This window comes from Grampus griseus, assembly GCF_964374135.1.
Source record: "Grampus griseus genome assembly, chromosome: 1".
Classification (NCBI taxonomy): domain Eukaryota; kingdom Metazoa; phylum Chordata; class Mammalia; order Artiodactyla; family Delphinidae; genus Grampus; species Grampus griseus.
Window position 1 is genome coordinate 45,864,860 of NC_139017.1, and position 144,179 is coordinate 46,009,038.

General features: G+C 42.1%; 1 protein-coding gene, 4 long non-coding RNA genes and 1 pseudogene across 10 annotated transcripts; 4 read left to right on the forward strand and 2 right to left on the reverse strand.

Annotated features, from left to right (window-relative positions):
- The first annotated feature begins 20,813 nt into the window (after window positions 1–20,813).
- Window positions 20,814–26,477, forward strand: LOC309834834. Of its 2 annotated transcripts, XR_014297895.1 has the most exons (5): window positions 20,814–22,128; window positions 22,583–22,682; window positions 24,348–24,518; window positions 24,611–24,687; window positions 25,517–26,477. It is a non-coding gene; the product is annotated as an uncharacterized lncRNA (long non-coding RNA). The 2 variants fall into 2 exon arrangements; XR_014297894.1 differs by having other exon boundaries at window positions 24,611–26,477.
- A 164-nt stretch (window positions 26,478–26,641) lies between these two features.
- On the forward strand, window positions 26,642–36,970 carry LOC309821131. The gene is made up of 3 exons (XR_014296576.1): window positions 26,642–27,292; window positions 27,410–28,905; window positions 36,638–36,970. It is a non-coding gene; the product is annotated as an uncharacterized lncRNA (long non-coding RNA).
- Window positions 36,971–37,317: 347 nt separating this feature from the next.
- On the forward strand, window positions 37,318–40,973 carry LOC309821126. The gene is made up of 3 exons (XR_014296575.1): window positions 37,318–37,530; window positions 38,910–39,008; window positions 40,017–40,973. It is a non-coding gene; the product is annotated as an uncharacterized lncRNA (long non-coding RNA).
- An 8,042-nt stretch (window positions 40,974–49,015) lies between these two features.
- CD46 (CD46 molecule) lies at window positions 49,016–103,183 on the reverse strand. Of its 4 annotated transcripts, XM_082666285.1 has the most exons (14): window positions 102,961–103,183; window positions 86,869–87,057; window positions 86,430–86,532; window positions 79,410–79,495; window positions 78,381–78,578; window positions 67,635–67,817; window positions 67,202–67,246; window positions 67,046–67,090; window positions 65,253–65,300; window positions 59,295–59,345; window positions 57,788–57,823; window positions 57,230–57,290; window positions 56,617–56,660; window positions 49,016–51,339 (listed from the first exon to the last, which is right to left on the reverse strand). In XM_082666285.1, exons 1-13 carry the CDS (start codon window positions 103,079–103,081, stop codon window positions 56,651–56,653), a joined length of 1,176 nt encoding a protein of 391 aa, XP_082522411.1. In that variant the 5' UTR covers window positions 103,082–103,183; the 3' UTR covers window positions 49,016–51,339; window positions 56,617–56,650. The 4 variants fall into 4 exon arrangements, with proteins under 4 accessions (XP_082522411.1, XP_082522410.1, XP_082522412.1 ...); XM_082666284.1 differs by lacking the exon at window positions 56,617–56,660; XM_082666286.1 differs by lacking the exons at window positions 56,617–56,660; window positions 67,046–67,090; window positions 67,202–67,246.
- On the forward strand, window positions 81,822–82,357 carry LOC309828049 (ubiquitin-ribosomal protein eL40 fusion protein-like; annotated as a pseudogene). The gene has a single exon. The product of its transcript is annotated as a ubiquitin-ribosomal protein eL40 fusion protein-like (transcript).
- Window positions 103,184–129,474: 26,291 nt separating the features above from the next.
- LOC309839183 lies at window positions 129,475–137,556 on the reverse strand. The gene is made up of 3 exons (XR_014298479.1): window positions 137,450–137,556; window positions 130,551–130,744; window positions 129,475–130,041 (listed from the first exon to the last, which is right to left on the reverse strand). It is a non-coding gene; the product is annotated as an uncharacterized lncRNA (long non-coding RNA).
- Window positions 137,557–144,179: the final 6,623 nt, after the last annotated feature.

Consider the following 144,179-nt stretch of genomic DNA (forward strand, 5'->3'; position numbering starts at 1 on the left):
AGGTTAATCCACATGAAAGCAGTAGGATTATATGTAATACTTTGCATGGGGATCTTTTATTCTTTGTTAGTGATATTGAAGTTGGGGCTGCATTCTTTCAGTACTTGTCTACAAAGGCACTATTGCGGTATTGGCTGTGTAGAATGGGACAGGGACTCTTGAAGTTCTTGGTGTATGTAGGTGTTGGCACCTTTGAGATCACATAAAAATTGTTCATATCCAAGTGCTTGCTGTGCTCCATATACTGTTCTAAGCTTTTACGTGGACAATCGCACTTATTCCTCATACATGCTTATCAGCTGTCACTCTTATTAGCCCCATTTTCAAGTGAGGAAACTGAGGCTCAGAGAGGTTTTGTAATTCCTGAAGGTCACATAACTGTGATTTTGGCTGCAAAACTCATGCTCTGTAATCAATTGTATTGCATAGAAAATTGCAGTTCCTAAAATCGGTGTTTTATTAGAATGCCTGGCATAGTGCCTGGCACATAATAAGTGCTCAGTAAATACCTGTTGAGTGAAAGGATTTGACAGTGGTGAGTTGGATGGTGTCTTCATTGAGTAGGGAAGTTTATTCTGGCAGTGGGGCATGTTGGTATGAGAAGCAGTTGTTTTCCATCCTGATGTGTCATCTCGTGATGATGTCACAAGTAGACATCATAGTGGACATTTGTGGAGTGAATGACTCAATCTCAGACAGGTTGTAAACCCTGCTTAGCAGAAGGGGTGCATTCAGGGGACGCTGCAGGGAGGGGCCCAGGGCCAAGGCAGGCATATGAGTAGGGGCCATGGTCATGGCCCAGGGAGAATGCAGAGTCCAGCTCGCAGCATCCTGATTGTACAGCCACAGGGTAGCCCAGTTTGTGGAAGCAGAATGGGGTCCAGTGTCAGCAGGCAAGGCTGTCCCAGTTACAGGCTGTCGGGTCAGAATAGGTCCCAGCAGCAGTGCAGGGCTGGCAGGCTCCAAAGTCCGGTAATCTAGAGTCACAAGGTTGCAAGCAGTAAAAGTTCAGGCAGGCAGGAAAGAGAGCCAAGGAGCGCTTGCAGGGAGCCATTTCCCCGGTCGACAGGTATTTATTGCAGGGAGCCATTTCCTCCTGAATGAGGCCTTTCTTCTCAGGCCACTGAGGGCCTGTGAGGAATACATCAGACCTCAGGCCGGGCAGGGTGGGGTGACCCAGAGACCAGCCTGTGCTGGAGCCAGAAGGAGCTGTCATGAACGTCTTGTCAAACTCTTCATTTAACGGGCAAGGAAATTAAAGCCTAAGTGTGAGATTACTCAGAGCCAGGGGGAGAGCCAGCCTTGGAACCAGGCACTGCGAGTGTTTCCTGCTTCCTCATGTTTTCCATCAAAAATTAAGAGGTGGAAGGAAGAAGGACCATGGTGAAAGGCTTAAAGAAGAAAGATGGAGAGTCCTTGGATCTGGGGGGAGAAGGAGGAATCAAGCGGCTACAGTACAGAGCCTGGGCGAATGGCAGTTCCAGTGATGGGAAAGTGGGAAGGAAGCTGGCTGGATGATGATTGTGATCTCAAGTCTAGAATGTAAGTTCCAGGAAGACAGAGGTTTTTGCATTGTTATTGAAGCATAACATACAGAAAAGTACACAGAGAGCAAGGACCTTTTTTGTTCTATTTTTTTTATTGTGGAAAATACATATAAAATTTACCATCATAACCATTTTTAAGTGTACAGTTCATTGGTATTAAGTACATTCATATTCTTGTGCAACCATCACCACCATCAGAATGCTTTTCATCTTGCAAAATTGAAACTGTACCCGATAAAGAGTAACTCTCTATTCCCCCTTCCCCCAACCCCTGGCAGACACCCATCTACTTTCTACTACCCTAGGCACCTTATAAAGTGGAGTCATACAGTATTTGCCTTTTTGTGACTGGCGTATTTCACTTAACATAATGTCTTTAGGTTTATCCGTGCTACGGCATGTGTCAGAATTTCCTTCCTTTTAAAGGCTGAATAATATCCCATTGTATGGATAGACCACATTTCATTTATCCATTCATCTGTTGATGGACACTTGGGGCAAGAACTTTTATATGGGCCGCTTACCAGTGAATGGAGTAGATCCTGGCCTTAGTATGTGCTCAACAAATAATTGTTGAATGAATTTTAGTTATGTTGAACGTGAACTGACAGTGGGCTACCCAGGTGGGCTGTCCAACAGGTGTTCCAAGATGACTCAGGACCAAAGGTGAGGTGAGAGATGAGGCCAGCGGTAAGAAGGTGCTCCCAGGGCACCGGGGCCGAGATGGGAGCAGGGGCCTGGGCTCAGCACAGGTGGGAGTAGAGCAATGAAAGATGCAGGAAAGGTGGTCTCAGGGAAGTGCCCTGTACTTTAAAACAGGAGAGAGGTTTTAAGAAGGGGGTGCCGAGCACCGTCCGAGTCAAGAAGGATGGGGTCTGAGGAAGGAACGCTAGAGCTGACAAATAGTGATGGAGCCGAGATGAACTCGGCTCCTTGTTGGCCTTGGAACGAAGTTTCTGTCGCGTGGTGGTGGAGGTACAGGCCAGAACATGAGATAGGGGGAAACACATGTGAAATAGCCAGAGCTATTAAATGCTGGGCACTAGGAAAGGCACCAGGACTAGCAGCAGGTGAAGCAGCAGCAGAGAAAGGTGCATGAAGCACACACCGTTCTTAGGCTTCACGGAAGTCTTGAACTTGAGTGTGGCCTTGGAGTTGGCCTCTGTGCAATAAAGAGGAGAGAGAAGGGCATGCCAAGTAGATAAGCAATGAGAAAAAGAGCTTGGTGGAAAGAATGGGGACGTGCACGGGGACAACAAGGAAGCCAGATCGATGAGGCAGAGGATATGTGGGGGAACGTGGGAAATATGGTGGCACTTCTATCCTTTCCTCCCTTTTAAAGTTAATTAAGAGATGGCCATTGGGAAGCTTGAGTAATCTACGTCTAAACACTACATCTAGCGTAACTTAGCAGTCTCACTTACAATTACTGGACACCAATCCCCAGGACAACCCCGTTACCCTGTAAATGTAATAGAAGATTTTATTATGGACGCTGGTAGTTGTAAAGAATTGGTTGCATGTGACAGATACACCTGGCTCAAATATGAGTGTAGCTGTTTCCGAGTTGTGTACTGGAGAATCAGAGCCTCCATTCCGTGTAACTACTATTCACTAAGCTCCAGCTGACGGCCGTGCCTGATACTAGATGCTCAGATGTAAAGACAAAAAGGTTGAGATCTAAAAAGTAAGGCTTGAGCCTGAACTGTTGCTAGACTTAACCTGAGTCCTAAAGGCTTTCCTTTCCACAGAGCCTGGGGAGATGTTGAGCTGAAGGCTGAGAAAGTAGATGCCACATCTGCCGCCATCTCACTCTTCAGCAGTTCCACACAAATGCTGAGCCGCCACTGCTCTACCCTGGGGCCAGGCAAAAGCCTGTACTCTCATACAGAGCCCCCTCTGAAAATGCAGTTTGGTAAATTCTTATGTACACCCAAAAGGTTGCCCCAGATCTCAAGGAAATATTTAGAAATGCTTTTTAAAGGTAATATCCCAAATCCAGGATCCCTGGAAGCTATTTATCTCAAGGAAAATGCCTAGAGCATTCCCATAGGATATAAATGAAGGATCCAAGTGTGGGGGAACACATATCCTCTGTACAGGGTACCAGTCAGATGCCACCCCTGCCCCCTGCCCCCAGCGCAGGAGCCAAGGCAGAGGGCTTGAGGCAGGAGAGGCCAGAGTCCTTACCTCTTTCTGAGTACCAGAGTTTTCCTGGCAGAGCTGGGAAGCACGAAGTATTCTCCCTACCTGCCTCCAGCTCTGAGTTGCTGAAAGGGAAACCAGGACCCTAAAGGAGGTTTTCGGATCTCTGCACGCTCGGCCTGCATTATCTGTGGCACCGCTGCTTACTCCAGCCCCATAGCAGGTTCCCTTAGCACCCAGCCTAGTCTGGCCTGACGTGGGTTTTAGGGAGGCTTATATACGTAAACCATAAAATAATAATGATAGCTAAATTTACTGTGCCCAGATGTGGTTCTGTTTTCTATGTATTAGCTCATTTAAACCTTATAGTGACTCTGTGGGACAATTGCTATGTTTGACAGATGAGGAAACTGAGTCACAGAGAGGCATGGTCTCTTTCCTGAAATCACTCAGCTAGTAACAGGTGGAGGTCTGAATTGAACCCGTGTGCCTCCAGAGCCTGTGCTCCTCAGGGAAGACGGCCCCTGTGGGATGTGTAGGAACCACCAGAGGTCAGAGCAGAGAGGTCAGCTGCTGACCAGTCAGACTCCGAGATCCGGTTTCTCCCTGTTGGAGCCGGCTGCCCCCGCTGCTTCAGGGACGGGACTGCCCTGTTGTATTACCCAAGTTTGCCAGGAGGATTAGCCTCTTCCTCGTGTCAAAACAAGCCAAGCAGGAAAAAAATCAACAAACAACTCATGACTTCCAGCAGAAAAAGCTCTGCAGCTTCTCCAGCAGGAGGGAGATCTCTGCTGCGGAGGCTCAAACGTCCCAGGTTACGTCCTAGCTGTAGGCGTGTGCCGAGAGGGACTGAGACCCTTGGTTTTACAGGTCGGTGCCCCGAGGCCCGGCCCACTTGGTGCTCAGTCCCTGCCAGCAGCTCTCCTCCTTGGCTCCCCGTCACGCTGCGTGAGATTTGCTGGTGTCCTGTCGCTGAGCCTGACTGGTTCTGTTTCCATGCTTTTCTGCACATCATTCCTTGCCCCTTGGGTTGCCTTTGCTCCTTCCATTTTTATTGGAAGTTTTAGATTCTTCAGAGCCCCCTTTAGCTTCTGCCTCCTCCGTGGAGCCTCTTTGCCTCCAGTGAATCCTGCCCCCTCCAGGTTCCTGTTGCATTTATTAACTCTTTTAATCACTGTGCTCCCCAATACTGCCTAGCGGTGGCTTCAAAAAATTTATGTGTGTATGACATTTGCATATTTGTGTATGCACACATCGTGCATTTGCATACACATTTGCATGTATGTATATATATACATATTTCTTATTTATAAGGTGGGGGATGGTAATGCATGCCTTCCACAAGTAATATTTATTGAGTGCCTGCTATATTGCAGGCACTATTCTGGGCTCCAGGGATTTAGCAGTTTACAAAGCAGACAGAAGTCCCCTGTTCTCATGGAGCTGACACTCCAGCCAGTTTCAGGAAGAGCCCCCGCCCCCTCCAGAGTTGCTGGGAGAAGAGGAGGAGGCAGAGGGTCCCTGCTGATTGATCAGAGGTGGAACCACAACCTGGGTGGGACTGCAGCAGGATGGAGGCTGCTCTGGTGGCCTGCATGGGGCACAGGGACTCCCAGGGTGAGATTTCTGCCGTGAAAGAGGAGGAGGAGGAGGAAAGGCCGCCTGGGTTGCCCTGAAGGGGCAGCATATCTCTTTCCCCCTCCCCAGTCATAACCCGTGCCTGACCCTGAGGCTAAGCCCACTCCCAGCCCCTCACACAACCCCAGTGGGCAGGAGGGGCAGCACCAGGTGGAGGCACCCCGGTCTCGGCTGCAGCCCCAGAGCCCTGTGCCTCACAGCTGCGCCACCTCCCCCGCCCCAGCCCTCCCATGTGCTGGTGAAGGCTTACCTGGCACAGAGGCAGCCCGGCTGGCAGGGGCACATGGAGTCTTCCTGGCCACGCAAGGCCACTGAAAGAAGAGGTCATTCGACAGACCCCAGAGATCCCCCTCCCCAGCTTGTACCAGAGGCAGGACTCTGGAGTCACTGAGCCCCCAGCAGATCTGGGGTCAAGTTCCCCCACCTAGTGGCCTGGGGTAAATGTAGATGTTGAGTGGATTTGCCGTGGATTTGGGCTTCTCATCACCTCACGCTGTGACCATGGGCTATTGCTCATACATAACATCCCTTCCTGCTTTCTTCCTAGGATGAGGGAGGGCAACCTTGAGTGATGTTTTATCCCTCCATGCATCTCTTTTCCATGTGGGAAGTACCCGTTTCCAAGGTATCTCTTTGGGAAGTAGAGAGAGGGGGCCATGGCCGTGGCCATCCCTGCATTTGGCTCTACCCGTGGCTCTGGTCACCTCTGACTGCCCTGCTGGGCCTCAGAGCCCACACCAGCCTCTCTGCGAGGGGCAGGGTGATTTTGAGTAAGTTTTACTTGACCTTTGCTTTGATTCAATTCCCTCATCTATGATATGGGACTGGTAATAATTACACCTACCTCATGGAGTTATTGAAAGGATTAAATGAGCCTATAAATGAGCTTAAAATAGAGCCTGGCTCACGGTAAGTGCTCTCTATGTCTGTTAATCCTAGATTACTCACCACGTTTGTGAAGTGGTGGTGGGCTTGTTTGCTTAGCTCTGTGACCACGAGCTCCCTGTGGGCAGGACATGTCTTATGTGTTCCTGTAGTCTCAGTGCCTAGCCCACCCAGTGCCTGGCACATGGTAGGCATTCAGCAAACGTGTTAACAGTGACCTCTGGATTTGGGCCAAGGTGAAGGGCAGACTCAGCATATGTGGAGGCGTACAGGAGGGAGGCCTATGGAAGGGCAATTAAGCAGGATCAGAGGTTGCAGAATGGGAGAGTGTGGAAACAGGTTGGGGGGGTGGATTGGGACCAGATGCGAGGGGGCCTGGAACGCTAGCAGAAAGCCACGGCAAGGCACTGGGGAACTGTGGAGGGTTTCAGAACAGGAGAGGGACATGCAGGTCCAGGATTTCAGGGAAGATCCTGGTAGAAGAGTCTAGACTACACTGGAGAAGGGAGAGCCTGGAGCTAGCAGGGCGACCGGTGAGGAGGTGCTGGGGACACACGGCTGAGAGTCAACAAGGCATGTGGACAGGCGGCATGCTATCTGCTCCCCTGCCCCGCCTGGCCCCCGGCGCCACGAGGAACCAGGCCAGCCTGTTGTGACCTTCGCCATCCAGCCCTGACTGTGCCAGCCCTGGTGCTTGTCTATTTGCAGCCTCCTCTCTCTGACACCTTGCGCAGGTTGCCAGGTTACGGCAGCCCGTGCTGCGCAAGTCCTCGTGCCCCAGCTCCGATGCCACTTGCGTCCCCCTCGCTCTCCAGCCTCTGGATGTCGGTGTTTATTGTTTTAATCTTAAAGTGAGAAACAGTGAGGTTGCTGGAAATAGGCCATGTGCTTTTATTTGTTCTTCTAACCAAGGACAGGCATGTTTCCCAATCCCAGGAGCAGGACCTGGAGCCCAGGATGGAGATGCAGGCAGAGTGCAGAGGATTCACCAGGGAGGGTCGAGTGCTCTGGGGGTCTGGACCAGGAAGTGACTGTTTGATCCTGTGGCGGGAGCCTGTATCTGCCTGCTTGCTGGTCCCGGAACAGGTCCATCAGGGCAGATACTGCTGTTCAGAGCCACCATGGCAGGGCTGGGTCCCAGCCTGGCCGGCGGGAGGGCACAGGTCTTGGCCATTAAGGACACTGGCTTGTCCTTGCGACCTGTGCCCTTGAATCTGGGCCACACTCTTATGAGGTGCTGGCTTGTGTAAGGAAGTTGCTTGTAGCCAACCTGTCTTAATAAGCATCTGCTGCATATCTGGTCTCCGCTGTAACAGCCACCTGGGAAGCCAGGGGACACCGCAGGCCTGCCTGGGCAGTGGAGTGCAGTGACAGTGCCCGCCATTTAATGAGCGTTTACTATGTGTTGGCCATTGCGCTGAGCACTCTGCATACATTATCTCATTTAACCCTGAGGATAACCACATGTCGCAGTTGTTATTAGCACTGTTTTTTGGATGAAGCAACTGAGACAAGAGGAGGTTAATTAACTTGCCCTGGGTCACACAGCCAGTAAATTCAAGTTTCCCTGAGTCAGAGCCCCTGTGGTCAGTCCTGATGCTCATGCGATGGGCACCTAGAACTCAGGACTTGTCGTTGGGAAGACCTAGGTCAGTTTTTTGCTCTGCCTCTCCGTTACTGGCTGGACGATCTTGGCCAGCTGCCCTCACTTTTCTCATTTGCCCATCTGTAAAATGGGAATAACTATGTATACTTCACAAGGCTTCGAGGGGGGATAAAATGGCATAGTTTGTCATAAAGCTTGTTTGTGCACAAGAAGGAGTTATACATACATTACACCTCATTAAATGAGTCGATAGTAAAAACTTAAAACTACTTACAGAAAAAGGTACATGTTCACGTGCCTTTTTTTTTTTTTTTTTTTAAGGAAATGTGGTTGGTCCCACCTTTGTCCCTGGAGTTGTCAAGCATGAAAATGGGGAGGAGTTCATCAGGGAAGGACAGAGTTCGGAGGAAGTCTCCTAAGAGGAGGATGTCACTAGCTTGCCTAGCACAGTGGTTGGGAGTCTGGTACTGGCCGCATACCCTGCACAGCCCCTAACCTGTACAGTGGAGGTGATGGCCATCCCAGCTTCCAAGTGCCGTCGTGAGGACCGACTGAGCTGTGATACACGCATGGGGCCGGCACCAGGCCTGATGCGTGGTGAGTGATTAGTGGATATTGAGGTCCACGTTCATGATGAGGCGGATGCTGTTTGGACAGGTAAGGGGGAAGGGACGTCCTGGTTTGGGGGCTTAGCCTTATTTGAAGGCTCTCTTGAAGGGGCATGGGGAGCACACATGTCTGGTGGGAATGAGGACCTAGGCCCCAGAGCAACCTTGGGAGGAGGCCAGACCCTTGATAAGGGCTCTAAGGCAAATGGAGGCTCTACTTCTCCTACCCTTCATGTCCCAAAGCTGGGGTCAGTGGGGGTCAGAGCTGTGGGGGAGGAGGTCACGGTCCTCCTGCAGGTGGTGGGGAGATGGCCATGTCCTAGAGGTCCGCTGGCCGGGTTCCAGCTTGGGTCTGAGCAGGTTACAAATCAGAGGGAGGAGGGATGCCTTCCGTGGTGTAGCTTGGCTTTGTCATCTTGGCCGAGGAACAAAGTTTATTCACAAAGGGTTCCTGCCATTTTTAAACTTGTTATTTGGTTCTGTGTGTGAGAGAGTGAAAGGAGACGGGAGGGTAAGAGTTGGGGTCGGGGTGAGAGGGCGGTTAACGTTGGAAGTGACCCGCTGAGGCCCCTTTATCTCTTTCTTGCATGAAGGTGGTGTAGTAACTTTGGGTATAGCCTAAAGGTACGTAGTGGTCAGTCAGTATCTGGGCATTTTATGATTTAGAAAATGAGAGGTAAACACGGATATTTCAGGTATTTAGAAGTAGGCCCCAAAGAAGTTGTACTGTGTTTCCACTCTTGTGCTCACTTGTTTGTTCGGCCAGCAGACGGTTACTGGAAGTGGGTGTGCCATCCGTGGTGGCGTGAAGAGCTGTGAGAGGCAGTCCAGGTCCACAAGAAGCTTCCTTGCAGTCAGGCTGTTTTATAACTGTTCCCAAATCATGTTAGCTCTGGAATCTATTTTAGGAACTCCTTTGGTTATGAACCATATCTTATATTTAATTTTGATTCTCTTTCTCCTCCTGTCCTGGATTCAGTAGCCTCATCCACAAACACTGTGTGCCTGGCGTTACCATAGGTATTGGAAGTATTTAGAAGAATCAGAGATACTTGGTAGGAACGCGTTAACTAACGAGAGCTGCTGCCTAGAACGGCCTCCCAAGGACTTTAGGCCTTCTCTATGCAGTCACCACTTCCATGTCGCAGAGGACCCTGGAGCCCACCAGTATCTGTGAGATGCCTGGAGCTGGGCATCAAGGCAGAGGGCATTGCTCCCCTTTTCTTTGGTTGGTGAGTGTTCATAATAATAGTAGGAATTCCAGCCCACCCCAGGGGGCGCCTGAAGGTAGGTGAGGCTCTTGAGATCTTTCTGCCTACCTCTGAGGGCTGTGATGGCGCTCCTTTGCTTCTTTCTCTTCATTTGTTCCTGTATCTGGTGAGGATGGCGTTCTGCTCAGATCTACAGTGAGTAGCCATGGGGAGCTGTTAGAGTCTCTGGTCTTTGATTCTCTGGGAGAGGGTGGGTTTGACAGTGCCTTCCCACCTCTGAGATGAGGACAGCTGGATTCTGTCTCCTCCGTCCTCAGCATCGCGTGGGGCCACACCGAAAAGAAAACCTCATGACTGATCCCAAGGTCCAGAGTTGACACTGCACTGATTTCAGCCCAGGGCAAGCCACCGTTAGCATCTTCCGGCCAGAGGGTGTTTGTGAAAGCACAGGTCGGGTGTCCCTTTGACATTTGCTTGGGGATCCTTTCCAGAAGCTGGAGGAAGAGGAGTAGATTCATGTTTGACAAGTCTAGATCAAGGGAAGGACAGAGAAGCAGGAGCCTCGCAGGACCAGTGTGTGCAGGGAAGGGACTCGGACCAAGTGAACGCGTTTCCGGTGTGTTTGTCCGGGACTTAGGGTGGTAATGTTGACAGGGAGCATGATCAGCCAATCAACAAGCATAGATTGGGTGCCTCTGGGAGTTTCACATTGGAGAGAATGACAGAGAATTCTAAACCTGGCACAGGCCTTTGAAAAGTTCAGACTCTAGTGGGAGGCATAGATGAGCACACGTGACAAGGCATGACAGTGTATTATGAGGCCCCGGACTGTAACACAGGGTTACACGTGCTGTTGGCATTTGGAGAAGGGAGGACCATCATGGCCATCTATCCTGCCTGGGAAAGACTGGAGAATGACCACATCAGCAGTGTCAGCACACAGGGAGCAGTCAGGACGGGGCAGGGAGCTCTGGGGTCAGAGAACAGGGTTCTGTTCCCAGCTAAGGAAAGTTGCGCAGATGAGTGGACATAATATACGTGAAAGCATCTGGCTGAGTGTTTTTCGTGTAGAAATAATTCAGCAGAGGTTTGTTGATATATTCCTAAGATCACGACTGAGAGAGTCCCAAGGAAGATATCACAGCAAGGTTTAAAAACAGTGTAGGGGGTGAGGGTGGGAGTGGAGGGGCGGGGCAGCTGCACTGGTGGAGAAAGCAGGAGGGAGGGAGGGAGAGCTCCTGTGGGAAGAAGGTTCTGCTGGAGGTCAGTCTGCTGTCCCTCCTCCTCAGGCCACTTTTGGAGGGTTGTTCAGATCCCAATGAGAAGGAAAATGTCAAAGTAGAATGAGTGCAGAGGAGGGCTGCTGGCATATGAGGAATGGTTAAAGCACGGGCATATATACCCCAGAGAGGGGAAGATTTCAGCAGAACGAGTTTGCTGGGCAGAGTTTTGTGTATTGAAAGGACTGTGACGTGATGTGGGTGTCGGGCTTACTCTGCGGCAGTGACAGGGCAGCCGCTGTTGGTGCAGGGAGCTGGGTCATTGTCCCTCCCTTTGAGCTGCGAAGGACTCGAGGGAGGAAAGATGGGTGGCCCTCTGAGATAGTGAGCCCCTTCAGCGGTGCTCTTGGTGTTTACAGGTAAGCTGAATGGCCATGACGCAGGGATGCTAATAATAAAAAGTCATAATAGTTGCCACTTCCTGAATGCTTGTCGTGTAGCAGGCAGTGTGACCCAGGGCTTTACTTGTATGGACTCACCTAATCTCCTACAACACTGGGCAGGGGTATGAGTAGCTTCTTAGCCCTACTTTATAGATGAGAAAACTTAGCCTGAGAAATGAAGTAACCCACCCAAGGTCCCATACATTGGCCTCCAGCCCAAGGCCAGTCTCCTTGTATTGGTGAAAGGTGAGGCCGGATGACCTGTAGGGTGTCTTACAACACCAGGTTTCTAAGTCTCTATCTGGTGGGTCATCCCAGCCATTTGGATGGGGTTGGGCAGCTCTCTTGGGTCCAGGGCAGGAGTGGCGGTTACTGCTCTCCCGGTGACCTCACTGGGACTGGGAAGTCAGCAGGGGTATTCCGTTGGCTGTTAGGAACTGGCCTTGCCGGGGAAGTGGCTGGGGAGCCCCCAGGCTTATCTGAGCGTCCCAGCTCCTTGCATCCGGTGTCCTCTAACCCTCTGGTGACTCTGGGGTCTCGGAAGCACCAGTGGTCCTTTTTTGTGTCAGCTTCCCCAGAAGCTTCTTGACTGTGTCGTCAGCGCACTCAGCCTGCAGGTGTCCCCCCACCCCCTTAGCTCTGTCACTGCAGAAGGGCACAGAGTGATGTCCAGGGGCCAAGACCTACCTTGTTTTGGGGGGCCAGAGTGGGATTAAGGAGCCAGCTGTCCTCCTACTGTCCTAGTTCTCCAGGCTCTGGCAACCGGGAAAGCCCTTGCTTCCATGGGCAGAGTTCCCCAAAGAGGGCCTAACACCAAGCCTGACACATAGTCAGCCCCAGGCATGTTTTTTTGGAATAACAAATGTTTAGGACTCACCTGCCTTCTCAGTGCTCACCCTAGGCCCTGAGGACTCTGGAGGTTTTAGAGGGAGGGCGTTGGAGGGTGGGCCGCGCCTGTCACTCCACATTCAATGGCACTGGGAGAAGCTTCTCAGCGTCATCCTTTGTGTTTTAAGGCTGTTACTGTTTCTCTGCTTCGGGGGCAAGAACACTGACCTTCCAGGCCTGAACCAGATCCTAACCTGAGAATAACGGCTGCCCGCCAGTCCCAGAGGCCTTCAGAGAGCTGAACCTTCATGTGTTGTTCCAACACCTTCCCTCTGTAAATGAAACACTCACAGGACTGCCCTTTATCCCACGGTTCTGGTCATCATCCCCTCCCTACTCTTGAGCTCTCTGTATGCATAGGAGGTACTCACATCATCAAAAATTTTGTGGGACCTTACTTTTGTTAAGGCTTAATATTATGAAAATAATGTACAGTGCATCCCCAATATCGCCCCCAAATATGACATTAAATATTATGTTTTAGACTGCCCCAACCCCTCGCCCACCCAAGGCTCGTCAGATGAGAGCCTTGTCCCCACTCCAGCTCCTGACAAGGCCGGCGCTTTGCTGAAAGTCCAGACCTGTGCCCTGGCGTGCACGATGGCTCCGAGGTCTTTCCTGTCCCTCTCAGGCTGTGGGCAAGGTCATGGGCATGGGCATGCCCCCTGGGTGGGGGAGAAGGCAGTATGGAAGTTAAAGTGCAAGTCAGAGTTGTTTGGGGAACCCCCATCCTACTTGTGTTTGTGACAACTGCTCTCTAGTTCTGACTCAGCTGAGTGAAGCAATAGTTGGTACCGGGGCAGGAAAGAAACGCCATTTTTGAGACACGTGGCACTCATGTGGTCATGCAGAGGTCAGTACAGCCCCGTGAATCATCAGTTGCCCTGGTTCTCCGTACCCTAGATATGTCTGCTCCTGCTCAGCACTTCCCTCTTTGATCAAGAACCCCAGGGGCAGCAGTAACATCTAAGGGTCCTAGCCTGTGCCTGGAGGGCATCTGGCCAAGACCCCTCATTTCCCCAGCCGCATCTGGCCGGTGGCACAGACGGCAGGGTCCGCCGTGTAGGGATGGGGTAGAGCTCCTTTCAGTCCGACTCATGTGGCCCGGCCACACTCTGTCTCTCTGGAAATTATTTCCATCCGTTGACGGCCAGGATTTCAAGAACAGCCAGCCAAGAGTTGCATTGGGTTACTCCCTGAGTCCCAAGAAGACTTTGCCCCCTGCATTTCAGGCAACCCTAGGAGCTCCTCGTTCAGGGGCTTTGGCTAGTGGAATGACCATGTTTACTGAGCCCCAGCCCACTGTCAGAATAGTAGGTGCCCGTCTCATTGCCAGCCTGCGTTTTGCCTGAGGCTGAGCCGTGAGCCCTCTGGGGCAGTAGCTTAGATTTAACGTTCAGTGGCCTAGGGTAAGGCAGACATTTTGGCCTTTTCCATTTTCCCGGGAGGTGGTGGGAGCCAGCTTGGGCAGGTCAGTTTGGAGCCTGGATTTTTGGCCTGAGAGGCAGACTGACTCAGTCTGCCCAGAAGAAAGCGTCTACTTATGAATAGAGCATACCGGTCACAATATCTCCCACCCTAGGCCTGACCTTCCCCCTAAACAAACGTGCCCCGTCACTACGCTGCCCTTGGCGTATTCCACACGGGAGTCTCTGTTGGTGCTGGGGCTCACTTCTGTTTGTTAAGGAGCTGACTTGGCCCTCACTCATCTTCTTTCACCCTGTAGTCAGGGGAGTCCTGTGTTCTCAGGGCCAGCGTCTGGCAGGCCACTTACTGTCTGCTGCCTGGTTCCAGCTCCCCGCCCGTGGCGGCATTCCGTGTCTGCATCTGCATCTCACCTCTGCCAGGACCTACCCTCCAGCACAGGCTGTCCCTAGCCCTTGTCTCTCGGATTTTCACTTGGCACGTGGTGCAGCATTGTGTCCTTGGAGTGTTTGTTTTCACTGCTGGGGCCTTGTTTCACTTCAGCTCAGCAACCTGGGCAGAAGTGCCGTGGTCCTCTGGGTTGGGAATTTGATGGGAAAAAGTCCTCTGGTTCTGGGGTAGTTGTTTCTGGAGACTGACGAGATGCGGTCTTTAAGGCTGTTAGACGGACCACATCATGGTCGTTATTGTTGATCGAAGCTATTAACGGCACGGTTCTTTCAGGAACCTTTTCCCCATGGATAACATCAGACGTCTAATCTACAAGTACCGTTTCTGACACCCCCCCCCCCGACTCAGCACATTTTCAGACTTTTTCTAATTATATATATTTATAGATTCTGTGTTTTTGTTTCTTCTTAAAGTTCCCTGAGATTAGAATTTCCTTACCAGGTAGTTAACTGTCCCAGCAATTCGGCTTTTACTTGGCACTCAAGCTTTTTCCTCGAAGCCCCTCCTCTGTCTTCAGCCTATCACCTCAACATACTCCACCTTGTCTTCTTGGTCTTGTCAGTATGAAGCGAGGTGTGGTCGTGCCTGATTAGTACTTGGTTGAAAGACTGAGATTGCCAGGTACTATAGGTCTCTTGAGGTGTTACTAGGCCTTTTCTTCCAGTGCCTGGTATGGTACCAACCACAAAAACATCATGGTCCATCATCACCATCATCATCATAGTGATACTGGTACCAGTTGAACATTAACTCTGTGTTGGGCATTGTGCTGAACGCTCCTGTATCTCATACCATCCTCACCAAGAAAACCCCTAGGAAGTATGGATGCAGCTGAAAATAGGAACTTAGGAAGGTCAAATAAGTGGTTCAAGTCTGTATAACTAGTAGAGGCTGTATTAGGATGCACATTCAAACCTGTCTCACTTTAGAGTCTGAGTTTTTCACCACTATCTGCATTATCCTCGTTTAGTCGTATGTCCTCACGAAATGTTTGTTGAATGGCAAGATTGTTCCCACAGTCTGGCTGGCCTCTGAGGTATCACTAACCATGATGAGGATAGCACCCAATATTTTTGAATACTTAGATTGCTAGGCTCTGTAATAATGTGATGTAAGTGATACGCATCAGGTTAATCTATGTAATCTGCAGAGCTCAGTGAGGACGATTTCCCCCGTTCTGCAGATTAGGAAACCGAGGCTCAGAAAGGCTGAGTTAAGTTGCTCAAGATCACACAGCCAAAGAGTATATACGTTGGGATTTAGCTGCCAGTTATCTCTTGAACAGTGTGAGTCTGTTCTCTTGATCACTATGTTATTGTCTACAAAAAAAAAAAAAAAAGATTAATTTCTCCCTCTGTCCCTTTCTTCTTGCTGCCCCCTTCCTTAGCTTGGGATGCTTTTTCTGTGTCTGTTTCTTTTCATCCTACTCTTTCTGAGAGGCCCAGGCTGCGCTCAGACTATGTCTGAACGTTGCAAAATTAGTTATTCAATTTATATTTTCTTAAACTTTACTTGTAGACATATCCTCACGTTAAAACATCACCTGATTTAAGATTGGTGCTCCATACTGTAAGAGTAGATCTATTTGTCTGTCTTATTTCTGACCAAAGGAATGGAACAGAGAGCCTAGTTATAGACCCGTGTATATCTGGACACCTGATTTATGACAAAGGGGGCACTGCTGGGCAGTAGGAAATGAACGGTCATTTTAATAATAAACAGTGCTGGGTCAGTTGGATGTCCACAAGGAAAGAAATAATCTTGACCACTACCTCACGTCATGCACAAAAATAAATTCCAGAGAGATCATCAATCTCAATGTGAAAGTTAAGACAAAATAAAACTTCATTTACAAGGTCACATAGAGTATCTTCATAACCTTGAGGTAGCCATACATTTTTTTAAAGAAGACACCAAGAGCACCAAAAATAAAGGAAAAGATTGATAAGTTGGATGACATTAAAATGAGGAACTTCTCATCATCAAAAGACATCAATAAGAGAGAGAAAAGGCAAGCAGAGTGGAAAGGATACATGTAATACCTACAACCGGCAAGTGGATTCGTATCCAGAGTACGTAAATAATCCAACAGACACGTAAGAAAAAGAGCCCCTCTCCCCCACAGAAATGGGCAAAAGAATATTCCATACTTATAAACTGAGTTGTATACAGTTTTCTTCTCCCAATTCTAGGTCTTAACCAATTTGTCCTGGGTCATTGGCACAGCCTGGTGGCTGGCCTTGGGAACTGTCTAATCCCCTGGCTCATCTTGACATTTTCTTTTATGTCTGGACTGTGGACCCTTCATTTTGCATGTCCTGTGTCACTCAGCTGTTTTTCTGCCACAAGTGCCTCCTTTCTCATGAATACACAATACATTGGTCTCTTCCTCTTTTCCTTTGGCTTGTTAACTTTTGACCATCTATTTTAAGACTCTTTCTCTCCGGCTTCTTCTCCCTTACCATCCCTCCTGCCTCCACCCCACCCCTTTTTCGTTTCCCTTTTTGTCCCTCCTTGTTTAGCCTAAAGACTTGTCGTTGCAATGGTTATCCTAAAATATCTGAAAGCCTTTGGGGGGGGGTTAGGCTCGTACCGTGGGCTCCAGAGGCAGAGCGAAGACTTAAGCCGGGTAATTAGCTACCTTGAGAGTGATGTCATCTCAGTTATGTTCCATTGTCTGAGTCCTCCAAAGGTGGGCCGGGGTGGGGGGGCGGTGGTTACTGAATGAAGTAGAGGCTGGGCAGTGCCTTGGTCTTAGTGTTGTTTATGGAGGGCCCTATGCCTTGGATGGGCAGCTGGATTATGATAATCCTTTCCAATCTTATCAACAAAGCCCCAAATAGAGCCTTTGAGGATGCCCAGAGCAGCAACTCTCATCTGGGAGAGAGGGCCTGTGTATTGGAGTGATTCTTTTGTCCTTCTGGTGGGTCAGGATGGGGCACAAATACTAGCACTCTAATGGTTTCATTCATGGTTAAAAATAATTCCGAGGTACCCCTCCACCTGCAGCCCTCAACATGGGGCTGGTTGACAACCACTGACCTGAAGGGCAGGATTTCCCTTATTTCCTTCTGTGCCATTCTTTTCCTCCATTAGCAGCATCTGTGAGGTGAATCCTTTCGGTTATCTTCTTCTTTGTTTCTTTATTTTATTTAAATCCTCACTTGGGCAGTGCTTGTTCCTATAGCATATTTTGGACACATTACCACAGAGAAAACACAATGGAAACTCTGCAGGTATGTTTGGACTTCAAAAATTGGGGGAACAATGTTTAAAATTCAAGAGTTTAATGTAGTAAATGTAGATTTTTGCCTTCTCCTGAAAAATTGGACGATCTGGGTCTCTACTCCCAGATGGCCCCAAGCGGGCAGAGCAGGGGAGGGGCTTGTCCCTGCTCCTGACACACTCCCTCCCCGTGGCTTGCATCCTTTGCTACCTGCCGAGTCCCCCAAGGCATTGGGGTTTGTCTCTTCCTGAAGTGGGTAAAATAGGCTCTTGTGGGCTGGCCTGGGAACCCAACCAGTATGTTTAATATTGTTTCAGTGAGAAAATGAGTTCCGGCTTTTAAAGAGCAGACTTTGGAAACATCAGAGATGCTAATTTGGGAATGCTTGTAGGGTCCTCTCACAGAACCTGTATGTCTTGAGGTGATGGCCTGTGTCTTGTACTTCTTCTGCGCTGAATGTGGCCTTAGCATCTAGTAGGTACTTAATCAGTGATTTACCTCCTGGGGTTACCGAGTGCCCTTTGTCTGCTCCCTTCCAGGTGGTAAACAGAAACACCTTCTCCCTGTGGACCTGAACCTGTCAGTGCTGCCTGAGACCAGACCGCTGCCTGATTTATCTAGAACACCCACTCGAGCCCTTGATACTCGTGTGGAGTTTGAGATCAGTCCCCTGTACAGAGCTCCCTGTCTTGAGAGAAATGACTTCTTTCCTGATGAAAGATCCAGCCCGTGTTCAGGAGGCCCTAATGAGGAAATGGGAGGACAGAGAGGCTGCACTAAGCCTGCACTGTTGGCTGATGCCCGCCGAACTGGAGTTCGTGGCAATTCCAGAGTGCTTGCATTCCAAACCCAGGGCGAGGGCTGGGTAAAAGTCCAGCTCATCCCCTTTAAAGAAAAAAATTCTTCCTCTCTGACATTTCGAGGTTTTGACCCAGATCAGTCAGAGGCCACGGAGAGCTCGCAATGTCTGGAGAGTGTGTTTAGTTCCCGAGGCCTGGAGCTGCAGAGAAGCCGGAGTGAGCCAGTGACCTGCTGGGCTTGAGTTGAAGCCCTGCCTTTTCAAGTGTGCCCTGGCCCAGCCTCCCCAGACCTCACAGCGTGGACGGAAGGAGCCAGCACCTTCCCCTCACTCCAAAGTTATCTTTACCCCCTGAAATCAAACATCGCATGCAGCACCCTGTAAATCTGCTTCCTTGTAGGCTTGCGCGTGCTTGCTGAGTAAACATCCTCCCATGTTTTTGGAACTGAATCCATTTCTGCTTCCTGGTCATCCCATGTGGGTTTTTTCTGTTCTGGGTGCCATGCAGAATCAGGTTAATAGAAGGCAGACCTAGCGTTGGGCAGGGGCACCTAAAATGACAGTTTCAACCTTAGTAAATTGTAAGGAGAGTAACAGCGTCGTGGGAAGAAAGAGAAAAGACTTAGATGAAAAATGAAATGAAACAGAGCCTCCCAAACATAGTGCTGCCATAATGCTTTGCGAGTCAGAGTTGGTTCCTGCCGAGCCCTGAGACGGGGACCTTCCTTTGCATGGGCTCAAGCTCCGTTGTGCTGTGGTTGAACCACAGTCAGCCTCCGTCTGTAGGTTTTGTGGCTGCGTCTGGCCCTCCTGACCCTAACTTGCTCTTGCTCCGTCTCTCGTGACTTATTTGCCTCTTCTCTCTCACTTCCACCCACCCGTGACATCTCCATCGCCATGGCATTGAGCAGCCACGTCATTCACCAAGTTCACGGGGTGATGGGCCAACTCTGTGCTGAGCCCTACTTCCTTCTCGTTCTCCCTCCTGAAGCAGGAGGCTCCCTGGCAGAGCTCAAAGCCCTTTGTTTATTTGATCCTGGGCGTCTTGGATAAATCAGGAATGTCCTGACATGAACTTAGGCATGTTTTTCTTCCATGGAAAAGGAAACTACGGCAAATGGTATTTAAGTAGGCAGAGGACCATTCCGGGGGACTTGCGTTGGTACCATCAAGGCCACATTCCTTTGGTCATCAGACCAGTAGGTGACTTCGTTATTGGCATGCTCTACCCTGGAGCCCAGAAGGTGTGAATTTGAAGCACTTTCTCCCCTGCTGAGAGCTTGGCACAGATGCTCTGGACTTCTTTTAAAGCCATGGAGTACCATGGTTGTCTTCCAGGTGGTCTTCTTTCTGCTGAGCGAAACCTTGGCCCAGAGTAGTTGCTTGAAGAAGGCTGCTTGGGAGTTGGGGTACAGGATAAGGTTGCTGCCTGGCCTCTCATTCTCAAGCCGTCTTGAAGTTGCAATGATCTCGATGTGTGATATGCTTTGAGTCAGCTGCCCCAGGACCTGAACACATCTCTCACTTCCGATCAGGGCTAGGCTCTTGTGGTACAACTGGTCGCCAGAAACCTTCGCGGGTCTGCGTTCTTTGGATGTGGCGTTGTGGGAACCCAAGACTTCCTGAGTCTGTCTAGGTATATGGGGTCCAGTGAGTTTAGCATCTGAGTTGTTCTGGAACTATTTCTGGGTCTGGGGGCAGGAAAATGTTGGGAGATACGTGCTTTGCTGCAGTGGAGACCTGTCAGTATCCAAAAACAAGCCCGTCAGTCTCCAGAGCATTGGTGGGAACCCCCCCGCCTCCCTGTGAGAGTTTCCAGGTGTGAATGCCCATGTATTACCATGGCAGGGGCAGTGCAGGGTGGGCTGGCGGGTGCTCATCTCATTTGGCCACCTGCCCTGGAGAGAGGAAGCCAGTCGTTGGCCACTGCAGGTCCAGGCTTGGCTGCCGCGCTGTTTTGCTGCTTTTCATGTTGTCAGAGGATCTTCTTGGGAACAAATGACTCAGCAACCTGAATCTCTGGGACTGAGTAGCCTAAGTGCCTTTTGAGAAGTGATTGGACCTATCTGCACAGGCCCTAAAATTCTGAGCCCCGGAAGAGTGGAGATCCGGACTGGTTTTACTCTAGATTCTTCAGGCTGCCACTCAATTTGGTCTCTCCAATTCCTGCCCCAATAGAAGGAGCTCACTCATGGGGTAAGCAGGCAATGTTTTAATTATGCTTTTTGTCCTTAGAAAATTCCAGGAAGAAAAAAGATCCTGGTTTGTGGCCAAAAAAGCAGAAAACAACGAAAATCAGCTACGGCTGTAATTCTGGACTTGTCTGTGGCAGAAAGAGTTAATAGGATGGTGGTCTCAGGGTGGGGGCCATTATATTCTCGGGTCCAGGAGAAGCTCACATGGTTCAAGAAGAGATGACGCCACATTTAGTGTGGGACAGCCCTGTCTGGGTTCTGGGCGCTGTCACTCAAAGAGTTAAGCTAGTCTTATGGCTGGGGAGCCCTCAGGGAAGGCCTGAGCCTGCAGGGACCAGGCCCTCTATGCCCCAGAGCAGTGAGGTCTGGGGTAAAAGAGGGGCTGAGAAGTGTGGCCAGGAAAGCCGAGTGTAGGCCCAACTTTTTTTTTGCCTTGTTTGACCAGCCTTGGCACTGCCCTCTGGCTCTCCAGGGGAAAAGCTGCAGTTCTGCTCTTGCAACACAAGGAGCAGACTGGAGAATTTAGATCTGCGTCACAGAGCTCAGAGAGAGAGAGAGGAGAGAGGGGAGAGAGAGAGGGAGAGAGAGAGAGAGCGCGAGCGCTCCGTCGATAGGTCTGCTAGCAACAGCCGTGCTGCAGCAGAGAGAGAGAGAGAAATCAAGAAACAAGTCATAGCAACACCGGGCACCAGGTTCTGCCAGCTCACTTGCCAAGCGTTCAGAAATCTGTCAGGGGCCGGAGGCCTCTGGGTAGCCTAGGCTAAGGAGATGACACGCAAGGTGGCACGGGCGGTTCCCGCGGGGAGGAGGTAGGGTGGCCGTGGGGGGCAGGGGTGGGAGCAAGAGGTTTCGGGGCGATGGTGGAAGGTTTAATGGGACCAGTTTCTGGAACATTCGGGACTGCGGCACCTTATGGCCGACCGAGATTTGGGTCTGCGCAGGCGACGATGGGTGGTCCGATGGGCTTCAGGACTTGATGGCGTAACCCCCGTCTTCCCCCACGTACGTATTTGCTGGGATCGGGGGCGATGTCTCTGCGTATGTGGGTGCTCTGTCTTTCTCACCTTCTTTCTTGCTTTTTGCTATTTTTTTTTTTTTTCTGAGGGAGGGGTTTTTTCCACTTTAATTTCTTTTCCCTTAGTGTCAGCTGCTCAAGCCTGACCGAGGTAGAGGAAAGAGGAGCAGGCCGTCCCTGGCGTCCCACCTGACCTCCCAGCCTCTACCCCCATTTCCTTCTATCGGGCAGACAGACAGACAGACAGGCTGGTTTTCCAAGTTGTTTGGGTATCAGTGTCTGTCCGTCCGTATGGTTCTCAGGTAGAAGGTACGGAGTGAGGAGGAGAAGTGTTGAGAGGAAGGCGAGAGGGGCAGCTTTCTAGGGGTTGCCTTGTTGAAACATTCGGCCCTGGGAATCTGGGGCTGTTGGGGAGCAGGTGGGCAGGATGGGGCGTGGGCTGCGAGAAGTGGGGTAAAGCTGGTAGGTTTGTCACTGCGTAGTTGGGGAAAGTGGGGAATGGTGACGCAGTCACTGTTGGATCTTGTTAGGGGCTCTGGGGGGACAGGTAGTGAGGGTCCCAGGATCTGTAGGGCCAGCTGAGAGGGGTTGAGGATGAGCTGAGAAGGGAAGCTAGCATTTAGAGATTAAATGTCATCCTTTTGGCGTTGGAAAGTTGTTTACCTTGTGCTCTCTGTGTCTCCATGTTGGCACCCTTCCAGTTCACATGTGATGGCCTTCCTTGTACTGCTGCATCATTAACTAAGTGACTGAGCTGGCCTTCCATTGGCCAGGGGAGGGCTCTCACTCCAGACACTTCCTCTGATTGGTGGGTGGACCAGTGGCAGGTGAAAACCTTTTTTTGATTGGCTGAGGGAAGGGTATCAAATCTGAATTTGCATTTCACTTGCTTAAAGGGGAGGGGGGGGGAAGCCCAGCAGCTTTCTAAAATCTGTTTAGGGGTGTGCGTATGCTCCTGTGTCTGTGCCTGCTTCTGACTGACCAGTTGAAGCCTCTTCCTGTGCCTTTTTAACTTCATGCACTGTAAGGGAGAGGAGCTGAGGGCTCCCCAAACTTTTGTTTTGGAGGGGCAGGGGTTGGGAAGATGGGCACGCAGAGGGTTGACCAAACTGGAAGAAAATACTCGTTCTTTAGTGGGAATTTTCCGATCAGCCACACCTCAGCGTTGCGGCAAAATAAATCTTGGCTCCCCTGGAAACGCATGGGCAAGGTAGGGCAGAGCTGCTACTGCTGCTGTTGCCGCCACCCTGGGCTTCCTGCTGACTCCGGGCTCCTCCCCAGGGACAGGAGATTTGCATTGACGTCCCAGGCTGTCCAGAGCTGAGCCCATTATGGGAAGGACCTGCCTTCTGGAAGCTGCTGCTCCCCGGTGCTTGGAAAGGTGAGGACGGGAACCGACCCCAGGACGCTGCTCAGAAACTGCGTATTTGGTGGGATTTCCGGAAAGCCACGGGGCCGCAGGAGGCTTGGAGGTCCCAGGTTAGAAGGGTTTGTCGTTCTGGGGAGTGAGGAGAGTAAGAGCAAAACTAGGGCAGCAGGCTGCTCGCCTCTGGTTGGGGGAGGAGGACTTGGAAAAATCAGGGTCCCAGCTCCCCGTCTGGTCCTTGTTGCAGCCCCCGTGTCTGTGGGGAGGGGGTTTCGGAGCCCTGCACCTTGCGCAGGGGCCCCCGCCCATGACTGCGCATCTGGGAGCGCAATGCGCCCTGGGTCTCTGGCCTAGGACAGCACCGCCCTTCTTATTACATAACGGAGGGCATGGCTGTGCCTTCTCGGCCCTTTCCTGCAACCCTATCTCCTGGCTCCCCAGGGCCCACAGAGCTGGGGAGGGTCTGGTGGGTGAGCTGTGAAAGGCTCCACTCCCTTGGAGGGCTAGCTCTTGTCCAGTCAGTGATAGGGCCTGGGTTTGAAGACAGAAATGGACTGCTGACCCCCATCTTGGGATATGAAACGCAGAATGTCCTTCTGAATGCCCTGTGTCACCTATGGCCCCCAGGACCTCTCAGGAGGATGGGATGATGCCCTTCTTTCCCTCTTATGCTTTCTGCGTTTTGAGAGGAAGTTTCTGAAGGGAAAGATGTGACAATTGTGAGAGTTAAGGGTTTGGGGGGGGGCAGTTGGGAGGTGGTTGACAGTTCCCTCCCCTTGTCTCTGGCTTTCCCTTTCCCTGGGTGGGTTGATAATATTTTTGGACTCCTTTTTATCATAAGGCTGCCATTTTGGAGGCATTTCTGCTCGTCTCCGACATGGTGGCGTTGGTTTTTCTGGTCCTGCTGTGCCAGTTCCGCAGAGTGGGCGGGGGGCGGGGGCTATGACGGAGGCGGCGGCGGCGAGGGGGGTGCGGGGGGGCAGAAGCGCAGCAGAGGCGGGCACAGCGGTGGCTGCCGCAGTGAAGGTGGCCCCAGGGGTAGGACCGCCCAGTCCCACCCTCGGACACAGCCCTGGCTTTGCCAGAGCGTGGGCATTGCTCCCCGAAGGCCTGGGTCTCCCATGCCTTCATCGGCCTGAGGCTTAGAGCAGTCCGGGGAAAAGCCTTGTTTGGGGCGGGAGGGTGGAGGCAGAGATACGGCAGCTCATCTCAGACGTGTCGGACCTGTGGTTTGTGTTCCCCAAATAGGTTCTGTCTCTGGCAGTCTCCCCATGGAGACTGGGGGTGGGGTCCATGGCAGCTCTGAGGATTTGTTTGGATGGCCCTGCCTTTTTCCCGTTTCTTCCTCTCTGTTCCTTCGCACGCCCCCTGCCAGTGCCATGGATCCAGCTGTAGTCCTCCAGTGAGGCTCCCTGCTGCCCGTCCCTCTCCTCTCCAGGCCCTTCTGCGTGCAGTGGCCATCTTGTCTTTCTTGCTCAGAAATTTAAAATGGTTTCTCATGGTTTCCAGAAGGAGATTCCTTCCCTTTAGCAGTATGCTGGAGGCTGTCTGAAACTAGTCTCGTCTTAGCTTTCCTACACTCAGTCTCACCTCCCTGAGTTTCCCTAGGTGGACCACGTATTCCAGAGAAACCAGACGAGTTACTTTTTCTTGCTTTTTCTGTCTCTCTGTTCTCACTAGTGATACTCTCCACGCCTCCTCTCCACTGCACCCACCTGCGGCAGTCCCACCGTCTTCCGTGGACCTCTCCTGATTACCTTCACAAGAAGCAGCCCTCCTCCCATCCGGCCAGACTCCCATACGCTCCATGCTTCTTTTGTGCTACTGTAGATGTGCTGTGGTTCTTCGTGTGTAAGTCTTATGTCACCTATTAGATTGTGAGCCCCAGGAAGCTAGGGAAAAGAAGGGAAACATGTACCTGTGTGGTGCTTTCTGTTTGCCAGGTACCACATCCGTCTGGTTCACGGCGGTTATTTCGTTTATTTCTCACCTCAACCCTGCGAGGAGAGTCCCATGGCCGGTAAGTGTGTTGATCGTGATTAGAACCCTGGTCTGTCAAAGCCTTTGCATTTTTCTTCTCTCAGTCTTCAGTGTCTGCAGAATGCCGCATACGAGGTAGATCCCCAAAATGTGTCTATTTAAGGAGTTTTGTGAGTCCCTGATGTTCTGTGAGAGTTTGGGTGGCTCATCCTCCTGCGCCCAAGGTCTGGGTCACTTGGCTCTTCCATGCCACCCTCCCTGCTGCCTCATTAACTTTCTCCTCTTTCTTTGAGGCTAGGTTCACCCAAGACAATGGGGATTTTTTGTAGCTGAAATTGGTGGACTAACAAACCTCAGTTTTCCTGGTCTCCTTCCTCTCGAAAGAGGAGGCAGAGGTGGGATAGGTTGTAGCCTCTTCAGAGCAGGATAAGCTCCGGAATCCAGAGGTCAGTGGAGACCGTAGAAGCAGAGACATGGTGCTTGGGCAGACCTAGGTTTGCATCTTGACTCTGCCTCATCTTAGCTGGGTGGTTTTAGACAAGTTACTTGATTTTTCTAAGTCTCAGTGTTCTCGGTCAGTGAGATGGAGCCTCTATCCCTACTACACAGAAATGCCTAATATATTGCCAAGCAGATAGGTTCCCGAGAGAGAGTGATGCAGCTCCCTTCCCCCTGCCCAGTTGTCTAGTGGGGATTTAAGAAAGGAACATAGCAGGTGGCTCGAGAAGAACTGGGGGAGAAGGAAGCTTACGTGCATTCAGTGGTATCATAAGCAGGGGCAGGGGAGGAGGTAACCCGGCAGTCTGCACCTGAAGCCTGTGAGGTAGTGCCTTTCCCCCACCTGGAGTAAATACCCTCTTTTGCATTAGGAACTTTTGCATCAGGAAAACACCATGGAAACGCCATGAGCATTGGTGGTGGCGGAGTGAGGGTTAAACAGTGAGCCTTCCTGGGATCCTTTTGATGCCAGGTTAGTTTCCCTTCTTTCCAAACGCAGCAGTGGCTGCCTGCTTCCTGATGCTGTTGCATCCCATGGGAGGGGAGTCGGGCACCCTGAAGCCCCCTGTCACCAGTTCCGGGGCTGCAGAGCAGAGAGTGACGACAGCCCGTGAGTCGTCAGCCGACGGCAGCGGGGACCCTGGTGACGGCTGCTTTGTTGTTTTTTTCCTCTTCGGATGATGACTCAGTGTGTCAGGAGCCTGGAGATGGAGCGCTCAGCCGAGTGGCCAGGACGTTCTGTCAACATGAAAGCAGCAAAAACAGTTTGTCGGGGCTCAGGGCTGACCCTGGGCTGGGGTCATTTTCAGGAAGGGCTTGGCACAAGAAAGACCACCGCCAGGCACGGGATTGGGGGTGACGTCGGATAACTCAATAGGACCCTATGGACCCTTGAATTTTAGAATCTGAAAAGAAAATCAGCTGTTTGTGTTTTATTAGATGAGCTTGGCAAACAGGATCACTTCTTGAACTCCTCTCACTGGTCCCCAACGAGAGACATCTTCCCAGGTTCAGAAAACCCTTTGGGATTTCTCGGTTGTGGCTTGTTGCCTTGGATGGAGGGCAGGTCCCTTCTAGGGGGCAGGGGTGGGCCTGGCAGTCCTAGTGCCCATTAGGGGATATGGAGTCGTAGGTTTCCTCTGCTGGCATCACGTGAAGGTGGTGGATCCACATCACAGGCCTTGAGCTGAAGACCAGCCCTTGGGCAGCCCACTTCAGCCTCTCCTTTCCTTATTATTTCAAATCAAAGTCTTACCTTCTCCCCTTCATCTTCCTCATTTCCTTCTTAGGCGCAGTAGTGGGCCTGAAGCCCTTGACCTTTGCGGCTGTGTGTGTGTCATCATGGCGGCTCAGGGTTCTAGACTTTTCTTGAATCTGCAGCATTGCGCTTTGTGCGCGTGACACCCCCCGCTCCGCCCCGCCCACCCGGCCCCGCCCCACCAGGCCTTCTTCGGAGCAAGAGAGAACATGGGCCTCCATCGCCACTGAATCTCAGCCAAACCGTCATCCCCAGCATCTGGCCTCCCTCCTCTCCTCCCCCGCTTTCGGCCGGCGTCTGGGGTGGAGGAGCAAACAACTTGTGGGAGGAGATGGAGGGCCAGCCTGGCCTGGAGCTCTCTGCCTCCCTTCCTCGGGTGCCGTTTTTCAGCCTCACGCTTCCTGTGGATGGATGATGCCAGCACTGACATTTGTCGCCGAGCACCTCCTCTCCCCGAGGACTTCCCCGCGCGACTCTTTTGGGGTCTGGAAAGAGTGGCTCTGGGGCCTTGGGAGCCAGAGGGGACGGGGGACCCGGCCCAGGTCACAGCAGACTGTGAGACGGGCGAGGGGTGGGAGCTGGCCGACCCCACCCAAGTGCAAAGGCAGCCCCGGCCCCTTTGCGTCATGTCTTTTTCAGCCTGAGGAGAGAGCAACTTGACCTAAAAAAATTGTATATATGTGGGTGTTGGATCCTTTGTGTGTCTTTGTCCAGAAGCTGTGCATGTGATGAGAGCCTAGGTTCTGTACTTCAGAGAACTGTTGTCCTTCAGGTTTGTTTTCAGAAAGATGTGACGGATGGGCCGTCCTTGATGAGACCGCGTGCCCGCTGGGACTGGCCTTCCTCCAGGATGCTGGGCCCGGCGTGGTGTTTCTTCTGTCAGTGGACGGTGAGCCGCAGCGGAGGGCCATGTCCGGGGGCCCAGAAGGGACCCTGATTGGGGCCTGCATGTGCATTGCTTGGTTGGCCCTGGGAACTGAGCCCACCTTTCGCTTCTTCCCCACAGAGAACTCAGAGGAGTTCAGCTCCATGGGTAGGTGACAAACTCCTGGAGACTCAGCTGACGATGGTGCTGGTGTGCAGAAGACAGTTGTCATCCTGTGGGATAAGTGTGTGCCCGTTTGCATTTATTTGGAACAAAAAAAGGAGCTGCCTGGCAGCCTGGCTCTCTGCAGTAAGTATTTTTTTGCATTCTTTTATCCCTTCAAACGTCGGAAGTGGATAGATGTTTATTGAACCTAGCCAGCTGCTGTGCCTTCTGCATTCTTTCCTGCACACTGCCGCCCTTGGTCCTCCAGAAGAGAGGACTGGATCGATTTCCTCATCCTGCTGGAGAGCTGCAGAGAGGCTAGAACTCAGTGTTCAGCCCCCGCGCATCCCCCTCACATTCAGGAGGTGTCGATTCTCCCTAAAACAGAGAGCCAAAAGTCCGGGTCCCTCAGAGCAGAGTGTTCACGGGCTGAATGGAAGGGCCCTGCCTGGGCTCATTGCCCCCAGCAGGGAGGTGAGGCTCTCCGTTGGCTGGCTGGAGGAGCTGGGGGAGGGGGGTGGGCCTTGCCAGCATCTAGCATGGTTCTCTGCCAAGTTCTAGCTCCAGATCTCTAGGCCGCTAGGAACCTAGACTATATATAGCGTTGTGCTAAGCAGTTCTTATCAGACGTGTCTGCCCTCCCCTGCGGGAGAGGAGCGCTTCTATCAGGGAACCAGAACCTGGAAAGTGTGAGCCATCTCCATGGGGCCTTTTATACTGGGGAGGGTGTGTGTGTGCGCGCGCGTGCACACACGCGTGCATATGTGTATCTGTGTATATGTGTCTGTGTCTGGTTCAGGGCTGCCAAGCTTTCTCTCCTTCCCCCTATTTCACATGCTAGTAGATTCAGAATCTTGTGGAGGAGGGCGCTGATGTAGGCTGAGGGCCAGGAGGGGCTGGTGCTTCTCGAAGGTTCCTGGATCCTGGGTTTGGAGGAGAGGCTGGGCACGTGATGTGGCTGAAAGCACAGTGTGGCCTCCGGTGTGTCTTCCTGGTTTCCGGTTTGCCCTGCTTTGCCTGAGGATGTCTTTTGACCTCTCTCTTCCTTCTTTTGAACCTGTTGCCTTCCCTGCCTTCCTCCAGCCCTCCCTCGTCCTTTCTTGGATTTTCTTTGGGATATGTGAGGCAGACCCAGCTATGGGCATCCGGGAGCTTGTCTGTTCCCCACCCTCACCCTCGTTTGGGGCTTCCGGAAGTCTGGCTTGACCGGCACAAGGGGCCAGCTGTCCTCAGAGGAGCTGGTGGTGAACGAGCATGTCATGCTGGGAGGTATAGGGCAGAGTGGGCTGGGTCTTTGCCTCCTCCCTTCCAGAGGTGCTGTTGAGCCCCCAGTTTGTGTGGTTCTGTGACCACAAGTGCTGGTGGATGTGACGCCATCCCAGTCTCGTCGGTGAACCATCACCAGCCTGCTTATTGGAAACCAGGCGCAGCAAGGAAGATAGGATTCAACGCCCTCCTTCCCTGCCTCCCAGGTAAGTCAGGTGTGGGCCACCCGTTCCAGGCCCTCCCCTACCCCCTGCTCTTCCCACGAGGGCGTTTTCCTTATTCAGTGGAGAAGCCTCAAACTTCTCCATTCAGAATCTCCCAGACAATTGCTCCCTTCTTTCCATTCTCCTCTTCCTGGCTTTTCTGTGAATGGGGTTAGTAACCAGCGAAGGCTCGGGGGCAGGGCGGCCAGCCTAAGCGATCAGGCACTGGCCATGTGGGAGATGGCGGGGTGTGGTCGTTGGCAGAACAGTTGGGCCTCCCGCAGTAACTGACCAGCCGCTCTCCCTGACCCCCTACGAATAGCACGAGATTCTGAATGCTGATCCCTCAGAGGGGCTGCGAGCGCGCCTGGGAACGGGGTCTCTTCCTGTGTCGTCTGGACACCTTTAGCCTCGCTTAGTGCAGTGCTGTGGTCTGGAGCTTATAGACTGTGGGCTGGGCAGTGGACTTTGGGGCTCTTTCCGCCTACTTTGGGTTTTTCTTTTTTTGTTTGTTTTTTTTTGTTTGTTTTCTTGAGTGAATAACTACTTTCCTCTAGGCCCTCATTACCTTTACTTAAAAAAAAAATCCTGGCTCAGTAAACCATTGCAAAGATCTCCAGGCAGTTTGACGTAGAAATGTTTCTTTCTCTGCGTCACCTGTTGCTGGTCGCAGTAATAGCGATCGTGATTAAAAACGGTGAGGGCCTGCAGAACTGGGGAGGTCCGTCACATTACAGAGATGGTTCAGAAGGCAGACCGGAGGCAATGTGGCAGACATTACCAGGAAATCTTTCTCCTATCAAGTAGATTCCTGCCACATTCTGGGCCAATAGGCCTGGTTGGAATGAGCTGACAGCAGATTGTCTGGGGTCTAAAGATAAAAGGGATGGTGCTGGGTAATTTTATGACGCTCTCGGCTAATGTCAGGGGGCACCTGTGGGATGCCAGCTCCCTGCCGTTGCCTCGTGGACGCGGCTGTTGTTTCCTCCCCACTCCCCCCGCCCACCCCTACCCAGGAAAGTCTGATGTACCCTGCCTCCCAGCGTTTCGTCTTCTCCTCTTCCCATCTGAGATGAGTCTCTGAGTTGGCTGTGAGCAGCCTGAGATCCTCGCTGAGTGAGGAATCCAGGGCCGTTTGGAAGAGTCCGACGTCTCTTCCTTCAAGGAATTTGACAAGTCTCAGCCCCTCCAGCAGTAACGAAGGGAGGGATGGCTAGGGGTGTTGGACCTGGAACATGAATAAAGCAGACAGATCAGCCTTGGTGCAGCTGGGGAGATGAAGAGGAGCTGGCCAAGTCCCTCAAGATGTGTCAGCTAGAGTCTGGCCAGCGCTGGCTGTCAGGCTGGAGCCAGATGGAGCTGCTGGCCATGCTCGGGAGCCTTCGCTGTCCTGTGTGCAGTGCGTCCCCGGGCCTGGCTCCGGGTGACCGCTGGCTCCATTCACAGCCCTGCCCTCGGCAGGGTGGGGAAGTTGGTTTTGCTCCTTGAGGTGTAGTAGCCTCTGTGGCCTCTGGTGTTCCCAGAACTGGGGTTGGTGCTCGCCGACTGATTTTCCTACTTCTGTCCCTCACCTGGTTCTTACCTTCCTGTTCACCAGCCTGGCTTCTCCAGACCTGGAACGTTATGTGGCAGAAGCCAGGCTGGCAGAATAGCTGGCATCCGCTGAGAGGGGGGCCAGGCGCAGCTGGCACTCCTTTTCGACCTTTGAACCCCTGCAGTCTGGGAGCCAGGAGGCAGCGTGGGGCCTTTCCAGCTGGGGTCCGGCAGCGGTTAACAGAGCTGGTGGCGCTGGAGCCGTGGTGGTGTGGCTTGGCCAGGAGGCATGGGGGAGGGGCCCTGCCAGGGGACCCGATTGGTCAGCACCTTCCTATTCCATTGAATCCTGGTCTGGTCAGGGCTGTGAATTGTTTAATGCATATCTTAGCTCTGTCCCCTGGCACGAGTGCCCCGGAGGCTGCAGCTGCAGCTTTAGAGAGGATCTGTACCTCATGCTGGTCACTTTTTTGGGCATGTTGCCTCCCTCTGAAATATGCGAGAGAGAGTGCCTTTTCCACTAGCCGGCTGTCTGTGGGAGGCCCTCATCTTGCATTGCTTTTCTGGGACTTGGAGTGTCTGTGAGGAAAGCAGAGACTGGGTTTGGTTCCTTGGTAGCTCCTTCCGCAGGAGCTGCTCGTGGGCTGATAAGGCCAGAGAACGCCTCCAGGCCCCGGGCCTTTGCGGAGCCTGATGCAATAGTGCGGAGCCTGATGCAATAGTGCGGAGCCTGGGCAGGGGAGTAGTAGGGGGACAAGGATGGAGAGAGCCATGCGGGGAGATGGTTGTACAGTGTCTGACCACAGGATCAAGGCCAGGAGGGGGTTGGAGGAGGTGTCCAGCATTCAGCCAGGGCTGCCTGCTGTGGCCTGAGTGAACACGTGTGTGCATGGAGCCCAGAGACAGGCATCAGAGCTCTTGGTCTCAGCATGCAGGCCAAGGAAAGGGAAACTGACCTTTGTCAGGGCCCCCTTTTGCTTATTTCATTTCATGCTCAGAACAACCATATGCAGTAGGTGTTACTTCCCTTTTACGGTTAAAGAACTGTGATTGTTCAGTGACTTAACCAAGGTCACACACTTGGTAGGTGGCACGACTGAGATTTAAACTCAGGCACTTCTGAGTCCAAAGCCTGTACTTTTTCTTCATCCTCTTAGGCTGAAGCCAGACATTTTTGGGAGCTAAGACCTTCAGAGGATAGGCAAATGATGTGACCCAGAGTGAAAGGCCAGATACCCGGGGGACTCTGCTGTCACAGGGAGGGCTGCATCACATCCCTTTTGAGGGAGGCAGGGCAGGGGCAGATACCCTTTGGTATCCGTGGATAGGCAGGCAAATACATTCCTTCTACAAATACGTCTTCAGTCTCTGCTGTATATATGCCAGGCATTGTGCTAGGTTCTAGGGATGCAGAATTCCACAAAACCGAGTTTATGCTCTTATGGAGTGTATATTCTAACGTGGGGAGAGATCATTAATAATAATAAATAGAATTTAAAAATAAAGTAGACATATATGGAAAAGAAGGACACTCCTACATAAGAAGAGGCATCCAGATGTTGGTCAAGGAGGGAATTTGAGAGACGGAAGGACCTCGGCCACCTGGGGAAGCCATATTGATTGAGCCTCCAAAGAGAACTGATACACAGACTAACCTCTCTCTTTTCCTAACAGCTGGGAAAATCCATCCAAGGTCCACAGAGCTCACAGGAACTTGGAGTGAGTCAGGAATCAAGGTGGCCGTAGCCTGTAGTTTGGTCACCAGCAGACTAGGATTTTCTCCATTAGCCATGGCTGCTCCTGACCTTCCGTCTCCCACCGTCACCAGGCGCCAGCTGGCATCTCCACCTCAGCCTGGTCACCGTGGCCACCTCTGGTCCACGCAGCACGGGGGGCCACTCGGCTTCAGTCTTTGCTGAGTCACTGGTAAAACATATGTCTGCAGGAGGCAGACTTCAGCTGAGCCTCTCCTGCCAGAACACGTGGTTGCGAGATTTCGCAGTAGGGAAGGGACAGGCAGAGGCTGAGGGAGGGGAGTCCCCTTGTATCAGATGCTTGGACGAGCTCTGTGTCTTGAGAGGTTGGTGGCTGGGGACGGGGGAGGGGACATTTCCTGTGTGCAACCTCTGGGCTCAGGACTTGTTTACATAGTAGGAGTGCAGTGGCTGCTGGGCCCAGGGTGAGTCGGGCCACGAGATTCTCCCTCTTTGGTGCCATGGTCCTTGCTGCCTGGCCCACCCTGACCATGGAGACTGCCACCTGCTGCCAGGGGGCCGTGTGGGTCTTGGTGGCGTGTGGTTGCGGGGGCCCGGGGAGCCTGTAGATGAGTCAGAGGCCTGGGTTCTGGCTCCCTTGGTAAAAACTCACTCACCCCCTTCACCTCTTTGGGCCTCGGTTTCATTATCTGTAAAATGAGAGGGTTGAATCAGAATCTTTTTGGAGATTCCTGCCAACGCCCATATGGGGGCTCCCTGGATGTTCATGGAGGTATTTCTTAGCCCGAAACTCAGGATCTGCATCACAAGAGAGGGGTGGGACCTTGAAGACCCGTCTGAGAGCAGCTGTAATCGTGTTTTCTGAAGGGACACTGTCGGCATGAATTAGGGCGGGTGGGTGGAGACAGTTTCTGAAAGACCTTCAAAAGCAAGTGCGAAGGGTGAAGATGGCACGAAGGTGGCTGATGAGGACCCTCCAGGTGACCGAGGACGTGGACTCTGGCTCCCACCAAGAGGCTTGTCGAGATGGGCCGTGTGGGAGCTGCTGGGGGCTTGCTGTGCTGCAGGGGGTGACTTGACATGCCGTGCCCCAGGAAAGACGTACCATCCTTTCTGGCCCTAAATCCTGGAGAGAAAATAGGACTGCAGGGCCCTTGCGTCCTGTGCATTCCCTGAGACTTATCCTCAGGGTCTGTGCCCCTTTGCTGTCAGGAAGTTTCCCTTTATATTTAGCCTTCTTTTCTCATGTGGTTGTTTAAGCCCTTCTATTAAAAACAACAACAACAACAACAAAAAAAAACGATAAAAAGACAAGAGAAAAGAAAACAAAAACAGAAATATCTCAGAGCTACCAGTTCCATTTTGGCTTTTTAGTCTTGAGTCATTCTTTAAAAGACAGCAAAAATGAAACACATACAGCAAAGCCCAGGGTCCCAGGCCCTTCCGGGCTTTTGTGCAAAACCAGGCTGTGGCCAGGAGTGGCCAGGTCCTGGCCTCACTTCTCTTCTCCATGGCAGCCTCAGTCCCTGACGTCCACCATGTTTCCTGGGCTGCGTGGGTAGGAACCCTGAGGCGGAGGCACACATTGTGCAACCCGCTAGACAGAATGCAGAGCATTAAAAATAGCTGCATTTCTCCAAGATGCTGTCTGCTTGCCACTCTGCAGGACACTTACCTGGGATTCGTAACTCTGAACCCAGCCTCCGCAGCTCCCAGGAGGGTGGTGTGAAGAGGGATTTGGGCTAGGATGCAGGCAGGAGAGGAATTGACTAGTAACCATTGTCTCACATGTGCCGTGCGATGTTTCACAGTTCTTTTCACGTTTGCGAGCTCTTTTGGCCTCACACAGCCCTGTGAGGGCAAGTGGGTGGTATCAGCCCTGTAGTTGATGACACTGAACCAGAGAGAATCCTGCCAGGGTCTAACTGCTTGTATCTGCTTAATTTGGGACACCCACCCAGGCCCCCTGACTCTGGTTGTCATTTCCTCGGGTTCTAGTTGTGGGACCCATGGAGCGGGGCAGGGGTCGGGGTGGGTCTTGGGCAGTTGACTTGATCTCTCTAGGTTTGGGGTCGCTTCTCTATATATTGAAGGGGCAGGAAACCTCAGAATATCTGGGTTCTCCCGTTCTCCGTTCTTTCAACTTCTTGGAGCTCTTGTGAAGACTGGCTTGCACTCCTTGGCTGGGAAGCCAGCCATGCGTCATGTGTTTCTGGTGAGGCTTCTTACATTTGGAAGCTTCTGGAATGTGCAGTGCTTCAGACAGTGCTGACATGTCTGTAAGGGCACTTGCTGTGTGTCCCTGTGGTCATGCTTCTGCTAAGTAGCTTTCTTAGAAATGAGGCCTCACTGTGGGGCCTTTGAGATTTTCCCATCGGATTTATAAGGTACACACGGAGCTTTGCCCAGGATGCACGCTGCGTGTACGTTACCTGTTTGTTAGCTACTTTTAGTGTACAGCACCTGCTGGAAGAATTGGCTGAGGTACCATGGTTAAGTAAGATACTGGACACGCTGGCTTCAGCTCGGATTGTGTGAATCACTATTGACTTGAAGAAGTAGCCCTTTCCCACGGAGAAGGTGGTCAGAGAATTCTTGGGGTCAGTGTTTTCTGAACATTGAGCACAGCCCTCACCCTTTAGAAGGAAAGCTGCGCGTCTTCTTGGCCATGAGGCCCCTCTGTGTGATCTTCCTTCAAATAGGCCACAACCTCTTCGAAGGGGAAAGAAGTGTTAATTTACAACACATTTAGCCACGTGGCTTAGGCTTTATCCCGGGGTGTTCCCTGAAGAAGGACTGGGATTGGACGTTTTTGTCCATGTGTATCCCCCGAATGCAGCCTCGGCTTGTAGAGAAACCCCGTGAGGGCGAAGCTACCGGGGGATTGTTTCGGTGGATGCAGGCTTCAGTAACTTTACCTATGAAGATTTGTCATATCAGACCCTGTTTGCCTGGAGGTTGGGAAAGAGGATGGCTGAACCTGTAGCAGGGAGGGTGGCTTAGGCTAGACTTTGGGAAGGACTGTGGCATCCCCTTTGCTGAGGGTTCCCAAGGAAAGATGAGGCTTCTTTATCTGAGAGGGGGAGACTGGAGGTCCTGGACAGGGGCTTTTGGGCCTGAGTCTGTGAACTCTGAGGCCACCCCAGAACAGCATGAGTGTGGGTGTCAGGATCCGGCGCAGGCTTCATCTTTCCTTTCTGCCTCTGAGGCACGCCTGAGCCTGGGGTGGGGTCGGGGGGTGGGGGGGACGGACACATGAGCATTGTTTCTCCTTGCAGAGAGAACTCCTGCCACTGACCGTATAGGACTGATAATATTGGAAAATAAAAAAGGGAGAAAGGCACGTTGCCCCTTATCCCTGGCAGGAAAGAGCCCTGAGCTGCTCTAATCCTGATTTGTATCACTCCCCCCGCCCTCCTCCCCCAGTTCCTCCTAGCCCTAGGGATCTTTGATAGGCATCAGAGACGTGAAGGAGCACGGGCGCGCGCGCGCGCGCGCGCGTGCGAGAAAGAGAGAGAGGGGTGCGTGAGGCAGGGCCATGCATAGTTGTTGGAGAAAGGCAGGAGATGGAAGAGGAATATCTCAGGGCAGGTCCACAGCTCTGGGACCACCAGCATTGCCTGCTGTTCTAAAGGCACGGGTGTGTGTTGAAGTGAGCATACTACTTAGAGGTGACCAAAGTCCAGAGTCAACCAATTAATGTCTAAATGAGGGTTGTATTGAATACGGAGAATCATGTATCCTTTTGTATTGTTAGTGCCTGCAGATTTAGCATCGAAAGGCCTGCCAGGTCAGGAACCTTTCCCTGGTTCCCCCTCTTTATAAGATCATGCTTATTTTATATCAGCTTTCTATCTCCCTTCTTTTCTGTTTCTCATCCTCACTCACTCCTTAGGTATACGGGAATATTTGTCCATGCGTTAGTGTTACCACTTCCTTGGGGTCCAGTTCTTCCGGTGTCCCTGACATCATAGAATGTATTACTTTTATTTCACATGTGAACTCGGCACAGGCTCACTGCAGAGATGAACCGTTTCTGAAATGGGGCAGCTCCCCATCTGGTCCTGGAGAAGGTCATCCAAAGCCCTGAGGAGATGGGAATCCAGGGTCTCCTTGCCAGGACCAGCTCGGACGCATGTCGTGCTTCCTATCTGGGGTGGGAGTTGCTCAGGCATGAATCCCCCACCCCCCAGCCCTATTAGCTGTTTCTTCTTTTCAGCTTGAACCCTGAGTAGTGGCCTGGAAAGTCTGAGACCACATGTCACCTTGCTAGGTGAGGAGGGGGCAGAGAGAGAAGAGAGTGACAGGGACAGAGAGGAAGGGAACGTGGGCTCCTGGCCACTGGCCTCTCTCCAAGACAGGTGAAGTCTGTGTTCAGAAAGGAACTCATTTAATCTTTTGGCCCTAATAGCAGTTATTTGTGTTTTCTCTCCCTCTCTCTTTTCCCTCCCTCTCCCTAACCTCCCCCCCCCCCCCGCCCCCGCCAGCCCGCCTCCAAAAGAATTTAATCTGCTGGACAACAAACAATACTGTTATAAAACTTTGAAAACAAGAGGGCGCGGCCTCCCTGACAAGGAGAAGGGCATGCCGGGTAATGGGCGAGGGAGCCTGCCAGGCCCGAGATGGAGCCAGGCAAGAGCCCAGTTGGCTGGGCACCTGGGTGCCCGCCCCTGCCCAGCCCACCAGCCGTGCCATCCCCAGTCCAGAGGGGAAGGAACCGAAACAAAAGTGGGGACAGCGGAGCTCTTGAAAAGGGGAAGTTGTACGTGTTCCCCTCTCCGATCTGATGGGAATGCACTAGACTGTGAAACTACCCCCTCCTCCCCCCTCCCTCCTCCCCCTCCTCTTCTTCCCTCCCTCCTCCCCCTCCTCCTCTCCCTCCTCCCCCTCCACCTCCTCCCTCCTCCCCCTCGCTCCCTCCTCTCTCTCCTCCTCTCTCCCTCCTCCCCCTCCTCCTCCTCCCTCCCTTCTCCCCCTCCTCCCCTCCCCCTCCTCCCTCCCTCCTCCTCCTCCCTCCCTCCTCCTCCTCCCTCCTCCCCCTCCTTCCCTCCTCCCCCTCCTCCTCCCTCCCTCCTCCCCCCCTCCTCCCTCCTCCCCCCTCCTCCTCCCTCCCTCCCCTCCCTCCTCTTCCTGCCTCCTCCCACTATTCACTGTTCCAGGTCCTGAGACTGGTAGACAGAAGTCCTGATAACAGAATGAGGCTGGCATAGCCGTGAAGGTACAGCCACCAGCCTGGCCAGCTGCAGGGGAAGCAGGAGAGAAAGGTGCTCCAAGCTGGCTTTGGACTCCAGACCTACCCTCTGTCTGCCCAGCCTCCCGCCCCCCACCTAGGGAAGTGGAACCAGGTCATGGGCATGACCCGGTCCATGTGCTCTGCCAGGTGTGTGCCCAGGTACTGGGTAGAACCGCCACTTGGAGGTTAGTGGGTACGCCCCGGGCTTCCTGGTGCCTGCCGGGGCTGTGCTCCTGGGAGGATGTCTGACTTGGGGAGATGCTCTGCTCTCCTTCCAAGAGGAGTGGGGGCAGTACTGCAGAGGCTGGGCACGCCTCTGGAAAGGTTCCTGGGGACAGAAACGAGCCTCACCCAGCAGGCAGGCATGCGGTCCTCTAAATGGGGCTCCTGGCAGCATACTGTGCCTGCTAGTTACTCCTGGTGGCTGCAGGAGAGGGTGACCCAGCTCCTCCTTGGGAGGTGGGGAAGCTGGGCTCTGGGTGTCTCTCCCCCAACCTCCAGAGTTAGATTTCACCTGAGCCTGAAGTTTCACTTCTGAGTCCATCTTCACTGGGTCAAGTAGATGATTTGGGAGTGACAAGGGAGCAGTGTTGGTGGTTTTTCTTCAGATCTGCGTTGGCTTGGACCTGTGAACTGTGGTGGGCATTGCGTGTGTAATAGACCAAAGGCACACTTACTTTTCCTCTTGTGGAAAGCACCAGCTTCCCTGAAAGCAGTTCAGGGCTGTGCCCATCCTCTGCCCAGCCTAAGTCACTCTCTGGGAAACAGGGAGGCGTCCTTGATCCCATCTTCACGCCACCCCTCCTCCTCCCCTTCACTGCCCACTGTCTCCTGCTACCCCCCAGGCCCCATGGCATCCCCAGGGCAGGATAGCCATGTGCATCCTCCCGGCCAGCCAGTCATCCCAATTAGGGCCTCCATGCCCTGTCCTGAGTCTGGGAGGTGGGGAGATTTCCAGACCCAAGTGGTGTTGAGGAAGGGACAGAGGCCTAGGAACACAGGCCTCCATACCCCTGCCCCAAGAGAAACCAGAGCTGCTGATGCTGGGCCCACACAAGCTGAGAACGTGGTGATTTTTTTTTACCTCAGGGGTCATCTGGGGGGGTTTAGTGGGTCTGGAGTATGTCATCCCACCTTGGGATCTAGGGCCTGTGAAGTGTGGTGGGTTCCTGGATGCTGAGTCCTCATGGGGGCCAAGCTGCCAGAGAGAGAGAGGAAGAGAGAGCGAGCCAGTTCCACGTTCCCCTCCTCCACGGCCCCCTGGATATATACCTTTCATTTTATCACCCTTTCCTCTGATTCATTAACCACAGCTAGTTGGCAACAGGTCCCACCCTGACAGCTTAAGACAAAATGTCCAGGACACTGGGCCAGGGCTAGAGCCGAGAGTGACAGGAAGCTGGGCTGGGCCTCTCTGTTCAGACGTACAATGGTCTGGGACTAACTCAAGGGCAGACTGTTCCCCTTTTTCAAAAGGGCCTTTTCTAGGCCCCTCTCTCACCAACGTGACTCTTCCTCACTCCCAGGAGCCCTGAAACCAGCATTCCCAGCGGCAGGAAGATGGATGATCTGGGCTCCACTTCCGGCGCTCCTCCCCCACTCTGGCTGGAACTTGCGTCAGTCATGTAAGTAGCTGTGACTCAGCACCCAGCTGGGTTGGGAGGGAGGGAGAAGCTGCTGCCTCGCAGGAACCTTCCCAAGCGTTCTGGATTTGAACACGCTGTGGTAGCGCAGAACAAGCCAGCAGCATTTGGTTCCTGGAGGCAAATATCTGTTTGTTCCGTGGGTTTGCTTACGGATTTCATAAACAAGGATTCCTCTCCTTCCTGTTTTCCTCCCGTATTATTTTTTGGGCACCGTGCTGGGCATAGGATTTTTAGCACTTTAAATGACACAGCATCATTTATAGAATGCAGTAGAAGCTCTCTCTGCAATCTCCAGGCTATTCTTTAAGCAACGGCCCATGAATTGTATTTAACACTCATGTTTTTGTTTGGCCTGTGCAGAGTTTCTGTTTCTTTTTTTTTCTTTTTTTTTCTTTTTTCAGCTGTATCGGATTCTGCATGCCTTTAGACTAAACACGGCCCCTCCGGGTCCCCACACTTCTGCTGCACACTGTCTGTGCTTCTCTGTCTTAAGTGTCCTGCCTGACCCCTCCATACATTTGAATGTGCAGTGACCAGTCTGCACCAGCCCCTCTGTTTTCGGATGAACATTCCGAGGCCTATTCCAGGAAAGTGCAGGCCCCAGTTCTCAGAGCCTGGCCGAGCAGGAATTAAAGCCACTGTGTTCTGATTCACTGTATGGTGACCTTTCCTCCACCCTTGGGTCCCTGCCCAGGCAGAGGAGTTTCGTAGGCACGAGGGGGTGGAAAAACCTCCAACTAGAATGTGGGCACAGACTGGACTGGGGCGGCATTGTGGCCCCCAAACCCTCTTCCTGTGCTGTGGCACCTCCCAGGGCTGACATACCCACTCCTCAGGGGCTGATTCTCCTTCCCGACAGCCCTCTAAGCCCTTCTCCACTGGTCAGCTTGCGTGGGGCCGCTAGGCTGAGGTGGGAGGATCCAGCGTCCCGCCTTTGATGACACAGCCCTTAGCAGGCTGGGGTTTTACCAGGCTGCCTTCTTCCAGATCAAGGAGGCCCTCGGGTTGGGTGCCAGGGAGAGCAAGCTGCTTCCAGCCGCATGAAATCACCTGGCTACTTGCAACTAGGGGACAAAATCAGCATCTGGTTTCAGGTAAGTGTGTCATTCATTGCTCGGCCGACTTCAAGAGAGAAGCCTGGTTCTGTTGGGAGGTCTGAGACCTCAGCAGACCCTTTTATCTGGTGGGATTGGAAGGGTGAAAGGTTTGGATACTAAGATGACTTTTATCCCCTCTACTCTTAGAGTGTTTACAGCAGTGCATTGCTAATGATTTCTTGTCTCTTCTTCCAGAGAACTGAGAGTATTTTAGAACTCGAGAGTTGGAGCCCAAACTCAGGTTCATATCCCTTAGTTCCCTCGGTGACAGTTGCTCCTCTGCTATGTGCATCCCCTCCTCTGCACTCAGAGCTGACGCTTCCTGGGTAGCAGGAGAGACATGGATTAATCACCCTCACGACTAGATGACCTGAGTGTGTTCTGAAGGACAGGAGCATGATGGTGTGAGAGGGGAGCTTAACCCAAAGCCAGGCTAGACTGGGGAACTTTCCTGCGGACGGGGTGGCCCAGCTGAGACCTGAAGGAGGACTTACTTGGCGGGGAGGGCAGTGACTGACGGTTGGTAGTTATGAGAGAGTAGATGCAGATTGTTCCAGAAAGAAGGAATAGCCTATGCAGAGGCCTTCTGATGGAGAAAGAGGCAGTCTGGATCACCGAAGGACTCCTGTGACGACACCTTAGGAACGGGTTTGTGGAGAGTGGCAGTTGGAAGTTACGAAGGAAGACGAGTTTGGCTGAAGTACAGAGCAGCAAAGCTGAGAATTAGCGAGTGTAGGTCTCCAAACCTCACGTTTTATAGGGTTCCTATTCTACGGGAATGACTATCATTAACGCTCAGTCGTGACCTTAAAGCCTTAGATACACCCCCCGCCCCCCCCCCCGCACACCGGCCTCCCCTCCGCTGTTGACTGCAGGTGTCCTTACTTAGAGCCCTGGCAGGCAGTACTGATCCCCAGCCCTGGCTCTCCCACCTGTGGCCGAGGCCACGCAGAGCCCCACCGGCTGCAGAGCCTAGTGCTGCCTGCTGTCAGGATCGCTCAGGCGTCCAGCACAGGTACTGCAGGGCAGTTCATCCCCAGCGTCTTCCCCTCCCACAGCCCTGCAGTGGAGACCACAGAGGCACCAGGGTGCTGGAGAACAAAGCAAGTATCGAAGCACCAGCTCCTTGCAGAACCAGGCGTGCTCTCATCTCCACCCAAGTTTAACATGTACAGTCAGTAATACCCCCCCCTTCTATGCAGAAATATTGCCTAGGACTACCCTCACCCTCAATCTTCCTAATAATTAAGTTCAAGAACAGAATGAGACGGTAGTCCAGCTACAGAACAGGAGGCAGTGGGCAGAAGAGTAGGAGCACAGACTTGGAGTCAGAGCTGGAATCGACACCATTCACTAGTCATGGGACTGTGGACAAGTTTTTGAACCACACTGAGGATCAGTTTCTTCTGCAAAAAAGGGAATACTACCTACTCCGCAAGACTGTTGTGAGAATTCAAGAGCACAGCTTGGTGTTCAAATTTTATTTCCTTCTCTTCCCGAGAGCAGCACATGATGTTATGTCCAGGAGGCATAAAAAATCAAAGGGTTTATCTAGAGTCCTGAAGAATTGGTAGGGAACCGGAGAGATACAGATTCTTCTTTCTCTTGGTTATGGTATCAGAGGAAATACAGACATATTTTCTTAGCTTCAAACAACCAAAAAAGATGGTGCAATTAGGAGATGGGAAATCTAATTTGAACACCATTTGCAAACCTAATTTTCAGGCAGAATTTGAAAACAACACAAAACAAAACTCCATTCTTTTATTAGAGGATTATCTACTTAGTACAATTATAAGACACTAATCTTTTTGTGTCACAGTAGAGAATAAATAAGATTGGCAATTAACGGGGTCATATTTGAATGTCCTGACCACTCACCTGTGGCTGGGAAGGAGGAGCCCATGATCTACGTGACTAGGACACATGGAAGAGTTGCCCTGGCTCAGGTGAAACCCACCTTTGTGTAGTGTCTAGAGCCTCACAGGCAGAAAGGGTGCTTGTTTCCTGATGACGTGAGATAATATCGGAAAATGCTTTTCACACTGTGAAATAGTTTACAAAGCAGGGCAATACTAATGTAAATATTAACCCAGTTTAGTAACAGCTTTGGCTATTTTATTTCGTCATATATATAATAATATGTAGGGACTGGTTATGGAATTAAATAACAGAATTCATGAGTTTTGTATTGCGATTGTCTGTGTAAATTATCAGCTTTGACTTTCATGTTCTTTGAGCATCACTTTGTAACTCTTCTCTGTGCCTTTCTAATGGATCCATATATCATGTCCCGTCACAAGTGGAACTGCAAGAAGACACCTCTGCTCGGGGCAGAGGCTGGGTCTTCCGATCGCATCTCCCTTCTTTCTTCAGTGAGATCCTCTTCTTCTGGAAGCTGGTTTCACATGGTGGCTTAGATTTTTCCATCTTTGTATCTAGCACCATTTGAAATCAGTGTTTTAGGAGTAAGAATTGCAGCACAGCAGAAGGCCAACCGCAGAGGAGCTGCTGCTCGTGGGATCAGCTTCCCTCCTTCTGCCACCTGAGCCGGTTCAAGAAAGGAAGAACTTCAGAATCAAAGTACACTCTTGAGTGTGTTGGGTTGTGGAGGGGGACAGTGCAGGGATGGGGTTGTGTTCAATAGAAACTCAGAGGCTTGAGCAGAGCCAGAGGTTGTGATTGTCTTTCTGTTGACAGGGAGCGGCAACCCCTAGCAGTAGCCTGTTGGTAAGGCCTTTGAGCACATGCTTGGGCAATGCTGGGTTGGGTACTTGATTGCAATAGGCAAGGGGAGGGGTGTGTCCCAGAAGGACTATCTCATCACATCAGCACTGTCCACCTGCTCCTAGATGCCGTGAAACATTCAGCTGCAGTTGCCGAGCGGCTGAAATCAGACTTGCCACCTGCACTGTCAAGGTGCCGGACCCCACCGAGCACCACTGGACCCATCTCTTACACAGGCTGACCGATTTCTCCTGGTGTTCAGAGTCTGTTTTTGTCTAGCACCATTTGAAATCGGTTATGATGTAGGGGGAAAAGCAGCAGCCTCGAGGCCTCGTGCCAAGTCTGGTCAGCGACAGCCTGGGGCTTCCTGGAAGATGGATGTGCAGAGAGAGGGGGAGGAAGGTTATGCTTTTTCCTGCTAACTTCTTTAACTACATCTACAATACTTTATGCACAGGTAATAGATCAGTTAATGGATTTTTAGAAGCAAATCACTAAAATTTATCTGATGTCCTCGGTTTGCTGAAATGTGGTAGTGATGTAAACTATAAATTGGTTGCTGTTAAATTATCTTTCTGTCATGCATCCTGACCTTAATAAATGCTTTACTGTATACAATTTATCATGTCTTCGTTTTTCATAGATTATTTTCCATTCCTAATTGTATGATGATGATTAGTGGGGTTCTGAAAAGTTCATTTGCTGTGCAGATCTTACCTATTTCATAAAGAATTTGAAGTCGGTTACAGCAAACATATTAAAAATGTAGCCTATGAAGACAGGAATGAAATTCTATGAGGCAAGAAATAAAGTGAGAAAAAAGATTACAGAAGAGAGACACGTTGCAGACCTGGGCTGAAGGATGCTGCTTATTGAATGGGAAACTGACCTCGGTTCCCAGTGGGCTGCAGCCCTGGAGCCTCTGCAGTCAGTGTTCCCTCAGAAACATTGGCATACCTGAGCCTGGACTCACATGGCCCACGGAGGAGCACTGATGAATTCAGCTGCATTATAAGAGATGCAAGAGTATTGCTACTTTTGGTTCTTAGTTTCTATCAACTCTTGAGGACAGAGTGCACCAGTTCTGTAAAGGTATTCAGCAATGAGCCACATTTGACTTCACAGGGGATTCTTCAGGTAGGAGGGCTGTGTCCCCGATTGACCATTTTGCACAGGAGATGCAAGGCCAGCCCTGACCTACCTGCAGGACTTGTGTTTCACGCCAGTGGTTCTCCATAAGCGGTGGCATCTCAACCACCTGGGAAGCCTTTCTAAGTCCACCTCCTGCCAGTCTTCCCCCAGCTGGCTGTCCTGCCCAATCGGGTGGAGGTGGGACAGGTGAAGCATCTGTTGGGAAAACTTCCCCGTGAATGGGATGCATCCTTTCACTGCAGCTGCAGTGCTGTTTCAGGCTGTTGACTGGAGAATTCATGTTTTAATCCCCAGGATGTGGTGATGGGACCAGTTAAGACCCTGAATTGTTTTATTCACCTTTCTGCTGAGGTAGCTACAATAGACCTATGGGCATAACAGCTTTGGGTCAGTTGTAACAAACTGAACAACTTTTGATTCACCTACCGTGTCCCTAGTTCCAGCCTAGGTATCCCCAATAAAGCAAGTAACTCATGGATTCTGCCAGCAGGTTGCTGTGATTCCAGTCCCCAATAAGAAAGTGCCAAAAGATGGAGTTTAGCATCAAAGCACAAAAACAATGACTTGAGACATCTTCTCCATAAAAGTACTTCCTGGTGCTCCCATGAATGCTTAAATAGTGCTTGTGGCTGAGTCATGAGATGCACAATGCACACCCCAAGTAATGAACATGCCCCTCATTTAGGATTATTTTGCTTTATTCATCTGGAGGCTGGCAGGTCTTTACCTAAAGTTGGCATCCCAGGGTGGTCTTTCTTTAGAAATTGCTAAGCAGAATGTTTCTTTCGGAGACATCTTGAGTCTGGTTTTTGAGGCCTTGCTTTCCACCCAGATGTAGAAAACGCTTTGTCGGGCGTGGAGCTCTCTTCCCTGAGCTTCGCTACACATTCACTGTAAGCGTGTCAGTGGAGAGCGAGTTGGACTGAAGGCACCTCCAGCCTCATGCAAGTTGTACTGGCAAAGAATTCCCGCCTGTGGAACCAAGTGCTGGCGAATCTTAATAACTATGAGACAAGTCAAGTCTTTTTCCAGCTTAGGGTAAACGATGTGTTCAATCTCTAACCTGGTAAGTCTTCGTGTAAGATGTTGGCTCAGCCCTGCACTTTGAGAAGCTGGTATATAGTTTCATGGAGTTGCCTAGCAGACTGGTGTGTCTGCATCTGAGGGCAGTTTAAGAGTTTTCCTTGAACACGAGGAAAGCTATGTTTTGTGTTTATTCTAATGTGATACTGCTCCACCCACCTTCTGATTGCATTCACCCAAGGAGCCATTAGAATAGTGATTTTCAGATCCCACCCCTATAGGTTCTGGTTATACTGCTGTAGAAATGGGGTCTGGACATGTGTGTTCTGAAAGTTTCCCAGGGGATTCCACTGTGCAGTCAGGGTTGAGAGCGCCTCCTCTGGGTCTTGCTTCTACACAAAATGTGACCTGAGGACTCATGGTGTCGGTGTGTTAGTTTCTTGTGGCCACTTTCACAAGTTACAACAAACTTGGTGTCGTAGTCTCTTCGGGCTGCTATAACAAAACACTACAGACAAGGCAGCTTATAAAGAACAGATTTACTTCTCATGGTTTGGAGGCTGGGAAGGCCAAGATCGAGGTGCTGGCAGATTCAGTGCCTGGTGGGAGCCAGCTCTCTGGTTTGTAGACAGTGCCATGTAACTTCCTGGGGCAGGGGGGTGAAGGGATTTGGGATCTCTTTTTATCAGGACACTAATCTCATTCATGAAGGCTTCATGACCTAATCACTTCCCAGTGGCCCCACCTCCTAGTACGGTCACCTTCGGGTTAGGATTTTAAGGTAGGAATTTTGGTGGAACACAAACATTTACACAATAACTTGTCTAAAACAACACACCTGTATTCTTTTAGGTCTGGAGGTCAGAATCTGAAATTAAGTTATAGGCAGGGCCACACTCCCTCCGGATGCACTGTCAGAGCATCAGTTTCCTTGCCTTTTCCAGCTTCCAGAGCTGCATTCTCTGTCTTGTGGCCCCTTCTTGCATTCTCAAAGCCAGCACCATAACATGCTGCATCAGTGGTCACATTGCCTTCTGCTGTAGCCAAGGCTTCCTCTGCCTTCTTCTCCTGAGGATTAAATGTGATTACATTTAGGGCCCCACCTGGGGGGGATAATCTCCCCACCCAAAATCTCATCTGCAAAGACCCTTTGCAGACAAAGCCACATTCACAGGTTCCAGGTACTGCTTCCCCCTGGTATCTGAAAGTAGAATGTTCCTATGCAACCTTTCATAAGCAGATTTGGCATAAAGCACTGAAGCAAATGCCTGAGGGCATACCTTGCAAAGGGATGCACAAAATAAATGGAGATAAAGCACAGATACTTCTAGACCTATGGCAGCTTGATGCTGAGATGCTGAGTGTAGTTCCCAGGAAGGAGCGTGGGGGTGCCACTCTCACCTCCTGTGTGGGCTGCCTGTATAACAGCTCGCTGCAAAATAAATGCTGAATGATATTTTCGCTTTTCCCTTTTTTTTTCATAAAAGCAAAAATCCTCTTTGGATTTCTTTTGATTAATGAAAACAGGTGCCAATGTAGGTCTTTTGTAAAAGCACAAAGTGGTATAAAGTGGATTTTAAAAAGTAGGGTGATACTTGTATTATGACTCCAGTATCTCTGGAGGCCCTTATACAGCCTCCACAAACCGCAGTATGTGGAACACATACAAATGCAGAACCTGGGGCCCCAGCTGAGGCCTACTGCTTCAAGAATCTGCATTTTAGCAAGATCATCGTGTGATTCACCTGCACACAAAAATTTGAGAAGTGTGGTTGTATGGGATCCTACCCAAGGATTCTCCAATAATTGAGTCCACGTCAAAGACAGATTGAAAGGAATATTTTCCCTTGGGTCCTTTTCAGGTGGCAGTGGGTGATCAGAAGACCAATCATTTTCCTGAACACCATGAATAGTGCTCATCTAAATGATAGTAGTCTCCAGAATTCTCAATGAAGCCACAAACCCTAAGCACCAGGATGCCAGATGTCCTGATTCTTTCTGCTAGTTCTGCACAAGGCCTGCCATCGTGTCATACGTACGTACCATAGTTGTTTCTAAAAGCTACATAAAGGTGGTGAACGATAGAAACTTAAGTGACTGCCTGGCAAATATGAGTTTTACTATCCTAAACAAGTTTTCTTGCGCTGATAAGTCAGGAATCAGGGTGGGTAGCTTTCTCAATGTGATGCATACTTAAGGCAATTTTGGTCACTTTCTGCTGGTATTTAAGCCGGAGGGAAGGAAAAATAGTTACTGACCGCAGACCCCAATATTATGCTCCTCCATATGTAAGCCATAAGGGACAGAGGTTAGCTCTTTTTCAAAAGTTAATTTCCTAGAAGGCAAGCAGAAAAGAGCTAGTTAATTAAAATGAAATTAAAAACGGTTTCTGGGACTCAGCAATGACTAAAATCTCTGAATAATGACAAAGTTTGAAAAACTAAGAAAGGCATGGTCAAATGCCCTAACAGTCCACAGGAGGGCAGCAGTGCTAATACTATAAAGGTACACCACTTCATTCTAGGGTAACCTTTTCTGGATGGATGATCCTGGAAATGATGAAAGCAATGCAGCATAGGAAAAAAAAAAATATATATGTATACGCTCTCTCAATTTTGCATTGTTTCTGAGAGTCAATAGACTATGTTAAATCCTGCTCTTGAGTACAAATATATAAAATTTTTAATATGCAAAAATATTCATTCTTGGTTACAATATTGTCAGCAATTACTAAGTTTTAGAATACCAGAGTTGCCTATTTTCCTTAAACCTAGAACATTCTTAAACAATTTAAATTCAAATTCCTGCCTACCTCAGCTGTCTTCAGAATTCTTGTAGAGGACTTTTATTGTTAGTCACCTTAAAAGCTCTTCCTGTTTATTTTATGCCAATTTAAAAAATATACTATAGTCTCAAGTTAAAGACAAAATTTGATAAAATACATTCTTTAGTTATAGTCAAACTAATTTTCATCCAGTGTTGATATTAGAAAGATTGCTTTTTTGTTGTTTGTTTTTGTTTTGTTTTTAAACCACAGATAGCCTCTTTTGGTTAGGCAGGCAATAAGACCTTAATTCAAGTTTTAGATATTTTCTGATTTCTTTATAGGCTGAATTACAAAACCATGTAAGTATAAGCATTCACCTTATGTCTTTATAAGTTCATGTGTAGAAGTGGACTCTGAGACTGGAGGACCACTAATGCAGAGGTTCTCACACTTAGCTGCATATGAGAATTACTTGCCCAGGCCACGCCCCAGGTCAATGACATGACAAATTTTGGGGGCGTGGGACCCAGGCATCAGTAAAAGTCTCCAGGGGATTCCAGTGTGCAGCCGTGGTTCAGAAACATGTTATGCTTTCATGGTTGGGACTTGGGTTTTTAATTAGCCACACCCATACATTAAAGTGATGTGGAAGATATGTCTTCTTCCACACACATAGATACAGATACTTGAATGTGGTGAACTCAAGGCCAGGAAATAATGAAGGCTGAGAGCTGGGCAGAATCAGGAAGTACTGCACAGAATGGGCTCTGTGAGCTGGGCCTTGGAAGAGGCCCAGGATCGGGTGGACAGGACCACAGGCGCTTCAGCCAATAGTGAACCAGGAATACAGCAGAGAGCACAGGATAGATGGTCTGGCTTGACTGACAGCAGGTTATCTGAAGTCTTGCAGAAAGAGAAGGCTTGGGAAGAAAAGTTGGGAATTAACTGTAGAAAGCTTTCAAGTATCTTTCATGAAATGGACTTTATGCTGTGGCTAACGGAGGTAGGACTGAGCACCTTTGAGCAGGGGAGGCACGTGACCCCTGGGGAGGGGAAAAGCTTGGACAGGCTTAAGTTAAGGCTCTGAGATGGGAGGGGCAGGAGTGGTGATTGTTGGAGGGGAATGCTTACAGAAGGTGGGCCCCATTAGAAGCGTACTCCGATTTGAGATAAAACACACTGGAAATAAATGCATTATCACAAATGAAACTTCTCCATAATGACGTTTTATTTTTTTAATAGATCTGAAGGTCCAATTCTCAAAATGCAGTTTTAAGAAAGCTTTAAATTAAAATACACTTTTCCCTCTCTCATTTAAATAAACATTTCTAGAGAAAAATGGTGTCCCCCTATATTTAATTGACAAATTATTTGACAAACAGAACATAATTTATATGTACACACATATTTCAATCTTACATATAAATAAATTAGAAAAACTAATTTTGAAGTGGAAACTATACTATGAAAGTCAATTTATTTTGGTAAGCATAATAATCCTTGGTTGAAAACACTTCTTTGAGGGTTTTAAAAATATGTACTATAGCCACCCCCTTGCTTCTAAGCAAGTGCTAGATTCTCAAAAATTATGTGGAAGAGGGTACAGCAAAACTTCAACTCTATATTTATCTCAGAATTCCTGAATTTATTCTCCTCAAATTTATCTTCCTAAAGTGCCTCACCAGAGACTACAAAGGGAAGGACCACTTACATGGCCTTACAAACATGTCCTTAGGGAGTAAAACAATATTTACTCCGGTTCACTCTTGATTCTTTATTCATCTATTTCTAAGGCAACGTTTCTTTGGCCCAGTTTGTGCTACTAACTATAAAAGTGTGAAACAAAACATGTAAAAATGTAATTGGAGTTAGAGAGACAGTCCCTCCTCTTTGGCCGCTGGCTTATTTGAAGGAGGCCCTGCCTGGTGTGAGGACAGAGAAGAGGGCTGGGATCTGTCCCACCTGAGCGTCAAGAGCTACCTGAGCTCATTCTTCTTTCCATCCCTTTGCATGACCTACAGCAAATCTACAAAGTTAAGTTTGCTTTTCTGAAATATGGGGCTTGATTTTTACTCTGCCCTTTACAGATGAGGTGAGACTCAGATTCTAATGCAACTTGAGGTTATCTGATGAATTTATTCCCTACAAAACTGCCTACATTCAGATGACATGTTTAAAGTAAGACATCTCTTTATTCAGGTGGGGAGAGAAAAACAGAATTTAGAGTGGATTCTAATTCTCTTAAAGAGTGGAATTCTTTTTAAGAAAACTACAAGTCCACAGTGTTCACTTTGTCCTGAGATGGCATTCCTGCTATGGGTGTTAGAAGCCCTCTAACTTTGTACAGAAGCATGCAACTGATGCTGAATTCTTCTTGATTTCTTAGACTGGTTTATTGTTATTAAAAGGGGTGAAGAACAAATGCCAGAAATAAACTTTATAGCATCTTTAAATCACCAAGAGGTTACAAATTTTTTAAAATAGTATTTTAACCTATTAACTGTAAGAGTATTTTCCGGTAATATTCTTAGTTGAGGAAATCAAACTTTTATAATAAACAATATATAATGCATATTTTGGGATTGTTGAAGAATGAATCTTAAGAGTTGGCAGTCATCTTTGAACAGAAAAGATTTCAAAATCACTTTCTTTACAAATGAAATGTAATGCCATTTTGAATTATAGTTCTCTGAGTTTGGAGATTTTATAGAAAAAATATTTCCCCACCTTAACACTAGTCGCGATACTGTGTTAAGTTGCCCTTATAAATACAAGCATTATTTAAGGAAAAACAAGCAAGATATTCAAACACAAATTCATACACATTTCAAAGAAGCATTAAATGATGGTGACTGTACTTCAGCCACATTAAAATGTTAGCCCTATAGCTTAACAGTTCCATTCCTGACAGTGTAAGAAACTAGCAAATAATTTTTATAGATTTTTTTTCAGTATTGAAATATAACTAACATATAACGCTGCATAAGTTTAAGGTGTACAGCATGATTTGATCATGTATATATTGCAAAATGATTACACGATAAATTTAGTTAACATCCATCACTTCATGTACCTACAAAAAAATTTTTTTCTTCCATGTGATTAGAAGTTTTAAGATCCACTTTCTTATTAGCAACTTGCCAAAATACAATACAGTGTTACTAACTGTAGTCACTACGCTGTACATTATATCCCAGTACGTTTTTATCTTATAATTGGAAGTTTATATTTTCTGACTGCCTTTACTCAACTGCCACCCCCAGCCCACCACCTCTGATGAAGGTAAATCTGATTTCTTTTTCTATAAGCTTGTTTTATTGGATTCCACATATAAGTGAGATCATACAGTACTTGTCTTTCTTTATATGACTTATTCACCCAGCATAATGCCCTCAAGGTCCATCTGTATTGTCTCAAATGGTAGGATTTCCTTCATTTTCATGGCTGAATGATACATGGGTTTGTGGAAACCATTTAGTCCATCTGCTCTGCTGGAGTGGTTGCCTTATTCTGGCAAGCTTTGTATATAGCAATACCTTCTTTCCTACGAAGCAAGGTTAGAAAATAGGGTCAGAGATGAACATAATTAAGTACATAAATTAAATTCCAGAAGCCCATTTAGAACATGGACAATTAAAAAAAAAACTATATACTAGTAAGAGTCACTGAACTAGGAATTAAATGATTCTTTTAAAATAATTCCAATGTTCAACCAGTCTCACTCTAGAAACCCTTCTTCTATTGCTGTATTATAGTTTTGATTCCCTCCATGACAAGAAATAGAGCAGTTGCATATACTTAGTAAATATTCCCTTATCTTAATTTAGAGCTAATGGGGAAGACTACAGAGAAACACACATTTTCCTAATATTGCAATTTAAAATCTAACTCTGAGATGAAACCTTTAAACAGCTAATGATTCCAGCAGCATTCAAGATCAGTGAGGAATGCCTCGTTTACCCCTCACGGTCAAGGAAAATCATGTGTTCTGGTTGGAGAGTCTCCTAAGTAACTAAAACTCACATAACACTTTTTTTTTGGTAACAACAGACATCTTTCTAAACTCTGTTATTCAAGTCCAGTGTTTTCCAAAGAAATATAATGCAAGTCACACAAGGTGATTTTGAATTTTCTAGAAGCCACATCAAAAAAAGGATAAGCAGGAAAAGTAGTTTTAACATATTTTACTTAACCCAATACCCATGGATGGTACATTCCTTTGCACTAAGTCTTTGAATCTGGTGTGTAGTGTGCACTCAAGCTCACCTTAAGTAGGATGAGCCACTTCTGACGTCCTCGGCAGCCACTCAGGGCTACTGACTCTGGAGCTGGAAAAAGCAGTTCCAGTCCCTGCTTAGGAAACTGACTACAATAGACAGACTACAACCAAATGGGGACCAGTTGGTTATTTACAGTATGCCTGCCCCAGCTAACACTTCGGGGTACCTACCCCCATGTAGGAGCTAACGGTGTTAATTCTGGAGACGTTCACATTTCTCTTGTGGGGGAGGCATCACGATGAACCAGCACAATACTTGTTATAAAGCAGTTTCCACAGGACTATTCTGGAGAGTGATTCAATACTTAGGCCTATCCTGAATCCTCTAAGACCACTATATTTTACTATTTTGTGAGGTCAATACTTTCTTTTTCTGTAGTAGTGAAACGCTTTTCTTTAAGTAGAATTTTAAATAGAAATCCAATATATGAGAAGGATAAATAAGCATTAATATAAAATTTTTCTTTTTTTTTTCAGCAACACCCCTCAGGTTTCGGGATCTTGGTTACCCGACGAGGGACTGAACCCACGCCCCTTGCAATGGAAGCACGGAGTCCTAACTACTGGACCACCAGGGAAGTCCCTGCATTAATATAAACTTAAAGAAACATTAATTTGAAATAACAACAAAGCTATCTGAAGATTAAAATGTGAAAGTGAATTATTGTACTAATTACAGTTATGCCATATTACCTTCAGCATTCATTAAGTTAACTTCAAGTGTTTACAGACAACTTGAAGCTCACGGCCCATCTGAAAACTACTTTCCTGGTTGGCTTTAGCCTCAAAGGAATCCTAAGAGAACCAAGCAGATACATAGGGCTGGGTAGGCCCACAGTGCCATTCTAGTTGGTATGTTTTGTCTTCCCCTTTGCCCCTGTGATCAAAGTCACCACTTTGCTTTTACTAAGAAATTGCCCTTCTTATTGGCCGTTGTAGAATCTGCTCCCAAACTCATGACTGTAACCTAGGGTAGCGCCTCACATTATAAGTGGTGGGAAACATAACTCCTCTTTTCCTGGCCATGCAGACACACATTCTGGCACAAAAGGAGGAACTTCCAATTCATTTCATTCAGAGACAGAAGGTAGAGGGGGTTAAATGGCTTAAAGCAATGCATTTCATAATTTTCCAAAATCTGAGGGTTTTTTGTTGGTGGTGGTTTCTCTTTTATATGTTAAAAATATCCTGACCAAGGGAAACAGATAAATGCCTTTAAAGAATTAATATTTACAAGTGGAAATTGAAAATCCTTACAAAATTAAGTGAAATGTATTTTGGTTTCTGTCGAAAAACCAAAATGAACTTAAAATGAACACATTCTGTGATTATTTCCCACTGGGCTAAAAAATTCCCCCAGCTTTGGATTCATAGCTGCTAGAAGGTAGAGGAGCTAGACAGTCTGATCAAAGGACGTGGGGGACGTTACTCTGTTGGCGCCTGTTATCAAAGCAAGAGCCTGTCAATGCACATTATTTTACATTAAAACAGGGAAGGTAGGAGAAAACATCAATAATCTAGCAAAGGGAACAGGAATCCAGGTGTCCTCTTGGATGTCTACTGCCCACTTATCTTAGTTCAGTTTATCAATATCTAAATATTCATTGAATATTTTTCAGAAGAAAGGACATCTCTGAAAAGAAACGCAACAGAAAGCAGATACCTTTTAATGATAAAAGCAAACCTTTCTCTCATCTCTTCTCAGAGAGAAATAAAATTTACTTGTCTGTGGCTTTCACCAGTTAGGTATGTGCTGAACAAAGGAAGGGAACAGGGATGAATAAAATAGTGACGTCAAACCAAAAGGAAGCAAGAGTGGCATAAAAATGGGATAAAATCAATGATGGAGGAGAAGGGAAGTAAAGCTGACAATTAGGTTCATAAATTATGGCTCTCCTGATTCTCACTAGGAACTTGAAACAGGAATTTGGTGCAAGAAGCTACTTTACCTTTGAAGTCTTACAGATCATCCAGCAGATATACAGATTCTAAATTTGTGTGCAATCTGTCTACCTCTGAAACCTCTTAGCCTGAAGTGAATAATGTAAACTCTCTTTCACAGAATAAGATTGTATGAGGAGAAATGGTCCTGGTCTCTAGCACCTTAGATTTTGAAGCAATACACAGAGCATGTATTAATTCCATGTAATACTGTCTCAGAAATCGATTTTATGACATACATTTTCAGATGGATCTTTTGCATCGAGGACAGTTTCTTCCTGTGGCACAATTGTTTTCACCTGAGGGAAGATCTCTGTAAAACTTATTATGACTTCCCATTTTTCTAGGATGGATCTAAATTTTGTAAATGTGCTCTCTCAACTGTTACAACATCTTTGTCATTTACTAGTTTTTGTCTAAAATTTTTTAAAGCCTTTGTTCAATGCTCAAGAATTTGAGAACCAGGTAGAAAAATGTTCAAGTTAATTTGACCATTCAAGTTTTTACCCATATCATTATACTCCCCACCACCTGAACTGGATTCACCATTTATATTATATCCAAAAAAGCTTCAGTAATATTAATTTAAGCAGACAGCTTAAAAATTACAGTTACTGGATCAGTCATTATTAATATAACATTAAAATATTTTAAAACTACAACAAATAATAAATATCCTTAATGGAAAAAAGAAAAAGTACTCAGTCACTGTTACTAAAATACATAAACTATTGCAATAATTCTAATGAACTTAAAAAACTCTCACTTATCCAGTGATGATTTAACCCGAGTAAAGAGAATCATGCATTTATGAAAAAAATATTCACAACAAATAATTGAAAACATTAATGTAAACAAAAGGTATCTGTTTTTTGGAACCACACAGTCAAAACATGCAAGACAGGACTCAAGCAATAGCAAAGGAGAGGGCAAGGGCTGTGGATTCCAAGGCTGGAAAGTTTGGTGGAAGAGTTAGTTAAGAAAGGAGACTGAAAGGGAAAAGGAAGGAGGGTGTAGATGGAGCCCATCAGACCAACTGGGATCCTATTCTATTCTTAGTTGAGAGCTAAGAAACAGGAAACTGTAACAGAGCACTTTAACCCTGTGGCCATATTTCATCAAAATTTAATCGTCTTAAAAATGACTACTTATACTATTTTCATGCTTTGGTATAAATATTGTAGCAGGGTAATTGTGTTCCCAAAACATCATAAATACAAGTTTATATCAAATCCATTTTGTATCAAGTTTTAAGAGCAAATTTGTGTTTTTTTGTTTTTGTTTTGGCCACGCCACGAAGCTTGCAGGTTCTTAGTTCCCCATCCAGGGATTGAACTCCAGCCCACGGCAGTGAAAGTGCTGAGTCCTATCCACTGGACTGCCAGGGAACTCCCATTAACAGCAATTCTGGATTATTGTGCCTGGTATCCTGCTTCCAGAGTTATCCCTAGGAATGGAGAAGCAACTGCCTACACTTTACAGTCTTGTAAAGTAGTTTCTAAAGCAACAAAAGCAATTGGGGTGGGGGGAAATATGGACATTAAGCAATGCAAAGGATATAATAAAAATATTTACCTTTTTAAAGGAAAGGCAAACTAAAGCTAGGTATTACTTCACATTCTTTTATAAAAGCATACACATAAATGAGGAGTCTTTAAAAAATCCAATAATCTTAAACAGGTAAAACATTCCCCAATAAGCTTGATGGTGTTTCTTCAAGTTAAAGAGCACAGGCACATCAGTAATGGTCTACACCCTGGTTTCTCAAAGTGTAGTCCAGGCCCAGCAGCATCATCACTTGGGAACGCATTAGAAATGGGATCTCAGATCTCTAATGCTACTGAAACTTTAACCTGGGGGATACGATGCTCAGATAATTGTTTGGCTTTCATTCACTGATAGCTAGAGAGAGTTTTTGGTTGATACTTGTTAGGGAACCTTATTTTGGTGTAGTGATGTTTTAAACAAAGAAGGGGAGTGAGGAGCAGAAAGCTATTTTGTTTTGCTTTCTTGAGAGGTTATTTCTAGATAAACCTTTTAGACTTGTCAAATATTTCACTGATAGTACTTCCTTCTCAGATTGCTGTGTACATGTAATTTTAAAAACATACTGCTGATAGAGAAATCAAATATGCATACTATGTGTTCTACAAATGTAAGATTTAAAACTCAAATGAAGGCACTGTGGATATTTTTAAAAGATAACCAAGAAATATAAAAAAAGTTTTAGCTCTTTATGAGTGACGAATGTACTTTTATTAGGTAGTCCAAACCCTGTGATTAATATAAAAGGAATATATATCATAAAGCCATGAATACCAATTATTGTTAATTATTAGTTTGATTTCAAAGCTATTTCCAAAGCAATAGGGGGAAAAAAGTCAGAAATATCAAAGCACCTAATCTTGGTCTATGCTCCAGTTTTATTCTAAGTCTTTCATTAGATTTTAAATTATTTCATTAAAATTTAAGATGATGTTTAAAAATTCTATTCTCCTTAGAAGATATGTATTTGTACCTTTTTTTTCAATTTTAAGTCCCCCCCCATTTCATTTTTATAGATAAAAAGACAGAGTTCATGAAGTGCCTTATAAATCTTACCCTCTCAGCAACTTTTAGTTTAACCCCATCAGTTTTACTGCAACCTAGTAAATTAAGAGAACATAAGAGGGAAATCAAATAGTGTTGCTTTAAATTCCCCAGTTTAACTTGTATGAATAACAAATCTAAAAGAAAGCAAAGTGGGTACCTGAATGAGCCATCTATGTAGCTTCTTACTACTACCTAAGTTATACAGACAACTGAAAACTTTCACCATAAAAATTACAGTGACTACAGCTGTCAAAGTCTCCACAGTGAACCATTTTATAATATTTAATCTTGGCCATTAGTCCAATCTAGGAAGTTGGGTACACCTAGGATAGAGAAAGCCCCAAAATGGTCCATGATTTACTACAGCACTTAAACCTCAAATCCCACAGAAATTTTTCTTACATCATAATTAGCTGAAGCAACCTGCACAGATTACTCTTGTTGCAATGATATTGAAAGCAGCTGAAAACATTTTTAGTAAAGAAATGTAATTCAGACAACACACTCATGCAGGTGCATTTTTTGAAAAAACAACATGCAATACAGACTACAAACAAAACGTGCACAAAACTATGTCAACTGTGAGAAGGACCAGTAACTTAAAAAACTTGCTTCAATTTACCTTTTCTTCTCTTTGTGAAAACAGAAGTAGATGCTGCCGACAACTACTACAACGCCAAAAACTACAAGAAATCAGGAAACAAATGATATTTAACTGTGAAAAATCATTGCCAAGATTCAAAATCTAGCAGAAGAAATAAATGATGGTCAGATTTCCATGGCCAGAAAATGTTATCTTATTTAAGCACATATACATTTACATTCCATCTGTACTCTTCAGTATCAATCCAATTCTTTGCATTAAACAGTACAGAGTAAGTCAGAGAAGAGTCCTTGATTAATTGAGAAAATTACTCAAAGCATATTTGGGATGCAAACTCATATGAGTAATGATCTTGAAACAACTTGTATTATTTAGGGTTTGTTAGTAACTGGACATGTAGAATACAAAGGAATAGACAATAATACAAGGTAGTGTATTATATAAAAGGTCAGGTTTTTCCTGTTTTACTTAATTTCAAGCTATAAAGCCACAGAAATTGAAAAATCTTTTAAAAAACTATTGCACTTTTCAGAGTAATGTCTTGATTTAATTGGTATCAAAGTTTGGGATACGTACGTGCACCAATGACAACTGCAACAATGATTCCTGCACCTGAGAAAAAATGAAAACAGTTTGGGAGATAATTAAGTACCTAGGGGTCTCCAGGTAGCAGCTACATTTTAATATGATCAGATCATCTATAACTACAAAGAAAAAATTATCAATCTAGTTTTAGCATGACTGCTAGTGCTTTCAGGTTATTTTGATCACGGAACCCTTCTAATCACATTCCAGGGTTAGGACACACCTTGTGAAACTCCTAACAGGAACCTCACTTTTCACTGTTGTATGCTGTAGCTACCACACCAGGTTGTTTAGTAAAGGTAACTAGGACAATTAGAATTTACTAGAGGAAAATCATTTTAGAAACGTAGCAGCCCACTATAATTCGTTTAGTTCAACATTCAGTCTTTTGTTACTTATGATTTTGTTGGAAATTTAACATATATTTTTTTCCCTAAGTGGGTCTGTAGAATAAGTCATAGAGTGCTATTAATCTATCATATAGATGTTATTTGCAGAGTCTTCACAAACAATACATCATTGTATCATCACAGCTCCTATTCCCCTTTCCCTCCAGATTAAGACATAGTCCTACAAGGAGATTTGATCTAAGAATGTAAAGGGAACACCAGGGAACATGGATAAAAACTATGCACAGAAACGTAAACATGCATTTTTGACTATCCAGAGAGCAATAAATAATACTACCAAATCTTAATTCTTAGAAATGTTTGTCAGTACCTCTGCTTCTTAACTGCCATTACTTTTGTTATCTATAACTCATAGCATAAAATGTCATGTTCGGCTCTGCTCTTTTTATTTCATAAATATTATCAAGTGTAAGCATCTTGAGATGGCATTGGATTCACTTGACACCGTGGCAAGTTTTCAGAGGGAAAACATAACAAGCCTAAAGTACATTTTATAAATAGACTAACTTTACTAGTCTAAAGTAAAGTAATAGCTATTTTTCTTCATTTCCTTATCAGTAAATCTTTATATTTCATTTAACTGTCACAACTATACTTCATCAAGTTCTTTAACACATATGTGTGAACTATGTGAGCCAACATTAAGTGTGCTACCCCAGCTTGATATAGAAAAACTAACCCAACTAGTAGTACTTCAAGGCTTGTATATACAAGGTACCAGAAGAAAGAAAATTTATCTAAAAATTGCCATTAAAAAGCAACACTATCACATGGGAAACAAGCTATGTTTTATATATATTAAACTACATGTAACCATATTATTTAAGAAAGTAAACTTATCATGCTAGGAAGCCTAAATTGGGGAACCTCTTAAAAACTGTATTACCCTCATGTGCCTATACATAGTACCACTTATATTTGTCATGGTATCTTCACCTTTAAGATTACTTAAAATGTACAATTACACATTGAACAATTATCACCAATTTGTGACATGTTGTCTCTTTTCTAACTACAGATAACGGTAATATTTCCATGTTGAAAACTAGGGCCTCATGATGCAGGGTTATTAACAACCAAAATAATACCTAAACTCTCAGCATCTTTAGGTGGTGGTTCATCACTGGGACTGGGATATCCTAGAAAAAAGGAAAAAAATGGAAGTAAATAAAAGAAGAAGAAAAAACAATAAAGCTTAAAGTCCTCTAAATTCATAGGTTTTGATTTTTTAACTTTGTACAAAAACCCTTATAATTTTATTTTCCTTATATAAACTATATTAATGTTTCTCACTAAAAGTAGTATCAAAATATTATAAATTTATATTCAGTATCAAAGCATTCTTCTTCCTGTCCAGTAACATTTCCTGGGACAATATTCTGTGGTACAGCAAACAAATTTATCATTAGTGTATTGTCAGAATTATCCTATGGATTCACTGTGATTATACTTAAAACTAAAATTAAGAAAACAATCCCATTTACAATCAAATCAAAAAGAACAAAATACCAAGAAATAAGTAGGTAAAAGACCTATATTCAGAAAACTATAAGACACTGATGAAAGAAATTGAAGACAACACAGATGGAAAGATATACTGTGCTTGGATTGGAAGAATTAATATTGTTAAAATGACCATACACCTCAAGGTAATCTACAGATCCAATGCAATCCCTATCAAAATACTAGAAAAAAATAATTCTAAAATTTGTATGGAAACAAAAAGACCCCAAATAGCCAAAACAATCTTAAGAAAGAATAACAAAGCTAGAGGTATCACACATCCTGACTTAAAACTATGCTACAAAGCTAAAATAATCAAAACAGTATGGTTCTAGCACAAAAACAGACACATAGAACAATGGAACAGAAGAGAGAGCACAGAAGTAAACCCACTGCTATATGGAAAATTATCTACAACAATGGAGACAAGAAAACATAATGGGGAAGAGACAGCCTCTTCAATAAATGGTGTTGGGAAAATTGTACAGCAACATGAAAAAGAATCAAAATGAACTACTTGCTCATAAAATATACAAAAATAAACTCAAAATGGATTAAAGACTTAAATGTAAGACCTGAAAACATAGAACTTGTAGAAGAAAACATAGCAAATACCTTTTTTTTACTTTAACCTTAGCAATATTTTTTTGGATGTCTCCTCAGGCAAGGGAAACGAAAGTAAAAAACCAAATGGGACTAAATCAAGCTAAAAAACTTGCACAGCAAAGAAAACTATCAACAAAATCAAAAGACCACCTATGAATAGAAGAAGATATTTGCAAACAATATATCTGACAAGGGGTTAATATCCAAAATATACAAAGAACACATACAACTCAACATCAAAACAAAACAAAGAACACAATTTAAAATTAGGTAGAAGACCTGAATAGACATTTTTCCAAAGAAGTCATACAGATTGCCAACAGGCACATGAAAGATACTCAACACCACTACTCATCAGGAAGTACAAATCAAAAGCACAATGATGTATCACCTCACACCTGTCAGAATGGCTATCATCAAAAAGACAACAAATAACAAATACCTGTAGGGATGTAGAGAAAAGGGAGCCTCTGTGTACTGTTAGTGGGAATGTAAATTGGTGCAGCCACTATTGAAAACAGTATGGAGATTCCTCAAAAACTTAAAAATGGAACTACCATACAAGCCAACACTGGGTATTTACCCTAAGAAAATGAAAACACTTATTTGAAAAGTATACGCATCCCTATGTTCACTGGAACATTATTTACAATAGCCAAGATATGGAAGCAAACTAAGTGCCCATCCATAGATGAATGTTACTTTGTTAAAGTTTCCTTCTATTACAAATTGGATCCTAAATTGGTTTTAAGCCCTCCTGTACACACGCATTACATCTTCTTTATCCATATATATACACACACACACACACACACACACACACACATTCACACATACAATGGAATAAAAAAAGAATGAAATCTTGCCAATTGCAACAACATGGATAGACCTAGAGGGTATTATAGTAAGTGAAGCAAGTCAGACAGAGAAAGACAAATACTATATGATTTTACTCATACGTGGAATCTAACAAAACAAGTAAACATAACTAAACAGAAACAGAGTCATACCTAGAACAAACAAGTGGCTGCCAGGAGGAGAGGATTCGAGGTATGGGGAGGAGAGAAATAGATGAGGGAGATTAGGAAGTAAAAACTTTCAGTTACTAAATAAATGAGTCATGGGTATGAAATGTAAGGTATGGGGAATATAGTCAATAGTTATGTAATATCTTTGTATGGTGACAGATGGTAACTAGACTTACCATGGTGATCATTTTGAAATGTATGAAAATATTAACTATGTTGTATACCAGGAACTAACATAGTGCTGTAGATCAATTATACTTCAAAAACAAACAAACAAACAAACTCATAGAAAGAGATCAGATTTGTGGTTAACAGAGTCAGAGGGTAGGAGGAAAGGGAAATTGCATGAAGGCAGTCAAAAGGTGCAATCTTCCAGTTATAAGATAAATAAGTACTAGGGATGTAATGTACAACATGATAAATATAACTAACACTGCTGTATGTTATGTAAGAAAGTTGTTAAGAGAGTAAACTCTACGAGTTCTCATCACAAGGAAAAAAATTTTTTCTATTTCCTCAATTTTGTATTATATAAGATGACGGATGTTCACTGAACTTACTGTGGTAATCATTTCATGATGTATGTAAGGCAAATCATTATGATGTACAATGTAAACTTTATACAGTGCCATATGTCAATTATATCTCAACAGAAAAAAAAAACTAAAAGGTACAGGAGGGCTTAAAAACAATTTAGAATCTGATTTGTAATAGAAGGAAACTTTAAAATAATAAAGACAATTTATAAAAAATCCATAGCTAACATCATATTCAATGGTGAAAAACTGAAAGTTTTTCCCTTAAGATAAGAAACAACCCAGGATGCCTGCATTCGCCATTTCTATTCAACATAACACTGGAAGTTCTAGACAGAGCAATTAGGCAAGTAAAAGAAAGAAAAAGCGCCCAAATTGGGTAAGAAGAAATAAATGATCTCTGTTCCAGATGACATGATCTTATAAAAGGACAACTCTAAAGATTACACACACACACACACACCTGATATAACAAATAATTCAGCAAAGGTGGCTGCAGGCTACAAAATCAACAAACAAAAATCAGTTGCATTTCTATACATGAGCAATGAACAATACAAAAAGGAAATTAAGGAAACAATTCCATTTACAACAGTATCAAAAAGAATAAAATACTTGGGAATAAACTAACCAAGGAAGTGCAACATTCATCCAGTGAAAACTACAAAACATTGCTGAAAAAAAATTAAAGACATAAATAAATGGAAAGACATCTTGTGTTCATGGATTGGAAGACTTAATATTATTAAGATGCTAATACTACACAAAGCAATCTACATATTAAATGCAACCCCTATCACCACCTTGAAAATCCATTTTGCAGAAATTGAAAAATCAAACCTATAATTCATATGGAATCAAGGAACTAGCAATAGCCAAGAAAAATCTTGAAAAAGAAGAGCAAAGTTGAGAGGGCTCATACTTCCTGGTTCCAAAACATACTAAAAAGCTACAATAATCAAAACAGAGTGGTACTGGCATAGAAAAAAACACACACACTAATGGAATAGAGTAGAAAGCCCAGAAATAAACCCTTGCTTATATGGTTAAATGACTGTCAACAGGGTGCTAAGAACATTCAATGGGGAAAAATGGGGAAAGGATAATCTCTTCAACAAATGTTTCTCGGAAAACAGATATCCACATGCAAAATAGTGAAGTTGGACACTTACATCATATACAAAAATTAATTCAAAAAGGATCATAGAACTAAACTTAAGAGCTAAAACTATAAGACGCTTAGAAAAAAACATAGAGGACAATCTTCATGATATTGGATCTGGCAATGATTTCTTAGATGTCACACGCAAAACACAGGCAACAAAAGAACAAATAGATAAACTGGACTTTACCAAAATTAAAAACCTTTGTGCTTCAAATGACACTACCAACAGAGTGAAAAGGCAATACACAGAATGGGAGAAAACATCTTCAAATAATGTATCTGATAAGAGATTAATATCCAAAATACATAATGAACTCCTAAAACTCAACAACAAAAAAACAATTCAAAAATAGGAAACGGACTTGAGTAGACATTTCTCCAAAGATCTATAAGAGACCAATAAGCACATGAAAAGATGATCAATTACTAATCATTAGGGAAATTAAAAAATAGAAAAGCACAATGAGATGCTACTTTACATGTATAAGGATGGCTATTATCAAAAAACAGAAAAATAAGTGTTGACAAAGAGGTAGAGAAATTAGAACCTATGTGTATCACTGGTGAGAACGTAAAATGGTGCAGCCACTGAGGGAGACACTAAGTTTGTTCCTCAAAAAGGGAAACACAGAATTACCATACACCCCAATGTGTTATTCAGAATAGCCAAAAGGTGGAAACAACCCAAGTGGCTATCAACAAATGAATGGATAAACAAAATATGGTATATACAAATAATGCAATATTATTCAGCCATAAAAGGGAATACAGTTCTGCTACATGTTACAAGAGGGACAAACCTTGAAAACATCATGCTAAGTGAAATAAGTCAGAAGTGATTCTACTTCTTGACCTAGAATAGTCAAATTCATAGAGATAGAAAGTAGAATATTGGTTACCAGGGCTGAGGGGAGGGAGAATGGAGGGTTATTATTAAATGGATATAATCTTTCATTTTGAGATGATGAAAAAGTTGTGATGATAGCTAGTAGTGATGTACTTAATGCCACTGAAATGTACACTTAAAATGGTTGAAATAGTCAAAAAAAACTTTATCTAGAAAAATTAACATAGAAAATAGCCTGAAAATTTCTGAAAAGGATGTCTTCTGCCAGATATTAAAACATATTATGGTACTGCCGTCAAAAAATCGACTTACTGGGGGCACAGGAATGGACAGAGATCAAGGGAACAGAGAGAAGATTAGAACACCTATGACTTTATTTAATGTACGATAAAAACTGGCACTTCAAAACAGCTGTAGAGAAGACAACTTATTCAACAAATAGTTCTACTTAGCCCTTAGATGGGGTGGGTGGAATGGAGACGAACCTAATCTCATTCCACATACCATAATGAATTTCAGATAAAACAACGATTTAATGCAAATAATGCAATCAGGATGTATGGTTAAGATGTTTATATAATTTCAGCATGGGGAAGTCCTGAAGCTTTTATAAGAAGGATACACAGTCATAGCCATTAAGGAAAAGATCAGTACACCCAGCTACCTATAAATGTAAAATGCACATGTAAATGACCACTGATAGGAGAATAGTTAAATATGGTATATATTAAAGTCATCATTAAAAAGGATGGGAGTAAATCTAAAAAGAACCCCAATTCAAGACATTAAATGGAAAAAGTGAAAGCTTCAGAAAAATATGAGCAGCATAATGCCATTTTTGGTTAAGAAAAAAGAAAAAATGCCAAAATATGTATAAGTACACATATAAAGATGTTGATGTACAGAAATAAAAAGATACCCTAAACTATTAAGTGATGATTCAGGAAATGGACTAGAGAAAGAGGAGGAGAAGTAATCTTTTACTCTGTATGCTTTCATAATGTTTGAAATTTTACAAACTCATATTCATATACTATTTATGTAATTAAAAGTTATAAAAAGCAATATATATACCCAATAATATAAAATTTTAAAACTGACTAGTAAATATAAGGCAAAAAAAAACAACCTAGAAAAAAAAGTTCATTTTAAACAGGCTTTGATGAATTCTGACAAATCAACAAGAAATATTTTAGAAACCAAATAGAAAAATGAAAAAAGGACATGAACAAATAACTGTAGATGAAAAAAGCTCAGCTTCATTGATAATTAAATAAATGCAAATTAATATGTGACATCATTTTTCACTCATCACCCTAAAAAGTTCTAAGCAATATATGTAGAATAAAGAACTCTTGCACCTGGATGACTTGACCCCAGAGTTGTCGTTGTATGAGTAGGCTTGGAATCTGGAAAAATAAATTTGATTCAATTCTCCAGCCTTATCAATACAAAATTATGGATTTACTTTTGATTTTTTAAAAAGATTATTTCTCAAATTGAATTATTTCCCCAAATGAAAAATACACATACTTCCTAAACTTTGCAATTCTACTTCTGTGAAGTTAACCTAAAATATATATTTACACAAGTACATACGAATGTATCCATAAGAATGTTCACTATGGGATGTTCACTATGGCTTTGTATTATATAATGGAAATCCTAGAAGTTAACTAATAATAAACCATAAAAATATGTGTTCAGAATAAAGATATGAAACTTAAAAAAAATACCATCCACATAGTACCTTATTACATAATTTGTATCCTTTTCTTTTCCACTTAGTATTTTGCCCACATTTTTTCATATTTGCATAATCACATCTACCTTATCACCATTATATGTCACTAATGATACTTTTCATGCTCTCTAACTGATGATAAAAAATGATTGACAGTCTCATGAGGAATTTTGATTTTTGATATTTAAAAAAAAAATCCCTGTAGTTTACCTTCTTTATAAATTTGTCCTCACAATTCTCTCTTCTTCAAACACTAAACTGTATCAGTGTTTTATAAATCCTTTATAAAATGCTTATGGTCAACTCTTTCAAAAGAGCCTATCAACAAACATAGTATACCACAGTGCATAGTCCCAGTAGGACCATGTGAGTAAACATGGATGGGTCAATATCATCCACCAAAAAAAACATCTTTTTCCCACCAAAACTTCACAGCCCTCACCAAGGTACTCAAGGAGATTACTGGATACCAGGTTTACGGGAATTATAAAAAGGTGTTCTAATTACCATGTTAACATGAAAAATTCCCCTCAGTCCTTAAAATATTAGGACAATAAGAAGTAAACAAATTAAAAGCCAGTAGATGACATTTGTTTGAGTCATTAAACAATGGGACACTGGAACCTATAGAAATGTTGTTACTTTAGTGAGCAGAGCCACACTGGGACCCTGAGTGCAGTCTGCCCAGGCTAATGCTCTTCCTCTCTTCCTCTTGTCTCTTGCTTCTGCTGCAACCAAAGAGAAGAAGCCAGAGACAGCAGCCCTGAAATCAGGAAGATAATTCCTTCCACCATATCAAAATAGTCTCTCAAGTCTTAGGCAGAGCAGCTAATCAGTAGTCCCTGCAGAACCAAACTGGTCACGGTCTGGGAAAAGAAACATAGTCCTAGACCCAGGAGATACCCTGTAAAGGTGTCAACAGATCACTTTTAAAATGAATAAATTATCAATGTCGATGATACAGAAAACACACATGTTAAAAAACAGACGCCATGGACCTTCCTCTGCATTAATATTGAGTTATGCTGTAATGCATGCAAGCTACCTTTAAGAGCTTTCTAGATACTAGGCACTGTGCTAAGTGCTTTAAATGGATCCCATTTTAAATTTACTACCACTCAGTAAGGAAGGTTTTAAATCATCCACCAAAAAAACCATCTTTTAATCATTTTACATGTAAGTAAACATGCTTAAAGTTTACTTAACTTGCCACCTGCTTATATCTGCAGACTACTGCAAATAATTTTAAAGTCACTAAATGTAACAACTAAAATGGCTGTTAATATGTTCTTCTCCATTTCATTCCTAAAACTGATGAATGAGTGTAAATCATAGGAATTTAAAAGATTTTGAAAAAAATCACAAGGAATGTAAAGGATTTTGAAATATATAAGCAGGAAGTTACTAGACCTGAGTCACTGGAAATTGGAGGTTGGGAACTGGGAGGAGCTGACACTGGAAAACAAAAAAAATGTAGATTGGATCAAACACTTGCGAGTTACTGCTAGTATTTTCACCAAGAATCTGAAAAACTTTTGAAAAAATATATGCAGGTAGTTACTAAACCTGAGGCACTGGAAATTGTAGGCTGGGTACTAGGAGTAGTTGACTCTGGAAAACAAAATAATGTAGACTGAATAAAAAACTTGGGCATTATTATTTTCTTTTCATTAATATGAATTATGCCTTTCACTCTTATTTAGGTAAAACTTCCTATGCTTCAATTTACTCTGAAAAATGATTGCTATTCATTTTTACATGTAAAAAATGTCAAACAAGAGAAATTTATATACATGTGTGATGTACATGAAATGCTAAGACCCTATAATGACATCCAAAATCACAACAGCAGATTTCTTTGTAAATTTGAAGTCATACAACTATCACAGAAATGAATGCAAGACAGTTAAATATGAAAATTGTTTCTTTTCTATTATTCTGTATCATTGATATTTAATGTCAAAGAAAAAAAAACAAAGGAAAATGACAATATTTATACCTTTAATACATGTTGGTATCTCAGGCTCCCAAGTACTGTTCGCACCACAGACAATTGTGTTGCTGCCATTAAGCTTAAAACCCTCAATGCATCTATATACAATCGTTGCTTTGTAGTAAAATTTTGTTCCATGTCCTGAGACTATCATTCCATTTTCAACGTATGGATAGGCACATTTGACCACTGAAAAATGGAGAAATTCCAGAGTTAATGGAAAGCTGCTTTCACATAGGACCAGAAAAACTAGTGCAAAGTAATAATTTCCAGTGGAAAGAAAGAGGAAAGGAATGAAAAGATGTTAATTGGAAAAAAAAAAAAAGACTGCGCATTTGAATTCCAGGGAACAGATCTGGAGTAGTCTAATAACCTTTTCCCACCTAAAACAGACTGTCATTATAGTTCATTTGCTTCCCTACATTTTCTTTCCATTATTGACAAGTTTTGAGAAAGGTCTGAGTACCAGACACAAATTCAGGGTAAGTTCAAAAGAAACTTTCAATGCTCTTTAGCTCTAGGATTTTTTTAAGATCATGCTGACACTAACTGCGGTACCCTGCTTTTTAAGAAAGGCAGCAAAAACTTTTCTTAGAAGGTAATATCTGAGCTCAAATTTAAAAGTTGAAAAGAAGCTAGCCATGCCAAGATATGAAAAAGAAAGTTCTCAGGTGACAACAACACAGAGGAACTGGGATGTTCAAGAAGTACAAAGGCCAGCGGAGTTAGGGGAGTGTTTTCCAAACATTCTGGACTGTAACCCAGAGATCAAGAAATACATTTTACATTGTAAACCAGTATATAAACAAACAGGCCTGAGATAATGTTACAAGTTAATACTTAGCCCTCACACCAGTGTACTCTGATATTTCCCATTCTACTCTACTTCTTAAAAAGTAAAATACTCATCCTGACCCTCTAGGATTCACGATCCATTAATGGGTTTGGCAGAATTTGGGAAAAAACAAAATCAAGAAACACTGGGCTGGGCAGTGAGTTCAAGAGAACGTCTTATGAGATTAAATCTGAGTAATAGATGAGGGCCAGATAATACACTGCCTTTTAAACCAGAAGAGTGTCCTTTCTCCTTTCTTTTGGGTCTGAATTTCCATCAGGTATTATTTCTCTTCAGCCAGGAGAACTTCCTTATCAATTCTTATAGTCCAGGTTGGCTAATGACAAATTCTCTTAGCTTTTGTTTATCTGAAACTGTTTTTATTTCACCTTCAGTTCTGAAAGATTTCTCTTTGACAGAGAATTCTAGGCTAACTGTTTTTTCTTTCAGCACATTAGCAGAAACTATTGTCTTGTAGTTTCAACAGTTCCTTAACAAAAGTCAGCTGTCATGTCATTCTTACTTTGGGGTGAGGAGAGAGAGGATGTAATATGTTTGTGTTTTGTTTTTTGTTTTTCCCTCTCACTGGCTACTTTTTCTTTTGTTTTCAGTAGTTTTACCATGTTGTGTTTAGTTTAGTGGCAGTTTCTTGGTAAATTTTTGAAATTTATTCTGCTACGGTCAGTGAATTTCCCAGACCTGTGGGGTTGTTGTTTTGGATCAAATTTAGATAATTTTTGGCCAGTATTTATTGAAATTATTTTCTACATTTTTCTCTCTCCTCTCTTCTGAAACTCCAGTTACATGTATGTTTGACTCTTTGCTTTTTCTCCCAAATGTCTTTCTCTCTGTTTCTTATTTTAATCTTTCTTTTCAAATCATGGTGGATTTCTATTGCTCTGTCACTGATATTTTTCACTGTTGGGCCAATATGCTCTTAATTGTACCTAATGATTTTCTTCTAAGTTAGGTTTACTACTAGATAACAAAGTACATACAGTAAATCTCACCCTTTTAAGTGTACAGCTGTATTAGTTTTGACCAATTCAAATAACCATGTAATTACCTGCACAATAACAAAAGTTCCATTATCTCCAAATATTTCCTTATGCCACTTTGTAATCAACCCTCCCCAACTTTCGACCACCTTATCCAACCAGCCAACCACTAATCTGTTTTCTGTCCCTATAATGTTGCTTTTCCAGCATGTCATAATGGGATCACAGCCTCTGAGTATGGCTTATTTCACTTAGCATAATGCATTTGAGATTCATTCCTGCTGTTGCATGATTCAGGAGTTCATTTCTTTTTATTGCAGAGTATTACTCCATTGTATGGATGTGGTATAGGCTGCTCATCCATTACCAGATGAAGGACATGTGGGCTAATTCCAGTGTGGAATGATTATGACTAATGCTGCTGTGAATATTCTCATGCAGGTTTCTATATAAACATACCTTTTTACTTATGTTGCTGAGCTGTATGGTAAATGTATATTTAACCTTATAAGGAATTGCCAAATTGTGTTCCATAATGTTCATACCACTTTGCATTCTTACCAGCAATGTATTAGAGCTCCAATTGCTCCATATACTTGCCAGTTAATGGTATTGTTAGTTTTTAGGTTTTTTTTTAATTTCAGCCATTCTAATAGCTGTTTAGTGATACCTCACTATGGTATTAAATTCCATTCTGTAATTACTAATGATATCAAGCAACTTTTCATGTACTTTTTTGGCATACATATGTCTTCTTTGGTGAAACAAATCTATTCAAATATGTTGCCCATCTTAGAAAACATTGGGTTCTTTTCTTATTGTGTTTTGAGAGTTACTTATATATTGTATACAAGTCCCTTAGCAGATATGTATTTTGCAAATATTTTCTCCCAGTCTGTGGCTCATTTTATTCATTCTTTGAACAGTGTAGTTGAAGCAGAAGTTTTGAGTTTTTAATAAGTCCAATTAATATTTTTTCTTTAAAGAAGAAGGATCATGCTTTTAGCATTGATTTAAGAAATCTTTGGCTAAGGCAGAAATATTTTCTACGTTTTCTAGTAAAAGCCTTATGGTTTTAGGTTTTACATTTAAGTCTTTGGTTCATTGTAAGTAAATGTTTGTCTATGTTGCTAACATAGGTTGAGGTGCTTTCTTTTTTCTGTGCATAATGTATATCGAATTGAGCCTGTAAATTTACCATTTTTCCAATGAATTGTTTGTATATCTGTGATGAAATCAAGTGGACATATTTGAAAGGGTCTATTTCTGGATACTTATTCTGTTCCACTGCTCTACATGGCTATCCTTTCACCAATACCACACTGTCTTGATTATATTCCTTACAGCATGGTTTATAAGAAGTCTTGACATCAGGTAGAACAAGACATCTATAATTTTTTTTCAAATTTATATTGACTATTCTAGTTCTTTTATCTTTCTAAATAAATTGTAGAGCCTGTTTCTCAAGTTCTGCTGGGATTTTATGGGATTGTGTTGAATTTAAAGATCAATTACTGACATCTTTATTATATTGTGTCTTCTAATCCATGACCACTGAATTTTCTCTATGTATTAAGGTCTTCTTTAATTTCTTCTATAAGTGTTTAGTTGCTTTTACCATTTAAATATTTCACATACATTGCTAGATTTATATGCAAGTATTTCATGTTTTGGAGCTGGTATAAACAGTACTTGAAAATTTTCAATTTCTAATGGTGTTTTACTAGTTTATAGATATACCGTCGATTTCTGAATGTTGATCGTGTATCTTGCAACCTTGCTAAAACTTCAGCCATTCAAGTTTTCTACAAAAGCAATCGTCATAAGTGAATGAAGTCTATTTTATTTCTTACTCTCCAATATGTATGCCTTATTGTACTGTCTAGGAACTCCAATGCAATGCCGAATAGACATCCTTATCTTGTTCCACTTTAAGTAAAAATAAACTACTCTTTTACTATTAAGTATAATGTTAGCTGGGGAATTTTTTTTTTTTTTTTTTTTGCGGAGCACAGGCTCTGGACGCGCAGGCTCGGTGGCCATGGCTCACGGGCCCAGCTGCTCCGCGGCATGTGGGATCTTCCTGTACCGGGGCATGAACCCGTGCCCCCTGCATCGGCAGGCGGACTCTCAACCACTGTGCCACCAGGGAAGCCCCAGCTGGGGAACTTTTATAGGTGCCTTTTGTCAGCTTCAGGTAGTTCCCTTATATCCTTATTTGCTGAGTTTTATAATGAAAAGATGATAAATTCTGTCATATACTCTTTTTTCTTTTACATCTATTAAGGTGATCATGTGTGGTTTTATTTTGTTTTTGTTTTTTGGCACATGCTAGAAGATTTAATCTTTAAAATAAACATTAAGTTAGGCATTCTATTTGCAGGAGAAACTGACATTCAAAGAAGTTAAATAACTTACAGAGCTAATGGGAAGTGGAGACAGAATTGTCCAACATATTCAAGGGAAGGTTTGTCTAAGCAAATGGCTCTGGGCTCAAATAAGGGAGGATATGCAGCATACTCTAAGCTCTCATTAGTTCTCTTTTTTTTTTTTAATTTTATTTATTCATTTTTTTATACAGCAGGTTCTAATTACTTATCTATTTTATACATATTAGTGTACACATGTCAATCCCAATCTCCCAATTCATCACACCACACCGCCCGCCTCCCCCCAACTTTTCCCCCTTTGTGTCCATACTTTTGTTTTTTACATCTGTGTTTCTATTTCTGCCTTGCAAACCAGTCCATCTGTACCATTTTTCTAGATTCCACATATATGCGTTAATATATGATATTTGTTTTTCTCTTTCTGACTTACTTCACTCTGTATGACAGTCTCTAGGTCCATCCACGTCTCTACAAATGACCCAACTTCACCCCTTTTTATGACTGAGTAATATTCCACTGTATATATGTACCACCTCTTCTTTATCCATTCATCTGTTGATGGACATTTAGGTTGCTTCCATGACCTGGCTATTGTAAACAGTGCTGCAATGAACATCGGGGTGCATGTGTCTTTTTGGTTTTGTTTGAATTTTATTTTATTTTGTTTTTATACAGCAGGTTCTTATTAGTCATCAATTTTATACACATCAGTGTATACATGTCAATCCCAATCGCCCAATTCATCATACCTCCACCCCCACCCCCTGCTGCTTTCCCCCCTTTGTGTCCATACGTTTGTTCTCTAAATCTGTGTCTATTTCTGCCCTGCAAACCAGTTCATCTGTACCATTTTTCCAGGTTCCATATATATGCGTTAATATGTGATATGTTTTTCTCTTTCTGACTTACTTCACTCTGTATAACAGTCTCTAGATTCATCCACGTCTCTGCAAATGACCCCATTTCATTCCTTTTTATGGCTGAGTAATATTTCATTGTATATATGTACCACATCTTCTTTATCCATTCATCTGTCAATGGACATTTAGGTTGCTTCCATGACCTGGCTATTGTAAATAGTGCTGCAATGAACATTGGGGTGCATGCGTCTTTTTGAATTAGGGTTTTCTCTGGGTATATGCTCAGTAGTGGGATTGCTGGGTCATATGGTAATTCTATTTTTAGCTTTTTAAGGAACCTCCATACTGTTCTCCATAGTGGCTGTATCAATTTACATTCCTACCAACAGTGCAAGAGGGTTCCCTTTTCTCCACACCCTCTCCAGCATTTGTTGTTTGTAGATTTTCTGATGATGACCATTCTAACTGGTGTGAGGTGATACCTCACTGCAGTTTTGATTTGCATTTCTCTAATAATTAGCAATGTTGAGCAGCTTTTCATGTGCCTTTTGTCCATCTGTATGTCTTCTTTGGAGAAATGTCTATTTAGGTCTCCTGCCCATTTTTTGATTGGGTTGTTTTTTTTAATATTGAGCTGCATGAGCTGTTTATATATTTTGGGGATTAATACTTTGTCCGTTGATTCATCTGCAACTATTTCCTCCATTCTGAGGGTTGTCTTTTTGTCTTTTTTATAGTTTCCTTTGTTGTGCAAAAGCTTTTAACTTTCATTAGGTCCCATTTGTTTATTTTTGGTTTTATTTCCATTTCTCTAGGAGGTGGTCAAAAAAGATCTTGCTATGATTTATGTCAGAGTGTTCTTCCTATGTTTTCCTCTAAGAGTTTTATAGTGCCTGGTCATACATTTAGGCCTTTAATCCATTTTGAGTTTATTTTGTGTACGTTAGGGAGTGTTCTAATTTCATTCTTTTACATGTAGGTGGCCAGTTTTCCTAGCATCACTTATTGAAGAGACTGTCTTTTCTCCGTTGTATATCCTTGCCTCCTTTGTCATAGATTAGTTGACCATAGATGTGTGAGTTTATCTCAGGGCTTTCTATCCTGTTCCATTGATCTATACTTCTGTTTTTTATGCCAGTACCATATTGTCTTGATTACTATAACTTTGTAGTATACTCTGAAGTCAGGGAGTCTGATTCCTCCAGGTCCATTTTTTTCCCTCAAGATTGCTTCGGCTATTCAGGGACTTTTGTTTCTCCATACAAATTTTAAGCTTTTTTGTTCTAGTTCTCTAAAAAATGTCATTGGTAATTTGATAGGGATTGCATTGAATCTGTAGATGGCTTTCAGTAGTATAGTCATTTTCACAATTTGATTCTTCCAATCCAAGAACTTGGTGTATCTCTCCATCTGTGTCACCTTTGATTTCTTTCATCAGTGTCTTATAGTTTTCTGAGTACAGGTCTTTTACCTCCTTAGGTAGGTTTATTCCTAGTTATTTTATTCTTTTTGTTGCACATGTGAATGGAATTGTTTCCTTAATTTCTCTTTCTGATCTTTCATTGTTCGTGTATAGGAATGCAAGAGTGTTTTTTTTTTTCTTCTTCAAAGTTTCTTGATATGGTAAATTGCACTGATTAATTTTCAAATTTGAATCGTCCATGAACTCATGGAATAAATCCTACTTAATTACGATGTATTATTTTTTATAGGCAAGGATTTGATTTATTAATATTTTAAGAAGTTTTAGTTCTATGCCCATTTTGGATATTGTCTGTAATTTTCTTGCAATATTTCTGTCTGGTTTTGGTATCAGAGCAATGCTGTCCTCATGAAATGAGTTAAGAAGTATTCCTATCTCTTTAGTTTTCTTGAAAACTTTGTGTAGGGCTACTACTATTTATTCCTTAAATGTTTGGCATAATTCCCCAGTGAGGACATGGGCCTGCAGTACACTTCATGAGAAGGTTTTTTATAATTTTTTATTGAAGTATAGGTGATTTACAATATTGTGTTAGTTTCAGGTATACAGCATAGTGATTTGTTGTTTGGTTATTCTTTAGATTATATTCCATTACAGGTTATTACAAGATATTGGATACAATTCCCTGTGCTATATAGCAAATACTTGTTGCTTTTTTATTTTACGTATAGTAGTTTGTATCTGTTAATCCCATGCCCCTAATTTGTTGCCCCCCTCCTTTTTCCCTTTGGTAATCATAAGTTTGTTTTCTACATCTGTGAGTCTGTTTCTGTTTTGTATATAGAATCATTTGTATTATTTTTTTTGATTCCACATACAGCTGATATCATATAGTATTTGTCTTTCTGTCTTACTTACTTCACTAAGCATAAAATTCTCTATGTCCATCCATGTTGCTAAAATGTAACTATTTTATTCTTTTTTTAACGCTAAGTAATATGCCAATACACACACATACAGACACACAGACACACACACACACAGACACACACACACACACACACACACACAAAACATCTTCTTAATCCAATCACCTGTTGATGGGTACCTGGGTTACTTCTATGTCTTGGCTATTGTAAATAGTGTTGCTATGAACATTGGGAGTGCATGTTCCTTTTTGAATTAGAGTTTTCGCTTTTTCCAGACATATACCCAGGAGTGGGATTACTGGATCATAGCTCTCTTTTTAGTTTTTTAAGTAACCTCCAGACTGTCTTCTTTACTGGCTGCATCACTTTACATTCCCACCAACAGTGCAAGAGGGTGCCCTTTTCTCCACACCCTCTCCAACATTTATTATTTATAGACTTTTTGATGACAGCCATTCTGACCAGTGGTAACACCTTGTGGTTTGGATTTGCACTTCTCTAATAATTAGTGATGTTGAGCATCTTTTCATATACACGTAGGCAATCTGTATGTCTTCTTTAGAGAAACGTCTATTTAGGTCTTCTACCCATTTTTTGATTGTGTTGTTTGTTTTTTTAATATTGAGTTGTATGAGCTGTTTGTGTACTCTGGATATTAACCTCTTGTCATTTGCATCATTTGCAAATATTTTCTCTCATTCCATAGGTTGTCTTTTGGTTTTGTTGATGGTTTCCTTTGCTGTGCAGAAGCTTTTAAGTTTGATTAGGTCCCATTTGTTTACTCTTGCTTTTGTTTCTTTTGCCTTGGGAAGCTGACCTAAGAAAATATTGCTACAACTTTTGTCAGAGTGTTTTGCCTGTGTTTTATGGTGTCATGTCTTACATTTAGGCCTTTACACAATTTGAGTTTATTTTTGTATATGGTGTGAGGGAATGTTCTAATTTCATTGTATTACATGTAGCTGTCCAGCTTTCATAAGACCATTTGTTGAAGAGACTGTCTTTTCTCCATTGTATATTCTTGCCTCCTTTGTTGTAGATTAATCGACCATAGGTGCATGGGTTTATTTCTGGGTTCTCTACTCTGTTCCATTGAACTACAATGGAGTAGGTTCTCTACTCCATTGATCTACATGTCTGTTTTTGTGCCAATACCATGCTGCTTTGATTACTGTACCTCTGTAGTATAGTCTAAAGTCAAGGAAGGGTTATATCTTGAGCTTTCTTCTGTTTTCTCAGTATTGCTTTGGCACTTCTGGCTCTTTTATGGTTCCATATAAATTTTAGGATTATTTGTTCTAGTTCTGTGAACAATGTCACAGGTATTTTTATAAGCATTGCATTAAATCTGTAGATTGGTTTGGGTAGTATGGCCATTTTAGCAATATTAATTCTTCCAATCCAAGAGCACAGTATATTTTTTCCATTTCTCTGAATCATGTTCAGATTCCTTTATCAATGTTTTATAGTTTTCAGTGTATAGGTCTTTCACTTCATTGGTTAAGTCTATTCCTAGGTTCTTTTGTTTGTTTTTAGATGCAATTTTAAATGGAATTTTTTTTTAACTTATTCTTTCTGACATTTCATTATTAGGGTAAAGAAACACAACAGATTTCTGTATATTCATCGTGTATTCTCTTACCTTGCTGAATTCATATATTAGTTCCAATAGTTTTTTATAGAGTAGCATTCTCTATATAGAGTATTATGTCATCTGTAAATAGTGACAGTTTTACTTACTCCTTTCTATTTTGGATAGCTTTTATTTTTTTTTCTTTTCTGACTTCCAACACTATGTTGAATAGAAGTCATGAGAGTGGGCATACTTGTCTTGCTCCTGAATTTCAGGAAGGCTTTCAGCTTCTGACCTTTGAGTATTATGTTGGCTGTGGGTTTGTCATAAATCACCTTTATTATGTTGAGGTATGTTCCTGCTATACCCACCTCCATGAAGGTTTTTATCATGAATGGATGTTGAATTTTGTCAAATGCTATTTATGCATTTGACAAAATTTCCTTCTGCACAAGGATGGTTCAACATACAGAAATCAATCAATGTGATATACCACAATAACAAAAGGAAAGACAAAATCTACATGCAAGAAGGTTTAAGTTGTCAAATTTACAGGCATAAAGTTGTTTGTTTTATTCCCTTACTGTTCTTTAAATGTCTGCAGTATATGTGGTGACCTCCTCTTTTTCACTCTTGATACTGGTTATTTGTATCTTCTGTTTTCCTGTCAAACTACCTATAGGTTTATCCAATTTATCAATCTTCTCCAAGAAGCAGGTATTGATTTGATTCTCTCTATATTATTTCTCTTTTCAATATCATTGATTTTTTTCTCTGTCTTTATTATTTCCTATTGGGGTTTAAGTTGCTCTTTTTTTTTAGTTCCTTATGGTAGAAGTTCAGATTATTGATTTGAGACTTTTCTTTTTCCAATATAAGTATTTCATGGTTTAAATATCCTTCTAAGCAATGCTTTTGCTGTATCCCACAAGTTCTGATATTTTGATATGCTGTGTTTCATTTTTATTATATTCGAAGCACTTTCTAATTTCCCTTGTTAGTACTTTGTCTTTGATTCATTTATTAGTTGTAAGTGTCTGCATAATTTTCAAATATTTGGGGATATTCTAGATTTATGTTTTGATTTCTACATCCATCCCAGTTTGATCAGATAATGTACTCTAAATGATTTCAATTATTTGAAATTTGTTAAAAATTATCTTATTGCCTAGAATATGGTATTAGAGAATGTTCCATGTTCACTTGAGAAGAGTAAATATTTTGCTATTATTCAGTGGACCCTTTCTTTCAAGAGTAAAAATCCCTCCAGTGTCTCCCTGCTTCTGATCATGCTCTAATGCCTTAAACATTGTTTTTAAGTAAGATTTGCCCAGAGTTTATAAATCATATCTGTGAGACAATTAATCTTTTACAATTTACACTATGATTTCCTGTAGCCAAAACTGTCAGACTTCTTGTAATACAAGATAACACTTTCTTATGTTTAAGAAAGTGTGTGTTGAATTTTTTGATGCTTTTCATGGAAAAAAAGTCCTAACTCATGCATATACACAGTAGTTTACAATGTATAAATTGGAATGCCAAGAACCTGTGGGGTGAGAGGGGGGAAGCTCTACAAGTAGAAGTATTTTATACTTGATTTGACCGATATTAAATTAAATTAGAAACCAATTAAATAGGAGGATCAAGCACATATGGCTGTTTTTACTGTAAGTAAAACAATTTACAAAGCGTTTCTACAGTATTTACAAATTAAGAAGGAAATAAATGGAAATATTATTACCTTTACACTGAGGAGGGTCACTACTCCATTTGTCATTTCCAATACAAACAAGCTTGCTCTCTCCAACAAGTGAATATTGATCTGTTCCATTTGAAGCATCACAACTATAAGTTACTACTTCATTGTATTCAAATATATCCTTGTGGCTATTTGTGTATTTTCCATTTAGAATTTTTTCAGGTGGTTTACACAAAATCTCTTAGAAAGGGAAAAAAATAAGACATAAAAGGAAAGGTAAAAGATTAAACAGCAATTAGTAAAGATATATGAATTGCCTTCAATAAATTAACATATGATTTCTACAAGCTAGTTGTGAATCCAATATCCATTTAGAAGGTTTCTATGAGAAAATGTATTATCCTAAATTCAAACTATTAATTTAGAAGTGAATTATTTAAAATAAAACTAATTTTCTTAAATAACTACATTAAAAATCTATATGAAACATATTTATTTATCTGCAAGGCCATACTAAGTTTTGTTCTCATCATAAGAGATGTTGACAATTTAATGATATGATATAATTATGATTAAAAACAGAACTCAGTGCTGGTTGAGAAACACTTCATAATTTATAAATATATCTATTCACTAAATCAGTTCTTCACATTGATACCAAGTATTATTGTCATTTTTCACTTTCATCCTTACAAGTGTATGGTGAAATTTTCCAGAGGCTATAAATTGTGTGATTTTGCAAGACACTGAATCCAGATGTCTTCCTTTAAGCCAGATATTGAAGAAATTTGCAAAAATGTAAAACAATGCCACTATTTGTTTTGGAAATTTTTGATTTTTCATAGAAGTATGTTGTATATACTAACAGGTATTGTGCTTGCTCTTCTTAAAAATGAATAATAATTATTTTAAAAACTTTTCAGTTTTAATTCCAATATAATAATAGCAAAAGATATAACCCACATAAAGAAAAGTTCATTGGTATCTATGTTAATTTAAAAGCATAAAGGGGTCCTGAGGCCCAAAGTTTGAGAACTGCTCCTCTATATTCTAAAGAGAGAATATACTTACTTTCACACGTTGGAGGATTATCACTCCAGTCCACAGTACTTTCAGAAATGTCACAGTATAGAATACTTGGTCCAATTAAGAAATAACTAAATGAGAAAAGAAAAGTTACTATGTTCTTTAGTAGTTACAAGATGGACATAATAATGAAAACAATTTTATATGGTTGTCTTCCTGCACTATAGTAATTTGAGGGAGAAGTTCCTTAAACAAAATATAATGTAAGTGCTAACTAAATATGCAACTTAATTAAATAGAGTTTCTGCATGTGAACACACATTGGCCCACAGAAAAATGTCTAAATGACTCTGTCATGTTGTCAGTGTAACCCCTCCGCTATCTCTGGCAAATGCATCACACGTTCACTTCTCTACCCTTTTGCTCACACCATTCTGCTCAGTAAGGACTGAGCAGACAGGTCAGGCCCTAGAGCTTGCGTGCCTGGATTCAAGTTCCAGCTCTAAGACTGACTTATTTGAGCTTGGGCAAGCCCCTTAGGCAAGGTTCTCTTGCTCAGTTTCCTCATCTATGAAAAGGGGGGTAACACTACATACCTCATAGGACTGTTCTGAGGATTGGATGAGTTAGCATCTGGCACGTAGTGAGTACTAGGTAAGTTTTAGCTTTTTTAAACATTCTTTAGATAATATTCTTTAGATTCTTTATTAATATTCAGAATACAGGCATACCTCATCTTACTGCTCTTCACTTTATTAAGTTTTTAACAAACTGAAGGTGTGTGGCAACCCTGCATCAAACAAGTCTATTTGTGCCATTTTCCCCAAAACGTTTGCTCACTTCATGTCTCTGTGTCACATTTTGGTAAATCTCACATATTTCAAACTTTATTCCTATTATTATACTTGTTATAGTGATCTGTGATCAATGTCTTTAATGTTACTACTATGCCTCTGAGGCTCAGATTATGGTTAGCATTTTTCTGGTAATATAGTAGTTTTAAATTAAGGTATATACATTTTTTTAGACATAATTCTATTGCACACTTACCAGACTACAGTATAGTATAAATGTATGTAAAAAACTCATTTGATTTGCTTTATTGCAGTGGTGTGTAAAGGAACCTGCGATATCTCCAAGATATGCCTGTATCTTTCTAGTAGTAGTTCAGGAATACTACTCAATGAAGTATTCTCCAATTATTTAAATTCATAATACACTCTTCTCCTTCTGGACTCTCACTGTAACGATCATGAATGATTCTATCTATTTGGTGCTTTTCATTTACTATTTTGCTCTGATGCCTGTCTATATATTCTGTTTCTCAAGAGGGCTACAACTTCCTTGATTCTACATCTTAAACTTTTGGTGCCTAGTAGCCTCTTCTAAATGTTCCAGCGGAACATTCACTGGATATTCTGCTATTTTTACTTAATCAAGTTAAAAATACTCAGTGTAACTGCCTGTACCCACTTCCAGAGGACTTTTCCCTAAAGGCTAATTCATTGACTCTAGATTATAATGCATTAGGAGAGGATTCTGGGATGATGGCAAAATAAGTGGCAACAGAAATCTGTCTCCACACCTTGATGATGACACTGACAGAATCTGCCTGATATCACTATTTTGGAAGTCTAGAATCTGTCCATGGCTTGCAATTACTAGGAGAAGACTTAGGTAAATTAACTTGCTTTGAGTCAATTTTAGCTCTTAGCACAGTGGCAGCTACCTATCCCCCCCCACCCAGCTGGCATCTGTACACGTGTTGCTAGAGCAGCTTATAAGTAGCCTGTGGGAGCTAGGGTGGGCAAAAAGGAATCTGCCCTCCAAGTATCAGGGATTTGTGTTCTTATCACTGCTGCTTCTGATCACAGAGAAGCAGAAAAAGAGGTGGGCAGCCTTTGTTGTCACACCTCCCCCAACTTTTTCAAGCTCCTTCAACACTGGACAAATGATATCCAAGGGATTTAAAATCCAGCATCCTTTGCCCCTCCCCTTCACTTTTACTTTTTTTCCACTAACAGGAGCCAGACATTAAACACTAGGACATTCAAAAATAACTGCCATGTGGAAAAAAATTAGAAAATGATTCCGCCTGCCCAGAGAAAGGCTCAGAAAAAACCTGAGATGACCTTCAAGTTTATATGTCAGGCTGCTCCTCAGCACAGAGACACCATACAACAATCAAAAAACCAAACCAAAACAAAACAAAAAAACCCATAAAACAGTAAGCTCTAGGTAGTGGGCAGAATCTGATTTCCAGAGTTACCACATTATTAGATTCAAATATTGATTCAACAAAAAAGTTGTAAGGCATACAAAGAAACGGGAAAGGAAAAGTATGGCTCATACAGTGGAAAAATACATGAACAGAATTTTTTTCTGAAGGAGACCTCATGACAAATCTATCAAAGACTTTAAATGTCTTGTGAAGGCACTCTCAATGGAAATTAACGGATGCCAGTTCTGCCACCCCATTTTTCTTCAGTGAAGCAGCCAAACAGCAGACACAGAGAAGCCAATGAAGAAGCCAAACAGCAGATCTTTGTGAAGACCCTGACGGGCAAGACCATCACTCTTGAGGTCAAACTCAGTGTCACCACTGAGAATGTCAAAGCCAAAATCAAAGACACTGAGGACATCCTGCCTCACCAACAGAGTCTGATTTTTGCAGACAAACAGCTGAGGATGGCCGTACTCTCTCAGACTATAATATCCAGAAAGAATCCACCCTACACTTGGTGCTTCACCTGCAGGGTGGTATCATCAAGTCTTCCCTCTGCCAGCTTTCCCAGAAGTACAACTGCAACAAAATGATCTGCTGCAGGTGTTATGCTCACCTGCACACCAGTGCTGTCAACGGCCACAAGAAGAAGTGTGGCCAAACCAACAACCTGTGCCCCAAGAAGAAGGTCAGGTACATCCTCTCCACTGGCTCTTCTTTTGCCCACAGGGTTGCCCCCTGCCTAAGCCCTGCCCTGGAGCCTCAGTAAAATTTGAAAGAAATAACTGGGATAAAGATGCACAAAGAACTAAAGGAAGAAATGTAGAAAGTCAAGAGAACAATATGTGAACAAAATGGAAATATCAATAGGAGCTAGAAAAGCTAAAAAGAATCCAAAAGTAAATTCTGGAGTTGAAAAGTACATTAATGGAAATGAAAAAGTCACTGGAAGAATTAAAGGCATATTTGAGAAGAAAAAAGAATTAGTGAAATTGAGATAGGGTAGTGGAAATTATTGACTCTAAGAAACAGAAAGAAAAAAGATTGAAGAAAAGTGAACAAAGCCTAAGGGATCTGTGGGACACCAACAAATACACTGTGGGACTCTCAGAAGGAGAAGATAGAGCAAAAGGGACAGAGAGAATACTTGAAGAAGTAATGGCTGAAAACTTCCCAAATTTGATAAAAGAAACAAATATGCCAAAAGCTTAAAATTCTCCAAAAGCTTAAAATTCTCCAAAAGCTTAAAATTCTGAGTGCAGGTCTCTTTGTATTCATCTTACTAAGATACATGATAATCAGACTTTCAAAGGACAAAGAATGCTGAAAGCTGCATGAGAGAAGTGAATCATCACATACAAGGGATACTAATTAAGATTTGTCATTAGAAACTCAGAGACCAGAAGACCGTGGATTGATACAAAGTGCTAAAAGAAAAAAAGTCCTCTGTTTCCTTATTTATCTTCTGTCTAGTTGTTCTATCCATTATTGTGAGCGAGGTCTTGCAGTCTCCAACTATTATGTCGAAATGCTTATTATGTAGAAATGCATATTTCTCCCTTCAATTCTGTCATTGTTTGTTTTGTTTTGGTTTGGTTTTTTTGGCCACCCTGTGAGGCTTGTGGGATCTTAGTTCCCCAACCAGGGATTGAACCCGCGCCCCCTACAGTAGAAGTGCAGAGTCCTAACCACTGGACTGCCAGGGAATTCCCATGTACAATGTTCAATGTAAAATAATTCCCATGGTAACCACAAACAATATAACTATAGAATATACACAAAAGGAAATGAGAAAGGAATTTAAACATTTCACTACAAAAATCAACTACACACTAAAGAAAACAATAATGCAGGAAATGAGGGACTAGAAAAAAGCTATAAAGCATATAGAAAACAAGTAGCACAATGATAGAAATAAATCCCTCCTCGTCAATAATTATATTAAGTGTAGATGGAATAAACTCTCCAATCAAAAGACAGAGATTGGCAGAATGGATAAAAACACATGATCCAACTATATGTTGTCTACAAGAGACTCACTTGACATTCAAAGACACAAATGCGGTGAAAATGAAAGGCTGGAAAAAGATATTTCTCACAAATAGTAACCAAAAGACAGTAGAGTAGCTATACTAAAATCTGACAAAATAGACTTTAAATGAAAAAGGTTACAAGAAACAAAGAAGTAAATTTTATATTAATAAGGATTCAGTACTGAAGATATAACAATTATAAACATTTATGTACCTAATGACAGGCTATCAAAATATATGAAGCAAAAAATGACAGAATTGAAAGGAGAAATATGCATTTCTACATAATAAGCATTTCTACATAATAGTTGGAGACTGCAATACCTCGCTCACAATAATGGATAGAACAACTAGACAGAAGATAAATAAGGAAACAGAGGACTTCAACAGCACAGTAAAACAACCTGATCTCACAGATATATACAAAGCATTCTACCCAACAACAACAGAATACACAGTCTTTTCAAGAGCATGTGGGACTTTTCCAGGATAGACCATATGTTAGGTGACAAATTAATGTTATTCAAAACATAATTATTCAATAAATAATTAATAATATAATTGTTTTATGCCACAAATTAATATTAATAATAGATTTTAAAAGCCAGATATCATAAAAAGTATATTCTCTGACCACAATAGGATGAATTTAAAAATCAACATCAAAAGGAAAACTGGAAAATTCATAAAATTATGAAAATTAAACAATATGCTTTTGAACAACCAATGGCTCAAAGAAGAAATCAGGGCAATTAGAACATACTTTGACATGAATGGAAATGAAAACATAACATACTAAAACTTATGGGATTCGGCAAGAGCAGTGCTAAGGGGGAAATTTATAGCTATAAATGTTTACGTTAAGAAACGATAGCTCTGAAAAAACAAACTAAGTGTACAATTTAAGGAACCAGAAAAAGATAAACCCAAAGTTAGCAGAAGGAAGCAAATAATAAAGATTAGAACAGACATAAACAACAACAACAAAAAGAGCGAAACAAGAGAGAATATCAATGAAACTAAAAGTTGGTTCTTCAAAAAATGCGACAAAAGTGACAAACCCTTAGATTGACTAAAACAAAGAGATTAGACTCAAATTACTAAAATCAGAAATGAAAGCAGGAACATCACTATAGATTTGACAGAAAAAAAACTATTATGAGAGTACTATGAACAATTTTATGCCACAAATGGATAAACTAGATATAATGGACAAATTCCTAGAAACACAAAACCTACCAAGAGTTAATTACAAAAACAGATAATCTGAATAGATCTGTAACTAGTAAGGAGATTGAATCAGTAATCAAAATTCTCCCAATTAAGAAAAATCCTGGATCTGATGGTTTCATTGGTGATTTCTACCAAACATTTAAAGAAGTAATACCAATCCTTCTCAAACTTTTCCAAAAACCTGAAAAGGAGGGAAGTCTTCCAAACCCATTCTGAGACAAGCATTACGGTGATAGCAAAATTCAATAAAGGTACTACAAGAAAAGAAAGCTAGAGACCACTATCCCTTAAGAACACTGATGCAAACAACCTCAACACAATACTAGCAAACAATTTAGCAGCATTTTAAAAGGATTAAACATCATGACCAAGTGGGAATTATTCCTAGAATGCAAGAGATGGCTCAACACATAAAAATCAATCAATGTAATATGCAACATCAAAAGAATGAAAGGAAAAAAAACCACATGGTCACCTCAATTGAGGCAGAAAAAGCATTTGATAAAATTCAATATTTTTCATAAGAAAAATACTTAACAAACTAGAAACAGAAGGAAACTGCCTTAAGATAATAAACTCCATACATGAAAATCCAACAGCAAACATCATGCTCAGTGGTTAAAATCTGGAACAGATCAGAACAGGCATGAACAACTGCTTTTACCACTTTTATTCAACGTGGTACTAGAAGTTCTAGTCAGAGCAATTAAGCAAGAAAAAGAAATATAGTTCTAACTTGGAAAGAAAGAAGTAAAATTATCACAGTTCGCAGAGGATATGATCTTCTACATAAAAAACCCTAAAGATTACACACAAACACACACACACACACACACACACACACACACACACACACACACACACACACAGTAAAAACTAATAAATAAACTCAGTAAACTACCAGGATACATAGACAATATTTAAAAACCAGTTGTGTTTCCATAGCATATTACATTTACCTTTTAAATTCACATTTTTTATAAATGTTCAGTATCCCTAACATATGCTATTAAAAGAGCCCTGTAAAACAAAGACTATTATTAAATCCTCAGTACCACTTTTTGAGATGCTTCACTCCTTTGTAGTAGTTTTAAAAATAAGGTTTTCCAATTAAGAGATCTTGATCAACATTATTGTCTAAGCTTACCAGGTCACTTTTGTTCTTGTGACATCTTACAGATTACTTTGATATAAGAATATCTTCAGTTGGCAACTCTACCCCCCAGTTCCATAAACCTATTTCACCTCTGAGAACTGACCATTTTAAATAGGGTGCATTGTGTTGTCAAGGATAAAGTCACCATGATTAACACATTTTTAATGCTTATGAGAGGTTTATTAATACATATACTAAGTATTACACAATTTTACTTTCCTTCAATTTAAATTTCTTTCTACTAGTTACACATCTTTTCAGTCTCCATAAAAAGCCCAAGAGTTATTTGGCTACAGTACAACTTGTCACACAGAAAGCAAAATTAAATCAACTTTGTGGGAATGTTTAAGAAGAGAGGCAAAATGAAAATGGATTTAGTAACATATAACATTATTTCCTCTAAGGAGCATCCTACTTACCCAACATTACAAACATAATGAGCCTCTGAGCCAAACAGAATACTTCCATTTGGGTAGTCTACTTGGCCATTTGCGGGATCCCCTAGGTTAGGACACTGTTTTCCTAAAAGGAAAATTTCAAATTCGTTGTTTTATACCAGTTTCAAAACAGATTTGAATCAAATTCAATATTCTACATTGCTCACTTGAATTCATGGGAATATTATTATCTTTTATTATTTGCTTTCTTTAACTATTATAACATCAAAGAAGATTCACATTTACCCAGGCAACCAATTGTGGAAAAAAATGTTCCCTGGAGAGTTTTCAAAGCCTGAATGCACTGCTGTCTAAAACCTACCCATTTCAGTCGTAAAATATGAACCCTAAAATGTGTGAAAAATCTCTAGAGCAATAAAAAAGTTTTTTGAATTAAAAAAAAAAAGTTTTGTTTACTTACTTGTACAGGCCTCCTGGGGAAGTGACCACATACCATCATTCTGACAAACAGCAGAGGTAGGAACAGGAGGACGCTTGGGCTGGTAACCTGGGCGACATTCATACTGTACACTCTCCCCAGGGCTATAACTGGGTTTAGGGACACCCAGGAGCCGCATAGATTCATACCTTGGTGGCTCACCACAGGCATCTAGGTATAAGAGAATAAGAGCATAAAAATATTTTATCTCATTCACCAGCCAGGGACTGTGGCCTGGCATCAGGTAGGTAGTACAGAATAAATGGAAAGGTTCTCAGCAAGATTTTAAATGACTGTCCCATGCTTTTACCCAACTGGTGGTGTATGTGCCTTACTTACATTAAATAACAACCTATTAACTTTTGGTTTGTTAGGGAATAAGATGAATTTTTATTCAAGAGTAAATTAAAGAGATAGCATCAATGTTTTTAGTTTTGAAATATAAATACATTTTAGGTATGTATCCTTCCCCACTTTTTTCTAAATTCATTTCAAAACTCACCTCTCCTCTAAGAAGTCTCCTACAGTATACAGCACTCTGTTCAGATTACTCTTCCATAGTTTGAAACACAAGCATATGATCACTTGTCATTTCAGGCTCAGTTTCCTCTCAGAAGGCAAGGTCCTAGAGGGCAGTGATCATATGCCTTCTTTCTCTACTACACTCTGTACTCAGTTGGTACTCAAGACATGCTATGGTAAGAGATCAATATAAAATATGCCTTGTAAGATTCATAAATCAAAATAATTATGGACTGAAGTATTTCAAAAAATAATACTCAGTTTCATTTGTTTCCTATTAGTGAATTGAGCATTTTAAAAGTGGTGAATAGACACCATGTAAATATCAAAATGTACTATCTGAAAAGCATTACATGAAAAAACAACTTGCTCTCTTTGACATTACTTTAAATATAATTTAACTTTCCTTCACAGATCAATGGATTGCTCATTCCTCAGAAGCTCCCTGAGGTAAGCTGTTTGGGTTGTTTATCCAATATATTCCAACAGTAAAGCTATTATATTGTTATGCTTTTATAATTTTGTACTTCTGGGATTTTTTGGGGGGGTGTTGAGGGAAGGAGTTTTTTACTCCCTAGAATAATGTCATTTCTACCTCAGCAAGCCCTCTTGCTTTATTTTTTTTGCTTTTTTTTTTTTTTTTTTTTTTTTTTTGCGGTACGCGGGCCTCTCACTGCTGTGGCCTCTCCCATTGCGGAGCACAGGCTCCGGACACAAAGGCTCAGCGGCCATGGCTCACGGGCCCAGCCGCTCCACGGCATGTGGGATCCTCCCGGACCGGGGCACGAACCCGTGTCCCCCACATTGGCAGGCGGACTCTCAACACCTGCGCCACCAGGGAAGCCCCCTCTTGCTTTTAACTATCTGGGCACTTGATAACCTAACAAATCTGTTAGAAAAATTATGTAAAACAATGTGATGGAGACATATTAAGTCCTAAAGGACTAAAGGAATTCAGAGGCCTCTCTTATAAAGTTAAGAACCTAAGGAGGAGATGGGTGCGAGCCACGGTTATCAGCGCGGACCCCAGAGACGGGCATGAGACGCTAAGGCTGCTGCTGCCGCCACCAAGAAGCCTGTGTGCAAGCACAGGTCACTACACCTCCCCTCCCGGGAGCCTGTGCAGCCCGCCACTGCCAGGGTCCCGGGATCCAGGAACAACTTCCCCGGGAGAACGCACGGTGCGCCTCAGGCTGGTGCAATGTCACGCTGGCCTCTGCCGCCGCAGGCTCACCTCACATTCCATACCCCTTCCTCCCCCTACGCCAGCCTGAGTGAGCCAGAGCCCCCCAATCAGCTGCTACTTTAACCCCGTCCTGGCTGAGCAAAGAACAGACGCCCTCAGGCGACCTACACGCAGAGGTGGGGCCAAATCCAAAGCTAAACCCCAGGAGCTGTGCGAACAAAGAAGAGAAAGGGAAATTTCTCCCAGCAGCCTCAGGAACAGCGGATTAAATCTCCATAATCAGCTTGATGTACCCTGCACCTCTGAAATACCTGAATAGACAATGAATCATACCAAAATTAAGGCGGTGGACTTTGGGAGCAACTGTAGACTTGGGGTTTGCTTTCTGCATCTAATTTGTTTCTGGTTTTATGTTTATCTTAGTTTAGTATTTAGAGTTTATTATCATTGGTAGATTTGTTTATACATTTGGTTGCTCTCTTCCCTTTATAAAAATATATAGATATATATTTTTTCTTCATTTTTATCTTTTTCTGAGTGTGTATGTGTATGCTTCTTTGTGTGATTTTGTCTATGTAGCTTTGCTTTCACAATTTGTCCTAGGGTTGTGTTTGTCCATTTTTTTTTTTTTTTTAGTATAGTTTCTAGAACTTGTTATCATTGGTGGATTAGTTTTTTGATTTGGTTGCTCTCTTCTTTCTTTCTTTCTTTTATTACTTTAACAATTCTTTAAATTTTTAATAATTTTATTTTCTATTTTAATAACTTTATTTTACTTATTTATTTCTTTTTTCCTCCCTTTTCTTCTGAGTTGTGTGGCTGACAGGGTCTTGGTGCTCCAGGCGGGTGTCAGGCCTGTGCCTCTGAGGTGAGAGAGCCGAGTTCAGGACACTGATCCACCAGAGACCTCCGGCGCAAAGTAATATCAAACAGTGAAAGATCTCCCAGAGATGTCCAACTCAACCCTAAGACCCAGCTCCACTCAATCACCAGCAAGCTACAGTGCTGCACACCATATGCCAACCAACTAACAAGACAGCAACACAACCCCACCCTTAGCACAGAGGCTGCCTAAAATCATAATAAGGTGACAGACACCCCAAATCACACCACTGGACGTGGTCCTACCCACCAGAAAGACAAGATCCAGCCTCATCGACCAGAACACAGGCACTAGTCCCCTCCACGAGGAAGCCTACACAACCCACTGAATCAACCTCACCCACTGGGGTCAGACACCAAAAACAATGGGAACTACGAACCTGCAGCCTGTGAAAAGGAGACCCCAAACACAGTAAGTTAAGCAAAATGAGAAAACAGAGAAACACAGCAGATGAAGGAGCAAGGTAAAAACCCACCAGACCAAACAAATGAAGAGGAAATAGGTAGTCTACCTGGAAAAGAATTCAGAGTAATGATAGTAAAGATGACTCAAAATCTTGGAAACAGAATGGAGAAAATCCAAGAAACGTTTAACAAGGACCTAGAAGAACTAAAGAGCAAACAGACAATAATGAAAAACACAATGAAATTAAAAATTCTCTAGAACGAATCAATAGCAGAATAACTGAGGCAGAAGAACCGATAATTGACCTGGAAGACAAAATAGTGGAAATAACTACTACAGAGGAGAATAAAGAAAAAAGAATGAAAAGAATTGAGGACAGTCTTAAAGACCTCTGGGACAACTTTAAATGCACCAACATTCGAATTATAGGGGTCCCAGAAGAAGAAGAGAGAAAGAAAGGGACTGAGAAAATATTTGAAGAGATTATAGTTAAAAACTTCCTTAATATGGTGAAAGGAAATGGTCAATCAAGCCCAGGAAGTGCAGAGTCCCATACAGGATAAATCCAAGGAGAAGCATGCCAAGACACGTATTAATCAAACTATGAAAAATTACATACAAAGAAAAAATATTAAAAGCAGCAAGGGAAAAATAACAAATAACATACAAGGGAATCCCCATAAGGTTAACAGCTGATCTTCCAGCAGAAACTCTGTAAGCCAGAAGGGAGTGGCAGGACATATTTAAAGTGATGAAAGGGAAGAACCTACAACCAAGATTACTCTATCCAGCAAGGATCTCATTCAGGTTCGATGTAGAAATGAAAACCTTTACAGACAAGCAAAAGCTATGAGAATTCAGCACCATAAACCAGCTTTACAACAAATGCTAAAGGAACTTCTCTAGGCAGGAAACACAAGAGAAGGAAAAGAACTACAATAACAAACGAAAACAATTAAGAAAATGGTAATAGGAACAGACATATGGATAATTACCTTAAATGTAAATGGATTAAATGCTCCAACCAAAACAAAGCCTGGCTGAATGGATACAAAAACAAGACCCACATATATGCTGTCTACAAGAGACCCACTTCAGACCTAGGGACACATACAGACTGAAAGTGAGGGGATGGAAAAAGATATTTCATGCAAATGGATATCCAAAGAAAGCTGTAGTAGCAATTCTCATGTCAGACAAAATAGACTTTAAAATATAGAATGTTATAAAAGACAAGGAAGAACACTACATAAAGATCAAGGGATCAATCCAAGAAGATATAACAATCGTAAATATTCATGCACCCAACATAGGAGCACCTCAGTATATAAGACAAATGCTAATAGCCATAAATGGGGAAATCGAGAGTAACACAATCATAGTAGGGGACTTTAACACCCCACTTTCACCAATGGACAGATCATCCAAAATGAAAATGAATAATGAAACACAGGCTTTAAATGATACATTACACAAGATGGGTTTCATTGATATTTTTTGGACATTCCATCCGAAAACAACAAAATACACTTTCTTCTCAAGTGTTCCTGGAACATTCTCCAGGATAGATCATATCTTGGGTCACAAATCAAGCCTTGGTAAATTTAAGAAAATTGAAATCATATCAAGTATCTTTTCTGACCACAACGTTATGAGACTAGATATCAATTTTAGGAAAAAAAATCTGTAAAAAATACAAGCACATGGAGGCTAAACAATATACTACTAACCAATCACTGAAGAAATCAAAGAGGAAATCAAAAAATACTTAGAAAAAAATCTCAATGAAAACACGACGACCCAAAACCTATGGGATGCAGCAAAAGCAGTGCTAAGAAAGAAGTTTATAGCAATACAATCCGACCTCAAGAAACAAGAAACATCTCAAATAAACAACCTAACCTTACACGTAAAGCAATTAGAGAAAGAAGAACAAAAAACCCCCAAAGTTAGCAGAAGGAAAGAAATCATAAAGATCAGATCAGAAATAAATGAAAAAGAAATGAAGGAAACAATAGCAAACATCAATAAAACTAAAGGCTGGTTCTCTAAGAAGATAAACAAAATTGATAAACCATTAGAGAGACTCACCAAAAAAAAAAAAGGGAGAAGTCTCAAATCAATATAATTAGAAATGAAACAGGAGAAGTAACAACTGACACGGCAGAAATACAAAGGATCATGAGAGATTACTACAAGCAACTATATGCCAATAAAATGGACAACCTGGAAGAAATGGACAAATTCTTAGATAAGCACAACCTTCCGAGACTGAACCAGGAAGAAACAGAAAATATAAACAGACCAATCACAAGCACTGAAATTGAGAAGGTGAGTAAAAATCTTCCAATAAACAAAAGCCCAGGACCTGGGCTTCCCTGGTGGCACAGTGGTTGAGAGTCCACCTGCCAATGCAGGGGACACGGGTTCATGACCCAGTCCGGGAAGATCCCACATGCCACAGAGCAGCTGGGCCCATGAGCCATGGCCGCTGAGCCTGCGCATCCGGAGCCTGTGCTCCACAACTGGAGAGGCCATAACAATGAGAGGCCCGTGTACTGCAAAAAGAAAAAACAAAAACAAACAAACAAAAAAGCCCAGGACCAGATGGCTTCACAGGCGAATTCTATCAAACATTTAGAGAGGAGCTAACATCTATCCTTCTAAAACTCTTCCAAAATGTAGCAGAGGGAGGAACACTCCCAAACTCATTCTACCAAGCCACCATCACCCTGATACCAAAACCAGACAAACATGTCACAAAGAAAGAAAACTACAGGCCAATATCACTGATGAACATAGATGAAAATATCCTCAACAAAATACTAGCAAACAGAATCCAACAGCACATTAAAAGGATCCTACACCATGATCAATTGGGGTTGATCCCAAGAATGCAAGGATTCTTCAATATACGCAAATCAATCAATGTGATAAACCATATTAACAAATTGAAGGAGAAAAACCATATGATCATGTCAATAGATGCAGAGAAAGCTTTCAACAAAATTCAACACCCATTTATGATAAAAACCCTGCAGAAAGTAGGCATAGAGGGAACTTACCTCAACATAATGAAGGTCATATAGGACACACCCACAGCCAACATCGTTCTCAATGGTGAAAAACTGAAACCATTTCCACTAAGATCAGGAACAAGACAAGGTTGCCAATTCTCACCACTATTATTCAACATAGTTTTGGAAGTTTTAGCCACAGCAATCAGAGACAAAAAAGAAATATAAGGAATTCAAATCAGAAAAGAAGTAAAGCTGTCACTGTTCTCAGATAACACTATACATAGAGAATCCTAAAGATGCCACGACAAAATTACTAGAGCTAATCGATGAATTTGGTAAAGTAGCAGGATACAAAATTAATGCACAGAAATATCTGGCATTTCTATACATTAGTGATGAAAAATCTGGAAGAGAAATTAAGTAAACACTCCCATTTACCATTGCAACATAAAGAATAAAATACCTAGGAATAAACCTACCTAAGGAGACAAAAGACCTGTATGCAGAAAACTACAAGACACTGATGAAAGAAATTAAAGATGATACAAACAGATGAAGAGATATACAATATTCTTGGATTGGAAGAATCAACATTGTGAAAATGACTCTACTACCCAAAGCAATCTACAGATTCAATGCAACCCCTATCAAACTACCAGTGGCATTTTTCACAGAAGTAGAACAAAAGATTACACAATTTGGATGGAAACACAAAAGACCCCAAATAGCCAAAGCAATCTTGAGAACGAAAAACGAGCTGGAGGAATCTGGCTTCTGGACTTCAGACTATACTACAAAGCTACAGTAATCAAGACAGTATGGTACTGGCACAAAAACAGAAATATAGATCAATGGAACAGGATAGAAAGCCCAGAGATAAACCCATGCACATATGGTCACCTTATCTTTGATAAAGGAGGCAAGACTATACAATGGAGAAAAGACACCCTCTTCAATAAGTGGTGCTGGGAAAACTGGACAGCTACATGGAGAAGAATGAAATTAGATCACTTCCTAACACCATACACAAAAAAAACACAAAATGGATTAAAGTCCTAAATGTAAGGCCACACACTATAAAACTTTTAGAGGAAAACATAGGCAGAACACTCTATGACATAAATCACAGCAAGATCCTTTTTGACCCACCTCCTAGAGTAAAGAAAATAAAAACAAAAATAGACAAATGGGACCTAATTAAACTTAAAAGCTTTTCCACAGCAAAGGAAACTATAAACAAGATGAAAAGACAACCGTAAGAATGGGAGAAAATATTTGCAAACGAAGCAACTGGCAAAGGTTTAATCTCCAAAATTTACAAGCAGCTCATGCAGCTCAATATCAAAAAAACAAACAACCCAATCCAAAAATGGGCAGAAGACCTAAACAGACATTTCTCCAAAGAAGATATACAGATCGCCAACAAACACATGATAGGATGCTCAATGTCACTAATCATTAGAGAAATGCAAACCAAAACTACAATGAGGTATCACCTCACACCAGTCAGAAAGGCCATCATCAAAAAATCTACAAACAATAAATGCTGGAGAGGGTGTGGAAAAAAGGGAACACTCTTGCACTGTTGGCGGGAATGTAAATTGATACAGCCACTATGGAGAACAGTATGGAGTTTCCTTAAAAAACTAAAATTAGAACTACCATACGACCCAGCAATCCCACTACTAGGCATATACCCTGAGAAAACCATAATTCAAAAAGAGTCATGTACCACATGTTCATTTCAGCTCTATTTACAGTAGCCAGGACATGGAAGCAACCTAAGTGCCCATCAACATATGAATGGATAAAGAAGATGTGGCACATATATACAATGGAATATTACTCAGCCATAAAAAGAAACGAAATTGAGTTACTTGTAGTGAGCTGGATGGACCTAGAGACTGTCATACAGAGTGAAGTAAGTCAGAAAGAGAAAAACAAATACCGTATGCTAACACATATATATGGAATGTAAAGAAAAAAAAATGGTTCTGAAGAACCTAGGGACAGGACAGGAATAAAGACGCAGATGTAGAGAATGGCTTTGAGGACATGGGGAGGGGGAAGGGTAAGCTGGGACAAAGTGAGAGTGCTACAGGGACATATATACGCTACCAAATGTAAAACAGATAGCTAGTGGGAAGCAGCCGCATAGCACAGGGAGATCAGCTTGGTGCTTTGTGACCATCTAGAGGGGTGGGATAGGGAGGGTGGGAGGGAGACACAAGAGGGAGGAGATATGGGGATATATGTATATGTACAGCTGATTCACTTTGTTATAAAGCAGAAAGTAACACACCACTGTAAAACAATTATACTCTAATAAAGTTGTTAAAAAAATAAAAAGAACCTAAGGAGAAAGAAGAGAGACCTATTCTGGTCCCTGAGGAACTTTTTCTTTCTTACTCCCTGGATCTTGGTCTTCAGATTGAGACTGGTCAAGAGAGAAGTCTAAACAAGTGAAATATTTTACATCTTATTCTAAATTCTAAACTCCTCTCTCAATACACTGTCCAACATTTCGTTTACGTCATGTGCTGAAATTGTTTCAGCATTTAGCAAATGTTTTGAACATTTCCACTGTGCTGATCTTGTTACATGAATGCTCCTCAATCAACTGCCCAAAACAAGGCAAAAGCAAAAAACAAACAAAGAGCCATAGTTATTAAAAGCATTTTTTAAAAGATTAGTAAAGAGTTGAATTTTATTAATAACATTAAATTTACTGAATACCCTGAGCCATACATTCTCATTTTACAATAGGAAATAATGGGCTAGAAATGCTATATAATTCCATTTTAGATAAAAACACGTATCATTCTAGAATATCCTGGAAGCACCAAGAAAAAAATCAAGTAACAGCATGCATGTGATTAAATTACACAAGTGTTCTTTGTTTTATGTATTCAATTTCAGTAACTGTCTTTTTTTAAAATAAATTGATTTACTTTATTTATTATTTTTATTTTTGGCTGTTTTTGGTGTTCAGGGCTGTGCGCAGGCTTTCTCTAGTTGCGGCGAGTGGGGGCTACTCTTCGTTGCAGTGGGCAGGCTTCTCACTGCGGTGACTTCTCTTGTCACAGAGCACAGGCTCTAAGCGCACTGGCTTCAGTAGTTGTGGCACGTGGGCTCAGTAGCTGTGGGTCACAGGCTCTAGAGCTCAGGCTCAGTAGTTGTGGCGCAGGGGCTTAGTTGCTCCGCGGCACGTGGGATCTTCCTGGACCAGGGCTCAAACACATGCCCCCTGCAGTAGCAGACAGATTCTTAACCACTGCGCCAACAGGGAAGCCCTCAGTAACTATCTTGAAGGCATAAAAGAAGAGAGAATTCCTAATATGACTCTCACATACAGTGCTGTGTATGGAAAAAGAAATGTCAACTGGATGGTTCAATCTATTCGACTAACTTGCAGTATTTCTTCCCAATAACATGCATCGCGAAAGACATGCCTTCAACAATGTGCAGTTTAGAACATTTGCTTTGGCCATCAGTTGATTACAAGCTTTATATACTGTAATAACTGGGTCTAATATCATACTTGTTTTATAATCAAATATCTTCTTCTCTTGCTCAGAATACTGAATTCTTTTTTCCTATGAGGATTTTCAAACTAAACATTCCCAGCATCAGAAAAATAGTATATGGACTGAGTTTTTTTCTAGAGAATTTAAAATGTAATTGTTATTAGGCTGCAATGCTACACTTTAATAACAGATGCCATTATATCATATGATAGGCTGCATTCAGAAAATTCCCCAATTTTCCAGATGAGTTTCAGGAAGGTGAAATAGTCCCTAATATGGATCAAGAAAACTGTTCACCTTCTGTACACTTACAAAAATTATGCAAGCACTCTCTACCTGCTTGCAAAAAATAAAAATAACTCTCTGACGTAAGCACACACCCACACCCCTGCCCAGGTGGTACCTTTAGAAAATCATGGTCTCTGACCCAAACCGGAACCTCAATGAAACCTGACGAAACTTCCCCTTTTCTCACTCTACACAACCTATTTTCAAATTTTATTTAATTTCTCATGTTCCACTCATTTCTAGGCCTATAAAAAAATCACATAAATCATGTTCGAAGTCATTAAGTAGCCTCCCTCTTGGTAAATTCACCCTAACACTCTCTCCCGCAGTAATTTTAATTACCCTGTCTATAACATCTGGAGCTATTGTTCATTCTCTCTTTGCTCTCTTGTGCCTAAAAAGCTCTTTTCCTTGGTTTCCAGGTAGCAAACCAGCCTGGTTTTCAGCCTGTCCTCTGGCTGCTCTTCCTTCTCTGTCTGATTGCATAATGTGATGTTCCTCATGAGTTATTCTACGAGCTCCCCTTATTTTCATTCTGCAAATCCCCCCAGGTCAGAATGTATACTCTCATGACATCATTACAACTGATGAGAGCTGCCTCCCAAATCCCTCTCTCCATCATAGATCTTAGCTGGGGTACCAAGTCTATGTGTTCAACTGCCTCCCCACAGCTCCACTTGGAATGTGTCACACTATCTCAAATAACATAATGAAGCCAGCAAACAAGATACATGTTTTCCACAACTGAAATGCCTGTTCCCTCTCTCCGTTTCCACCTTTACTTCTAATTCAAGCCACTATCATTTCTTATCTGGATTGCTACAAGAGTTTCTGAATAGGTCTCCTTACTGGTCTTGCCACCTTTCATTCAGTTCATTTTCACACTGCCACCAGAGTAATACTGATATGATACTAGGACCAAGGCCCTTCCAAGTCAGATATGTTTCAACGGCTCCCTGCTTCCCTCATGATAATGTCTAAGGCTCCTTGACATGGCTAACAGAGCTTTAATATCTGCTCACTCTTGCATACTCTTCTAAGCCACATTCAATTCCACTAGTAGTGCCCATTAAATTACTCAACTTACTTTAGCACTCTAGACCTCCTTGCATCATATTACTTCAGCTTTGACCAGAGACCCTGCCATTCCTCCCACCTACTCATCCTTCAGTTTCATCTTAGATGCCACTCCTTCCTGGAGGCTCCTAACATTTCTCACCCAAAAAATTCAGTTAAATGTCCTCTTGAGCCCCAATTTATTTCTTTCATAGCAATTTTCATACTGTAATTGTTCATTGTTTGTACTCCCTAGGAGACTGTAACCTTCTTGAGGACCATGTCTCATTCTTCACTGCATTTCTAGTTCCTGATGCCAGAGCTGAAGGGGCACTGTTATCAGTTCTATAAACTCTTGGATCAAAATTCAAATTCTTTATACTGTTCAGCCAACCTGTTCCAGAGATATCTGCAAATCATCATTTTTCTTTGCTTTTGTATGCCTTTCCTCAAATTTTTTCCATTGCTTTAGTTACAGATGTTTCCCTTTATCAGAGTTTTTTTTTAATGTCAAAATATTTGTGCTTTATTTATTTGAACCCATTCTCCAATACTGCTATGACTAGAAATGGCATTTTAACATTCTCAAAGGAGAACTCCAAATCCTGTTGGTTACATTTTTTTCCTAAAGTATGGTATGAAAGATCCCAGAACTTGTTTCTAACAACAAAAGAAATGATATTAATTATCTTGGAAATAGCACATTTAAGCACTACCTGTACCAACTATATTTTAAGTCCTTTTAAACTAACTTACTCTTCATACACATCCTATGAGTTACGTACTATTTCACCCTCTTTAAGATGAGCAATCTGAGCCATGAAGTAACTTGCTTAAGAATACATTCCCAGAAGGTATCAGACCCAGGAGTGAAGCCAGGCAGCCTAGTTCTACTGCCAACACCATTTCCCATCACCGTCTCTAACCTGGAACCCTTGCATGGTTACACCAATACACTCTGTCTGCAATTTAGTCCTCAAGAAATGGTCTTATACTGAGCCTAGGGAAATTAAAGCAACCTTAGTTTAGATTTGCATTCTGCTAAGTCAAGGTGCCCAAAAACAACAGGTGATTTTTATTACGATGGTTGTTCATTGCTACCTATCCTGTTCTTTTCACAATTATTCACTCTGTGATCTATAGCGCTGCCTTCCTCTTGCCTCCTTTGCTCTACTGCTGCCACACAGGGTAACTAGGCAGTCCATGACTGCCCTGAGCCATGCCACATCTCTGAGCCTTTGCTCACAATGCTCCCTCTGCTCTGAACACCCTTCCTCCTGCTCAGGAGCAACTCCTGTTCAACTCTTGTCTTCTTTAACTTAATCCACTCAACATCTCCTCTGGGAAGTACTTTCTGATTCTCCTGGGGAGGCAGTGACCAGTCCCCTTCTCTTGGACTCTCCTCTGCACGGATCTCTCAGCTCACCAGTGGACTCCATCCATCCATGTGGCCACAACACCTCACACAGTATGTCCCTCATAGCTGCTATTCAAAAAACTTTGGTTCTCAAAGAACCACTGCTGTTAAACAGAAACCAATGGTAAAGAATATAGTATAATGAATCTAATATTGAAAATAATCATCTTAAAGCATTATGCACTGGAGAAATATTTGACCACTTAATTTCTTTTGTCTCATATCTCCCAGTATATGTAACCTAGCAACTGACCAGATAAGGACTGTTCTCCCTACACTGTAATATGTAGAGTAAGAAACTAAGAAACTACTGTGTAAGCACTTATTGATCTTGGCTTCTTTCATTAGGAAGAAAGAAAAGACCTAAAACAGTCAGAAGAAACCACCCATAAAAGGAAATTGTAGGTTTTGTTCCAAAAAGCAGACCCATTCTGGAGGAATGAGACTGGTCCCTTCTGTGATCCCCTACCATTTGGCAACTACCTCTGAGATGGCAAGCCTCCCAAGCACACACTGCCCACTTACAAAACCTTCTCCTCATGAGCTGCTTCAGTGAAATATTTATTTTATCCACATACTTTCCCTGCCAGTATAGTAAGTTCGCATTTGTACCTCATCTATGTTTCCCACCTATCCTGATTTTACCTTTCAGCCTTAAAACCTCACCTTGTTTTTCCTCCATTTCTAGTTTTGTTACCTTCCACAATACGTGCTATTCATTTTATTTATCTATTTTCCTCTATTTTATTTTTTAAATTTTTATTTTATTTTCATTTATTTTTGGCTGCATTGGGTCTTTGTTGCTGCGAGCGGGCTTTCTCTAGTTGCAGAGAGCAGAAGCTACTCTTCGTAGTGGTGGGCGGGCTTCTCATTGCGTTGGCTTCTCTTGCTGAGGAGCACAGCCTCTAGGTGCACGGGCTTCCGTAGTTGTGGCACGCGGGCTCAGTAGTTGTAGCTCGCGGGCTCTAGAGCGCAGGCTCAGTAGTTTTGGCACACAGGCTTAGTTGCTCCGTGGCATGTGGGATCTTCCCAGACCAGGGATTGAACCCGTGTCCCAGATTCTTAACCACTGCGCCACCAGGGAAATCCCTCTATTTTCCTCTATTTTACTTTTTTTTTTTTTTTTTTTTTGGTACGTGGGCCTCTCCCTGTTGTGGCCTCTCCCGTTGCGGAGCACAGGCTCCGGACGCGCAGGCTCAGCGGCCATGGCTCACAGGCCCAGCTGCTCCATGGCATGTGGGATCTTCCCGGACCGGGGCACGAACCCGCGTCCCCTGAATCGGCAGGTGGACTCTCAACCACTGCGCCACCAGGGAAGCCCTCCTCTATTTTAAATAGTTCTCATCATATCCTTCAACATCTAGCTTTAAGCCTATTCTAAACATTATTATTCTTTAAAAATTTCCTTTTAATTTCTTGTTAGTACTGCTGTTCCATCCCCACACCTCTCTGGCATAGAAATAAACTTTTAAAATGATCCGTAATAAGCAAGACGAGTATGGTGAGACCTGAGGATTCTACTATCAGGAGAAGATAGATTGATCCCCAGTTGCTCCTTCCTTAGCTTTTTAGGCACCAAAGAAAGGCCATCCTAAGCATGGCTCTCTTGCTTCCTCCATGCAAGAGAAGTTTTTCCTGGGTTCTAAGCCCCAGCCGAATGTTACCTTTAATATTCTGGTACTTGAGAGTTATACAAGAGTGTTGACACTTAGGCAACCACAAGTGTGACAAGACAGCCAAGATCTCTGCATTCTAGTAAGGAAAGAACAGAAAACAGTTTGGGAGAGTGACTACCAGTTAGTGGGGTAATTGAGCTGGAACATGTGTGTCTACTGGAAATAGTGGGTCAGAGACGGTCCCTCTGAGAAGGTAATATCACAAGTGAATTTGAAGAATAAGAAGGAGCCAAACTATGCTAGAGGCAGGAGAATGTCCCAAGACCAAGGGAACAGCAAGTACAGAAGGCAAAGTGGCAGAGTTTGGCTTGTTCAATGAACAGAAAAGTCTTCCCTTCCACCAGTCATTTGTTAAATGCTGTCAGAGAATCATGCTCCTTTCCTCCTGGGTACTTCTCTTGGGTTATAACATATTCATTAGTATTATATTTTGGCTACTGCCTACCACTCCCAATAAATTGTAGCAAATATTTGATTTCCTAATGTGTGCCTGGCACTTGGGGGTAGAGCAGTGAGCAAAACACAGTCCCTGCATATATTCATGTGTGTAGGCAGACAGACAAATAGTGAAATAAGGATCATGAAAATAGGAATGGTGTGTTATTGCTCACCAGTGCATCCTCAGGACCAGTACAGGACCTGGCATATAGAAGGCAAGTATTTGTTGAATGAATGCTGCTAATGAAACCGTATATGTAATAGGATCCTAAAAATAACTTGGGCATGAAAACATATGTACATATAAAGACAAAAGGAAATCTACCAAAGTATTAAAAATGGTTGTTTTATACAATAAGCATGCCTTTTTTTAGAATATATGTACTTCAAAGTGCTTTCTGTGGGGCTTCCTTGGTGGCGCAGTGGTTGAGAGTCCGCCTGCCGATGCAGGGGACACGGGTTTGTGCCCCGGTCCGGGAAGATCTCACATGCCAGGCTGCGCCCGTGAGCCATGGCCGCTGAGCCTGCGCGTCCGGAGCCTGTTGCTCCGCAACGGGAGAGGCCACAGCAGTGAGAGGCCCGCGTATTGCAAAAAAAAAAAAAAAAAAAAAAGTGCTTTCTGTGAAACATGAAACAAACCTAGTGGTTGGGCCTTCAGGTTTAGTTTATGAGCTATAGGAGAAAACCAGACTACCACCATTTCTGGTTCACTTCTTAGGATACTCATTTTTCGGTAGATTTGGCTACCAGTGTTTTTTTAGGTTGCTTCGGATAGCCCCTCAAACATGACCCAACCTTCAGAAAGAAGGAAAGCAATGCCAAAAAGCCATTCGATAATAGAACTGAATATTGTCTATTGGATGAGAACAGGAAGATAACTCTATTGCAAAGAAAAAAAAAAAAGAAGAAGAAGAACCTGCAAATCAATATGAATACGATCTCGAGTACCAAGTTTCCTGTTAACTTTATTTACAAAAAGCACCTTGCCCGCTTTCAAACCCTCTAAATCCCAGGCTCCCAGAGCCTGCTCTCACCGGAGTGCTACAGGCACAACATCTGCTCCGCAGGCCCACTTAAAGCAAGCAGTAAGCTTCCTTGTCCCACACTCGGCTCGGCAGCGCTGGCCACACACTTGCGTACACCTGGCCTGGGCTCCCCTAACCACGCCCAGCAGGGCACAAGGCGTCATCCCGCCCAGGGAACACAGGGCAAACTCTCCCCACGAGCACAGCACCAGCCTAGCAACATCCCCAGGCACCTGGGCAACTCAAGAGCAAGTCGTCACCACCAGCCCCGGCTTGGCGCTCCCTTATCCACCTGATCAGTCCCGGAAACACCCTGCAAGCTTTTGCTAGAGACCCAGCTTGGCCCCGGGTAAACCCCAGCCACGCCACCAAGCAAGCCTTCTCTTCGGCCACTACGTGGTCACCACCCCCCGGGGTCCCCACACAGTACGAGCCGGGGACAGTCTGGCCACGCCTTCTACCCTAACTCCTTACGACCCTGGGTGGACTCAGCCCCGCGCCTCCGCCCCGAGCCACCAAGCAAAGCTCCCCCGACCCTCGGCTCCAGCGGGCCTGCCCCGCGACCCGGCCTGCCTCACCCCCCACCCGCTCCAGTTCGCCGCCTGTGCGGACACCTTCTCCAGGCTCGTACCGGAGGATATGGGAAGCAGGAGCAGTAGCGCCACCAAAAGAATCCCAACGAAGCACCTAGAAGAAAATGGACTCTCGGAGCGGTAGGGGGATGCCTTGCGAGAGGAGCAAGGCGCCGTCATTTTCGGGAGATCAGCGAGAAACCTGAAACAGCTCAGCAGAGATCTTTCTGAGTCCAGTTACCAGAGACAAGAATCCGCATAGTCACAAACCGTCAAACGCGGTCTCGTAGCTGGGCGTGGCCTGGGCCGTACCCAGGGCGGAAGTGACTCTATGGACGGGCCTGCCGGGCCAATAGGCGGGCTGTAAGGCGGGGCTTCGGTGTTGGGGGTGGCCCTTAGGCCTGGAGAGGCGGGGCGTGGCGCTTGCCGAAGTCTAAGAGTCCTTGCGCGCGGGCCGCTCTACGCCTCACTCTTAGACCCTGGCTGTACCTGGCTCCTCCTTCTTCGGACCTACACGGAAGTACAGCTGCGGTTTGCGAGAAATGGCTTGTTCACCGCCTGTTCGTAAAGACTGTTACCACCCTATGCAGGAAGGGCGGAAAGGAAGCAAGCGTTGGCGAGGTCAGCATTGTCAGTTTTCCGGAATGCTAGATTAAAGAATAAAACGCATCGAGCTGAAGACAGAAACCTAGAGCCCAGGCAGTGAGTCACTGTGGGGCAGACACCCCTCAGGACTCCAGTCTGGACCTGGGGCAATCCAGACTGTCCGGATACCTGGGCCCTTGCTCAATCTTTGGCATTAGTCAGGCATAATTCGGGGCAATAGTTGAGATTTCCGTGGTTGAGCCTCTGCTACTGAAGCCTCTCATGGCCTGATAGATTTGAAAAACATGGAAGGTTTGGCTGTTGCTCTCCCAACTGCTAAAGTCAATTAGTCTCACCTGTATTCCCAGGAGAGCACCCCTGGGAAGGTAAATTATTAAACAACACCGGGCCACTAGCATATTGGGCCTCAACTCTACGGTCTTGCCTTCGAACGACTAAATGTTTTATTGAAGATGACATATACATGCATGAAAAGGGTAAGGACAAGGGTGCATTAAGTGCCATATTTCTGGAAGCAATGAATGTCGTTAGAGTTGGGATGGGTAGGAATTGATGAGTGACAACTTTTCTGGTGAACCAATCTCTCAATGCTGGAAAATTAAGAATGAGTAAGATTTATTTGTAGAGTTGTGAGTAAACCTGTATGACTAGTAAAAGGAAAGGAAAGTAACATGACCAGTATTAAACAGCAAACAAAGGAGCTGACATTCTCTTCGTATTAGCTAGCAAAGAATAAAAAAGTCAACCACTGTGTAAACATATTGGGGATGGGGTGGGGTGGGGGGAAGCACCCTCAAAGTTTTAGTTTACATAACTTTCTCATGCGTTACAATTTTAAATGGACATGACTTTTAAACTGCTAGTTTCATTTAGAGTTTATCCCAAAGATATCATCAGAGCTGGGAGCAAAGATGTATAATTTTGAACAAAATATAAACTCTTAAATGTCTAGCAGAAGTATGAGTTTTTGACAGGCAGCTTTATGGAATGAATTTCTATGAAGCAAGCAGTGTAAAAAAAAATATGAGAAACTATGGTATATTCGTAAGTAGAAAAAGCAAACTCCAAATCGGTGTGTGCCTTTTGTCATTACTTTTATTAAAACAAAATAGTATATTGATACACTTAAAAAGAGATTAGTTGGAAATAGTCAAAATTAACTAACAGTTCATAGGCTTATCTATATTTCATTTTTGTGTGGTTTTTTTCTGTATTGACCTTTGTTACATTTGGAATCAGATAAAGAAACATTTTTTTAAAAAGCCAGCCTGTATATCACCTGCTCTTTTGTTCATAGAATGGTGGGAATAGAACCTGTGTCACATAGGGTTAAGGTATGAGAGGATGGTAAGGAAATGGAAGCTCTTTGTGTAAACCTCAAATGCATCTTCTGCAATTATAGAACTTTATATATATTTAAACAACTTTATACCTGAGATGCACTAAAGGTTTTCTGGGTTCAACAAACTATGGAATTTCCGTTTCCTCCCAGACCAACACAATGTTTGGATTCTTGTATCTAGCATACAAGATACTAAGTGTGGAGGTGATGTATAAAATAAACACCTTAGTGTCTTGGATTATAAAATCCAGACACTCCATAATGACAATTAAAGGAGGTACAATTAAGGAGACAGTGAATAGAAAACTTAATGAGGGGGACTTATCATTTCTGTTATTTCTTATAGTTATAAAACAGTGATATAACAGAAATGTTCTGTGGTTCAATGTTGGCACTTAAAATGGATCTATTTATGTTCTCTGTAACTATTGGTACATAATGTTATATGTCACTTATATCTGAATAAAGTTCAAAAAAACTTTCCCATCTATTTCTAGTCTTGGAAGTAAGTTTTTATTTCTCATGAGAAAATTTAAAAGGGAAAAAAATATGACTAGCGTTTGGTTTACTAGTTACAAATGCTAGATTAGATTCAAGAACTGGGGCTTTACTGGAATTTTATTTCAACCAGTGAAATTTCTATACCTGTGTTTCATCAAGCCATTCTTAATATAATTGAAGACTTTCACATAGATTTCTTTAACTTACTTTGATTCGACCCAACTGAGGCTCCATTTGAAAGACTTTGAGCCTTATTCCCTATTTTTCTGGACTAGCTCCATGGGGCAGGGATAGTTTTCTTGCTGTATCTCCAGTGCTGAGACAGTTCTAGACCTATACCAGGTACATAACAAATACCCGTTAAGTACTGAATGAAATAAATGGGCATTGCTGTCAAGTGCATATAACATGTCTCTGCCAATCCTCCCCAGCATGGATTTACCAAATGCTGGAAAAGTTCTGAGAAGTTTTGATTTTAATAATGTTAGGTACTGGGAACAAGCAGAATTTGTCTCTGAAAGGATTTGTCTACAACTGTCTGCAGAGAAAACTTTCCTAAATCAGGCATGGCAAGCTGACCTATGAAGTGGATCTACTGTCTAACCCTTAGCCTTGAGATCATTTTAGTGACTGAGTTCAAAGGGGGAATATGGACTGTGAACTTCCTAAGGTGCTGAAAGGAATAGAACTCAAGAGTCAAGGCTTTGAGTGAAGTAGGGGCTTAAACACTAGTGGTTCCTCCAACTCCCCCTAAAGATTTTGTAAAACTGCCAACAGGAAAATAAGAAGAGAATGGAGAATATGGCTGTAGACCAGGTTTTGAGCTATGTAGTAGCTCTCCTGTAAGCTTTAGGAATGGCGGTAAGGTGGAGGGAGGTGTCTGTGGATGTCATTAACCCGAGGGGGACTTCATTAAATAAAACAATGCTAGACGATCCTTTGCCTCCTAAATTGGTATATTTACATTTTGCTTTTCAGAGGTGAGGGTAGCAGCATGAAGGGGCCTGTGAATGCTCTCAGAAGAGGCTTTCACTTGTCATGGTGCTTTACAGGTTAGGTGTTTGTGAAAACCTGAAAGAGAATGGCTAAACAGGATAGTTAAGCCACCTTTTTGAGGCTGGTCCTGGGAGCTCTGCCACCTCTACTCTCACCTGGTAGGCACCTGCCAGCAAATTGACCTTCTTACTTGGCTGTTACCTCAAGAGCATTACTGTGGTGCCACATCCAATACAGGGATTCTGAACCCAGTCAAGTACAGAAAGGAGGGCATTTCTCATAAGGATCACATATTCATTTTGTTTCCTCTTGGCTTTTCAAGGCTATAAAAAGTCAAACAAAACAAAACGAAATTATAATGTTAGCACTAGGAATAGCTTTGGAGACCGGTTGTTCCAGTCTCTGCTTTTCAGATGAAAAATGTAAGGCCAGGGGTGAAAAGAATTGCTCAATAATACAAGTTAGCTATATAATATTTTAGACATCATTAATATATACACTATTTCCCATAGATAACTGATGTGATAGGAAAAAATCTCACAGATATCTTGTAATTAAAAAGTCACAGGCATCAGGTATTTGTTAATTATATTGCTCAGTGACCTACCTACTCCATTACCGGAAAAAACAAAACACATTTTTTCTTGTGATGGAGAATTTTAATTCTAAGAAAGGCCTATTTCCAAGCATTTAATTGCTACTTCCTTTTTTTTTTTAATTGGGGTTTAGTTGCTTGACAATTTTGTGTTAGTTTCTGCTGTACAACGAAGTGAATCTGCTATATGTATACATATATCGCCTCCCTCTTGGGCCTCCCTCCACCCCGCCCCATCCCACCCATCTAGGTCACCCCAGAGCACCGAGCTGAGCTCCCTGCACTATACAGCACGTTCCCACTAGCTATCTGTTTTACATATGGTAGTGTATATGTGTCAAGCCCAATCTCCCAATTCATCCCACCCTCCCTTCCGCCAACTGTGTCCACACATCCCTTCTCTATGACTGCATTTCTATTCCTGCCCTGCAAATAGGTTCATCTGTACCATTTTTCTAGATTCCACATATATGTGTTAATATATGATATTTGTTTTTCTGTTTCTGACTTACTTCCCTCTGTATGACTAGGTCCATCCACATCCCTACAAATGACCCAATTTTATTCCTTTTTATGTCTGAGTAATATTCTATTGTATATATTTACCACATCTTCTTTACCTATTCATCTGCCGATGGGCATTTAGGTTGCTTCCATGTCCTGGCTATTGTAAATAGTGCTGCAGTGAACATTGTGGTGTATGACTCTTTTTGAATTATGGTTTTCTCAAGATATATGCCCAGTAGTGGGATTGCTGGGTCATATGGTAGTTCTATTTTTAGTTTTTTAAGGAACCTCCATACTGTTCTCCATAGTGGCTGTATCAATTTACATTCCCACCAACAGTGCAAGAGGATTCCCTTTTCTCCACACCCTCTCCAGCATTTATTGTTTGTAGATTTTCTGATGATGGCCACTCTGATGGGTGTGAGGTGATACCTCATTGCAGTTTTGACTTGCATTTCTCTAATAATTAGTGATGTTGAGCATCTTTTCATGTGCTCTTGGCCATCCGTATCTCTTCTTTGGAGAAATGTCAATTTAAGTCTCCTGCCCAGTTTTTGATGGGGTTGTTTGTTTTTTTGATATTGAGTTGCATGAGCTGTTTGTATGTTTTGGAGATTAATCACTTGTAAGTTGCTTCATTTGCAAATATTTTCTCCCATTCTGAGGGTTGTCTTTTCGTCTTGTTTATGGTTTTCTTTGCTGTGCAAAGGATTTTAAGTTTCATTAGGTCCCATTTGTTTATTTTTGTTTTTATTTTCATTACTCTAGGAGGTGGGTCAAAAAAAAGTCTTGCTGTGATTTATGTCAAAGGGTGTTCTGCCTATGTTTTCCTCTAAGAGTTTTATAGTGTCTGGTCTTACATTTAGATCTTTAATCCGTTTTGAGTTTATTTTTGAGTATGGTGTTAGGGAGTGTTCTGATTTCATTCTTTTACATGTAGTTTTTCAGTTTTCCCAGCACCACTTATTGAAGAGACTGTCTTTTCCCCATTGTATATTCTTGCCTCCTTTGTCATGGATTAGGTGACCATAAGTGCATCAGTTTATCTCTGGGCTTTCTATCCTGTTCCACTGAGTTATATTTCTATTTTTGTGCCAGTACCATACTGCCTTGATTATTGTAGCTTTGTAGTATAGTCCAAAGTCAGGGAACCTGATTCCTCCAGCTCCCTTTTTCTTTCTCAAGATTGCTTTGGCTATTCGGGGTCTTTTCCTTTAAAAATTTCTTCTCCAGAAACCCAAGAAATAATGCAGATAATAGTAGAGGTTCAACTAAACAAAACCATTGAGCATCTTTTCATATATTCGTGGGCTATTTGCTTTTCTTTCTTGAGTGACCTGGGTGTATGTCCTTTACCCATACTTTGGGAAGTTGGGGGAGGGTTGGTCTTTGAATTTTTAACTCTCTAAAGAAGCCAGTTACCCTTCATTTGTGATAGAGGTTGCAATTTTTTTGTCACAGTTTGTCAGTTGACTTTGCTTATGCTGTTTTTTGTTTTTCTGTATTGAGTAATTTAAAATTGAAATTCAGGTTGATGTCCAGCTCACTCTTTATATTTATAGAAGTATATATGGCAGAATACACTCTAAAAGCAACTATTAAAACCCAGAATTACACAGAAGTTAGCAGTAGTCATATGCGAATCTATTGTTAAATATTCAGAAATATCCTGATATTTTCTAGAGATCGTTAGCAAGGCTCATAATATCATAAATTTTTTAAATATTTATTTATTTTGGCTGCGTCGGGTCTTAGTTGCGGTACACGGCATTTCTCTAGCTGTTGCGTGCAGGTTTTCTCTTCTCTAGTTGTGGTGCACAGGCTCCAGGGCCTGTGGGCTCTGTAGTTTGTGGCATGCAGTCTCTCTAGTTGAGGCGCATGAGCTCAGTAGTTGTGGTGCGTAGGCTTAGTTGCCCTGCAGCGTGTGGGATATTAGTTCCCTGACCAGGGATCGAACCCACATCCCCTGCATTGTAAGGTGGATTCTTTACCACTGGACCACCAGGGAAGTCCCCCAAATAAATTTTTGATCTATAAAAATGTGAACCAGTTGAGACTCCAGGGCCACTTATTTAGAAAGTATCAATACATGTTTATTAATTTGATAAATTCTTAAAAATCATGCTTTCTTAGTTAATTAAATTTATTCTGAATCCATAAAAAATAATCTAGGTTCTTTTGTAATAAAAATTATTCTTTTATTTAAATTTTAGTGTTTTTTATATAGAACATAGTACAAAGTACTTTTGAACTAGAGCTTAGGAAATATTAATTTCCTTATTTTGTTCCAGATATTTCCCTTGACCCCTCTCTCTGTAATCATTTAATGCCTTTTACTAAACAGAAATTATTTTTTTTCTAGAGAAAGTGAAAACTGTTATGGCATACATTTTACCACAGTCTATCTATAAGGATTGGGTTCTGCTCTATAAAAGCAAAAGAAGGTATTTTAAAAAGAAAGATATCTGTGTGTATAAAGAAATATACTTGAAGAAAGATTAGCAGAAAATGAATTGAAATATTAACAGTGGTTATCACTAGGTAATATATATATATATATATATATATTTTTTTTTTTTTTTGTGGTACGCGGGCCTCTCACTCTTGTGGCCTCTCCCATTGTGGAGCAGAGGCTCCAGATGCGCAGGCTAAGCGGCCATGGCTCACGGGCCCAGCTGCTCCGCGGCATGTGGGATCCCGGACTGGGGCACGAACCCGTGTCCCCTGCATCGGCAGGCGGACTCTCAACCACTGCACCACCAGGGAAGCCCTAGGTAATATATTTTTATGTGACTGATCAGTTTTTCATATCTTCCTCCTGCATTTTCCAAATTCTCCTCAATGAGCCTATTCCATATTATATATATTTGACAATAAGAACGAAAAATGACAAACATGTAAACAGAAATCCTGGGTGACATTTCTTTAAGTAATTGAGACTACTTATAAATCCTAAGTGTAGTTTTTCCCTGACTAGATAATGTGTGCTTTCAGCACAAGAGAGGAGAGTGAAGGGGTGACCGTAATCCAAGCTAAGAAGAGGGTGCTCCACTAGGTACTGGCAGAGGCTCAGCATCTTCAAGTGCACATGTTTGCATCTCTGTGGAGTCACTTAAAAGATTTTATGAGTCTCAGATCTTATTCTGTTGAAATGAATTGGCTCTTTTCCCATCAACATTTTAATTTGAGATGTTCTCTAGCTTTATAGTACTTTGTCAAGGAAGGACACTGAAATAACAAAATATTTTTATTTAGATGACAGCATGGCCGACAACTGGACTACCCAGAATTTATATGCTGATAATCATGATGCAAGCATTACACATAAATTACAAGTTCAAAGGAAGTGCTTATTGCCTTCTGTGGTGGTTGCTATTTTGGGCACAAGAAAGTATGGCATAAATGGAGGCACTGAGTAGATAAGAGAGGGTAATGAGTAACTTGACATTTTCACATTGCTTCTTTTGTTCTCAGAGTTGAGCAACTAAATAAAAAGAGCCCCATTCCAGAACACATACAGGTCCCTCTTAATACAAAAAAATATTTCCTGAGTTTCTTTTTTCTGAATGATGATGTTGTTAGAGGAAATAAACAAGAGCTGGTAGTTTGGAGGAGGGTCAGCTTCAGATAGCACGTCCTCCTCCCCTACTCATAGTCAGGATTGAAAGAAGTTATTGCATAATACAAGATATCAGAATGTTCCCTTGGCCATGCTGAAGCCTCTCCTGTTTCATAAGACCAGGAACACTGTCCTTCCACCAGTGGACAAACCCCTAATGAGGCCTGTCAGTTTACCTGACACCCCTAGTTACTACTGATTCCTCATCATTGTTCTCCTTCTACCTCACAAGATTTCCCAACATCATGTGTTACCTGCATCATATTTGAACATTGTCATGGCCTTCAAAACACAGCTGTGTCTTTGGAGTCTGCTTCTTTAATTTTATTGCCCTCTCTGCTCCTGCACCTGGCCTGGGTTCACAGGTGTTAAGCTTGGTACAGACTCTGACTCCTTGTCTACCATATGTTGCCACAAATGATTAACCTTGATCCTTTGGTAGTCAGTGATCAAAACTGCAAGCTTAGGGACTTCCCTGGTGGCACAGTGGTTAAGAATCTGCCTGCCAGATTCTTAGCAGGAGACGTGGGTTCGATCCCTGGTCCGGGAAGATCCCACATGCCGCAGAGCAACTAAACCCGTGCGCCACAACTACTGAGCCTGTGCTCTAGAGCCTGCGAGCCACAACTACTGAGCCCACGTGCCACAACTACTGAAGCCTGCGTGCCTAGAGCCCGTGCTCCACAGCAAGAGAAGCCACCACAATGAGAAGCCCACGCACCACACAAAGAGTAGCCCCGGCTCAGTGCAACTAGAGAAAGCGTGCATGCAGCAACAAAGACCCAACGCAGCCAAAAATAAATAAATAAATTTATTTTTAAAAAAATTGCAAGCTTAAAAGGAAACATTTGAGACAATTCATTAAGGACTTCCTACCTTTTTATTAAAAGGTGGTCAGTAGTCAACATGCACAATTTGAGATGCACCTTGATGTAAAAGAATGTTTCCAAAAAGTTGAGGATGAATGAAATTTTGGTAAGCTCATTCTCAAATACTTACTGTATACTTCTCATTTGATTAAATCTATACTCAAAAATGTGGGGACAGTTTAAAAAGTGGTCATTACCCATAAGTTAATTTAGTATGGGAGAGAAGACATGTAAGCACAAAGTTTGGTACATTATAGTTGACTACTGAGTGTTACAAGAATGAATGCATTAGCAAGTGAATGACTGTAATAGAGTTAATAGGTAAAAAACAAGACATGAAATGTCAGATACTATGGGATGTGTTTAGATAGAGCTTGGGGGAAATGATGGGAGAAGTGGTTGTCATTTGGTGAAAAAAAAAAGTATACCATCAATATAATCTCAAGGTATAACGTTGCAAATGTAAAATATTATGAAAGAAGCTTAAAAACACTAACCACTGGGCGGAGGCTCTTATAGCCAATTTTAATATTCTTTATATTTTTCTGTGTTTTATATGTTTTCAATAGTGAACACACATTACTTTTAAAGAAACTAGATTATTTTAAAATGGTATAGAAACGAAGTGCTGTGAGTTCCAAAGAAAAACATCACTTTGGATTGGAGTTGTTTGGGAGAGCTTCTTGGGTGAGTGAATTCTGAGCTAGGTTAATGCAACTTAGATGGGAAGAAAGGTGAAACGTGTTTTAGACAGGTAACCTGGCAGGAATGAAACCAAATAAAATGATATTTTAAGCACTCTTATGGACTATTTTTTAAATGAACTCTTGAAAAGACAACCATTGTGTCTGCTGTTTATATTTGGAGGCAACATGGCTGGCCATGGAACAGTTTTGCACAACTTTTCCATCCCAGTACCCCAATAGCAAAGAAAAGGTACGCATCACCCATGAGCCTTGGAGGCCTTAAAGCAGCCCTGAAAGTACAATATTCTCTATCTTATTCATCTTAAAATATCCTGCCTTATTTGTCTTCTGTTCTCTTACATATGTATTTGTGTTACTATAATGCTATTTTCCATTTGAACTATTGGAATAACATTAGGAAAAATGTTCTAGGAAGCCTTGCCATTTTTATCTCATGACTTCTATATCCTATTGGTATACCAGCCAAGCAGCCCCAGGGCATATGCAAATGCCCATTGGAGGAGCATCACGCTAGATGATCATTAAAGCTTCAAAAAATAAATTACCAATTCTGAATTTTTTAAAAGCAATGCACATTTCATTTACTTACATTAACAGTCATGAAAAACAAGCTGTTTGACAGAAGCAAAGTGAGTAGAAGCAAGATAATAAACATAGGGCTTTGCAAATTCATTTCTATTTAGGAGAAAATTGACCTTATCCTGTATATTTTTGTTTAGAAAAATTTGAATTGCATATAACTTAATTAACTATAAAATGCCTCTCCCACTTCCTTACTTTTTCCTGTGGCCCCTTCCACTGTTCTCTATAAAATTTATAACTTCTGACATGTATGTAGATATAAAATGCCAGATTTAGATTAATGCACATGGATAAGGGAAAGAAGTAGGTCAGAAACAAAAGAAATTTACTAAAAAATGTGATGATTTTGCTTCTGCTTCTACAGGAATGGCCTAATACCTTTCTAGTGCTTTTGGTGGTGGTGTTTCTGAAAATGCCCTAAGGATATTATGGATAGGAAATTTTAGAACTCCTGGCCATAGCCGGAGTAAGCAAGGACCAGGTGAATGACTCTGTATGAAAAACTGAAGTTTTGAATTTACAAGAAAACCTTGAGCTGAAATGAGGCACCCTGAGATTGCAGTAAAGATTTGAAGGGATGAGTGTCTAATGGGAGAGAGGCCTGAGAAAAGGGTGGAAAGCAAAACTTAAAGGGGGACCAGCCTGTGAGAAAATCCTCACCGTCTGATGTAGTTCAGGGGTCAGCAAACTCGTCCATTAACGGACCAGTAGTAAATATTTGGCTTTGTGTGCCATGCAGTCTCTGGGTCTCTGTGGCATGCACTCAAGTGTGCTGTTGTAATATGAAAGAGTCATAGACATTAAGTAAGGAATCGGTGTGCCTGTGTTCCAGTATAACTATTTACGAAACAGCTATGTTTGGTTCAGTGACTTCTACTATTCAGTCTAGGTTGTGTGCCACTTTTGGCTGTAGCATAATTTTCCTTTTCACCCTAAACCTTATGCAAACAGCTACACGTTTATTACACAACAGCTTGGGTAAGACTACTTTATTTACTTATTTTGACCAATGGCAACTGTATTAGGGTTCTCCAGAGAAAACTGAAGCAATAGGATATCTACATATAGAGAGAGAGATTTCTTTTAAGCAATTGGCTCATGAGGTTGTTGGGCAGACAAGTCTGAAATCTGCGGGGCAGAACAGAAGGCTGGGGATTCAGGTTAGAGATGATATTGCAGTCTTGAGTCTGAACTCCACCAGGCAAGACACGCAGGCTGGAAACTAGGCAAAGTTTCCATGTTGCAGTCTTGGGGCTCAATTCCTTCTTCTGGGAGAAGCCTTAGTCTTTGCTTTGAAAAAGACAGTGCCTGTACACAGCCCTGACAGAGTCACCACCCCAAATCACTAGAAGAAACAATAATCCAAAAACAACAGCAACAACAAAGGCAATTCCACCTCCTGAAGTACATTCCAACTTCTTTGATACCAGTGATCCAACTAGTGAAGTACCATATTCAAATTCTGTTTCCACTTTCAACATTTGAGTTGTTGAAAAAAATTTTAATTCAGTATGTGTATTAGGTACTTGCTATTTTCTTGATTTGTTTGCTAATTTTGAGGATGAACACCATTGCCTTCTTGGGAATATAAATGGATAATCACTTTTTTAGATTTTTCATCTGTATTATTGCTAATTGGCAATGGGGAAAAAATAGGAAAAATATCTCAGTTATATGTTTCAGTATTGAAAGAAATTAGTTGCTTTATTTTGAAATTTAGAGCATAATTTGCCTCAAGTTTTTGAAATATTTGCAAGGTATCTAAAAGGAAAAACATAACTAAATCCCAACTTTCAAGACTAAGTAAAAACTTATTAGGAAATAATAATAAAACCATCCTATCCATCATGTCAGAAGAATCTAAATTGCCTATTAGACAAGGGCCCATGCCTTAAAACAACACATTTCACCATTCCCAAAGTAATTTTGATTACTGAATATTGTTCACCACAACATTGTGACATTTAGGCTTCACAGTGTGAATGTCTTTGCACTGCAGTCTTACACAAGACTTCCTTCTTCCCCTGTAGTGAAGATATAAGTTCTGTTTTCTGTACAATTATTACCCACAGTTAGGAGAGCAGCAGTAGTTGTCATGAAGGTATATGAGAACTGACAGTAAATAGAAGTATTTAATGACTTTTAAATGTCAGTAATCATAATCATGCATATATAACAATAGTTAAAATTTTCTGGCATTCATCAAAAGTGAGGCACTGTGTTAAGTGAGGTAGAAATTCTTATTTTCTCTATTTTACAGGGAAGGAAAGTACAGTTTAGACAGAATAGGTATCTTGTTGAGGGTCTCATAGTAGTAAGTGAGTGTGAACACAGGTCTTACCGATTGCAAAGCCCAGGGTCTTACCGAGTATGCTCCTCTGCCTTTGTGGGTCATTTAATCAGCACTTCACTTTACATAAATGAAATGATGAATCATACGATACCAGTACTTTTAGACTTCAGGTCTAGGTTGGTATTAGGGATTTAGGAATGGAAGCACAAAGAGTTCACTCACTCCACCACTTCCCAGTACGTCCTCATTATTCCTCTTTATGCTCTCATGGGGGTTAGATGGTGGTACCACTTGAGACAAAGAGGAAACTGTGAGTCAGGAGCAAATTGTCTACAGGATGAGGGAGGGCAACTTGAGATTCATGCATGAGGAAGCGTAGAGGGCTGGACAGCCACGTTGGATGGGCGTCCAAAGAGCAGTGACTAGGTGGTTAGGTGAGTAATGGCCTGAAAGCAGTCTTGGATGCTGAGTGGTACATGGGGCGTGAGAGGATACAACCTTAGTGAGTATGTGTTCAAAGAATGGCTGTGCAGGTGGTTGATGGTGGCTAATGTCCACTTTCAATTCCTTCTTCTGGGAGAAGCCTTAGTCTTTGCTTTGAAAAAGACAGTGCCTGTACACAGCCCTGACAGAGTCACCACCCCAAATCACTAGAAGAAACAATAATCCAAAAACAACAGCAACAACAAAGGCAATTCCACCTCCTGAAGTACATTCCAACTTCTTTGATACCAGTGATCCAACTAGTGAAGTACCATATTCAAATTCTGTTTCCACTTTCAACATTTGAGTTGTTGAAAAAAATTTTAATTCAGTACGTGTATTAGGTACTTGCTATTTTCTTGATTTGTTTGCTAATTTTGAGGATGAACACCATTGCCTTCTTGGGTAATGCAGCGAGCCTTTCCAGAGAGCGGCCTTAATAGTTTTGAACTACGCATAATACTAATGAAAACTTAAGGCTTTATCTGACTGTGGACAAGAAGGTTTTTTGTATAGAAATGGGAGTGGATTAGAGGCAGAAACAAAGAGGCAGGGATAAATGGGCTCTGTGGAACAGCCTAACAATATTGTTTCTCAGTGATCAGTGCCTGACTTATCTTGTTTAACATTTGTCACAAATTATTGATGTAGTAAATACACAGTAAAATATCAAATGTGCTGATAATAGTGTTTTTTTCACTAGTGAAATGTCAAGCCAGTGAGGTTAAATCACAAAGAATTTGCAAGTCTGTGCAAACAAACGGGAAAGTTTTCACAAAACCTTAATATGGACAGATACCCTTACAGAAATACTGTAATTTTCTTATAGGCTAATAACTCAGAATGGAGTGAAAGAGGAGAGATTGCATACTGTTCTCCAGAAAGATACTGGTTCAGTCTACCAGAAAGCTAATACAAATCCAATGAAATAGAGGGAAGAAAAAAAGGAATATTGAAAGAAAAAAAGGAATTATTTCAGCTTTGTACTATACAGTTCTGGATACGGAATTTCAATGACACAAAATCAGATTCAGAAATGGGCAAGGAAAATCATAGCCTTTATCCCCTGTAATTCATTGAGTGTCTGGTTTATTGTTGTCTCTTCCTCCACTAGAATGCAAGTTCCTTCCAGGCAGAGAAGGGACTTCTGCATTCTGATTATTTAAGCTTAGAACTTCCTTTTCTAATTATAGTTATACATTATTTCTAAGATGAAAATAAATGGCATTTTGTTATCCCAAGGTGTGAATCAGGCCAAAAATGAAAGTTTTTAAAATGTTTTGAAATTTTCATAAATTACACCTAATACGTTTCATTGTGAGTTGCTTGTCATCCCAAGAAGTGAATCAAGCAAAAAATAAACGTTTTTAAAATGTTTTGAAATTTTGATAAATTACACACAATAGGTTTTATTATGAGTTGCTTACATGTCTGGGAGGTTTGCTCCCTGACCTTTAAGATTAAAGGGACCATTATCTTTTCCCCTGCCACCATCTGGTTTGCCATTGGTCAGAGAGAGAATGCTCCTGCCATGGACATTACACATTTATGGAACGTGGAAGAAAAACAACAGGCAGGCTTTAAGAGATGGAATACGTGAAGAAATGGTGTGTGATCTAAGATTGTTTAGATCAGACAAGGTAATGATTTCTAAAGAAATATATTTTTATGAAATGGTTATTGAATCTTATTTATGCTTGTGGATGACTAATATGAGCATATGATCTTAAATTACCTGGGTGAAATAAATCAATAGTTAGACTTGGGAATTTGACCCTTCAGTTGATGAGCAAGGTATAGGAATGAGGAATGAAGTAGTTGGAAGGGAGGAGGTGAGAGGATCATTTATCTCTAAGAGAAAGAGAGAGTCATTTGCCCTAGATTGTATTAACTTCAGACTGGTACAGAAATAGAAAGTTAAAAGTCTTAACTACTTTAATTCAGCCTTAATTTTTCTAAAGCCTAAAATTTTAAAAGCCTCATTCATTATAGTGGTATTAAATGAGGAACTTTAAGGGGAAAAGCTTATTGGCACAAGGACTTTTGCTAACGTAAAGCATCGGGCTACTTTCATTTTCTTTTTGTAGTGAAGAAGAGCAAAGTATATTTACATGTCAAGCCAGAATATAGAGGACGTTAGTTAGGAAGGATAAAGATTTAACTTAAATTTAAATCTCTACCAATTATTCTATCTTGAAATTGAGTTCCTGACTAGATTGTTTGTAAGAAGTTCTGCTGTGATATTCTTTATTAAAAGTTTATATTGGCATCCTCTGTGAACTATCAAAACTTCAATTTCTGTAAAGCTTCCCTAGGAGACTGCATGTGCTGAGCATGTTTGCTATAGAAAACTGTTAATTTGAAGTTAAAAATTTTCTCATGGTTATAGAGTTTGCCCATCAAGCTTATAAAATTGATCTCATTGACTTTGACCTCACTGATTTTGTTATAATTAAATCAACTAGTGCAAAAACTTATATATGTTCTCTTCCCAGTGAAAATGTTTATTTAGTAAATGGTGTTTAGAAAAGATTTATTATTTATTTAATACCCAAAGCAAAACATCAACTATTTCACACTGGCAGCCTGGGTATATATGCCAGTGAGACACACTATCTAACTTTTAGTGCCCTGATAGGGTCTTTGTACAGAGGTCAGAATCTGAAGTGTCTCAGTAAGACTGAGATACCAACGTTCTCATCAACACCGTTGGAAAAATCCCTTACACCTACTTTTTCTTTTGTAAAACTCGAGTCCTTAAAATTTTAAACTTTTTTTTAAAGTACTTTTAATGTCATATATATTTATTTTAATGTAAATACTTCTCTATCCACAATGTGTGTCAAGGGTCTTTATAAGAATGACTGCGTCTGTTTATGTAGGTTTTTGTTTTTGTTCTTTTGAGGCTTTCTCTTACCTCTCTTTGGCTCACAAGAAGAGGCAAGTACAGTTTTAAACATTTTCTAGGAGATTATGGCTGTACTTAACCTTTTTTGTGTGCTGTAGAATTATCCAACAGGAAACAATGATGGGCAAAATAAAGAAGATCATAACAAAGAACATGTCTAGGCAGCAAAAGAGGTAACTGAATGCATGGAAAATATAACCCGCAGGTTGTTTTTTTTTAATTGAAGTATAGTTGATTTACAATGTTGTATTTCTTTCTGGTGTACAGCAAAGGGATTCAGTTTTATATATATATATATATATATATATATATACACACACATATACATACATACACACACACACATATATATATATATTTTTTCTTATTCTTTTCTATTATGGTATATTACAGGATATTGAATATAGTTCCCTGTGCTACACAGTAGGACCTTGTTGTTTATCCATTCTCTATATAATAGTTTGTGTCTGCTAGTCTCAAACTCCCAATCCAACATTCCCCCACCCCCACTCCCCCTTGGCAACCACAAGTCTGTTCTCTATGTCTGTGATTCTGTTTCTGGTTCATAGATAAGTTCATTTATGTCATATTTTAAGTGATATAAGTGATATCATATAGTATTTGTTTTTTTTCTTTCTGACTTACTTCACTTAGTATGATAATCTCTAGTTGCATCCATGTTGCTGCAAATGGCATTATTCTTTTTTATGGCTGAGTAATATTCCATTGTGTATGTATACCACATCTTTTTTTTTTTAACATCTTTATTGGGGTATAATTGCTTTAAAATGGTGTGTTAGTTTCTGCTTTATAACAAAGTGAATCAGTTATACATATACATATGTTCCCATATCTCTTCCCTCTTGCATCTCCCTCCCTCCCACCCTCCCTATCCCACCCCTCCAGGCAGTCACAAAGCACCGAGCTGATATCCCTGTGCTATGTGGCTGCTTCCCACTAGCTATCTACCTTACGTTTGTTAGTGTATGTATGTCCATGCCTCTCTCTCGCTTTGTCACAGCTCACCCTTCTCTCTCCCCATATCCTCAAGTCTGTTCTCCAGTAGGTCTGTGTCTGTATTCCTGTCTTACCCCTACGTTCTTCATGACTGTTTTTTTTTTCTTAAATTCCATATATATGTGTTAGCATACGGTATTTGTCTTTCTCTTTCTGACTTACTTCACTCTGTATGACAGACTCTAGGTCTATCCACCTCATTACAAATAGCTCAATTTAGTTTCTTTTTATGGCTGAGTAATATTCCATTGTATATATGTGCCACATCTTCTTTATCCATTCATCTGTCGATGACATTTAGGTTGTTTCCATGTCTTGGCTATTGTAAATAGTGCTGCTATGAACATAGGGCATGCGTGTATCTTTTTGAATTATTGTTTCGTCTGGGTATATGTCCAGGATTGGGATGGTTGGATCATATAGTAACTCTATTTTTAGTTTTTTGAGGAACCTCCATACTGTTCTCCATAGTGGCTGCACCAATATACATTCCCATTAACAGTGTAGGAGGGTTCCCTTTTCTCCACACCCTCTCCAGCATTTGTTATTTGTAGACTTTTTAATGGTGGTCATCCTGACTGGTGTGAGGTGGTACCTCACTGGAGTTTTGATTTGCATTTCTCTAATGATTAGCAATGCTTGAGGATCTTTTCATGTGCCTATTGGCCATCTGTATGTCTTCTTTGGAGAAATGTCTATTTAGGTCTTCTGCCCATTTTTCGATTGAGTTGTTTGTTTTTTTGATGTTGAGTTGTATGAGCTGTTTGTATATTTTGGAAATTAAGCCCTTGTTGGTCACATCATTTGCAAGTATTTTCTCCTAGTCCATAGGTTGTCTTTTTGTTTTGTTTATGGTTTCGTTTGCTGTACAAAAGCTTATAAGTTTGATTAGGTCCCATTTGTTTATTTTGGCTTTTATTTCCATTGCCTTAGGAGCTGGCCTAAGAAAACATCAGTGTGATTTATGTCAGAGAATGCTTTGCCGACGTTCTCTTATAGGAGTTTTAGGGGGTCATGGCGTATATTTTAACCTGTAGGGGATGTTTTTGTTTTTGTTTTTTTTTGCTGCGTTGGGTCTACGTCGCTGCGTGTAGGCTCCCTCTAGTTGCAGCAAGTGGGGGCCAGTCCCCATCGCAGTGCACGGGCCTCTCATTGCAGTGGCCTCTCTTACTGCAGAGCACAGGCTCCAGGCGCATGGGCCTTAGCAGTTGCAGCACACAGGCTCAGCAGTTGTGGCCCGAGGGCTCCAGAGCACAGGCCCAGTAGTTGTGGCTCCTGGGCTTAGTTGCTCTGGGGCATGTGGGATCTTCCTGGACCAGGGCTTGAACCCACATTCCCTGCATTGGTAGGTGGGCTTTCAACGACTGCGCCACCAGGGAAGTCCCTAACCTGCAGGCTTTAAATTCTATCTTAATATATAGTCCCACTAGAGATTGCCAATGAGTTTTTAAAATTTAACTACATAACACATCATTGTAAAGCAACTACACTCCAATAGAGATGTTAAAAAAAAAATGTAACTACAAATTCTGCTACTAAAAACACCCCCCACAGGCTTATCTTTAAGAACTCCCCTCTGCTCCTGGTTTAATCTAGCATATTAGTCTTATTACCACAGGGTTACAGGCAAGCTGTGAGAGAGCAGTTTGTGACCTTTGTCCAACAGCAGCCTTTCAACAGGTGGGTGGGAACAAGCACTGGAGCTCCTCTGCTCAGCTCACCATGACCCTGCATGTCTCTTGTGTGAGGCGCAAGGCACGAGCTACTCTATGCAGCAGACTCTACTGATTCTCTTAGAAACTCTACCACAAAACTATTCCTCTCACATAGGCAGATCACAGAAATGGGCTTAGAAAACTGGTCTTTGTGGCTTTCAATTTGCGCAAACGGGCACAATTACCATCCTGAAGGCCATTCCTAGGTTATAAAACAAAGAGCAAGTTGTCTTCTCCAAACACATTAAAATAGGAAGAACGATTCAGTTTTTATAATGGTTCAAAGATAGTATAGAAACTTTGATAAAAGGCACTCACTCTATATGCATATAAGGATACCAGTTTTGCTACACTATGGCCTGAATTCATTATTCTTTTCTTTCTAATTAAAATTGCAGTCTAGGATATTTTGATCTCTCTTTTTACATTTCATGTATTATAAGTGGATACTTACTGTTAAAGATGCTAGGTTTCCTTGGCAAACTCTTCATAAAACTTACCAACTATGAGATTATCACTTGTGTCTAAAAGGAAGCAAAAGCCATAAAAAACGTCAGTCTGGCACACAATATGATCAAACAGGAACTCTCAGTCAGTTATAATTCAGCCTGATTTTTTTTCAATACATAGTCTTATTTTTTTCTGATATAAAAAGCTTTTTATGATATAAAAAGCCATTGGTTTTACTCACACAATCTCATTTTGTGTACTCAGAGAAGTCTGTTTTTTTCTTTTTAATGTAATATTTTTTGTCATAAAAATAATATAACTACAGCAGCAGATTTATAAAACAGAGCAAAAGAAAAATATCATCCATAATCCTACCACCCTGAAATGTTGTGGTACATTCCTTTCTGGTAAATTTTCCCATGCATTTAAAGTTTACACAGTGATACAATAGGAATGAATATCATGACAGAGGCAAAGTAATATAAACTTTTCTAGTGAACGTATCATAGTGTAGTCCGATTTCTATTGTAGAGTTAAGCTGTTTCAAGTTTTATTTGTAATGAAATCCTTGATAAAAATTCACGAAATGTTTTTGTATTTTACATTATTTCATTAGATTGGATTTCTAGGAGGGCTAATTGGCATGAGTATTTGTGTTACTGTCTACATACATTGCATACCTGTTTTTCATAGGGTTTTTGCCAATTATAATTGTACCTTCAACATATGAGGATATCAGTTTCATCACATTTTGCTTTTTATTGGGGGTCACATAAGAACCTTCTGTTGCTGACAATTTAATGGGCAAAGAAATGGTACCTTGTTTTCTTCTGCAGTTCTTTCAGTTTTAGTGAGGTTAAACAATTTCCCCATATTTATGTGCCAGCATAAACATATATGTGCACCCTTTCTCCCAACCCCACATTCTAAGATATTTTCTGCACTTCCCTGCGCCCCTTTCAGTGTTGTGTTTTGTTGATCTGTAGAGAAGAAACACCATTTACGTCAGAAATGTCATGGAGACTTTGATGAACTAGACGATTCAGATGGTAAGGGCGTAGTAGAAGACAGATAGGCCAACTTTAGCTGGAGCTTTTGAGAGAGAGTCTGAGAGGGAGAGAGAGAAGCAAGGTTTTAGGAAAGCAGTTGCTTTAAGGAATGGAACCCTGGGGGATATAAATGGGTAAAGTGGATTTTAGGACATTTTCATGAGCAGCACATAGTGTAATCTTTCTTTGAGCCTCTTTGAGAGATTCCAATAAAGTTGTCTCTGAGTTTTTACATTATTTCTGGAGTTGAATTTATTTAGCTGTCAAGCAGTACTGTGCTGTTAGTTTTGGAGCCAGCACAGTTAAATGTTCGGTAGAATTTACATGTGAAGCCATCTGGTCCTGGCCTTTGTTTGTTGGGAGTTTTTAAATTTAAATTACTGATTCAATTTCATCACTGGTAATTGGTCTGTTCATATTTTGTATTTCTTCAAGGTTCAGTCTTGGGAGATTGTACATTTCTAGGAATTTGTCCATTTCTTCTAGGTTGTCTACTTTATTGGCATGTAGTAGTCTCTTATTATCCTTTGTATTTCTGTGATGTCAGTTGTAACTTCTCCTTTTTCATTTCTGATTTTATTGATTTGGGCCCTCTCCCTTTTTTTCTTGATAAGTCTGCGTAAAGGTTTATCAATTTTGTTTATCTTTTCAGAGGACCAGCTCTTTGTTTCATTGATGTTTTCTGTTGTCTTTTTAGTTTTTATTTCATTTATTTCTCCTCTGATCTTTATGATTTCTTTCCTTCTCCTAACTTTGGGTTTTGTTCTGTTCTTTTTCTTGCTATTTAGGTGTAAGATTCGGTTGTTTATTTGAAATTTTTCATGCTTCCTGAGGTAAGCTCATATTGCTATATTTCCCTCCTACAACTACTTTTGCTGTGTCCCACAAATTTTAGATTGTTGTGTTTTTATTTTCATTTGTCCCCACATATTTTTAAAATTTCTTCTTTGATTTCTTCAGTGGTCCATTGGCTGTTTAGTGGCATATTGTTTAGCCTCCTTTTGTTTGTGTTTCTGCAGTTTTTCTGTTGTAGTTGATTTCTGGTCTCATAGCATTATTGTTGGAAATGATGCTTGATTTGATTTCACTTTTCTTAAATTTACCATGGTTTGTTTTGCAGTCTAGCATGTGATCTATCCTGGAGACTGTTCCATGTGCACTTGAAAAGAATGTGTATTATGCTTTTTGGATGGAATATTCTGTATATATTAAGTCCACCTGGTATAATGGGTCACTTAGGCCAGTGTTTCCTTATTGATTTTCTGTCTGGATGATCTGTCCATTGATGTAAATGGGGTGTTAATGTCCCCTATTATTATTGTGTTGCTGTTGATTTCTCCTCTTATGTCTGTTAATATTTGCTTTATGTATTTAGGTGCTCCTAAATCTATGTTGGATGCATATATATTTACAGTTGTTATATCTTCTTAGATTGACCCCTTGATCTTTATGTAAAGTCCTTCTTTATCTCTTTGTTTTAAAGTCTATTTTGTCTGATATAAGCATTGCTACCCTGACTTTCTTTTGATTTCCATTTGGAGGGAATACTTTTTTCCATATCCTAAGTTTCAGTCTTTGTGAATCTTTAGATCTGAAGTGAGTCTTTTGTAGGCAATATATATATGGGTCTTGTTTTTGTATCCATTCAACCAGTCTATAACATTTGACTGGAGCATTTAAGCCATTTACATTTGAAGTAGTTATGGGTAGGTATGTACTTATTGTCATTTTATTAATTGTTTGGGGGTTGTTATTGTAGTTCTTTTTCATCCCTTTCTTTTTCTTTGATCTCTTCTCTTGTGATTTGATGACTGTCTTTGGTGTTATGTTTGGATTCCTTTCTCTTTTTTGTGTGTGTATCTATTTTTGGTTTGTGGTTACCGTATGATTCATATATAGCAATCTGTATATATTTATATGATTATTTAAAGTTGCTGATGCATTTTAACAACCCTGCATTTGTATTTTCCTCCTCTTATCATTACTGGTTTTGACCTTGTATTTTACATCTACTTGTTTTGCGTAGCTCTTAACTGATTATTGTGGATACAGATAATTTTACTCCTTTTTGTCTTTTAACTTTCATACTAGCTTTGTATGTGGTTAATTTACTTCCTTTACTCTATATTCGCCTTTACCAATGAGCTTTTTCCTTTCACAATTTTCATGTTTCTAGTAGTGGCCTCTTGTTTTTCACTTGGAGAAGTTTCTTTAATATTTTTGTAAAGCAGGTTTGGTGGTACTAAAGCTTTAACTTACCTGTAAAACTTTTGATCTCTCCATCAAATCTCAGTGAAACCCTTCCCAGGTTGAGTATTCTTGGTTGTAGGTTTTTCCCTTTCATCACTCTAAATATATCATGATTCTCCCTTCTGGCCTGCAGAGTTTCTGCTGAAAAGCCAGCTGATAGTCTTATGGGAGTTCCTTGTACTCAATGTGTTGCTTTTTCCTTGCTGCTTTTAATCTCTCTTTACCTCTAATTTTTGCCATTTTAATTACAGTGCTTCTTGGTGTGGTCCTCTTTGGGTCAATCCTGCTTCGGACTCCCTATGATTCCTGGATTTGGATGTCTATTTCTGTTCCCAGGTTAGGGAAGTTTTCAGCTATTATGCCTTCAAATATGTTTACTGCCCCTTTCTCTCTCTCTTCTCTTTTCGGGACTTCTATAAGTGAATGTTAGTATGTTTTATGTTGTCCCAGAGTTGTCCTAAACTGTCCTCATTTCTTTTTATTCTTTTTCCTTTTTTCTGCTCAGCATTAGTGATTTCCGCTAGTCTGTCTTTCATTTCACTGGTCCGTTCCTCTGTATCATTTAATCTACTATTGATTCCTTCTAGTGTAATTTTCATTTCAGTTATTGTGTTTTTCATGTCTGGTTCTTCCTATTTTATACCTCTTGTTAAAAGCATCTAACTTCTTGTGCTATTTATCCATTCTTCTCTGGAGTTCTTTATCATTGTTACAGTCATTACTTTGAACTCTTTCTTGGGTAGATTGCCTATCTCCACTTCATTTAGTTCTTTTCCTGGGGTTTTATCTTGTTTCTTTGTGTGGGACACATGGCTCTCTAGCCTCATTTTTGCCTAATTTTCTGACTTTATTTCTATGTATCTGGTAGGTTGTTTAAGTTTCCTAATATTGGAGAAGTGGCCTTTTATTGGAGACATCTTATGTGTGCCTGTAGCACACTCCTCTCTGGTCACCAGAGCTTATATGCTCTAGGGCTGCCCCTTATGTGAGCTGCATGAGTCCTTCTTTTGTGGTGGACTGACTACTGTGGGTGGCCTGGTAGTCATGGCTGGCCCCCAGTCCAGTTTGTTGCCAGGCCCTGCCTTGTGTGGAGGCTGTTAGCCACTGGTTTATGGGGCTAGGTTATGACTTGGCTGGCTTTGCAGTGGGTCCCAGGTCTAGTGCTGGCTCACTGGTAGAACTGGCAGAGCTGGTTGGGTTCCAGGGTGGGTGGTTGCAGGGTTGGGGTTCCCGGATCTACTGTTGGGCTTCTGGTGGGTGGGACTGATTCCTGACATGGCTGGCTGCAGGTCCTGTGGTGTCCCAAAGCGAGTGCTGGCCCACTGGTGAATGGGGCTGGATCCTGGGGTGGCTGGCTAAAGTGACTAAGGTGTCTCATAACTGCTGATGCCATGATGGTGGGTGGGTCCAGGGCCCATGTGTTCCCAAGACTAGTGCTGACTCACTGGTGAGTGGACCCATTTCCTGGGGACTCTGGCTAGAGCACCCTGGGAATCCCGAAGCTTGTTATAGCTCGCTGGTGCATAGGGCTGGAATCCAGGGCCATTGGCTGAGGGTCACATAGTGTCCCAGAGCTGGAGCTGGCCTGTTGCTGGGCTGAGCCAGAGCCTGGGCAGTTTTGGGACTGTTGCCAGCCTGCTGGTACATTGGCTGGGTCCTTACAAGGAAGGCTGTGGGCTGTGGTGGACCTGGGACCAGTGGCTGGTGGGTGGGGGTGGGGCCCAGGAGATCCTGGAACTGGTACCTGCCCACCAGTAGGTCCAGTAGGTGAAACCAGGTCCTGGGGTTAGTGCCAGCCTACTGGTGTGCAGAACTGGGATCTGTGGTCTCTGACTGTGGTCCCAGAGCTGGTGTTGAACTGCTGGTAGGTGGGGCCAGGTCCTTACACAGCTGCCTGTGGGATCTGGGTTGTCCTGAAGCTTGTGTTGACTAGCTGGTGAGTGGGGCCAGATCCACTGAGGTTGGCTGAGAGGCTCAAAGTGTTTCAGAGCTGATGCTGGCCTGCTGGTGGGTGGGGCTGGAGCCCAGTGGTTCCTGGGGCAGGTGCCAGCCTGTTGATGGGTAGGCTGTGTCCTGACATGGCAGGCTGTGGACCTGCAGTTGTTATAGGGCTGGTGTCCACCCACTGGTGGGTGAGGCTGGGTCCTAGGGTCTCTGGCCACAAGGACCCTGGGAGTCCCAAGTCTAGTGACTACACCATGTGTGGTGCTGGGTCCTGGGCCCTCTGCCATACAGAGCTGTGTCCAGGGTTATCTTTGGATTTAGGAGGTCTTAAGGCAGCCTGCTGGTGGGTAGAGCTGTGCTCAGTACTGGTGCCTACAGGCTGGTGAGTAGGTGCAGGCTTGGGTCCTGAGGCTAAAAAGCTAATGGGGGGAATTCCAAAATGGCGCTTGCCAGCACCAATATCCACATGATAGAAGGAGCTCCCCAAAATGGCTGCCGCCAGTGTCTTTGTCCTCAGGATGAGCTCCAGTTGCTTCCTACCTCTCTGGGAGACTCTCCAAGATCAGTACGTGGGTCACCCAGGCTCCTTTCAAAATACTGCTTCTGCTCTGGGTCCTGGGGCATGTGAGACTTTGTGTGCACCTTTAAGAGTGGAGTCTCTATTTCCTAGAGTCCCACTGGCCTTCAAAGCCAAACATTCTGGGTGCTCACTCTCCTGGCACAGGACCCCCAGGCTGGGGAGCTCAATGTGGGGCTCAGACCCCTCACTCCTTGGAGAGAACCTGTGCAATTGTAGTTACTCTTCCATTTGTGGGAGTCACCACGCAGGGGTATGGGTCTTCGATTTACCTTGACTCTGCCCCTCCTAGCCATCTTGTTGTGATGCCTTCTTTATATCTTTAGTTGTAGAAGCTCTTTTCTAGTAGGTTCTGGTCATCCTCATCAATTAGTTTCTCTGTAAATAGTTATAATTTTGATGTCCCGTGAGAAGAGGTAAGCTCAGGGTCTTCCTACTCTGCCATCTCCTATACTCAGTAACATCATCAGTTCTGAAGTAAATTACTGACATCAACATGTGCTTTTTGCTCTACGCACCCATCTATCTAGTATAAGGACAACTCAGTAGAGATGGCATGACAGACTATTTCTTTGGCATTTGTTTTCAGTGCCTTGAAAATATTCCCTGTAAAATCTGGCCTTTACTTATTCTCTCTGCTCCCACCTCTCCTCACCATCCCACCCTCCTCACTCCAGAGGGAAGGGTCATCAGAATACCACCAACTGGGACAGATTGTAGCACATCTAAAACATCTGTTATTCATCCTGCAGGTAATTTTGCCTCTGACATTCATAACAAAGCTATATCACAAGCAAAAATGATTGTCACTATAGAAACATGGAGGTTTCATCTAGATACACTGATCCTTCTGGATCGTGGGGAAATGTGCACTGACCAGTAGGACCAGAAAGTTCACAGTGAGGGGCGGCGCTGCTCCAAACACCATCCCTTGACTGTCACTTGTGCAGTGGGTGGTGCTGTCCCCAGTGAGGCTGAAGGTCATCTCTCTGTCTTGGAGGAGGAGGTCACATTTGTAAGATAAAGTTGCCCTCAGTATCCACATGGGATTGGTTCCAGAATCCCCAGGGATTCCAAAGTCCATGGATGCTCAAGTCCCTTATATAAAGTGGCTTAACGTAGTATTTGCATATAACCTAAGTACCCCCTCCTGTATACTTTAAGTCATCTCTAGATTACTTATAATAGGTAATACAATGTAAATACCATGTAAATAGTTGCTAGCATGGGGAAAATTTAAGTTTTACTTTTCAGTAAAAAAAGTTAGTTGAATCCTCAGTTGATTAAATCCACGGATGCAGACCTGTAGATACAGTTGGTCCACTGTACTTCTTTTCCATAGGGAATGTCTCCAGTTGAGGGCCTCAGTACATCAAACAATGATTGACTCCTCGTATCTGGACTCTTAACTGTGTGTTTATGTTTCTCCAAAGTTTACCTAACTTATTTTCAGCTTTTTGTGTTTCAGGAAGGTCAAGTTTACTGTATATATGAATTTTATACATATCGAGTGTTCTTAAAAGTTCCATCATAATCCCATAAGATGTCCAAATAGATTTCCAGCAAAGTACTTTAATGAAATCCAAAATAAAACATTTTCTAATCATCAGGAAGGGATTTTAAAAATCTTGCCTTGCTTTAGTAAACAGAGTAGGATACATCAGTAATGTCTTCGTATATAAAATATTTTTAACTATATTAATTTCTGAGTCTTTGGTATGTTTTGTTTAAACAAGTCATTCGGAAATTTAAGGCACTTCACCTCAACATTTCAAATATTGACTCACCTCCCTGAACCATACTAATTTATCATATAAATCTGTTTTTGTTCTCTATAGCACATCCCTTTTTTTTTTTGGCTGTGTTGGGTCCTCGTTGCTTCATGCAGGCTTTCTCTAGTTGTGGTGAGTGGGGACTACTCTTCGTTGTGGTGCACAGGCTTCTCATTGTGGTGGCTTCTCTTGTTGCAGAGGAAGGGGTCTAGTTGCATGGGCTTCAGTAGTTGCGGCTTGTGGGCTCAGTAGTTGTGACTTGTGGGCTCTAGAGCACAGGCTCAGTAGTTGTGGCGCACGGCTTAGTTGCTCCGCAGCACGTGGGATCTTCCCGGACCAGGGCTCGAACCTGTGTCCCCTGCATTGGCAGGCAGATTGTTAACCACTGAGCAACCTGGGAAGTCCCATAGCACATCACTTTTTAACATACTATTTTATATATTCTATTTTTCATTTGTTTACTGACTTATTTTCCTGTTTATTGTCTGCCTCCCCAAATAGAAAATGAACTCCATGAGAGCAGGGATAAGACTTTCCTATTCAGCACACCCCCTACATGGAAAGTCCTGGCACATGGGAAGCCTTCCTCATAAATACTATGGACTAAATGAGAGGCTGAAAAAATAGTTCACCTATGTGAGGACATAAAAGGACATAAAAATTTAAGAGAGATTAGTCCTCAGTGATGAAACTTAAAAAGTAAATAAATTTTGGCATACCTTTATGTCATCTACTTTCTCCCCACATATTCCCCACAGAATTCAACACCAACATTAAACTAGTTACTTACAGATTAGTAACATGAACACATGATGTATAAGACCTGCCAGACCTTGTAAAAATTCTTACAACAAAGAAGTATCTTACCAGTAATTTAGCTAAATAAAGATCCAGACAACAGGTGATTCCATGAGGTGAAACACACTAGGAAAAATATAAGAGGATATATCCAGGCTGCAGAATTATTTGTACTTATGTTCACACACAGTAATACTGCTCTTCAAGGGGTTTTCATTCCAACTAAGACACAATGGCTGGCAGAGCTGTCTTTTAATCAGAACCTAAGGAAAAAAAGGGTAGCAAATAGGTGAGCAATTTCCATTTCTCCCTTCATCTCTTCACTGATAGATGCTCAGCTTTTTCACTTCAGCCTAAATACCATTTGTTTCTTAGGTTCAGAACAAGGCAGAAGTCTCAGTTCATTAAGGACTTGCATTCGGTAGCTGGCAGAAATTCAGAAGCCAAATTATTCTAAAGTATCACGGTGTCCTGTGACAGACAAAGTAATCAGAACTTGTACGCTTAATAGTCAAACAGACATAGCCCAGTGTCACCTCAGAAGTCCCTGAACGCAGAGCTGGACTCTCCCCAGTGCCCTAGACCCACTCTGAATTTCTCACTGACAGTCCTCTGACGTTCCTCTTATCCTCATTAGTAGGTCATGAGCAAGATTGGCTCCCGACTTGGGGAAGCAAAGCAGGGAACATTGGGAAAGAGAACCGACATTGTTCTTCTTGCCACCAGAGCTGTAATGGCCAGAAGGGGCTCACAGAGGTCTCTGCCACTGAAATGCCCAGATTATTATTAGATCCTATGGTCCTTATGAAATCTGCTCATCATTATTGGGTGGCAGACTTTGTAAATATCAAAGATTCCTTGGAAATTGTTTAGAGTAACTACTATATTACCCAGTCTTGTTACCTCTCACAGACATTGCATTCTACTGAGAGTACCAGATCCACATGAACAGTTAATAATACTTCCTGAAACAATAACATTGGCCATTATGATCCCAAAGACCAAGATATTACAGATGCAAAGATATATGATTGAATTAACTCTTATCCATACAGTATTACAAATTCCACTCTTGATTGGTTTTTTATTTTCCTGAAAACAACCTTTGCCTGATCTATCACGTTGCAAACAATTTTTGTCTTACATGTCAAGCCTTTTACTAGCAGATTTTCCTAGAAAGTTACATTTTCCTGCCTCCAAACAACTATTTCCCCATTTACTTCAAGTTCTAACCATGAATTCAAGATCACTGTCTATATTTATGTTTGTATTTGACACTGAATTACATATGCCATTTTCTCATCTCCTTCATAGTGATGCTCCCGAGTCGTGACACTTATTTCAAAACTGCCCAGCAGTTAGTCCTCCGGGTACTTCTATTCCATAGGTCAGCTTCCCTTTGTGGATTAACCCCTGAACCCAAGAGAGTCACTATCCATCACAGAGTCCCTGGTCTCTCTTTTAGGGTCCCTCAGTCCCTCATCACAAAAAAGCATGCTTTTATCACAAGTTGGAAATTAAGTGGAAAGAGCACACGTCCATTAGGGAGAGGGTTCAGGAAGTCAGCACAAGATTTCACTAGGAAAAAAACCACAGGAGTGAGATGTCCATGTGAGGGACAAAGAAATTGATCCTCAGACCAGATAAGAATATAGGCACCTGCACATCTGGGAGCTGCCAGGCTCCAGTCTCCCTGGGGTGTACAGGGCAGGGAAACAAGCCCCTCTGAGATCATATCTGGGCTCACAGCTGTAGAACACTTCCTGCCCAGCGGAAAAGTCATCCTTGTGGCTTGGGGCGTGCTTACCATGCAGGATTTCTGGTGGTGGTTGACAAACTGAGGAAAGAACAGCAAAGTACCTGTTAGTTACGAGGAAATATCTTCTGCTATATCCTGTGCTTGCCAGGGAGCTTAAAAATCCTACTTAGAGAGTGTGGATTTTAAAAGATGTGCTAGTTCAGTACCCACTTTTTACTGGTAAGCAAACTAAGGCCACAGGGCAGAGCTGTGAGTAGAATAAATGTTTCTTCAACGCCTTGTCTGTGTTTTTTCTACTAAAACATTCCTAAGACTACAAGCAGAATGTTCCTTTGCTTTCCAGGACTGGCCATCCAGTACAGAGCTGTGAGTGCTGGTGGCTAGTTCCATTCTTACACTTCCTAGAAAGCTCTCCTTTCTGGCCTCAACAAGGGATACCTTTGCCCAAGTGTCATCCAACAGACCCCTCACCTAGCTTACAGTACAGTTAGTCTCCCATCCCCCTGCATCTTTTCTCCCAACTCCTCCTCCAGAACTATAAGCCTCTGCTTGGTCCCTATGTGCCAGCCTGGATTCTTCCCATTCCACTGCTAAGCCAGCCATTTCAGCATAAGAAGACGAGAGAAGCCGTCAAGAACAAAATCCCCATAAAAGTAAAAAGCTATAGACTTAGAGAATATATTGTGTAGAGCATATTGTGACTCAGATTTTGGCTGCCTCCATTTGCAGCCCAGTTGGTGTGTTCTCAGGGCATCAGACCACATTTGAGCCTCAATCTGAACGATATACAATGTATTAAAAATGAATAAGAAGTAGGTTCTATTTCAAGATGGAAACATACAAAGTCCTGAACTCACCTCTTCCCATGGACACACTTGAGTCTACGGCTACGTATGGAACAATTTCCTCTTTAAACCTTTGAAGGCCTGGCTGGGTGAGAACTACACATTGTCCAAACAAGATGTAAATGACATCGAGGTGGGTAGCAGAACCTGGGAAACTATCTCACCATAAACCCTATCCCACCATGATGTCCCACAACCAGGAGGGAACTCTGAACCCAGAGATTCTCCCTGAAGAGCAAGGGTTTCAGACCCCGCACCAGACATTCTAACTTTGGGGACATACACTTGAGAGAGAAACCCCTAAACATCTGGCCTTGAAAACCAATGGGATCACTTCCCAAGACCCACAAGATGATAACGATCTGAGAGACCACTCTTAAAGGGCTCCTGCCCAGACTTGCCCACCCCAGGGCCCAGCTCAGAGGCAGCCAATAGTGCTCAGACATAAAGTGAAAGAGGCTCATCTGCTTAGATTAAAGCCTTGGCCTGAGGGGGAAGCATCTTATTTAACACACATTTGGAGCCTGCTCAAACACTTGGGGACATAGACTGGTGCATGCCATTTTCACGCTCTTCTATTGTCATGCTTCAGAGCACTGCTGTCTCCTGGAGGGGAACTTTTGCATGTGTCTAGTGCCCCAATTTTTTGTGGCTTCTTCCAAGTGGACACCTCTTTATCCATGGCTCTGGGTACCAGGGGACCTTGTATTCCTGTTGCCATGATTCTTTAATAATTGGTGTCACCCAGAAAGGATCTCATACCACTCTCTGGTGCCCCAAATTTTTTTTTTTTTTTTTTTTTTTTTGCGGTATGCGGGCCTCTCACTGTTGTGGCCTCTCCCATTGCGGAGCACAGGCTCCGGATGCGCAGGCTCAGCGGCCATGGTGCACGGGCCCAGCCGCTCCATGGCATGCGGGATCTTCCTGGACCGGGGCACGAACCCGTGTCCCCCGCATCGGCAGGCGGACTCTCAACCACTGCGCCACCAGGGAAGCCCGCCCCAATTTTTTAGACTGCTGCCAGGGGGCACTTCTACATCACCTGGCTCTGGGGGCCAGTGGGTATCACAGGACTGTAACCAATGGAGAGAGAGTTTTTAAACAGCTATCATCCCCTGGGCATGGCAAGAGGAAACAGGCTCAGGAGCTTGGTTTTCCTGTGAAGGTTTTTTAACTGATCATCCTGACTGCAGCCTGAGGGGTGGGCTTCTGATTAGGCAGGATCTTGGGGCTTACTGTAATCTTTTCCAGAGAACTTAGAGGCTGGGCACTATCTTCATGGTCACCCTCTGCCACGCTCCAGTGCACCAGTGTCTCCTGGAGGGTAGCTTTATGTGTGACTGGTGCCGTGGTTTTTGTCTAGAGCCCCAGTTTTTGTTGCTGCTTCCCAGGGGATGCCCCTTGATGGCCTGGCTCTGATGGCTGGGGGTCTTGCATCCTGGGTCCCACAGCACTGTGGCAATTGGAGAGATGGTTCTGGCAGGCTACCACTCCCAAAGCACTGCACAGACAGTGGATTGGGGCACACTCCCCAGCCCTCTGTGCCTGTCCTGGAGCTCTGGTCTGAGGAACAGTCTTCAGGTTCGGCACATATTTAGTGGCCTATGGAGCTGCTCTCAGGGAATATAGGCTGTATACATCATCTTGGCACTCCCCTTCTGCCTTGCTTCAGCTGACCGGTATCACCCAGAACAGAGCTTATACATTCATCGGGAGCACCAATTTCTGTGACAGCTACTCAGGGGACACCTCCAGTTGGCCTGGCACTGGTGAACAGTGGAACTTATGCTTGTGGTACAACAGGACTGTATGTATTTGCATACTCTTAAAAGCTGATGCCTGACAGTCTGGTTTCCAGTCGGCCTGAATCTAGGTGCTGAGATCCTTCCCTTTGGGTCACTGACATGTCTTGGTACATCCTTAACTACTGAGAACTATTCAAAATATAATAGATATTCTGGCCAAGCACAGAGTTTTGACAGACAATGAGGGGCTGAGGCAGAGTTGAACGAGGTTTATTTCCTACATGAAACTACTCCTTCAATACTGAGAGAGGTGGTTGTTTCATCTGCTGTTAAGAATCAAAACCGAGAGTCAAACAAAATGAAGAAACAGAGGAATATATTCAAATGAAAGAACAAGAGGAAACCTCAGGAAATAATGAAATTGAGGTAAGTTATTTACCTGATAAAGAATTCAAAGTAATGGCCATAAAGATGCTCACCAAACTGGGGAGAAGAATGGATGAACCTATTGAGAACACCAACAAAGAGACGGAAAATACAAGAAAGTACAAAATAGAAGCCACAGAGCTAAAGAATACAATAACTGATCTGAAGACTACAATAGAAGGACTCAACCGCAGACTGGATGAAGCAAAGAAAGAATCAGTGTGTTGGAAGACAGGGCAGTGGAACTCACTCAAACAGTGCAACAAAAAGAAAAAAGCATTTTAAAATGCTTTTCTTTTAGTCTTGCAAGAAATGTTAAAAGGAATTCTTCAAGCTGAAAGAAAGGGAGCTAATTAGTAATAAGAACATGAATGAAAGGATAAATCTCATTGGAAAGGTAAATAAATAGTGAAGGTAGTGAGTTAACCACTTATAAATCTTGTATGAAGTTTAAGAGATAAAATTAGTAAAAACAACTATGATTACAACAATTACTCAAAGAATACTCAAGATAAGAAGACATAAAATGTGCCATCAAAAACATAAATTGTGGGAGGAGAGAGTAAAAATGCAGAGTTTAACAATGGGATCAAACTTAAGTTGTTATCAGCTTATAATAAACTATTACAGAAATAAGTTGTTATACATAAGCTTCATGATAACCACAAAACAAACACCTATAGTAAATACACAAAAGATAGACAGGAAATTTAAGGATACCACTAAAGAAAGTCATCAAACCACAAAGAAAGATATACCTGGGATAAAAGAGAGAGTGGTAAACAATAACTTAATTAAAAAAAAATTTTTTAAGATAAGTTTTTTAGAGCAGTTTAGGCTTAGAGCACAATTGGAGGGAATGTTCAGAGATTCCTCATATACCTGCTGCCCCTCTAAAATAGTCTCCCCGATTATCAATATCCCTTACCAGGGAGTTACATTTGTTATAATTGATGAACCTACAATGACACATCATAATCACTCAAAGTTATAGTTTACATGAGGGTTCACTCTTGGTTTGCAAATTTTATGGGTTTTGACAAATATATAATGACATGTATCCATCATTATGGTATCATGCAGAGTACTTTCATTTCCCTAAAATTTCTCAGTGGTCTGTATATTAATCCCACCTCCTACCCAACCCCTGGCAATCACTGATGTTTTCATCGTCTCCATAGTTTTGCCTTTTCTAGAATTAAATTTTTTAACTATGAATGATTTTACTATGAATTTAAATAACAAATAAAAAGAATCAAATGACTTCCTAAAATACAGCTAATTAAAATACTATTTTTGTAATATTTGATAGTTATCAGACACGTTGTTTACATAGTTGAAACTTAGTTGTGTGTGATTGGGTTCTGTACATAATAATTATTTTGTGTAAAAACATCTATGTATTACCATGGTTTACATATTTATGATTTTAAGTGGATGATCTCTGAGATTTTACCATAGATTATTATTACTGCTGGAGAATTTTTTCTATTGATTATTTAATAACAGCAGGATAAATATACTACCTCTGGCACTACTCAAAAGAAAACAGAAAAAAATATAAAAGAGAAGCCATAAGAAATGAAATAACCAGAATCAGGGGTAATAAAATTATAATGAAAACTTTTCTATCATAACATAATAAATTTAAAATATTGGTATAACTTACTACATGTATGTTCACCTGAACATATGTAACCAAGGAGATGGGTTTAAGATGGCAGAGTAGAAGGACGTGAAGTCACTCCCTCTTGTGAAAACACTGGAATCACAACTAACTGCTGAACAATCATCAACAGGAAGACACTGGAACTCACCAAAAAAGATACCCCACATCCAAAGACAAAGGAGAAGGCAAAATGAAATGGTAGCAGGGGTGTAATCACAATAAAATCAAATCCCATAACTCCTGGGTTGGTGACTCACAAACTGGAGAACAATTATACCACAGAAGTCTGGCGACTGGAGTGAAGTTTCTGAGCCCCATGTAAGACTTCACAACTTGGGGGTCCGGCAACAGGGGGAGGAATCCCCAGAGAATCAGACTTTGAATGCTAGTGGGATTTGATTGCAGGACTTTGACAGGACTGGGGGAAACAGAGACTCCACTCTTGGAGGGCATACACAAAGTAGTATGCTCATCAGGACCCGGGGGAAGGAGAGTGACCCCATAGGAGACTGAATGAGACCTACCTACTAGCGGTGGAGGGCCTCCTGCAGAGACAGGGGGTGGCTGTGACTCACTGCAGGGACAAGGACACGGGCAGCAGAAGTTCTGGGAAGTACACCTGGTCATGAGCCCTCCCAGAGTCAGCAATTAGCCTGACCAGAGAGCCTGTAGGCTCCAGTGCTGGGTCGCCTCAGGCCAAACAACTAACAGGAAGGGAACTCAGCCCCACCCATCAGCAGACAAGCAGATTAAAGTTTTACTGAGCTCTGCCCAACAGAACAACACCCAGCTCTACCAACCACAAGTCCCTCCCAAGAGGAAGCTTGCACAAGCCTCTTAGATAACCTAATCCACCAGAGGGAAGAGAGCTGAAGCAGGAAGAACTACAATTCTGCAGCCTGTGGAACGAAAAACACATTCACAGAAAGATAGACAAAATGAAAATGCAGAGGGCTATGCACCAGATGAAGTAACAAGATAAAACCCCAGAAGAACAACTAAATGAACTGGAGATAGGAAACCATCCAGAAAAACAATTCAGAATAATGATAGTGGAGATGATCCAGGACCTCGGAAAGAGAACGGAGGAAAAGAGCGAGAAGATGCAAGAAATGTTTAACAAAGACCTAGAAGAATTAAGGAAAAAAACAAACAGATGAACAATACAATATCGGAAATGAAAAATGTATGAGAAGGAATCAATACCAGAATAACTGAAGCAAAAGTATGGATAAGTGACCTGGAAGACAGAATGGTGGAATTCACTGCTGCAGAACAGAAAAAGAAAAAGAATGAAAAGAAATGAAGACAGCCTAAGAGACCTCTGGGTCAACATTAAGCGCAACAACATACACATAACAGGGGTCCCAGAAGGAGAAGAGAGAGAGAAAGGACCCAAGAGAATATTTGAAGAGATTATAGTCAAAAACTTCCATAACATAGGAAAGGAAATAGCCACCCAAGTCCAGGAAGTGCAGAGAGTCCCAGGCAGGATCCCAAGAAGAAACACACCAAGACACATAGTAATCAAATTAACAAAAATTAAAGACAAAGAAAAATTATTAAAAGCAACAAGAGAAAAATGACAAATAACATACAAGGGAATTCCCATAAGGTTAACATGTGATTTCTCAGCACAATATCTACAAGACAGAAGGGAATGACATGATACATTTAAAGTGAGGAAGGGGAAGAACAACCAAGATTACTCTACATGCCAAGGGTCTCATTCAGATTCGACAGAGAAATCAAAAGCTTTACGGACAAGCAAAAGCTAAGAGAATTCAGCACTACCAAACCAGCTTTACCACAAATGCTAAAGGAAATTCTCTAGGCAGGAAACACAAGAGAAGGAAAAGACCTACAATAATAAACCCCAAACAATTAAGAAAATGGTAATAGAAACATACATATCGATAATTACCTTAAATGTAAATGGATTAAATGCTCCAACCTAAAGACATAGACTGGCTGAATGGATACAAAAGCAAAACCTGTATATATGCTGTGTACAAGAGACCCACTTCAGACCTAGGGACACATACAGACTGAAAGTGAGGGGATGGAAAAAGATATTCCATGCAAATGGAAATCAAAATAAAGCTGGAGTAGCAATACTCATATCAGATAAAATAGACTTTAAAATAAAGAATGTTAAAAGAGACAAGGAAGGACACTACATAACGATGAAGGGATCAATCCAAGAAGAAGATAGAACAATTATAAATATATATGCACCCAACATAGGAGCACAACAATACATAAGGCAGCTGCTAACAGCTCTAAAATGGGAAATAGACAGTAACACAATAACAGTGGGGGACTTTAACGTCTTGCTAACACCAATGGACAGATCATCCAGACAGAAAATTAATAAGGAAACACAAGCTATAAATGACACACTAGACCAGATAGATTTAATTGATATTTATAGGACATTCCATCCAAAAACAGCAGATTACACTTTCTTCTCAAGTGTGCACGGAACATTCTCCAGGATAGATCACATCTTGGGTCACAGATCAAGCCTTGGTAAATTTAAGAAAATTGAAATCGTAACAGGAAGGGAACTCCGCTATGAGACTAGATATCAATTACAATGCTATGAGACTAGATATCAATTACAGGAAAAAATCTGTAAGAAATGCAAACACATGGAGGCTAAACAACACACTACTTAATAACCAAGAGATCAATGAAGAAATCAAATAGGAAATCAAAAAATGCCTAGAAACAAATGACAATGAAAACACAATGACCCAAAACATATGGGATGAAGCAAAAGCAGTTCTAAGAGGGAAGTTTATAGCTATATAAGCCTACCCTAAGAAACGAGGAACATCTCAAATAAACAACCTAACCTTACACCTAAAGCAATTAGAGAAAGAAGAACAAAAAAACTCCAAAGTTAGCAGAAGGAAAGAAATCATAAAGATCAGATCAGAAATAAATGAAAGATTCAACCCCCATTTATGATAAAAAAAAATCTACAGAAAGTGGGCATAGAGGGAACCTACCTCAACATAATAAGGGCCATATATGACAAACTCAGAGGAAACATCCTTCTCAATGGTGAAAAACTGAAAGCATATCCTCTAAGATCAGGAAGAAGACAAGGATGTCCACTCTCACCACTATTATTCAACACAGTTTTGGAAGTCCTGGCCATGGCAATCAGAGAAGAAAAATTAAAAAAAGGAATACAATTTGGAACAGTAGAAGTAAAACTGTCACTGTTTGCAGATGACATACTATACATAGAGAATCCTAAAGATGCCACCAGAAAACTACTAGAGCTAATCAATGAAGTTGGTAAAGTTCCAGGTTACAGAATTAAAGCACAGAAACCTCTTGCATTCCTATACACTAATGATGAAATATCTGAAAGGGAAATTAAGGAAGCACTCCCATTTACCACTGCAACAAAAAGAATAAAATACCTAGGAATAAATCTACCTAAGGATGTAAAAGACTTGTACTCAGAAAACTATAAGACGCTGATGAAAGAAATCAAAGATGACACAAACAGATGGAGAGATATACCATGTTCTAGGACTGGAAAAATCAATATTGTGAAAATGACTATACTAACCAAAGGAATCTACAGATTCAATGCAATCCCTATCAAATTACCAATGGAATTTTTTTAAAGAACTAAAACAAAAAATCTTAAAATTTGTATGGAGACACAAAAGACCCCGAATAGCTAAAGCGGTCTTCAGGGACTAAACGGAGCTGGAAGAATCAGACTCCCTGACTTCAATCTATACTACAAAGCTACAGTAATCAAGATAATATTGTTCTGGCACAAAAACAGAAATATAGATCAATGGAACAGGATGGAAAGCCCGGAGATAAACCCACGCACCTGTGGTCAACTAATCTATGACAAAGGAGGCAAGGGTATACAATGTAGTAAAGACAGTCTCTTCAATAAGTGGTGCTAGGAAAACTGGACAGACATGTCAAAGAATGAAATTAGAACACTCCCTAAAACCATACACAAAAATAAACTCAAAATGGATTAGAGACCTAAATGTAAGACCGGACACTATAAAACTCTTAGAGGGAAACATAGGAAGAAGACACTTTGACATGAATCATGGCAAGATCTTTTTTGATCCACCTCCTAGAGTAATGGAAATAAAAACTAAGATAAACAAATGGGACCTAATGAAACTTAAAAGCTTTTGCAAAGCAAAGGAAACTACAAACAAGACAAAAAGACAACCCTCAGAATGGGAGAAAATATTTGCAGATGAAACAACCGACAAAGGATTAATCTCCTCAATATATAAACTGCTCATGCAGCTCAATATTAAAAAAACAAACAAACAAATTCAAGAATGGGCAGAAGATCAAAATAGACATTTCTCCAAAGAAGACACACAGATGTCCACGAAGCACATGAAAAGCTGCTCAACATCACTAAGTATTTGAGAAATGCAAATCAAAACTACAATGAGGTATCACCTCACACCAGTTAGAATGGGCATCATCACAAAATCTACAAACATCAAATGCTGGAGAGGGTGTGGAGAAAAGGAAATCCTCTTGCACAGTTGGTGGGAATGTAAATTGGTACAGCCACTATGGAGAACAGTATGGAGGTTCCTTTCAAAACTAAAAATAGAATTACCATATGACACAGCAATCTCACTACTGGGCATATACCCAGAACAATCCCTAATTCAAAAAGACACATGCACCCCAATGTTCATTGCAGCACCATTTACAATAGCCAGGTCATGGAAGCAACCTAAATTTCCATCAACAGATGAATGGATAAAGACATGGTACATATATACAATGGAATATTACTCAGCCATGAAAAGGAACGAAATTGGGTCATTTGTAGAGATGTGGATGGACCTAGAGACTTTCATACAGAGTGAAGTATGTCAGAAAGAGAAAAACAAGTATCGAATATTAATGCATATATGTGGAATCTAGAAAATTTTTACAGATGAACTGGTTTGCAAGGCAGAAATAGAGACATAGATGTGGAGAACAAACTCATGGACATCATCAGGAAAGTGGGGGTGGGGTGGTGGTGGTGGTGGTATGAACTGGGATTTTGGGATTGACATATATACACTAATATATATTATAAAGGTAAGTAATAAGAACCTGCTGTATACAAAAAATAAAATGCAAAAAAAGAAAATATGTAACCAATATTGACTCAGTTTAATGTTTATTGACCTATAAATGTAATAGAGGTAGAAACAGTTTTCTTTGAAGATAACTGCTTACAAAAGTTGCCAGACCGAGACATTTTTTTTTATAGTAAACTGATAATACCTTCCTAATTTGATTGTTTTTTCAGACAATTTTAAATCTCTGGCAGATAAGAGCGGCACCTTTTATGACTTCTCCTTCATTTTTTTAATCTTTAATGTCAGCATTATTTTCTTTTTGTGAGTACTTGTGAACACAATTAACACTTATGTTAGAATATTTATAAAATATGAACAAACAGAGGGAAATGATAGTGGTCCCAAAATAACAATTCTTAACAATTTAATGTGTATTTTTTCAAATATGTATGTGCGTACATGCATGTATGTCTATGGATATATTTTCTAGGAAATCATATTTGGTGGCATGTAGATATTTAGATATACTATCTCTTTCCACTAAGACGAGGCATCTCAATCTCTAATACCTCATGATACATGTTATATCTTCCTTAAAAGCTCATCATAGCCATTTTTAATAAACCTCATTTCTTCCATTATCTATTTATAAACCATACTGAACATTTAGATTTTTAAGATTTTCTGCCATCCTAAATACTGTTGCATTGAGTGTCTTTGAACCAAAATCATAGGATAATCCCATGGTTTTTTTCTTGGGATAAATTCTGAAAAATGGAATTGCCACATCAAAGGGTATTTGCATTAAGGCTTTTGTAAATATTGTTTATTAACCTTCCAGTAGTTTGTGCCCACTTTTACTGCCATCAGCTCTGTGTGACACTGATTTCTTCACAATCTTAATTAATACTTTACAAAATTGCAGTGAGTCATTCTTCCATGTTTCTTAAAGTTCTGGAGGTTAACTTTAAAATATCCAGTTGAAAATCTAGTCTGCAAAAATCCTCAACTAAATATTAGCAAATCAAATCCAACAATACATTAAAAGAATCACACACCATGATCAAGTGGACCTTATTTCAGGGATTCAGAGACAGTTCTAGATCTGCAAATCAATCAACATCATATACCACATTAACAAGAAAAAGGAGAAAACTCATATGATCATCTCAATATGCAGAAAAATCATTTGACAAAATTCAACACCACTTTATGATTAAAAACTCTCAGCAAAGTGAGTATAGAGGAAACGTACTGCTACATAATAAAGGCCTATATGACAAACCCACATTTAACATCATACTCAATGATGAAAACCTGAAAGCTTTTCCTCTAAGATCAGGGACAAGACAAGGATACCTCCTCTCCTCACTTTCAGTCAATGTAGAATTGGAGGTTGTAGCCACAGCAATTAAAAAAGAAAAAGAAATAAGAGGCATCCATATTGGAAAGGAAGAAGTAAAACTGTTACTATTTGCAGATCACAAGATACAATAAACTGTAAGGAATCCACTGAAAAACTATTAGAACTAATAAATGAATTCAGTGAAGTTGCATGATACAAAATTAATATAAAGAAATCCATTGCATTTCTATATGCTAATTAATGAACTATCAGAAAAAGAATTTAAGAGAACAATCCCATTTACAATTGCGTCAAAAAGAATGAAATACCTAGAAATAAACTTAACCAAGGGAGATGAAAGACCTGTACTCAAAAAGCTACAAGACACTGATGAATAAATTGAAGATGACATGAATAAGTGGAAAGATATAATGTGCTCATGTATTGGAAAAATGAATATTGTTAAAATGTCCCTATTACCCAAAGCAATATACAGATTTAATACAATTCCCATGGCATTTTTCACAGAACTAGAACAAATAATCCTAAAATTGGTATGGAACCACAAAGGACCCCCCAAAAACCAAAACATTCTGAAAGAGGACAAAGCCGGAGGTATCACACGCCCTGATTACAAACCATACTACAAAGCTATAGTCATCAGAGCAGTAGGGCACTGGCACAAAAACAAACACATTGATCAAAGGAACAGAATAGAGAGCCCACAAACAATACAACACTTATATGGTAAATTAATCTACAACAGAGGAGACAAGAATATACAATGGGGAAAATACAGCCTCTTCAATA

What these genes read in the sequence shown, in the direction of transcription:
- CD46 (XM_082666284.1), bottom strand. Translation starts at nt 103,081, where the DNA reads ATGACGGCGCCTTGCTCCTCTCGCAAGGCATCCCCCTACCGCTCCGAG. An exon ending in TCCCCAGGAGGCCTGTACAA is followed by an intron (nt 86,533 to 86,868) that starts GTAAGTAAACAA and finishes TTTTCCTTTTAG; the next exon opens with GAAAACAGTGTCCTAACCTA. An exon ending in TGACCCTCCTCAGTGTAAAG is followed by an intron (nt 67,818 to 78,380) that starts GTAATAATATTT and finishes TCCATTTTTCAG; the next exon opens with TGGTCAAATGTGCCTATCCA.